The sequence below is a fragment of the Rhinoderma darwinii genome, chromosome 5 (genome assembly GCF_050947455.1).
Source record: "Rhinoderma darwinii isolate aRhiDar2 chromosome 5, aRhiDar2.hap1, whole genome shotgun sequence".
Taxonomy (NCBI): Eukaryota; Metazoa; Chordata; class Amphibia; order Anura; family Rhinodermatidae; genus Rhinoderma; species Rhinoderma darwinii.
The window spans coordinates 76,356,837-76,501,015 of record NC_134691.1 but is presented as its reverse complement, the minus strand read 5'-3'; the positions used below and the strand labels follow the sequence as shown (position 1 = coordinate 76,501,015).

Genomic DNA, 144,179 nt, shown 5'->3' with positions numbered 1-144,179 from the left:
TACTAAACCGGTTTGGCTTTAGGCCACGTATAAGGGCGTTTTCCAAGAAGTCTCCCCGGTATTCACCCTTTAACCGCCATACGGGGATCTGGACTTCGTGAGGGGAGACTACCAGGTCATTACATCTTGAGGTGGTCCCAGTGTGAGTAGCAGCTATCCCATCGGACCACGAAACACAACAGTGAACCTCCCGATGCCCGCAGCCATGGATCAGTGAGCGCTGGCTCGCATCTCCTTCCTAGGTGACGCCAGCGCTCACTTCCGCTCTGGTCTGCTTTGTCCCATAGGGTGCGCGCACACGCTCATGCATGGTCTTAAAGAGCCAGCGTGCGCACATGTGAACAATCATCGTCATCAACTCACATGATTTCCTGGACTATAAGAAGGGCCCTGCCCTTCTGATCCTCGCCTGAGCGTTGTTAGTATATCCCAAGTCTGTCTTGCAAATGGTCCCTTAGTGTTTTCCCGTTCCAGTTGTTATCCGTGCCCTGTTACCTGTTCCTGTATCCCGTGCTGTGTTCTTGTTCCTGTGCCTACTAGTGTTGGAGTAGTGTCTACTGCACCTGCTGTCGTTTGCCACATCCTGTGTCATCTGACACTTCCTGTGTCATCTGCCACGTCCAGTGCCATCATCCACGTCCAGTGTGATCCACCACGTCTGGCACAACGTGCTGCACCTGCTGTCATCTGCCACGTCCAGTGCCATCTTCCTCGTCCAGTGTGACCTGCAACATCTGGCGCAACGTGCTGCACCTGCTGTCATCTGCCATGTCTGGCGTAAGCTGCTGCACCCACCACCACCCACCACCATCCATGCCAAAGCCTCGGCCACTGTCTGGACTATTCAGGTACCCTTGTGCCGGACTTTGTATTGCTGGGGTGCTCTGTGGTTTGGCCAGCTGCCTCCCCTCTACGGCGGTGCGGCCTAGTGTGTCCACATACCCACAGACCGTGACACACGGCAGCCATGGGAACCTGAAGTTGTGTTATGTAACATTACTCCTGGGTATATTTAGGTTTGAAAAAATGCTGCCCACGACCCGTTTTATCCCTAGTGGTAAAAGTCCCATTAATAAAATCCCAGAGTAAGCTAAGAAAATAAAGCAAGATGATTGGAACCTGGAGAGGCCAGATTGGTTGTCAAGGCTAAACCCCTCTAACTGGTTTAAGGGCATTGGGGGATAGATAATGGGTTTGCTCCAGGGTCTTCCGCAGGTTGTTTTATTATGTATCAGAATATATGCTATATTGCTTCTACGCCTCATATTATAGATCTGCCATAACTTTTTGAATGTTTCGTAGCAAAGGCTAAAATGATTACCCACCACTCTAGGTCCTTTGACCAAGGCTTACCCCATGAGTGAAATTAAAATGGGGATGAATTTTGTTGAGGGAATTAGGTGAAAAGTTTAGGTAAGTCCTCAAGGGGAATATGCCCCTCTTAAAGAGGATCTGTCACTAGTTTAGTAATGCCCTATCTCCTAGCTATTCTAATAGACGCTGTTACACAGATAATGCTAGTGAAAATTGTGTCCCAAAACGTTTATTATTTTAAAAGTTATGAGCTTTTTTCTAAATATGCAAATGAGCCAATACATGACAAATGTGTGTCAACACGAGCGATTCTCCTGAGGTGGAGCTACCTCACAGCCTCTGACGCTGTCCTATCAGCATGAAGCTAGTGAGGAATGGAAGCTGTACACTATAAGGTTACGCTGTGTTGCTGGGCAGGGAAGGGGCAGAAGCTGTATGCTAATTGGGCAGTGTCATACAGAAAACATTACACTGCCCAGCGTCATATACTTCTCTCCATTCATTCAAAGGTTACCGAAGTGTCGGGATTGTGAATAGACATCCCGTCCTGGTTGGACGCGATGTCTATTTACTGTCAAGACACTTCAGTAACGTTAATGTGTGTGTATGTGATTGCACATAGTGAACAACGCAGGATCACTATGTGCAGAGTAAATGAATGGGGAGAAGTGTATGACGCTGATTGGTCACTGATTGGTCAGCGTCATACACTTCTCTCCACAACGCCCACTTGGTCAAAAGTAAAAACACGCCCAGTTGGGCATTAAGAAAGTCATTAGCATAAAGCTAAAATCGCTCATAACTTGGTGAAAATTGTTTGCTTTTCTAAATAGAAAACACTGCTGTCACCTACATTACAGCGCCGATCTCATTATGTAGAAGATAGGGAACTTTTAATGTGGTGACAGACCCTCTTTAAGCTGGTTCCATCAACAATGAGCTGCAGAGATTGAAAATATTCAATGCATAAAATATGCAGCTAACGAATCAGCATAAAACTGCAAGATATCAACATGGACCAGAATCTCTTAAAAAAAATTTCAGTACCTTGTTGAACCCATGTTATACAATATCCTCGTTGTTCTGAGGGCAAATGGGAGTTCTGGCCACTTTTAGAAAATTTACTATATATACTGTATATATGAAGATAGATAGGCCGATGGAAAAAGAGAGATAGATAGATAGATAGATAGATAGATAGATAGATAGATAGATAGATAGATAGATAGATAGATAGATAGATAGATAGATAGATAGATGCCTCCATAAAACATACTACATATCAAAACTTGTAAATAAAATCGTTTTTTTGAGTGTGAGATCATTGCATGTATAGTATAAAGTTAATTAAAGATCGCCTATTTTCTAGCTTTAAATTTAGTTAGACTCCTGACCTGAATTCCTAAGATATAGAAAAGGTGCCTGTAACATTTCCATTAAGTTATATTTTTAGAATTTGTGACATGCAGCTGTAAAATGTTTTAGAAACAGCACATCTTATCCAAAGTCCCTGACCTGAGATGTTACAGTATTCTTCATGCTTTTATGTTAAAGTTTATGCTTCACATGAAGTAAGAGACAGAATTATAAGATATGCGGCTTCCATACGGCCAATTTGGAGGCATTTTTTCTTAGCTTTAATACAATTATTTCTTTTGTGAGGCGATAGGAGGATATGTTTGGAATGTGAGAAACTAGACATTTTCTGCTGGTAATACTGCAGGGATGGTGACATTATATTTAACAACCATTATTATCTAATAATTTAATGAAATATAATACTAAGGAAAAGACTACATTAATGAAAAAGATAATGATGCAGTAACAGCACAGTACAGTACAGACCAGCCATATTTACGTGGTTTAATATTTATTATCAGCATATAATACATTCATAAGTTTATGGGGTTTATTTTTATTTTTTCTTAAAGAGGCTCTGTCACCACATTATAAGTGCCCTCTCTCCTACATAAGGAGATCGGCGCTATAATGTAGGTGACAGCAGTACTTTTTATTTAGAAAAACGATCTACTTTTACCACGTTAGGAGCGATTTTAGTTTTATGCTAATTACTTTCTTAATGCCCAAGTGGGCGTGTTTTTACTTTAGACCAAGTGGGCGTTGTACAGAGGAGTGTGTGACGCTGATCAATCAACGTCATGCACTCCTCTCCATTCATTGACACTGCGTTGTTCACTATGTGCTGTCTTATACTGACACATTAACGTTACTGAAGTGTTTAGACAGTGAATAGACATTCCTTCCAGACAGGACGGGAGGTCTATTCACAATCCCGGCACTTTGTTAACGTTTCTGTGGTACTTACAGAAGAGCAAGCGTAATCTCGCGAGATCACGCTGTAAATGACAGGTTACATGTAGATTACGCTTTGTTCACATGCAGTGTCACTATGCGCTGACTAAATGAATGGAGAGAAGTGCATGACACTGATTGGTCAGCGTCATACACTCCTCTGTACAACGCCCACTTGGTCTAAAGTAAAAACATGCCCAGTTGGGCATTGAGAAAGTCATTAGCATAAAGCTAAAATCGCTAATAACGTGGTAAAAATAGATCATTTTTATAAATAAAAAGCACTGCTGTCACCTACATTACAGCGTCCATCCCCTTATGTAGGAGATAGGCCACTTATAATGTGGTGACAGAGTCTCTTTAATTTAAAAGTTTATTGAGTTCATTTTTTAATTACAATGTACAAAACGCCCGATATATATATATAATTTGTTTCTATTTACAGAAATATTTATATTATATATATTTCAGACTCTACACCACCCAGGAAAATATATACCGTATTTTTCGGACTATAAGACGCATCTGACCCAGGTTTTAGACAGCAGAAAATAGAAAAAAAAATATTTGTTAAAAAAAAAATTTTCTTTTTTATTTCTTTTTATTTCATATTTTAAGCACTAAGGTGACGAAAAACTATTTTGATGTTTTACATTTTTAAACTCACCGTGTGAGTTAAATAATAGTATAGTGTAATAGATCGGACTTTTACGGACGCAGCGATACCAAATAATTTTATTTTTTACATTGTGCTTGGGGAAAAATGGGAAAATGTTTTTTTTTTAACTTTTAATTTATTTATTTTTACGCTCTTGAAAATGTATCTAGTATGCTTTTAGTATGTCATTAACCCCTTAATGACCGCCGATACGTCTTTTTACGGCGGTCATTAGTGGGCTTTATTCTAGAGCGCCGAATAAAGTAAACAGAGCAGGGAGCCGTGAAATCTCCCTGCTCTCAGCTGCCAGAGGCAGCTGAGGGCTGGGGGCGTCCCTGCTCTGCCGGGTGAGATCGATATTAGTATCGATCTCACCCGTTTAACCCTTCAGATGCGGTGCACAATAGCGAGCACCGCATCTGAATGGTTTTGGAGAGAGGGAGGGAGCTCCCTCTCATCTCACTGACACCCGGCGATAAAATCGCCGAGTGTCTGTGTCTTCTATGGCAGCCGGGGGTCTAATAAAGACCCCCAGGTCTGCCTGGAGCGAATGCCTGCTAGATCATGCCGCATGCATGACCTAGCAGATGCCTGTCCGTTTTAAACGGACAGGCAGTAATACACTGCAATACAAAAGTATTGCAGTGTATTATAATAGCGATCGGAGGATAGTGAAGTCCCCTAGTGGGACTAGTAAAAAAGTTTAATAAAGTTAATTTTAAAAAAAAAGTGAAACAAAAAAAATGAAAAACCCACTTTTTCCCCTTACAAAATGCTTTACTATTAAAAAAAACTACAATAAAGCAAAAAAGTTACACATATTTGGTATCGCCGCGTCCGTAACGACCCCGACTATAAAGCTGTTACATTATTTAACCCGCACTGTGAACGCCGTAAAAAATAAAATAAAAAACAATGGAAAACTTGCTGTTTTCTGTTAATCCTGACTTTAAAAAAATGTGATAAAAAGTGATCAAAAAGTCGCATCTACTCTCAAATGGTACCAATAAAAACTGCAAGTCGTCCCGCAAAAAACAAGACCTTATACAGCTATGCCGACGCAAAAATAAAAAAGTTACAGCTCTTTGAATGTGACAATGTAAAAATGTAAAAAATGGCTTGGACATTAGGGCCCAGAATGCAAGCAGGGGGAAGGGGTTAAAATAAATTTTATTTATTTGTGTTTTTGTGTTGTACTTTTTTCTTTCTTTTACTTCTCTATGGGGCTGCCATTTTTTTTCATCTCTGTATGTGTCTACTAACGACACATACAGAGATGGAATATGGCATACATCCCCATAGAGAATGCGAACAGGAGCCGTTCCATTCACTATAGCGTACGCCGTCTGTGTGGGAACGGTCTTTGGTAGAGCAACATCCGGCGCCATTTTCATGTGGACCAGAAGCCGCGGCCGGACAGTAAGATGACGGCTTCCGGCCATATGTTCAAGGCAGCGCAGACGCAAGGACTAGGAGTGGAGGCGGCAGAAGCAGGTAAGTTATGTTTGTGTATGTGATGTTTGTATTATGTTTGTGTATGTTAGTGTTATACTGTCTGATTACCACTGTATCTAATCCTCCTACACTGTGCATTCGCTCAGAAAATGGCGGCACACAGTGTAGGAGGTTTGAACATTCAACCCCCTCCTTTCTCCTGGCACTAGCCAGAATAAGGGAGGGGGGATTGTGTGAGGACACTAGAGTGAGTGTGTCTACTCCAAATTTTCAGCATAAAGCAATGAGGTTGCTTTACCACATTGCCAATGCTGCAATTTTGGGAATTGCTCCCTCTAGTGACCAGCACATGGAAATGTTATAAATTAAAATCTAATTTATAATATTTCCTGACTTGTGAAAAAATGTAAAAGATTAAAACAATGTGTAATTATTTATATACTAACTAGTTAACTGAAAAAAAAATAATAATAATAATTTCTAGCGACACATTCCCTTTAGAGGTCCAGCAGAAGAAAACCCCATTTGGAGCTCTTTGGAGCCAAGCACTTGCCACTAGGGTGTATTTCTTGTTGGACAATTCACAACTCACCTATTAGACCTTATTGATAATATATTCTGTGTGTACAATGATAACAACAAGGACTATGATGAAATTAAAAGTGGGCATGTATATGTTCTATATAGATGGAGGGTGGGCCCTCAGAATCATCTCCTCTGGTGGGACCAAGCAAACCCAATCTGACTTTCTACACATCTTTTGTGGAAGGTGCTTCTTTTAGTTTGGTCTTCCCTTGCTATCCAATATTCATGACTGAGATACACATTGATCTTATATATAACTTCCCAGATATCAGGAATCCTGGATGCTCTCCAATTTGTTAATATTAAACTGCATGCCGTGTCCAAAACACGGCACCACACCCATCTTGCTCCCGATCTTATTTGTCAAATCCTCATATTTAGGAGTGCTATCACAGATGAAGGTGGCACCTCATGACCTAGAATTTTGGATACTTTACATCAAAATTGGTTTATTTCTTTACATTTACACCACATATGTAGTAAATCCCCTGCATTCCGGCCTGATCTCCAATATAAATAAAAGTACTCTGTGAGTTGAATTTACAGATTTTTAACGCCTTAATGGAGAATCATGTACATGCATGGCATGGAAAGGCAACCCTTTGCAGATTCTGACGTGCGTGACCATGTGGTCACAGAGCTGTGATTCTGCTGCAACCACGACAAACGCTAGGATTGAAGAAACCTCCAATCCTGGCCGTTTAAGCCCTTAAATGCTGTGATCCAAAGCAACCACAGCATTAAGAGGTTTAACAGAGGGAGGGGGCTCCCTCTGTCACCCATTGGCAGCCAACAAACCCGATCGCCTGCCACCACGGATTGTTATGGCAAAGGTCATGGTTATATGCTATATGCCAGAGGCTTGGCCCAATAGATTGCCTGTCAGTTTTACACTGACATGCAATAATGTTTGGTATACTAAGTATACCAAAGCATTAATTATAGAAGCGATCAGAATATCACAAAGTGAAGTCCCCTAGTGGAGCAATAAAAACCCAATTAAAAACAGTGAAATAATGTTTATAAAAAAAAAAAGATTACAGTAAAATAAAATAAAACCCTTTTTGTTCTCCATAAAAGTGTAGTAAATGTGTAAAAAAAGAAAATTAGACATATATGGTATCGCCGCGATCATAACGACCTGAACAATAAAGTTAACACATTAATTAAACCGCTGGGTAAACAAAGTACAAAAAAAAATTAAAATACTTCGTCAAAACCTTGCTTTTTTTTTCCATTCCACCCTCAAAATAATTGAATAAGTTCCATGTACCCCAAAATAGTACCAATGAAAACTACATCTCATTCCACAATAAACAAGCCCACATATGCCTTAGTCAACAGAAAATTACAAAAGTTATGGCTGTCGTGGAAGTCAATGGCTCAAAATATATTAGACTGAAATTCAGAAGAGTCCAACATCTATCATTCTAATCAGGATATTTCATATATTGAGAGAGGAGAAGAAAACACACAGATGCTGCTGGTATGCTCAAAATACTCCTCTGAAGGTTTATTTCCAAACTCAAACTATAATACTATCATTCAGAAGGGGTGTAGGCTTGAGGTTAACCAATCAGAGACAATGTGACAATATTTGTTATTCAGCCAATAGCAGACCATAAGATACATCCCAGATACATCATTATAATTCTTCACACATCAGGTTTGCAGGTGCCTTATCTCTCTTCGTCAGAATGTTCCCGTAAGATGGGGGGAGACTTTCCCACACACATATTTGCCACCCTCCCATCTCACTCCCTGTTCCTTCTCTGCAAGCTTCGTATGGGAGCCAAGGTCAAAGATAAAACATATGAAATCAACATTACTTGTGCTAAAGGAACAATGTCTTTCTTATTCACTACAAAAGAATCAAGATTGGAACTCCAGGCAACATGGCTGCTGCACGAAACTAAATCATTTAAACATTATTATAATCACTTTTACATAATACATATCTTAGTAATTCGGCATCCTGCTTGATAATTCATAATGTAATTTCATACAGAGAATATAAGCAAATAAACCATCCTTCACATGGCTCTTTAACTGCAGCGATACAAAAACAAATAATTTTTGTTTAAAAGTGTTTTATTGTGCAAATGTAGTAAAAACTATATATATATGGTGTCGCTGTAATCGTGCCGACTGATAGAATAAAGGTAACATGTTATTTACACTGCATAGAGAAGGGCGTATATTTAAATTGCAAAAAACAATGCTGGAAAAGCTGTTTTTTATTTTCATTCCACCCCACAAAAGTTAACGCTTTTGCACTAGGGCCTAAGACATTAAAGCTATGCTTCTGTTATAGGAGACAAAACCTTGCAGATAAAACCTTAAAGTGTAGCTAAACGTTTAACAAACTTCTGACATGTCACAGGGACATGTCAGAAGTTTTGATTGGTGGGGGTCCAAGCACTGAATCGCTTAAATGAAGCAGCTGAAAAACTCTTGTGAGCGCTCAGCCGCTTCGTTTCTGTTCGGCTTTTTCCGGAAATCCGATGTATCGGAGTACGGGCTCATAGACTTTCTATTGAGGCCGTCCCCCGATACATTGATTTTCGGAAAAAGCCGAACAAAAACGAAGCGGCTGAGCGCTCACACAAGCGCTTCAGCTGCTTCGTTTTAGTGATGGGCAGGGGTCTCAGTGCTCGGACCCTCAACAATCAAAACTTCTGACATGTCAGAAGTTTGTTAAACGTTTAGCTACACTTTAAGGGTAGGAACACACACAGCATAAACACTGCTGATTTTCCGCAACATATTAATTGCGGAAAATCCGCAATGTTTTTACAGTAGAAGCAGTGTGTTTAAGATTTCAACAAATGTCATCCCCACACTGCGGAAAAAAGGCGCCGAAAAAAAAACGCACATAAATTGACCTGCGGTGCAGTTTCTTCTACCGCAGCATGTCAATTAATGCTGTGGAATCGCAGCTCTTCTATTGTGGGTTTTCCCATTGAATTCAATGGTGTGCTTAAACCCGCAACAAAGTGGTGTATGTTGCGATACTTGCATCGAATTACGCCGCAAAAATCGCAAGTAAGATAAAAAAAATAATAAAGTTATACTTACACAGAGTTCCCTGCTTCTTCTCCAGTCCGGCCTCCCTGGATGACGTAGCAAGCTATGTGAACGCTGAAGCCAATCACAGGCTGCAGCAGTCACATGGCTTGCAACGTCATCCAGGGAGGCCAGAGCTGATGTCAGAGGAGGGAGGGGGTAAGTATGTGCAATAATTTTTGCAGCGGAATTCACGCCCGAAAAAACGCACCACTATGTGGTGCTGGTTTTCGGACGGCATTCCCTGCGGTGTTATGGGTGGATACGCTGCTCAGTTTGATGTAGTGTATCCGCCCTGAATACGCTGTGTGTGTTCATACCCTAACATGGATTTCCGCTTCAAACAATTCCTTTTTGTTAGTAACGTTCAGTGACAAGTTGATCACAGGGTGCACCACTGTTGGGACCCCCAGAAATCAGCTGTAATCTGCGAGGGTGTGAAGGAATAAATTCAAAATTCCATGTTTTGTATTTTATGTCAGTATTCACTGTACAGTAGGATATTCATTTTTGTCTTTTAGTTTGCCTTGTAATAATCTGCAGATGCTCTGCAGATTACTTAGTTACTTCTTCTTGGCAGTAAAACAGTTCATGCAAGTAACATCCAGTGATCATGTGCCCAGTAAAAGGGAATCCACTATCGTCTGTATTTATCAAGGTCAGAAAGAGGGATTCTCCCTTTGCAGACTACCCCCTATGAGTCATGCTCTTTGTTCTATGTGTCCTATAAATATACGCTGTATATGATAATAAATGAGAATCTTCCCTTTTGAGGACTTGGTCTCAGCGTCATCAATTCTCCAGCTGGTATATACCTACTTCTAATTTGGAACCTACAGAAATCAAGGCGTAGTGGTACCGTTGCCACTACAAGGGACTCTAGTAGGAAATGTTTAGTTCTCCTGCAGCACCCCACAGGTGAAATGAAGCTGATAATAGGCTGTTTGCATAGATGTGGCAGGTGGTCCAGTAGCCACTCTCTGGTTATTAGATGAGGGTCCTGGACAACCCCTTTACTAATTACCTAATTCCCTAATGAGGTATTTAGAAATGGGTTTACTAAACAAGACAACCCTTTAAAAAGCCTACTGATGGGCTGAAACTTATTCATACATACAGTACGTTCACAGACATTATTGTCTACAGCCCTCATTCTGTACCCAAAAAAACACAAAAAAAAATATGCATATAACATGTAGCATTCTTTAGAATATAGGCTGATATTCCTATTAAATTGCGCTTTAGTTCTTTATTTTCTAGTACGTTATACCTTTTAATAGTGATTGATGCCATGCACCTTCTGAATTAAATGATTACCTTGTATTGTAATATGCCAAGCGTTGGCGCTACCCTGACACTTGAAATATGGTCATCCATTTTACTGGTGTTCTTTCAATGATTCAAGAATGTCTCCGGGGGGTTTGTATGTGATCAGAAGTACTCTGCAAAATTAATTATAGTGTTGTAAGAATGTTGCAGATCCTGACAGAGGAAAGAATCTTGTGAAGAGAAAATAGATTACTTTGGAGTGCAGGACATTATGGCACGCTGGAAAAAGAATTACCAGCAAAAGGTCATTGGCGCAATTTATTTAGTAACCTAATGATTAAAATAACAAGATTTTATAAACTCTAATTTATACTGTACTTAAAACTAATCATGTGTTACATGAGCATAGCCAGCACAAAGACCCTAGGGCTGGGGATTTCAATTAACAAAGCCTAACAATTTTGATTGCAACAAGTACTATTTCCTATGCCCAGGTTAATTGGCAGCGCGTCTGATACTTCTCCCTGGGATGCAAAGTGCATTTTGGCTTTAAGTAAATAATTCATTTAATATGCACTGTTGGGTTCACTCTGGGCTCACTTTAGCTTTGGGAAACATAAAGGGTGAACACTTAGAAGCTGTTTTCATCAATTTATACAAAAAGCTCTTGTTCACAGCTTAGAATGCATTCAGTCTGTGATGTTACTGCACGATCTGGAGGGTGACACATTGTATTAGTAGATTTTATTGTCCAAACAATAACTTGTTTATTACACATTTGTTTTCCATTTACAAACTTGTTGCTGCTTTATGTGCCCCACAAGCCCAATCAGGGAATCAGTGAGTCTTTGTATACATATTGTGACCTACTAATGAGATCTTTGCCCACATGATAAACGGATTCTGAAAGGAAACTTACAAACACAAACTCAAGTTGTCGTCTCCGGGTAGCCCTATTTCATATTACCGCTCCTTCAATGATGAGTGATCCTACTGCCGATAGAAACAATATTAATGCCATCTATGGCATTTCTAGTACTTTAATGCTGAGAGACTTGAATATCAAAATGTAGGGCATACTGGCATTAACCCATTAGTGATAAAGCTATTTTTGGCACCGTTTAGCGAATTTTCATTTTAGTTTAACAGCTATAACTTTTTTTATTTATTAGTGTGCATCTACATACAACGATCTTTCAAACCACTGGCGAATAATCAGTGGTTTGTAAAGTTATTGGAGAGGATCTGACGGACATTTCCATCAGGACAATCCTCACAGGCAGGGAGTTCTCTCCTCCCAGTCAAAGAGCGTCATTGTTGACTAGTGACAGCCACCGCGGTTGTCTACTGTGAACGTCACTATGAGTTGCATTTACTGATTGTGATACTGCACTATCGACATTTTTTATTGCCCTAAAATAGGGCTTTTCTCAACTCTGCGACACGTGGTTGGAGGTAGAACCATTGGGTCTAGAATACCTTATGCAGAAGATTGTACACACTGAGTGGTTTTCCGCTTGCTGGATCTACTCCATTGAAGCAAATGTAGAAAGAATCTGTAGATTCTATTGGTACCATTTTAGGGTACATGAGGTTTTTTGATCACTTTTTATTCCATTTTTTGTGCGAGATGAAGTGAGCGATTCTGGAGTTACATTTTTTTACGGCGTTCACCGTGCGGACTATATAATGATATATTGTAATAGTTCAGACTTTTACGAACGCGTTGATAACAGTTATGTAAATTATTATTTTTTTACTATTGTGCTTGGGGGGAAATGGGAAGAGGTTTTTTTTTTAACGTTTAATATTTTTATATATATATTTAAAAAAAAAGTTTATTTTACTGTGTCTAACTTCTTTTACTTGTCCCCTTAGGAGACTTGAACCAGCGATCGTTGGATCGCTTGCATGATATACTGAAATACTAATGTATTGCAGTATATCATTATACAGACATTCTCCTATAAAACCCTGCCGGGGTACAAAGATGGCAGACCTGGGGGCATTCATCAGGCCCCCAGGCTGCCATGCCAACCAACAGCACCCTATGATTGCATGGTTTGGGGGCCGTTGCAACGTTACATGGGGTTGCCCCCGTTTCGAGCCATTTAAATGCTGCAGTTGCTATTGACCGCGGCATTTAACGGGTTAAACTAGCAAGATTGCGCTAGAGCGGGATACCGCTCACTACACTAAAGTGTCGGCTGTAAGATACAGATGACATGCTCGTTCTATACAGCCTGTGAGCCCGCTCCATAATCCCCCACCCAACATGCACCGTATATATACGGCGGATGTCGGGAAGGGGTTGAATACCTGCTGTAAGACACACCTAGTATGCCCCGGAGGAAGCCAAAATAGGGTGAAACCCAAGGTCACGCTGATCTCATGGAAGAACAAGTAGTTGAGCATGTTGAAATTTGACATGCCCAATGCTTTTTTCTCCCCGACACCAGAAATCAAGTGACTGTAAGGATGTCCTAATCAATATCAGTGAGTTTGGCCAATATTTATCTAATGTGTATGACCAACTTAAGAATCTGATTTCAATTGCTACCTCTGCAACCCTTATAGATGGGCATAACAAGGTCACTAAGATTGTGTAAGTCATTGGGTAAATACTTACTACTTGTCAGGTTGATGCTGTAATTACTCAGGTTTTAACCTTAGGGGCATATGCCTATCAGACTCTCTAGTATTACAACCATTAGGAAATGATTGAGCTATTTGTCGAGTGAAAACTCCTTTACGAATTGTTTCTAACTTGAGGCAATTTCCCATATGAATGAGACTGAAAAATGTGTCTACGCTGTAAGAAAAATTTTAACTAGTGGAATATGGCAGACCAAGACTAATGATCGGTTAGAGGAGACAGAGCGGTTTCAATCTGCAAGTGTTAACAGAGTTTTAGCCATAATATGAAGGTTAAGCATAGCAAAATTAAAAATGACTTTAATGATTCTATACCTTACTTCATGATTCCTTACCTCATTGTTAAGTGTATGTAACAGGTGAATGAATAATTAAAAAATTGTTCTACCAGATCAAATTAGCCACAAAAATCCATTTTCCTTAAATGGCCGGGGCCGTAGTAAGAGCAATGACTGAAGGTGGCGTCAGATGTGTTATTTGGTGGATTAGTGGTTAGTGGAAGACGAGTGACTGCCACATATACCTATCACTGCTTATGTCTGGAGAAAAGGGAACTGGATAACTAAATCCAATCCCCTTGTTTCCCCACACATGCAGATTAAACAGAACTGAATTTGAGCTGTTTTTATTGTACTGTGTATCATGAGATTTACCCCCAATCATATGGAAAGCCACAGATATACATTGTGATATTACGATGCGTTGTATAAAAAAAAAAAGCAAAACATTGATGGCATATAATTTAGGTGGAGGTCAGACCGCTATGCTTGGTAAACGTGATTTGTGGGGGTCCCAGTGGTTAGACCCCCTCAAATCAGACATTGATACAATATCTTCTGACAAACTCAAAGTAGACCTCACAGATATTAACATGCCAGTGAATCCCAACGATATCTAATTTTTATAGGCAACATTAGGATCATAAGGATAAACCGAACAAGTAAATAGCAATATCTTAAGCTGATCATAGATATTAGAATTTTATCTCCAACATCTCTTTGATGTCTGTCCGATTGCACCCCAGTATCTACCCTCCAGCAGTAGAAGGATTGTATAGGACTGTAAAGGCCCTTTTACACCTGCCGATATTCAGCCGGTGCAGCCAGTGCCGATCAGCGAGACATCATTGATCAGCGCTCGTTTGCTCCTGTCACACGGAGCTATAGATGGGGACGAGCGGTCGATACCCTGATTGCTCGTCCTCATACATTATTATCATGTCGCAGCGCGTCTCCCTGTTTATACAGGGAGATGTGCTGCCAACAACAATATTTGACTTTTTTAAAACGATACGATCAGCAGATGATCGTGCGTTTGCTCGTTCATCTGCTGATCACTGCCCTGTTTACACAAGGCAATTATTGGCAACACGCAACTAGTGTAGAACCCCCTTAAGGATGCCCTAATATAAAGATTAATGGCTTATCACACCAATATCAGTGAGTTTGGCCAATACTTATTTAATGTGTATGATCAACTTAAAGGGTAACTAAACGTTTAACAAACTTCTGACCATGTCTTAGTGACATGTCAGAAGTTTTGATTGGTGGGGGCTGAGCACTGAGAAATAAATCGCTGCAGCTGTGCAGCAGAACCACACGAGGACTAGCCCCGTTGACATTTAACAGGGCTAGTCCTTGGCTGTTCAATGCAGATTTCGCGGAAACAGGGAGCATGCTATCTATTTCTTGGGTTGCTTTTTTCCGCAGTGCAGACAAAAATGTGCACAGTCATTTTCAGTTGCATGTTTGCACGGTTTCGAAAAACACCATTCCCGTGCATGGGATGCAGTTTGTAGTTGAATTTGCCAAAATCCACTTAGAAAATCTTGTCAGATCCGACATGTTTCAATGGAGCTGTTCTTCCCAGCTCCAAGCTATTGTATTTCTTCAGTTAATCTGGCCACAGATTCAACACACATTCAAGTAAGAGCGCATGGATCCTAATAGTAAATTCAGTACTAAGGGCCTGTTCACATCACCGTTCGCTTTCCGTTCCGGCAGAGGTTTCCGTCGGGTGAACCCCGCAACGGAAAGTGAAAGTGAAAGCACAGCTTCCGTTTTAGTCACCATTGATCTCAATGGTGACGGAAACATCGCTAATGGTTTCCGTTCGTCACCATTCCGGCAGGTTTCCGGTTTTCCGACGGAATCAATAGCGCAGTCGACTCCGCTATTGATTCCGTCGGAAAACCGGAAACCTGCCTGAATGATGACGAATGGAAACCATTAGCGATGTTTCCATCACCATTGAGATCAATGGTGACTAAAACGGAAGCTGTGCTTTCACTTTCCGTTGCGGGGTTCACCCGACGGAAACCTCAGACGGAACCCCGGAAAGGAAATGAACGGTGATGTGAACAGGCCCTAACTGAAATAAATAATTTGTATAATATTGTTTATTATGTATTTTACATTTAAAGGTCTCCCATTGTTTCCGGAAATTTTTCAAACAGCTTGGAGTACGGTGATGGCACAGTATATATACAAATGAAAACCAATATAGACAATAAGTGTTATTTGTATCTCTAGGATTTTATTTTCGTCTCTAAGGGTTAACCATAATAACAGTATATAAAAAGTGGCACAGTCATCATAAACACTTTAAGAAGAAGCCATTGAACATTGTCCCCATGCTAAAGATCCACTTGTAATCACTTATATTCTCAGTTATGCTTCAGCAGATTTGCCTGGTACTTCATGTCAAAGAAATTACCAGTCTATTCATGCAGTAGTGTAAATGTTAAAGATTTCATCAACTATTCCTTCTTCCTTTAAAGGATTTTAAAGATTTAGAAAAACCTCTTAAAGACCTGATTAACTCCTTGTGCACTGAGCAAAGGATCCGAATTTCAAAGGTTTTGTGATGTCATTGCACAGTCAATAATATCACTTAGTGAGAGATTAGACATGGACTGCACATTTATATATACTTTGAGCTATCGCGGCTAGGCAAAATTTATAAACATGAACATGAGGTTCTTTGTTAACATTTTGATCAAATTGTATACAAGCCCACTTGCCACTTCACGGTGACCTCATAAAAGTGGGTCCCTACTCTATCGGTTGCAGCATTGCATGGCGGCCACTATATTCTATCCCCCTCATTTTTTTTTTTTCACTTGGTACCAGCACTCCACATATTTAGCCCAGCTGATTTTAATTTAGGAATGACCTCATAAGAGTTTCTGCTCTTGCTTGTGCTCTCAGTTTGTTCACTGGCAGCACATGGTAAGGTGAGCTTTTTGCATATGATCACATGTTGTGGTATTGTGGGTTGGTATCTGTTGCTGTGGTGCTGCAATTGTGGAGGAACGTGGCCCAGAGCCAAGGAGGCTTGGCATGGCCTGATAGCATGGGTGCTTTTGGGCCTCTGGGTTGCTCCCTCTGCAGGAGCGGTGTGTGGCAGTGCCCACCATGCGGTGCTGCAACTGATAGAGTGTGGACCCACTTTTAAGAGGTCGCCATGAAGAGGCAAATGAGCTTATACAATTTGATCAAAATGTTAACAAAGAACCTCATGTTCATGTTTATAAATTATGCCTAGTGGCTTAGATCAAAATATATATGAACGTATGGTCAATGTCTAGTTTTGCGAACTAGGGTCTATTTCTTATGGGTGATTTACAAATAACCTATTAGACCTTATTGATGATATGTCCCATGTGTACCATGATAACAACAAGTGGAAGTGCATATATTCTGTAGATACGGTGAGTAGAACCTCAGTCCGACGCTGGTCGTAAAGGCCTCTTTCACGCTGATGTGGTGTGTACCAACATCCCATTCACTTATACATACATATCAAAAGAGGTTAGTACACTTAACAATTGTTTCAGGTTCTTGGAAACCATTCTAACGACAGAAAACAGAGAGACTGGGGACCAAATAAAGGAAGAGCGAATGAGAAAAAGGTTTCTCACATGTTTGATGGTTTACGGTCCTTGGTTCACGTCTTGGTTCCGTTCCAGCTGCTTTTGTTTCCCGGGTTTCGGCACCAGAATTGTTGTGGATAATTCAACATCAAACAGTTGCTCCAGTTTTATGTATATTTGCTTAAGTAGATGGTTATAGGGAAGTGACATACAGATGTCACTTTGTATCATTGGCGGACATAGACAGCAAAGGGTCCCCGTGCAAGAACAGTTTGTGGGTCCTTCACTCTCCATTAGCTCATCAAAGAACACCCCACTGTCATGTCTTTCTAACATTTTATCAATAATTCTGAAACATTGTCAATAGCTCAGTCCATACATGAAATCCAATAGACAGTACAAAGCTGTTTTTAAGGTGGCAGTTGGCCCCCCTACCTACTGGGCCCCTGTGCAGTTGTACCAATGGTATGTCCACCCCTGCTTTGCATGTAAGTAAAATGGCAATGCTTTACTCCACAGAATAGGAGGGGGTTTTATACAGCTTTTAGACTGAACATTTACATAACAGTTACAATATTTTCTCTCGAGCTTGCAAAAACATAAATTATATTCATTGCACTTAGTCATCTCCTTATCATCTTATCTTCTTGTAACATGAGGGTGTGGATGGCGTAAGTCTTCTTGAGGCCTCTTAGTCAGTTTTTGTGTATTCCACAGAATTTTCCTACACACAGCAGAAACATATTTCTCGAAGCATCAATTTTAAATTTCAGGTTAAAATGGAGTATAGAACAATCAGAAGAATGGTGAAGTTAGTTAATTTCTTTCACATCAGCAAGCTTGATCATCAGGAGTGACCTGAACTGTGTGCTGTGAAGAGAAGATTGTGGTGGCTTTTGAGTGAGTGAGCATCTTGCCATTTCCATTGCTGCAGTGGACCGGACTAGATAAGAACCGAGTCTGAGGAAAGGACTGAAATTGGGGTCGTCATATGAGGACCTGAGAACCGGGCTAGACTGTATCTGTGCTAGGTCATGTAGCTGCAGCAGGGTCACAGAGAGCGATCAGTGGTTGGGGAAGTGTATAATGACCTAGCTCGGCGGTTAGAGGAGGAACGTAAAGGAGACATTCAGCATAATCAAAGTAAAGTGTGAGCCTGTAGTGTCCAGCAGTAAGGAAATGACTTAGAAATAGACAGTTCTCATACAATAGGTCTATAGGGGCCTTCTTAGTTAGAAGCCACCACTAACAAAAGGAGCGATAGGTCCGAACTACGCAGATGCACCCAACTTCTTGAGGTCTATAGGGCCAAAGCAGACTAACCCATGCATCAAGTAAGGGGTCCCCTTGGCCCTGACTTTGCCAGTCACAGACAGAACAACAAGTCAGCAATCTTGCCTGCCTGCTCCACCAGTATATAGTTGTAACTACCAGGGGCGTAACTAGGAAAGACTGGGCCCCATAGCAAACTTTTGACTGGGCCCCCCCCCCTCCCCTGGGTGTCACACAACCCCCCCCTTGTAGATAGTGAATTTTTTACAGCCCCCCCTGTAGATAACGCCATACAACCCCCCCTGTAGATAACGCCATACAGCCCCCTCTGTAGATAACGCCATACAGCCCCCTCTGTAGATAACGCCATACAGCCCCCCCTGTAGATAACGCCATACAGCCCCCCCTGTAGATAACGCCATACAGCCCCCTCTGTAGATAACGCCATACAGCCCCCTCTGTAGATAACGCCATACAGCCCCCTCTGTAGATAACGCCATACAGCCCCCCCTGTAGATAACGCCATACAACCCCCCCTGTAGATAACGCCATACAGCCCCCTCTGTAGATAACGCCTTACAGCCCCCTCTGTAGATAACGCCATACAGCCCCCTCTGTAGATAACGCCATACAGCCCCCTTGTAGAGAACGCCATACAGTCCCCTCTGTAGATAACGCCATACAGCCCCCTGTAGATAACGCCATACAGCCCCCTTTGTAGATATCTACAGAGGGGGCTGTATGGTGTTATCTACAAGGGGGTCTGCATGGCGTTCTCTACAGGGGGATGTATGGCGTTATCTACAGGGGGGACTGTATGGCGTTATCTACAGGGGGCTGTATGACGTTATCTACAGAGGGGGCTGTATGGCGTTCTCTACAGGGGGATGAATGGCGTTATCTACAGGGGGGACTGTATGGCGTTATCTACAGGGGGGACTGTATGGCGTTATCTACAGAGGGGGCTGTATGGCGTTATCTACAGAGGGGGCTGTATGGCGTTCTCTACAGAGGGGGCTGTATGGCATTATCTACAGGGGGGGACTGTATGGCGTTATCTACAGGGGGGTCTGTATGGCGTTATCTACAGAGGGGGCTGTATAGCGTTATCTACAGTGGGGGCTGTATGGCGTTATCTACAGAGGGGAGCTGTATGGCGTTATCTACAGGGGGGCTGTATGGCGTTCCCTACAGGGGGGGACGCTGTATGGCGTTCCCTACAGGGGGGGCTGTATGCCGTTCCCTACAGGGGGGGCTGTATGGCGTTCCCTACAGGGGGGCTGTATGGCGTTCGCTACAGGGGGCTGTATGGTGTTCCCTACAGGGGCTGTATGGCGTTCCCTCCCAAAAAAATGCGACCTACAGCGTGTCCGACAAAAGACATGTATCCCCTATCCACAGGATAGGGGATACATGTGTGATCGCTGGCAGCGATAGGGAGAACGGGGGACCGAAAGTCCCCCAAGTTCTACATGACTAACCTCTGACTTCCGGCGTCTGCGCAGCTCACTAAAAATGAAAGGAGCGCTGGTCACGCATGCGCACAAGCGCGACCGGCGCTCCATTCATTTCTACGGAGCTGCCGACACAGACCCCGGAAGTCCGAGGTTTGTGATGGAGAACTTCAGGGGACTTTCAGTCCCCCGTTCTCCCTATCGCTGCCAGCGATCGCACATGTATCCACTATCCTGTGGATAGGGGATACATGTCTTTTGTTTAATGGCAGAGCGGGGAGATACCTCCCTGCTCTGCCGTAGTCGTGTTCAGTGGCGTCCCGCTGTAGCAGCCATAGCGGCTGCTAGCGGAGCCTCCTGCCATGGTGGGGGCCCGTGCCGGCGGGCGACACGGGCCCCCCCCATGCCGCGGGCCCCGTAGCAGCCGCTACTGCTGCTACGGCGGTAGTTACGCCACTGGTAACTACGCCTCCCACACTGGGAAGAATGTCTATAATACTTGTGGCTGAATGCACCATCAGCAGCAGAAAGAGAACTGGATATATGGTTAAGCTGAAATTAAAACTTAAAGTGGCTACGCTAACCTCCTGCTTCGTTTCATCTATTTCCGTGGTATTCCTGCCTGGGCCCTAACATCATACCACAGCCACACCACCTTACTACAGGGCACAAACCCCAACAATGACTTGACAGTTCAGAAAAAGTGTAAAGGCGAAGCTTCACTTCAAATATAGAACCATTTTTTTCAACTTGCATACAGCTGTTTATGGGCTATTAGAGTATGTGGACAGAAAAAACGAAAAACTTCTCAATATACGGAGCTGTTTTCAAGGGAAAACAGCTCCTGATTTTCAGAAGTTTTTTAAGCCACTCGCGATTTTCGTTGCGTTTTTTACTGCCGTTTTTGGAGCGTTTTTTCTATAGAGTCTATAAAAACGGCTCCAAAAACGGCTGAAGAAGTGACATGCACCCTGTTCTAAAAAACGGCCGTGAAAAAAATGGCCCGTCGGAACAGAACGCAGTTTTTCCCATTGAAATCAATGAGCAGATGTTTGGAGGCGTTCTGCTTCCGATTTTTCAAAGTGTAACATTCTTGCTTTTCTAGAGTTAAGCTGGTATTACACAGCCTGACGTGGGCCGTGTAAACGAGCACCGATCAACCAGACAGCTCGTTGATCGGAACTCGTTTGCTCCTTTCACAAGGAGCTAGTATAGGGACAAGCCCTCGTTACTACGATCGCTCGTTCCGATACATTTTTATCATGTCGGTAGCCCGTTTCTCTGTTTACACAGCGAGTTATACTGTAATAGTTTCAGGCATTTAAAATGATGCCTAAATCAGCCGATGAACGAGTGTTTACACAGAGCAATTATGGAGAACGAGCGTTCTGCGAACGCTCGTTTGCCCAATAATTGGCCGATGTAAAAGAGCCTTTAGACTTTTTGATTCTTTTAACCCCTTCCCGCTCCTGGACGTACTATTACGTCATGGCAGCTGTATCGTTCGCGCTCCATGACCTAATAGTACGTCTCGGGAGTAACGGCCGTTTCGGCCGTCCTCCCGACACATGCAGGAGCTGTGACAGCTGCTGTCTTGTTCAGCAGCTGTCACAGCTCCTACAGCGGGGACCGATCGCTGTGTCCCCGCTGATTAACCACTTAAAAGCCGCGTTCTATAGAGATCGCGGCTTTTTAGGGGTTAAGCTGCCATCGCCGGCCTGCTACGCGATAGCGGCCGGCGATGGTGACTATGACAACCGGACACCAAACAATGGCGTCCGGCTATGCCATAGACGGAAGCCTAGTGGGTCCTGACAACGTCAGGACCCACTATGCTTGCTGTCAGTGAGTAGCTGACAGTTCTAATACACTGCACTACGCATGTAGTGCAGTGTATTAGAATAGCGATCAGGGCCTCCTGCCCTCAAGTTCCCTAGTGGGACAAAGTAATACAGTAAAAAAAAAGTTAAAAGAAGTTGTGTAAAAATAAGAAAATAAAAGTTTTAAAAGTATTAAAAGTAAAAATCCCCCTTTTTCCCTTATCAGTCATTTATTATTAATAAAAATATATAAACAAACAAATAAACTATACATAATTGGTATCGCCGCGTCCGTAACGGCCTGAACTACAAAATTATTTCGTTATTTATCCCGCACGGTGAACGCCATAAAAGAAAATAATAATAAACCGAACCACAATCACAATTGTTTGGTCACTGCACCTCCCAAAAAATGGAATAAAAAGAGATCAAAAAGTCGCATGTACCGAAAAATGGTACTGATCGAAACTACAGTTCGTTACGCAAAAAATAAGTCCTCCCACTGCTTTATTGATTGAAAAATAAAAACGTTATGGCTCTTAGAATAAGGTAACACAAAAAGTGAATGATTGTTTACAAAACGTATTTTATTGTGCAAACGCCATAAGACATAAAAAAAAACTATAAACATCTGGTATCGACGTAATCGTATCGCCCCGCAGAATAAAGTGAATATGTCATTTATAGCGCACGGTGAACGCTGTAAAAAAAAAAGAATAAAAAAACAATAGTAGAATTGCTGTTTTTTAGTCACCACGCCACCTAAAAATAGAATAAAAACTGATCAAAAAGCCGCATGCACCCCAAGAAAACTACAATGCATTCCTCAAGGGGTCTAGTTTCCAAATTGGGGTCACTTTTTGGGGGTTCCCAATGTTTTGGCACCACAAGACCTCTTCAAACCGGACATGGTGCCTAATAAAAAAAGAGGCCTCAAAATCCACTAGGTGCTCCTTTGCTTCGGAGGCCGGTGCTTCAGTCCATTACCGCCCGAGGGCCACATGTGGGATATTTCTCTAAACTGCAGAATCTGGGCAATACGTATTAAGTTGTGTTTCTGTGATAAATCCTTTTGTGTTATAAAAAAAATGGTATAAAGAGGATGTTCTGACAAAAAAAAAAAATTTACATTTCACCTCTACTTTGCTCTAAATTTCTGTGAAACACCTAAAGGGTTCATAAACTTTCTAAATGCTGTTGTGAATACTTTGAGGGGTCTAGTTTCTAAAATGGCGTATTTGATAGGGGTTTCTAATATATGGGCCCCTCAAAGCAACTTCAGAACTGAACTGGAACCTAAAAAAATAAATAAATGAGGCAATACTTCGCTTCTTACATTATACTGATAATGAGCCGTGCCCACCCCGAGATGACCCCAGTTTTGACCGTTTGTATAAACGGAGACCCCTATTAGACCGTTCCAGTGCCCGGTTTTCCCAAGCATTCACCCCCGAGAAGTGTATTTCTATTGATGAGTCCCTGGTACATTTTAAAGGGAGGGTTGAATTCCGCGAGTACCTGCCGGGTAAGAAGGCAAGGTATGGCGTGAAGATGTATAAGCTGCGAGAGTGCATCAGGGTATACCTACAGGTTTAGGCTATATGAAGGAAAGGCCACCCCCAAACCAGACTGCATCCTGGACTACAATAGGTACATGGGAGGTGTGGACTTGTCAGATCATATCCTGAAGCCCCACAGCACCATGCGGTGTGGTATAAGAAGCTGGCCGTGCACATCATACAGATGGCATTGTACAATGCGTACGTGCTACGTCGATGTGCAGGCCAGACGGGAACTTTCCTGGAATTTCAAGAGGTGATTATCAAGAACCTAATCTTTAGGGACCAAGAAGGGGGGGCACCCAGTACTTCTGGAAGCGGGGCCACACGCATCGTACCAGGGCGGCAACACTTTCCAGGAGACGTTCCCCAAACTGGCAAGAAGGAAAAAAGTCAAAAGAGGTGCAAAGTCTGCTATAAGAGGGCGATAAGGGATGACACAATATATCAATGTGACATGTGTCCCGAATAACCAGAGCTCTGTATGAAAGTCAGTTTTAAAATTTATCATACATCCCTTGGTTTATAATTTACCCCAATTTTACTTACCCTGATGCACTCCGCACAGCTTATCCCCCCTCGTCTTTCCCCTCTGAGCCCTGCTGTGTGTCCAGGCAGCTGATAACAGCCACATGTAGGGTATTGCCATACCCGGGAGAACACACATTACAGTTTATGGGGTGTAGGTCTCTGGTCAAAATGCTCACTACACCTCTAGATGAATGCCTTAAGGGTGTAGTTATTAAAACGGGGTCACTTCTTGCGGGTTTCAACTGTACTGGTACCTCAGGTGCTTCTGCATACATGACTTCGCACTAGAAAATCCCCAGTAGGCCAAATGGTGGTCCTTTCCTTCTGAGCCCTCCCATGGGCCCAAACGGCAGTTTATCACAACAAATGGGGTATTGCGGCACTCAGAACAAATTGCGCAACAGAATGGGGTATTTTGTTTCTTGTGAAAATAAGAACATTTTCAGCCAAAACTACATATTATTTAAAAAAAATAATTTTGTTTTCATTCCCAGCCCAATTCAAATAAGTTCTGTGAAAAAACTATGGGGTCAAAATGGTCACAACACCCATAAATGAATTCCTTGAGGGGTGTAGTTTCCAAAATGTGGTCATTTGTGGTTGGTTTCTATTGCTTTGATACTTCTGGGGCTCTGCAAATGCGACATGCCACCCGAAAACCAATCCAGCAAAATCTGGACTCCAAAGAACACACAGCGCTCCTTTCCTTCTGAGGCCTCCCATGGGCCCAAACGGCAGTTTATTGCCACAAATGGGATATTGCTGCACTCAGGAGAAATTGGGCAACAAAATGGAGTATTTTATTTCTTGTGAAAATAAGAATTTTTGAGCTAAAATGACATATTATAGGAAAAAATATATATTTTTTTAATTCCCAGCCCAATTCAAATAAGTTCTGTGAAGAAACAATGGGGTCTAAAAGGTCACATTACCCATAAATGAATTCCTTGAGGGGTGTAGTTTCCAAAATGGGGTCACTTCTGATGGGTTTCCGTTGCTTTGATACCTCTGGGGCTCTGCAAATGCGACATGGCACCCGAAAACCAAACCAGCAAAATCTGTACTCCAAAGAACACACAGCGCTCCTTCCCTTCTGAGGCCTCCCATGGGCCCAAACGGCAGTTTATTGCCACAAATGGGGTATTGCTGCACTCAGGAGAAATTGGGCAACAAAATTGAGTATTTTGTTCCCTGTGAAAATAAGAAATTTTGATAAAAAATACATCTTATTGGAAAAAATGTCATTTTTTTAATGTCACAGCCCAATTGAAATAGGTGCTGTGAAAAAACTGTGTGCTCAAAATGCTAACAACAACCATAAATGAATTCCTTGAGGGGTATAGTTTCCAAAATGGGGTCACTTTTGGTGGGTTTCCATTGCTTTGATACCTCTGAGGCTCTGCAAATGCGACATGGCACCCGAAAACCAATCCAGCAAAATCTGGACTCCAACAAACATATAGCGCTCCTTTCCTTCTGAGCCCTCCCATGGGCCCAAACGGCAGTTTATCACCACAAATGGGGTATTGCCACACTAAGGACAAATTGGGCAACAAAATGGGGTATTTTGTTCCCTGTGAAAATAAGAAATTTTGATCACAAATGACATTTTATTGGAAAAAATGACATTTTTTTCATTTCACAGCCCAATTCAAATACGTGCTGTGAAAAAACTGTGCTGTCAAAATGGTAACAACAACCATAAATGAATTCCTTGAGGGGTGTAGTTTCCAAAATGGGGTCACTATTGGGGGATTCCTACAGTTTTGGCACCTCAACACCTCTTCAAACCTGGCATGCTGCCTAAAATATTTTCTAATAAAAAAAGAGGACTCAAAATGCACTAGGTGCTTCTTTGCTTCTAGGGCTTGTGTTTTAGTCCACGAGTGCAGTAGGGCCACATGTGGGACATTTCTAAAAACTGCAGAATCTGGACAATACATATTTAGTAGTGTTTCTCTGGTAAAACCTTCTGTGTTACAGAAAAAAAATGAATAAAATTGAAATTCAGCAAGAAAAATGAAATTTGCAAATGTCACCTCCACTTTGCTTTAATTCCTGTGAAATGCCTGAAGGGTTAAAAAAACTTTCTAAATGCTGTTTTGAATACTTTGAGGGGTCTAGTTTTTAAAATGGGGTGTTTTATCAGGGTTTCTAATACATAGGCCCCACAAAGCCACTTCAGAACTCAAGAGGTACCTTAAAAAAAAGGCTTTTGAAATTTTCTTAAAAATATGAGAAATTGCTGTTTATGTTCTAAGCCTTGTAACGTCCAAGAAAAATAAAAGAATGTTCAAAAAACGATGCCAATCTAAAGTAGACATATGGGAAATGTGAACTAGTAACTATTTTGGGTGGTATAACCGTCTGTTTTACAAGCAGATGCATTTCAATTCTGAAAAATGCAATTTTTTCAAAATTTTCTCTAAATTTTGCAATTTTTCACCAATAAACACTGAATATATCGACCACATTTTACCACGAACATGAAGCCCAATGTGTCACGAGAAAACAATCTCAGAATCGCTTGGGTAGGTTTAAGCATTCCGACGTTATTACCACATAAATTGAAATATGTCAGATTTGAAAAATGGGCTCTGAGCCTTAAGGCCAAAACTAGGCTGCGTCCTTAAGGGGTTAAAGAGGTATTCCCAGAATTGACAATTATCACCTATCCACGGAACAGGTAATAATTGTCCTATCGGAAGGCCCCACCAGGGGGAACCCCCACCAATCGCAAGAACTGGGGGACTGACTGCTCGGCCAGAGTGCAGAGGACATTGACTGGAGCGGCGGTCGAGCATGCACATTGCTGTTCCATTCAGAGTCTATAGGAATGACAGAAACAGACTAGTACAGTGCCTGTTAGTACCATATACATTGAATAGAGGCAACTTCCTCCTCACTGCAGTAAAGAGGATCTGAGAATTTGGAACTCCCATTCTCACAATCAGTAGGGGGTCCCTGCAATCAGACAATAATAATAATAAATAATAATAATCTTTATTTATATAGCGCCAACATATTATGCAGCACTTTACAATTTAGAGGGGACATGAAACAAACAATATCAGACATTACATAGTGACAAAGTTCATTTACAATTCAAACCTGGAGAGTGAGGACCCTGCTCGCAAGAGCTTCCAATCTATGAGGACATAAGGGAGACACAAAGTGTAATAGTGTTTATTCTGTACAATGGTCCGGCCATTTTTATACACATGCGGTGGTGACAAAGCTGCATGAGCCGGTCACCAGCCAGTATCCGTGTATGACGGACATGAAGAGAAGGAGTGTGAGGGAATCTTATTCTGATGACTAATCTAAAAGGAGGGCCATGGAAAGGAGTCAGATTAGGGAATGTTATAGGCCTGTCTAAATAGATGTGTTTTCAGGGCACGTTTAAAACTGTGGATATTGGGAATTAATCGGATTGTCTGGGGTAGCGCATTCCAGAGGACGGGTGCAGCACGAGAGAAATCTTGGAGACGGGATTGGGAGGTTCGGATTATGGAGGATTTTAATCTAAGGTCGTTGGCAGAACGTAGAGCTCGAGTAGGGTGGTAGACAGAGATGAGGGAGGAGATGTAAGGAGGTGCAGCACTGTGGAAAGCTTTGTGGGTGAGAGTAATAAGTTTGAATTTTATTTGGAAGGGGATGGGCAACCAGTGCAGTGACTGGCACAGATTAGAGGCGTTGGTGTAGCGGTTGGTCATAAAGATGAGCCTGGCTGCTGCATTGAGGATAGATTGGAGAGGGGAGAGTTTAGTGAGGGGAAGACCGACTAGTAATGAGTTACAGTAGTCAAGACGAGAGGGAATCAGAGCAACAATGAGAGTTTTGGCGGTTTCCTCCGTAAGAAAAGAGCGGATTCTGGAGATGTTTTTGAGGTGAAAATGACAGGAGTGTGAAAGTGATTGTATGTGAGGAGTAAAGGAAAGATCTGAGTCAAAAATAACCCAGAGACAGCGGGCGTGCTGCTTAGGAGTGATGGTAGTGCCACACACCGAGATGGAGACATCAGGTTTAGGGAGGTTAGTAGATGGTGGGAACACAAGGAGCTCAGTTTTAGAAAGATTCAGTTTCAGATAGAGAGAGGACATGATGTTAGAGACAGCGGACAGACAATCACTGGTGTTCTGTATTAGAGCAGGGGTGATGTCACGGGAAGAGGTATATAATTGGGTTTCATCAGCGTAGAGATGGTACTGGAAGCCAAATCTGCTGATGGTTTGTCCAATAGGAGCTGTGTAGAGAGAAAAGAGCAGCGGACCTAGGACTGATCCCTGAGGAACCCCGATAGCAAGGGGAAAAGGAGAAGAAGTGGAACCAGCAAATGACACACTGAACGAGCGGTCAGAGAGATAGGAGGAAAACCAAGAGAGAGCCGCGTCCTTGAGGCCAATAAAGTGGAGCATGTTAAGTAGGAGTTTGTGGTCTACAGTGTCAAAGGCTGCAGAGAGATCCAAAAGAATAAGGAGAGAGGATTTACCGTCCGATTTAGCCACCAAGAGATCATTTGAGACTTTAGTAAGGGCAGTTTCTGTGGAGTGTAGAGTGCGGAAACCAGATTGTAAGGGGTCAAGAATGGAGTTAGCAGAGAGATAGCAGATAAGGCGAGAGTAGACCAAGCGTTCCAGGAGTTTGGAGATGAAGGGCAGGTTATAGACTGGTCGGTAGTTAGCAGCGCTGGATGGGTCAAGAGTTGTTTTTTTCAGTAATGGGTTTATAATGGCATGTTTAAAAGCGGAGGGAACGATACCAGAGGAAAGAGAGAGGTTAAATATTTTAGTCAGGTGACTAGTGACAGCTGGGGAGAGGGACTGGAGGAGGTGTGAGGGGACAGGATCACTAGGGCAGGTAGTAGGACGAGAAGAAGAGAGGAGCCTCGAGACTTCTTCTTCAGTTATTGGGTCAAATGCTGAGAGTGAAGAAGAGGGAGTGCGGGAGGGAAGGGGATCGATGTTACTAGGGGACTGGGAGATAATATCATGCCGGATGTTGTCAATTTTAACTTTAAAATAAGTGGCCATGTCTTCAGCACTGAGATCTGTGATTGGCGTCTGCACTTTAGGACTAAGGAGGGAGTGAAAAGTATCAAAGAGGCGTTTTGGATTATTAGAAATGAGAGAAGTAAAATAGACTTGTTTGGCTCGGTGAAGGGCAGAGTTGTAAGTTTTGAGCATAAATGTGTAATGGAGGAAATCTGCATCCAAATGCGATTTTCTCCACAGTCGTTCGGCACATCTCAAGCACCGCTGAAGAAAGCGGGATTGAGGCGTGTGCCAGGGTTGTCGTCGTCTTTGTCGGGTGGTTCGGAGTGTAGGGGGGGCTGCTTCATCCAATGCATTTTTGAGAGTGTTATTATAAAGTTTGGCAGCCAGATTGGGACAGGAGAGGGAAGAGATAGGGGACAATGAGGACTGTAGACTGTCTATGAGTTTCACAGTGTTAATGGCATGTAGATTTCTGTATGTCTGATACGTAGGAATGACCTGAGGAGGCAGAGAATATTTGATAGTAAAGGAGAGAAGATTGTGGTCAGAAAGCAGGAGAGGAGAGTTAATAAAGTCAGAAACTGAGCAGAGCCGGAAGAAGACCAGGTCAAGTGAATGCCCGTCCTCATGTGTAGGAGAGTTAGTAAGTTGTGACAAACCTAGGGACGAGGTTAAAGATAGAAACTGGGAGGCAGATGAGGAGATTGGGTTATCAATGGGGATGTTGAAGTCACCCATGATTAGAATGGGTGTTTCAGAGGATAGAAACTGTGGAAGCCAGGCAGCAAAATGATCCAGGAATTGGCGGGGTGAGCCCGGTGGGCGGTAGACAACTGCCACTCGGAGGGAAAAAGGGTGAAAGGGTCTGAGGGTGTGGACTTCAAATGAGGGAAATGTGAGTGAGGGGACCGGGGGAATGACCTGAAAAGTGCAGTGTGGAGAAAGAAGTATACCTACTCCTCCACCCTGCCTGTTCTCAGGTCTGGGGGCATGAGAGAAGTGGAGACCACCATGAGATAGAGCAGCAGGGGAAGCAGTGTCAGACAGGTGTAGCCATGTTTCTGTAAGAGCCAGAAGGTTGAGAGAGTTAGAAAGGAAAAAGTCATGAATAAAAGTGAGTTTGTTGCACACGGACCGAGAATTCCAGAGAGCACAGTTAAAAGAGACAGGAGAAGACACACAAGGAATGGTAAGAAGATTTGCAGGGTTTCTATGTGTGACAGGTAAGTGGTTGAGCTTGGCAGAAGAAAAGGGAGGCCCAGGGTTGGGAGAGATGTCCCCTGCAGCGAGTAGCAGGAGAATGGAAAGAGACAGCAGATGGTTATGTGATTTATGAGAGTGATTTTTATGTTGGGCAGTGGGATGAGATGGGTTAAGTTGATTGAGGGAATGGGAGCTGTACCTATCCTGTGGAAAAGTGATAATTGTTGACTCTGGGACAAACCCTTTAAAGGGGTATTCTCAACATAGACATTTATGGCATATCCACAGTATAGATGTGGGTCCCAGAGCCTGCAGCACCAGGCGAAATGAGGGTTAAGTGACCCCTGTTCTAAATATAGGTCCGGTCCCAGTATAAATATGCCATAAATGTCTGAGTTGGTAATACCCCTTTAAGTCCTACTTACCCCAACATTGAAAACTGTCCTAAGATTATATTGTAAATATCTGAAAAATAAGCTGTAAAACATTTCATAAATAAAAATAACACTTTGCGTGGACACAACGAATGAAAAGGGAATAAGAGTGGATCAAGTAGTAAAATGACTATGCAATGCAAGTGCTGTGAGTGAAGATGTACTGCCCCCTAGGGTCACATATTAGTATTTCACAAGTTACACAAAACCTGAACTCCACAAATATCACAGAACACAGACACAAAATATCCTATTTTAGGAAAGTCCACATAAAGTAGCTAGAAAGTGTTTACTAGTTTATTATCTAGTATGTTTGGCTTTATGTCTTATTATAAAAAAAAGTATGTACACACAGTACGCTGTTCTAAATTAACCAGTTCGAGACCAGATTATTTTTTCCTGATAATGACTAGGAATAGTTTCCATTTTTTTTTTTTTTTATTACATGCGAGTTTAAAATGTATAACAATTTTTCTAGTTTGGCTATTCATACAATGTTTGCTTCTTTTTTCTGTGATACATGGACTTAACTTTACGGATGTATCGTTTTGGGTTGTAAGGGCAGGGCTACCACTGTGGTTTGGGCTAGCAGTGGCGTCTAAAAACTTGGCCGGTCCACAAGTAGTTAACTACTGACCAACCAGCTTGTACCTTCTTTTTAATATTCCTTTATCACAGTATACCGCTGAAACCACATCAACAAGTAGCAGTGGAAATGCCATAAAGTAGGACGATTTCCTTATCTCGCATAGACACTAATGGAGCATGACTGTGCGTGTACAAGCATCTCTCTAGGCGATTCAGAGCCCAGGCTCAGAGTCGGACGCCCACCAAAATACCAGAGGATCCTTCAGTGGGCCCAGGCTCCGACACAATAATAAGACCCAGAAGATAATCCTATTTGGAGCCAATCACTTGCCAAAAAGGCCTATTTCTTATGGGTTGTTTCAGAAATAACCTATTTAGAGAGGCTCTGTCACCAGATTATAAGTGCCCTATCTCCTACATCTACAATCTGATTGGCGCTGTAATGTAGGTAACAAGTGTTTTTTATTTTGGGCAAGTTATGCACAATTTTAGATTTATGCTAATTACTTTCTTAATAGGCAACTGGGCGTGATTTTACATTTTTACCAACTGGGCATTGTACAGAGAAGTGTATGACACTGACCAATCAGCGTCATACACTTCTCTCCATTCATTTTTAGCAGTACTCGCAACACAGCGTGATCTCACATACTCCCACATTAACTTTACCGAAGTGTCTTGAGAGTGAATAGACATCGCTTTCAGCCAGGATGTGATGTCTATTCACACTCCCGACACTTCGGTAAAGTTTCTGTGAATGACAGCACAGCGTGATCTCGCGAGATTACGCTTGCTGTGTGAGTAAGTCCCAAAGAAACTTTACCGAAGTGTCAGGAGTGTGAATAGACATCGCGTCCTGGCTGAAAGTGATGTCTATTCACTCTGAAGACACTTCTGTAAAGTTAATGTGGGAGTATGTGACAGCACAGCGTGATCTCGCGAGATCACGTTGTGTTGCGAGTACTGCTAAAAATGAATGGAGAGAAGTGTATGATGCTGATTGGTCAGTGTCATACACTTCTCTTTACACCTCCGAGTTGGTAAAAAAGTAAAAACACGCCCAGTTGTCTATTAAGAAAGTCATTAGCATAAATCTAAAATTGTGCATAACGTGCTCAAAATTGATCGTTTTTGAAAACAGAAAACACTGTCGTTATCTACAGTACATTACAACACCGATCACATTATGTAGGAGATAGGGAACTTATAATGTGGTGACAGAGCCTCTTTAATTGAATCTTATCGATGATGTGCCCTTTGTGAATGATAATATTTTTACAATTCAATTAAAAGTGTCCATCAACATCTTACCTGTTAAACTCACCTGACCCCTCAATGGCCGCAGCTGTCCAGAGTTCATTCCTGTTCTCTTCTTTCCAGAAGTCCTCCTCTGTCAGTAAATATAGTCGTTTAAACTTTTCCCGCCTTTTATGGTAATTATTTTTCCCTCTGGGATGCAGCTTCTTAACCACGCCCACTGCCACCACCTGTCCGGCCCTGACTGGCTAAGGAGCTGTCAATCAAAAAGGAGGTGGAGTCCACTCTGAGATGCTGGAGGAATGAAAACCTGACTCTTTTCAGATGAAGATTTGACTCTTTTCTGCTCATTTGCATACGGCATGGGACCACTGAAAAACGGAATACTAAAGCTACAGAGCTTACTTAGAACATATTTATAGCTTAGATGACAATGATTTTTCACCCACTTTCACCAGGTATTGCTGGCTTTATAGCTAAAATGCTGGTGACAGGTTCCCTTTAACTCCTTTCCGCATTTGGATGTAACTGTGCATCCATTTAAGCTGTGCCTTCCCACAAATGCATATACAGTTACATCCAGTGGATGGCACAGGCGCAGGAGCTATGCCCGAGCCATCCGCAGCGGGCCCCAGTCAACATCCCACTGCAACAGCCGGGATCAGAGTTCCGTCCAATCCCAGCTGTTTAACCCCTCAGATGCCATGGTTAATAGTGACCATTGTATCTAGGTAGTTAGGCAGAGGGAGGGTGGCCTGCCATTGCTGTGTACCTGTTAGGCCTTGCAAAAGACTAGGCCTAATAGATTACCTGTCAGTTTGTTACTGACAGGCAATAATGCATTGGTATAGTAAGGGCTTATCCACACGTAAAATAATTGCTGCATATTTTCCGTCTGGAATTGCGGACGGAAAATACGTAGCAGAATACTGTACAGGAAAGTGGGTGAGATTTAACAAATCTCATCCATACGCTGCATAAAAACGCGGAAAATGGACTGAATTGCTGCATTTTTCACATGAGATATAATCATCTGCCAACATTGAGAAAAACGCAACAAAATCCGCACCATTTTCTGCAGTAAAAAACGCAGGAAATGGTGCCATTTTTCCATATCGGAAATCCTGCAAGTTTCTGCAGAATTGCTGCACAAATTCTCTGCAGCAATTCCGTTACGTGTGGACAAGCCCTTAGTATAACAAAGCATTATATCAGCGATCTAATTAATACATTGTGAAGTCCCCTAGTGGGCATTAAAAAGTGTATTAAATAAAGTTTAATAAAGTTAATTTAAAAAAGTGTTTCACATACACCTGGCATCTATCAAAGCATGGTGAGAGGTCGAAAAAAGAAAAGCCCAATGAAGTTGACAAAGTTTTTCCCGGCTTCTGATTCCTCCCAAATTGGCGCCAAGCTGTCGGGCGGACGACTGAATCTCTCCTGCACACGCATCAGGAGATTTCTCCTAAAGTGGGGGATCTCCTCTTACCTGAACCCTTGCTGTCTAGGGCTTCGTCACACAGTCCTTCTGCATCTCCTGAGTTGTCTGCTGCACCAATGGATGAGATGGGGCATGAGATTGTCATTGCACGTGGCAGCCCATGTGCGCAGGTACATAATTCAGTTTCTTCTGGCTCCTCTTTACAAGCAACTCCTATTGCATGGGATGACTGCTCTAATCTTCCCTCATCCCCTCCCTTGCAACCCCCTGCTCATCCTAGTCTGGAGTCCCTTGTGACTGTAGCCACTATGAAACTTTTGTTGGCTGACCGGCACAAATCATTGCATAGTGATTTGTTGAGAGCAATGGGGAACATGCAGGCAGAGGTTACTTCACTGGGAGAACGCACTTCCCATATAGAGCATAAAATGTCTGAACTCACTGCAGCCCATAACGAAATTGTGGATGTATCCACTGCTATGGAAGTCGATCTTGAATCTCTTAAAGCTAAGCTTGCTGATATCGAGGATCGTTCCAGGAGGAACAACCTGAGGTTCAGAAGTATCCCTGAGCAAATTAAGGTGGATCAACTTTCAGACTTCATGGTGGACTTTTTCACGAGTTTGCTCCCTTCTGCCTCTCCAACTGATCTAATCATTGATAGGGCCCATCGCTTACCTAAGCCGAAAAGTTTGCCTTCTTCAGTTCCGGGGGATGTCATAGTACACATCCATTTCTTTCACATTAAAGAGAGATTGGTGGAGCTTCTCGTTCTGAACCTGCCCTACCTGCAAGATTTCACAATATCTCGATATTTGCTGACCTGTCTGCGGCTACCCTAGCCAGGAGAAGAGCATTTGCTCGAAGTACTAAGATTCTTTGAGATCAAGGCATACCTTATAAGTGGGGCTTCCCGGTCAAGCTGGTCATTTCCAACAATGGCAACAAGGTCGTGGCCAATTCACTGTCAAATGCGGAGCGCCTTTGTAAAGACTGGGGTTTATCAGTTTCGTCTGACTCTTCTCCACGAAAGTCCGGGACGTTTCCGTCCACTCTCCCCAAGGATTGGGAGACTGTGTTCTGCAACAAGAAGGCGGCAACTTGACTCTTTGTTCATTTATCTGATCATCATCATTTTCATCCCAGTATGGATGAGGACATTCTAACTTACCTTTTTTCTCCTTAGGTTTGTACATGGGCATGAAGCTGAATGCCGTGAATGGCATGATTTTTTTTTTCTTTTTGCTTCCTGGGATGGTCTACCTGGACCCCAACTTAGAATGTAACTCTGTACGTGAGGTTTCTTGGTTTGGTTTTGCCAAGACTCCTCATGATTTTTCGTTATTATGTTATTGTATGTGTACTTTGATTTTTTCTTGCCTCTGGATGCTGTTCTATCTTGCTTCTGGGAATTGTATGTACCCTATGCATGAACCTTGCACCGATGCTGCTGTGGAGACTCCTCTTTTTCTGATAGCTGACAGTTCAGTCAGGTCTAAACGCTTCTTATATTTTGACAATGGTCTTTAAGATTGTATCACACAATGTTAAGGGATTAAATTCCCCATTTAAACTATCTAAATTGTGGGCTGAAGCTTTGCTCTCCCAGGTGGATGTTTTATGTATACAAGAAACGCACCTTAACAAAGAGGATTCTCATAGGCTTAAACACAAAAGGTTCCCGCATATTTTCTCAGCCCCAGCTGTGGGTAAGAAGTGTGCAGTCTCCATAGCAGTAAAAAACTCCATTTGCAAACTGCAATTATTGATGAGCAGGGTCGTTATGTTATGCTATTGTGCCTTCTTAACAATATTCAGTATACTATTCTATCTGTATATGCCCCTAATTATAAACAACACGTTTTTTTGCGTAAGATATCCTTGGCAAATCACCATAAAAGGGGTTAATTGATTTTGGTGGGGGACTTTAATTTGACATTATGGCCTACTATGGATTCTACATCTAATGTACGCTGTAAAGAGCCCACTCCAGCTTCTTCCACGTTACACATACATGGCCTACACGACTACACCTTTTATTCTAACTCTCATAATGTTTATATGCGAATTGATTTCTTTCTTGTTGACAAGTATCTCATCAGTCGCATTCAATCTGTCTCGATTGGTTGCTTGAAGTCGGATCATGCTCCAATTTCACAGTCCGTACAGGAACAGTTTAGTTGACTGCAGGATTCAGTCTGGCGTCTTAATAATTTTGTTCTTCATCATCGCAAACATGCTTCCCAATCCAAATCTCAATTGGAGGAATATTTTTCTCACAATGATAACGGCCAAGTTAAAGATGTCACTTTGTGGTGTGCCCACAAGGCCACTATCAGATTGCTTCACACATTGAAAAGTCCTCCAAACATACTGAATCTCAATTACTCCTTAGGTTGAGCTCCTTACATAGAATGAATAAAAATTCATACTCGCATTCACAAGCAGCGGAGATCTCGGATCTTAATCATCAGTTACATGAAATGAATGTTCATAAATATGATTTAGATCTATGGAAATTCAAAATGTCATTTTATTGGAGTGGTAATAAACCTGGGTCGTTATTGGCTAGACAACTTAAAGCACATACTGCTAAATCTCGGATCCAATTTACGTATAATACGAAGAAGGAACGCATAATGGACCCCAGAGGGATAGCTAACACCCTGGCGGGATATTATGAGTCGCTTTATAACTTGAGGAACGATCCCCTTACCGTACAACCCCAACATGATAATATTAAAAGTTTCCTAGCTCAATTGGATCTGCCCTCCATTACTCCTATCAACTACAAAGCATTTCTATGCCCATAACTGAGGAGGAGATACTCAAAGCTATCTCGTCACTTAAAGCCCATAAATCCCCTGGACCTGATGGTCTTACCAATGAGTACTTTCGGTCTTATAATACTATTTTGGCTCCCTATCTGGCTAGAACATTTAATAAAGGCCCCCTTGTCTGCCTGTAGCGAATGCCTGCTAGGTCATGCCGGAGGCATGGCCTAGCAGATGCCTGTCCGTTTTAAACGGACAGGCAGTAATACACTGCAATACAAAAATATTGCAGTGTATTATAAAAAGCGATCGGAGAATTGCATATTAAAGTCCCCTAGTGGGACTAGTAAAGTTAATTTAAAAAAAATGTGGGAAAAAAATGAAAAACCCACTTTTTCTCCTTACAAACTGCTTTACTATTAAAAAAAAACAAAATGAAAGTAAAAAAGTTACACATATTTGGTATCGACTCGTCCGTAATGACCCCGACTATAAAGCGATTACATTATTTAACCCACACGGTGAACGCCGTAAAAAAAATAAATAAAAAACTATTGAAAAATTGGTGCTTTCTGTGAATCCTGACTTAAAAAAAATGTGATAAAAAGTTATCAAAAAGTCGCATCTACGGGGGGGGGGCGTGGCTGGACAAGCTGGAGAGCAGACGTGTGTGAAGTGACAGTAAAATGGGGAAAACCCGCTCTAAAAAGACCCCACGGGGTACACTGACTCTAGGGGGTACAGATACCCCGATTTCGAATTTTTTTCAACCACTGGCAGCCGGGGATTCGGGCTCGGAAGGAGCCGAGACGCCGAGCGTGGTGAGCAGCTCGGCACGACTAGCTCGCAGCCTGGAAGTGCTGCTCTCACAGGAGGTAAACAACTAGACCAGCAATGTGCCATTTGGGAAAGGGAGATTGAATCTGTCAAAATTAAGAAATTTAGTAGGGACAACGACGATTACACTCTTAAGAAAATGTACCGGTGGAATCAAAAGACACCCCACATGCCAATCGCTCGTTCCTCATCCATATCCTCAGCCTCATCACTTAGTGATCATCATGAGATGACTTTAAGAAGTACAGGAGGTAGGCAGACCCTTAGTAGACAAAAACGGAAGGCCAATTACAACAACTCTATCTACCCCAAGAGAAAAACGAATAGGAGTATAGAACCCACGCCCAGATACCACGAGCATGAATCTAATTTGGGCCAACGAGGACTAAAGGTAATTAACCTAACTAACCATCCACTAACTAAAAGTGATTACTCCTTGTTGGAGAAAGGCCTGACATTTTCGCCTGCTTCCTCTTTTGACCCCTTCCTAGCCATAAAAGACCTGCATTTGTTTGGAAGATCCTTGATCTTCAAGAGGTGGTACTTCAAAGAAGAAGATACCACATTTACAACCACCCAAGAAAGGGAAACTTTGAAAATTTTGGAAGCACTATACAATCAGGACGAAACTACATCTGCAGGTAAGGTACCCGATTGTATTAGGCGCAAATCAACAAAATTTCCCCCCCTTACCATCTGCCCGGCTGTTGATTTATTTGTCAAACTAGTGTCAAATGAATGGGCCACCATCTCCAGCAATATTTTGAATGACAACTTACTAAGAGATGAAAGAAAAAGTTTAAAACAAATCAAATCATGGCACGATACAGTCATTAAACCAGCAGATAAAGGGGGCAATGTAGTACTGTGGCCCCGGATAATGTATGTAAATGAGGCCAATCGTCAACTTAGAGACCCAATATGTTATAAAAAACTTACATTTAACCCTTTGCCATCCTTCAGTTCGGAACTCATGCAGATTTTACAACGGGCCAGTGATGATGGAACTATTTCTAACATCTTAAAAGACTCTCTATTTGTCATGGAACCAACAATACCAACGCTATATCTCATGCCGAAAATTCATAAGGACATCAAAAACCCTCCAGGTAGGCCCATTATTTCAGGTTCCGGGGGTTTAACTGAAAAGATCTGTAAATGGATTGACTTCCATCTTAAGCCACTCGTCGAATGTCTTCCATCCTACCTTAGAGATTCTGCTGATCTCTTACTTAAAATCGACGGGATACATTTAGACCCAAACCACATTTTGGTCACGTGCGACGTGGAATCTCTCTACACGAGCATCCATCATGCTGATGGATTGCACGCTGTAGAGAGTTTTCTACGCATGAGTGATATTGAAAATGAGGTGTCCCGACTACTTATAACTTTATTGGATTTTGTCCTAAAACATAATTTCTTCACGTTTAACAATTCTTACTATCTACAGCTCCAGGGAACGGCGATGGGGGCAGCCTGCGCTCCCTCCTATGCCAACCTTTTCCTGGGGCTGTGGGAGAGAGACCTTTTCATGTCGGATCTAGTGCCATCGATGAGTCGGGTTCTATTTTGGGCCCGTTTCATCGATGACATTTTCATGATCTGGCAGGGCACTGATGAGGAACTATCTTTGTTTATTAAGACACTTAACCAAAATGACTTAAACATAAAGCTCACATACCAATGGAGCCGACAAAGTATCGAATTCCTTGATATTTGCATTAAACGAGACACTAATGGTTTTTTACAGACTGATTTATACCGCAAAGCAACATCAACTAACTCACTGTTGCACGCAACATCATCACACCCACGCCCTGTGATTGAAGCAATTCCTACGGGACAGTTCCTTCGTGTGAAAAAGATTTGCTCAACATCTGAAGATTTTAAAATCCGCTCTGATGAATTAAAGGATAGGTTTGCCCAAAGGGGATATAGCCATCGGAACATCCGCCAAGCGCACTATCGAGCACAACAAACCCCAAGAGATCAACTTTTAAAGACATCTGTTAAAAACCAACGAGAACAAAAGGTGAGATTTGTAACTACATACAACTCACGTTGGGTGGAAATGCGCGACATTATGTAAAAATTTTGGCCAGTTCTCCTAACCGATGTAACATTACAAAAAATATTACCTCATTATCCGGCCATGGCCCCTCGTAGAGCGCCCAACCTTCGTGACTCCATTGTCCATAGCTATTTGACACCAGCCAAACCAGGGCAAGTCTTTGGCACAAAGGGCCCTAAATGGGGCTGTAAACCATGTAGCGATTGCCTCAGCTGCCCCAATATTATAAGATCTCAGTCTTTTACTGATTCCAGTGGTAAGGGTCAATTTAAAATCTGTTGGCCCATCACATGTAGGACCAAAGGGGTAATCTATCATGCTACGTGCCCATGTCCCAAGATCTATATTGGTATGACTACTCGAGAACTTCGAGTACGAGTAAGGGAACATGTTAGAGACATTGAACATGCAAAAACAGTAAATGATATCGAAACATTGAAGACAATTCCTAGACACTTCCTCTCTCACCATGCGTGTGACTCTAAATTACTTAAAGTATGTGGCATTGATCACATTAACACTCATATGAGAGGTGGAGATTTAAAACAACGTCTCCTTAAAAAAGAGTGTAAGTGGATCTGGAAACTTCAAACGATGGTACCTAAAGGCCTTAATGAAACCGCCGGTTTCTCTGCGTTTCTCTGATTGCCCCCCTAATTTTAATGGTGTTGGGTGTTCAAATTTTGTATTTTATTATCCATGATTTTAATCTCTTGTATTTCTCGTTATATAGATGAGACGTATATCGTTATTGTTACCTTTATTATTGAGGTCTTCTTGTTCCTTTTTATTTGGACTCCGTATACAATTTGGACACCAACTATATCTGACGATGAGCAACTTCGACTTCGTTGTTTCCACTTTTCGTCCATCAACGACATATGAGATACCTATCTATGGTTATTCCACAGGCATCCTTGTAATTTTATTGCTGAGCTATTTATGCTACTACACTGCTGATTTTATTTAATTTAATTTGGCTGTGTCATCCAAATTAATCAATTAAATATTTTCAATTGATTTCATTACTTTTTACTGCACCTAATGTATTTTCTTCACCCCACATTATTTCCATTGTCATTTCATTATGTATCCCTCGATACATTAGGACCTTCACTTATACATTTATATACATTTCGTATTTAAATCATTCACTATTTATTTTTTGTATTGTGTCTGATGTAGTCAACACCATAATTGGTGTTGTAAATGTGAGTCTTCAATATTATACTTCTTGTTCACACCATACTTCTCACTTTTGTGCCCATTTTCACCTTCCTACTCATTTTTACACTGCTTATATTATGTCTTTCTTATTTTTATTATTTTTGAGCTATATAGCAAACTACATCTCTTTCATCGATTCATTCTTTCTTTGTGCAGTACATGTTCTTCCATTACTTCACACTTATTCACTTATTGTTCAACACTTTGTTTATTCTTTCACTTATTTCTTGTTCTACTTTTATGAACATTCATATGCACTTTTACTTATCCTTTTCCAAAAACTTCCCCCTTTTCTTAGGCATAGAGTAATTACACTATTTACATTTCTCACTACGGCAACAACCATCAAGTCACAGTCACACTGGTATTGTTGCGTTATTCACTTGCATGGACTTTTATCCGTTACACCCTTTTTAATTTTGACACATTACAGTATTCCTCCCATATTTTCATTATATTTACTTTGCGGCATATCTAATTCGAAACTTCGTGCTCTAAAACTACTTATTCATTGTCCTTTATTAATACCTCCATATATTATCTTTGAAGTTTCCTCATATTTTCCATCCTGTGTCAACCTGCGTACAACTCTGCCTCATTGTTTAAATTTTTGTACTCATTACCTCGTGTTCCCTGTGTCGCTCCCTTATTGGTGGTTGAGACGCGGCCCCCGTCTCTGTCATTCACGGCGAGCCTCCGCTTGATCCACGTGACCGAATCGTGTCGATGCGGTCACGTGTTTCCGGTCTGGGCCTTCCGTCACTGGCATTGACGTGTGTGTCCAGTCTCGGCCGCGGTCAAGACAGCGACCAGTATTTAGACAGGGAAACACTATCTCATCAGCTGTGATACGCAACAGATGCACTCCCGCCAGTTCATTGGCTTATGTCCAAATAAAGGACCCCTGACCTCAACCCTACACCACCCCCAGACGAAGGCATTAGCGCCGAAACGCGCATTGGGGTGGACCTTGGCTGTACCTACCTTGTTTTACTACCATGGGTATGTGAGATCTTTAAATATTGTCACTTATTTTTCCGTTTACTTTATCTTGCATGTCTTTCGTTCCTTTGTATTTAGCATGTTGAGTGGCACCTAGTGCTGCTCCATCTGCTCTCTTACTATTATGTAACCATCTGACACACTTGCATTTAGTCTGTGAGATTGCATATTTATTATACATTTCATTTGAACTGGTCTCTGTACAGACTGCAACTTTACGGATGTATACTTACATTTATCATCTTATTCCAGGACGCACATGCACTTTATATACCATTCCCTTGTGTAGCCACATGGTTTGATTACATGTCACCAGCCAAAGATCCCTGTTTTTATACTGTGGTTTTTTGGATTCTTTTTATATTGTGTTATTATTGTTAATAAAATATATTTTTTGTATATTTCCTACTTTTCAGTCTTCCAGCGTCAATTTTTCTCTTTTGGTTTTCCCTGTATAATCATCCTCAGGCGAGGGTTAGAGTTAATGGTTCTCTGTCGGCTCCATTCAGGATAAGTAATGGGACTAGACAGGGCTGCCCACTGTCGCCCCTGTTGTTTGCGGTGGTGATGGAACATCTTTTGGTAGCAGTTCGATGTAACGCAGACATTCGGGGGGTGCAAGTGGGGGAGATGCATTTTAAGGTGTAGGCGTTTGCTGACGATTTATTGTTTTATATTACAAGCCCGCACATCACATTGCCGTCCCTGATGAAAGCCATTCGAATGTATAGCTATTATAGTAACTATAAGATGAACATGTCTAAGAGCGAGGCTCAGAATATATCTTTGTCAGGGGAGGACGCCCAGCAGGTGTGTAGCAACTATCCTTTTTCATGGCAGACGGGTTCGTTGAAATATTTAGGGGTGCGGATACCGGTGGCTATTGCGGACTCCTACTCTCTTAATTTTCTGCCTATCCTTCAAACACTCAGAGCTGACTTAGACAAATGGGAGCCAAAGGATTTTTCGCGGTTGGGTAGGATAAACGTGATAAAGATGAATATCCTGCCACGCTTAATGTATATTTTTCAGACGGTCCCATGTGTCTTGCCCAGGGGTTTCTTTCTTCAGTTAAACAAAGCACTGGCCAGGTTTGTTTGGCGGGGCAGACCGCCGTGAATAGCGAAAGCGACTCTGTTCAAGAGTAAGCAGAAAGGGGGGTTAGGATTGCCTGACTGTCTGGCGTACTACTTTGCGGTGGTGAGTGCTAGGATCTTGGATTGGTTTCACCATGCGGACTCTAAACTGTGGGTGGGGTTGGAAAATCTCCTGGCGCCGGTTCCTCTCACTGTCCTTCCGTGGCTCCGGGGGAGGTACTTTAAGGGGAGGGAGAACGCTATGTTCCCTCTGGGGGCGGGACAGGTGGTACTCATATACAAGCGCTATCGAAATCTGGCTATAGGGATTCCACCCGATGGCCCATTAGTGGCAATATCCCATAATGTGGACTTTCCGCCGGGTAAGCAGCCCACCTTCCTGTCCTTTTTGTCCAGGCCTTCACCACTGACGTTACGTCATGTCCTGACGGACCGGGGTTTGAAGTCCTTTGAGGCACTTGTCCCGGAACCAGAGCGGTCATCGGTGGGGCGCTGGGATTTTATGCGGCTACAACACTTTTATAATGGTTTTTTCTCAAAAAAGCGGTTTTATTTTCCAAAGTGTAAAAAAACACAAAAAAACACATGTACGGAATCGCCAGAATCATAATGACCCATATAATAAAGTTAGCACATTATATAAACCACAAGGAGAATGTAAAAAAAAGACATAGCTTTTTTTTTTTCTATTTTTCCTTAACCAAAAAATAATAACAAATGTTAATCAATAATTCAAATGTACCCCAAAACGTTTCTATTAAGAAATAGGACTCGTCCCGCAAAAAAAAAGCACACATACGGCTACATTCACGAAAAAAAAAATTATAGTTCTCGGAATGCGGCGATATTTTTTCATCAAATGTACATTTATTGTGCAAAACTGGTAAAACATAAAAAAGATACATATTTGGTATCGCCATAATCTTAATAACCCATAGAATAAAGATAACATTATTTATCCAGCATGGTGAATAACACAAAATTTATAACGCAAAAAAACAATTCACTTTAATGGGAGAAGGTGGTAATACTGTGAACCGCCGCTGCTAGTGTGTCGGAGATTCACAGTACGAGCAGAGCAGATAAGAATTGAAGGGGAAGCAGCGCTCCTACAAGCGCCCGGCCCCTTCAAAACAGCTGATCGGCAGGGGTGCCGGTGGTCAGACACCCACCGATCAAATATTGATGGCCTATCCTGAGGTTAGTCCATCAATTTCTTATGACTGGACAACCCCTTTAAGATTAATTTAGGGAGGCCGGGAGGCCGATAACACCATTATTAGAGGCCACTGTAAAGCTTTGGCCTCATGCACTAAGAAAATACGAGCTCTTCATAGGAAAACACCTGATAAAAACCTTTGTTCCCTCACTGCCCTGCGAGATTGTTTCCACCCGGGCCCAACTGCGAGATCATGCCTTTGCTATGCTGTTAAATTGCTTACTTTTATAAAACTTACTTATTATGACAAGGGAAATAAAGCACATTCACGGTTAAGGTGCCAGTACACATTAGAGGAAAGTTGGCTACACCCGCCAACTTCGGGGGAGAAAAAAAATCGGGCATGTTGGATTTCAATACGTCTGATCCATTGTTGCCGCAAAAGATGAGCCACTCTCCATATTGAAAACATATGCATGCTCAGACCAGCCAAGCCGAGCATGCACATAAATGGGGGAGTCGGGGGGGTTTGGGCAAATCACGACTTTGCCCTGCTCAACAAAGACCTTGCCATTTTTCCCAAATTATTGGCAGTGCGGTTAAAGCATTTTTGCCACAGTTAATTAACATAAACCAAGTGAGTTTTATTCCCCACAGACAGGCTGTTCATAACACCCAGCGGGCCATTGACCTTGTGGAACAATAGACAAAGCTATTCTTCAAGCATAAGTGTAATGTCGGGGTAAGGAGACAGACAGGTGAGCCCTAATCTACCCGCCACTCAGTCCCTGCCTACTTGTAACGACCCGCCCTAGGCGACGGGGTACAACTGGGTGACGGTCCCTACACTCAATAGGTGCACGACAGACAAACAGACAAGGGTACAAAGAAGCCAGGGAAATGGGGAAGCTGCCCACGGGGACACCGTGAGCAACAAGCGAAGTGAACGAGCCGAGTCAAACCAGGAGATGAGCGAGGTACAAAAACGCAGAGCAGAAGAGTGGTCAGTAAAGCCAAGGTCAATCACAAGCAGAGGATCAGTAGTTCAAGAAGCTGCAGCAGGGCCAGGAAACCAGCAGAGAAGAATCACAAGCAAAGGAGGAACAGGAAAGGCAGGTATAAATAGACAGAGGGCGGGAGCAAGCTCCGTCTGGCCAGGCTGTGATAGGCTCTCCCACTCCTAAGCCTGCCATCCTGGGTGGTGGAAGATGGAGTCAGTCTCACAGACATAGAAGCAGGTGCAGACTGATTAACTATGGGCGTCGACACAGAAGTTGTGTCTGGCAGATCCTTTACAATAAGCTTATGGCTGAGCTGTTTGGCTTTTATTTGTTTATTTAACTTTTTATTACCTTTATTATTCACGAAGTCTTTAACCCCTTAACGACATCCAACGTATGGGTACGTCGCTGTCGTTAAGGACTTAACGCAACACAATGTATGGGTACATTGTGTTGCTGGTGCGGGCTCAGAAGCTGAACCCGCACCATCGCCAGCAGGTGTCAGGTGTATATTACAGCTCACACCCTGCTGCATGGCCAGGACCGGAGCTAGTCACCGATCCAGCCGATTAACCCCTTAGACGCAGTGCTCAAAAGCGAGCACTGCATCTATGCTGTTTCCTAGCAGATCGGAACGCTGCAATGCAAATTGCGGGGTTCCGATGGCTGTTCTGGCAGATCGGAGGCCTAACAATGGCCTCCTGTCTGCCAAGTACGGAAGCCTGCTGCTCCTGCCCGGAGGCGGGGCCTAAAAGGCTTCCACATCAGCCGCCGGTGTCCGCTGTATGTTACAGCTGACACCGTGCTGTAACGGTGGGAATGGAGTTGGCTCAGATCCCTGCCATTAACACCTTAGATGCCGTGATCAAAATCGTAGTAGTATGTAGCGATGGGCATCGACAATATGTTATCGTGACGATGACGATCATTGATATGGCAATCGGAGGCCTGGTCTGCCACGTACGATAGCCTATTAGGCCCCGCCCAGAGATGGGACCGAATAGGCTTGCTGTCAGTGAATGACTGACAGCTCCAATGCATTGCACTACGTGGGTAGTGCAATGCATTAGAGTAAAAATCAGAGGTGCAGGACCTGAAGTCCCCAAGTGGGACAAAAAAAAAAGTTGAATAAAAGTGTAAAAATAAATGTTTAAAGTTAATAAAAACAAACATTGCCTTTTTTCCTATAATAAGTCTTTTATTACAGGAAAAAAAATTGACACGTTAAAAAAGGTACACAAATTTGGTATCGCGCGTCCGTAACAACCCCAACTATAAAACTGTAATGTTATTTTTCCCACACGGTGAACACCGCAAAAAAGATAAGTAAAAAAGCATGCCAGAATCTATTTTTTTTTATCCCCACCCGTCCCAAAACATGGAATAAAACGTGATCAAAAAGTCGCTTGTACCCCAAAACGGTACCAATAAAAACTACAACTAGTCCCGCAAAAAACAAGCCCTCCGACAGCTTTTTTGATAGAAAAATAAAAAAAGTTATGGCTCAGAATATCGTGACACAAAAAATAAATGTAAAAACAAATTGATTTTTATTGCGTAAACGCTGCATAACTTAAAACTTTATATACATATGGTATCGCCATAATCGTATTGACCCACAGAATAAAGCAAAATGGTCATTTATAGGCCACGGTGAACGACGTAAAAAAATAAATGCAAAACATAACAGAATTGCTTGTTTTTGGTCACCTTGCTTGCCAAAAAATGGAATAAAAAGTGATCAAACAATCGCATGTACCACAAAATGGTAGCAATGAAAACTACAGATTGTCCCGCAACAAATAAGCCCTCACACAGCTCCAGTGGAGAAAAAATAAAGAAGTTCTGGCTCTCAGAATATGGCGACACAAAATGTGCAGTGTCCAAAAGAAGATAAGATTGGGCACCATTTATCAGTGCAACACCGGCCACATATCTATGAATTATTATTTATTTACCACATTAGTATACCCTCTTATTATACCCTGATGTTCTCCGCGCAGATTACATATGCCCCCACATCGTAAACTGAAATATCAGCAATACCCCAAACAGGACTACCAAACATAATCTGCACGCTGATAGCCAAATGGTGCTCCCTCTCTTATGAGCCCTACAGCGTGCCCAAACAGCAGTTTACGTCCAAATATATAGCATCGCCATACCCGGGAGAAACCGCTTAAAATTTTATGAGGTATTTGTCTGCAGAGGAACAAACTGGGCACAACATATTGTGCGCTAAAATGGCATATCAGCGGAAAATTGCAATTTTCACTTTGCACCATCCGCTGCGCATTAATTTCTCATGAAAAAAAACCTGTGGGGTCAAATTTCTTACTACACCCCTTAAAATGTCTTAAAGGAACAGTGTCATCACAAATTATTTTTTTATATGTTAAAGATGTTAGTGCTTTATTAAAAACGTTTATATTTATTTGTGTGTTTGTGTTTTACTTTTTCTTATTTTTACACTTTTTCTTCCCTATGGGGGCTGCCATTTTTTGTTCCATTTCTGTATGTGTCGATTAACGACACATACAGACATGGAATACGGCAGCCACAGTCCCATAGGGACTGCGAACGGCTCCCGTCCCATTCACTTCTGTGTACGGCGTCTGTGTGGGAACTGCGCATGCGCCGCTCCCACACAGTCCAATTTAAAATTGGCGCCGTCCGGCGCCATTTTCCTGTGGACCGGAAGTCGCGGCCGGACAGTAATATTACTACTTCCGGTCGCGGCTTCCGGACTTGTGCACTTGGACCAGCGGCAGCAGACGGAGCGGACGGGCCGGAGGGAGCCGCGGCGGCAGGAGCAGGTAAGAGATTTCAATGTATGTTCGTGTTTGTGTGTGTTTACTACTGTATGTAAACCTACTACACTGTGTGTTAGCTCAAAAAATGGCGACACACAGTGTAGGAGGTTACACCGTTCAAACCCCTCGTTTATCCCGGCACTAGCCAGGATAAAGGAGGGGGGATGCTAAGAGCTCACTAGAGCGAGGGCTTTTTACCCAATTTTGCAATGCTGCAATTTTGGGAATAGCTCCATCTAGTGACCAGAAATGGGAAATATTATAAATTAGAATTAATTTATAATATTTCCTGACTCGTGAAAAAAATAAAAAAAATTTGAACAATGTTTAATCACCCACACACTAAATGTTTAATTTAAAAAAAAAAAACATGTTTTTCTGGCAACACATTCCCTTTAAGGGGTGTAGTTTCGAAAATAGGGGTCAATACTTGGGGGTTTGTTTTACTATTTGACCTCAGAGCCCTGCAATTGTGGGCCAATGGTGTGAAAATCACCGAAATAGACCTCAAATGCGCATGGTGCTCTTCACTTCTGAGCCCTGTCATATGTCCAGGCAAATGATAAATGACTTGAGGGGACTTGAGGGGTGTAGTTTCTAAAATGGGGCCACTTCTTGGGGGCTACCACTGTACTTTGGTACCTTTAGGGTTTTGCAAATGCAACATGGCGCTCCTGCCTTTCTGACCCCTGCCGTGTGTCCAAACAGCAGTTTATGACCCCATATGGGGTATTGCCGTAATCGGGAGAAATTGGTTTTCAAATGTTGAGGTGCTTTTTCTCCTTTATTTCTTGTAAAAATTGAAATTTTCCACGTTTTATCAGAAGAAAAGTAAATTTTTCATTTCACAGCATAATTCCACTAAATTTAGCTAAAAAACTGTGGGGTCAAGATGCTCAATATACCCCTCGATAAATTCCTTCAGGGGTGTAGTTTCCCAAATGGGGTCACTTTTGGGTGGTTTCCACTGTTTTGTCCCGTCAGGGCCCTTGCATGGCACTAGAAAACCATTCCAGCTCAATTTGAGCTCCAAAAGCCAAATGGTGTTCTTTCCCTTCTCAGCCCTGCCATGGGTCCAAACAGCAGTTTATTACCAACATATGGGGTATTGTTTACTCAGGAGAAGCTGATCTACAAATGTTGGGGCGCTTTTTCTGCTTTAGTTCTTGCGGAAATGAAAAAAAATTAGCTAAACCTACATTTTATTGAAAAAAATGTAGATTTTAATTTTCACGGTTTACTTCCAATAATTTCTGCAAAAAACCTATGGGGTCAAAATGCTAACTATACGCTTAGATAAGTTCCTTGAGGGGTGTAGTTTCCTAAATGGGGTCACTTTTCGGGAGTTTCCACTGTTTTGTCCCCTCAGCGGCTTTGCAAATGTGACATGGCCTCCGCAAACCATTCCAGCTAAATTTGAGCTCCAAAAGTCAAATGGTGCTCTTTCCCTTCTGAGCCCTGCCGTGTGTCCAAACATCTGTTTATGACAACATGTGGGGTATTGTTTTACTCTGGAGAAATTGCTTTACAAATATTGTTGGTGCTTTTTCTCCTTGAGTCCTTGTGGAAATGAGAAAAAATTAGCTAAACCTACATTTCACGGCCTACTTCCAATAATTTCTGCAAAAAAACTGTGGGGTCAAAATACTCACTATACCCCAAGATAATTTCCTTGAGGTGTGTAGCTTCCTAAATGGGTTCACTTTGGGGGGGTTTCTACTGTTTTGGCACAAGACCTCTTGAAACCTGACATGGTGCCTAAAATATATTCTAATAAAAAGGAGGCCCCTAAATCCACTAGGTGCTCCTTTGCTTCTGAGGCCTGTGTTTCAGTCCATTACCACTCTAGGGCCACATTTGAGATATTTCTATACTGATCTATAACTGATTCTCTGCAAAAAAAAATGAAATTTGTAAATTTCACCTCCACTTTTGTAAAGGATCTGCCAGACACAGCTTCTATGTCGACGACCATGGTTAATCAGTCTGCACCTGCTCCTAAGTCTGCTAGAGTGACTCGATCTGCTACCACTCAGGCTGGTAGGCTCAGGAGTGGGAGAACCTATCACAGCCTGGCCAGACGGTTCTAGCTCCCGCCCTCGGTCTATTTATACCTTAATTTCCTGCTTGTCTCTGCCTGTGATTGTTTCCGGTTTCCTGGCTCTGCTGCTCCTGCTATTATTATTGACCTTGCTTCATTTTGACCCTGGCTTTACTGACTACGCTCCTGCTCTGCGTTTGGTACCTCGTACACTCCTGGTTTGACTCGGTTCGTTCACTACGCATGTTGCTCACGGTGTTGCCGTGGGCAACAGACCCATTTCCCTTAGCTTCTGTGTACCCTTGTCTGTTTGTCTGTCGTGCACTTAGTGAGCGTAGGGACCGTCGCCCAGTTGTACGCCGTCGCTTAGGACGGGCCGTTGCAAGTAGGCAGGGACTGAGTGGCGGGTAGATTAGGGTTCACCTGTCTTTCTCCCTAACCCGTCATTACATAATCACAGGCCAATATACCTTTCTACCCTGGTCCCTGACACAACTATGGATCCCCTTGAGACCCTGGCTCAGCAAATGCAGGGCCTCTCCCTACAGGTCCAAGCCCTGGTTCAGAGGGGCAACCAGCGTGATGCTACCCTGGTAGTGCCCCCCACCTCACCTCTTGAACCCCACAAGTTGCCTGACTGGTTCTCAGGGGACCGGAAGACTTTTTTCTCCTTTCGGGAGAGTTGTAGGCTCTATTTCCATCTAAGGCCCCACTCCTCAGGTTCTGAGAGCCAGCGAGTGGGTATAATTATGTCCCGGCTCCAGGACGGGCCCCAAGAATGGGCCTTCTCCTTGGCTCCTGACGCCCCTGAAGTTTCCTCTGTTGATCTTTTTTTTTCTGCTCTCGGGCCCATATATGACGAGACTGACAAGACTGCCTTTGCCGAGAGTCAGCTGGTGACCTTACGTTAGGGTAAGAGACCCGTTGAGGAGTACTGTTCTGACTTTAGGAAGTGGTGTGTAGCTTCTCGGTGGTGCCAGTTTAGATTGGGTCTGTCGAACTCCCTGAAAGACTTGTTAGTTAGCTATCCCTCTTCAGAATCTCTAGATCAGGTTATGGCTTTAGCGGTACGTCTTGACCGACGTCTCAGGGAACGACGACTTGAACGTTTTTGTGCTTTCTCCTCTGGCTCCCCCTCCCGAGGTTCCGTTGCTTCGTTCTTCCACGGAAAACTCGGATGAACCAATGCAACTCGGGGCCTCCGTGTCTCCCCAACAACGTAGAGAGCTCCGTAGGAAGAATGGTCTCTGCTTCTACTGTAGGGATGACAAGCATCAAGTGAACAACTGTCCTAGGCGTAAGAATAAGCAGCCGGAAGAACTTCCGCGCCTAAGTGACCATCGGGGAGGTCACTTGGGCGCACAGGTATTTCCCGTAAATATGAAACCTAATAAGATCTTGCTTCCCTTTCAGATTTCTTTTGAGGGTAGGTCTGCTACCGGCAGTGCCTTCGTGGATTCAGGGTCTTCTGCTAATATTATGTCTGTGGAATTTGCTATGTCTCTAGCTATCCCATTGATTGATTTGCCTAAACCTGTCCCGGTAGTGGGTATCGACTCTACTCCACTTGCTAATTGTTATTTTACGCAGCATACCCGTTTTTGAACTCCTTGTTGGCTCCATGCATTTGGAGCAGTGCTCTGTACTGGTGATGCAGGGATTATCGTCCAATTTGGTTTTTGGCCTTCCCTGGTTGCAGATGCATAATACCACGTTTACCTGGAATACTGGGGATCTTACCAAATGGGGTAATGAATGCATGACGTCATGTTTTTCTGTTAATTTTATTTCTCTCCCTGAGGAGGTGAACACTCTACCGGAGTTTATTCAGGACTTCGCTGATGTTTTTTCTAAAAAGGCCTCCGAAGAGTTACCTCCTCATAGAGAATACGATTGCGCAATCAATTTGGTACCAGGAGCTAAGCTCCCTAAGGGTAGGATATTTAATCTCTCTTGTCCCGAACGTGAAGCCATGAGAGTATATCCAGGAATGCCTTGCCAAGGGTTACACTCGCAAATCGACTTCTCCGGTAGGTGCTGGCTTCTTCGTAGGGAAGAAGGATGGTGGGCTTAGGCCGTGCATCGATTACCGAAACTTGAATAAGGTCACTGTAAGGAACCAGTATCCCCTTTCTTTGATTCCTGATCTCTTCAATCAGGTTCAGGGGGCCCAATGGTTCTCTAAGTTTGATCTTCGGGGGGCTTATAACCTTATCCACATCAGAGAGGGGGATGAGTGGAAGACTGCGTTTAACATGCCCGAAGGTCATTTCGAATACTTCGTCATGCCCTTTGGGTTGTGTAATGCTCCCGCGGTCTTCTAGAATTTCATAAATGAGATTTTAAGAGACTACCTGGGGGTATTTCTTGTAGTGTGCCTTGATGATATACTTGTGTTTTCCAAGGACTGGTCCTCCCACATTGAGCATGTCAGGAAGGTGCTCCAGGCCCTTCGGGAAAACAAACTCTTTGCTAAAACCGAAAAATGTGTGTTTGGGGTGCAGGAGATACCATTTTTGGGTCAAATCCTCACTCCTAACGAATTCCGCATGGACCCTGCCAAGGTTCATGCTGTGGCTGAATGTGTCCAACCTGCTTCCCTGAAGGCGTTACAGTGCTTCCTGGGGTTTGCTAATTATTACAGGAAATGTATTGCTAACTTCTCGGGCATCGCTAAGCCTCTTACGGATCTCACTCGCAAAGGTGCTGATCTCCTCCACTGGCCTCCTGAGTCGGTCCAGGCTTTTGAGGTCCTTAAGAAGCGCTTTATCTCAGCCCCAGTGCTGATTCAGCCTAACCAAATGGAGCCATTCATTGTGGAGGTTGACGCCTCCGAGGAGGGAGTGGGTACTGTCTTGTCCCTGGGTACCAGGTCCCTCACCCATCTCCGTCCCTGTGCCTACTTCTCCAGGAAGTTCTCGCCCACTGAGAGCAACTATGACATTGGCAACCGCGAACTCTTAGCCATTAAATGGGCATTTGAAGAGTGGCGCCACTTCGTGGAGGGGGCTAGACACCAGGTAACGGTCCTTACCGACCACAAGAATCTGGTTTTCCTAGAATCTGCCTGGAGGCTAAACCCGAGACAAGCTCGATGGGCGATTTACTAGATTCAACTTTTTGGTCACCTATAGAGCTGGGTCTAAAAATATTAAAGCTGATGCACTGTCGCGTAGCTTCATGGCCAGCCCTCCTTCGGAGGAAGATCCTGCTTGTGTTTTGCCCCCAGGTATAATCATTTCCTCTGTTGATTCTGACTTAGACTCCGAAATTGCGGCTGATCAAGGTTCAGCTCCCGGGAACCTTCCTGAGAACAAGCTGTTTGTTCCCCTGCAATTCCGGCTAAGGGTACTCAGGGAAAATCATGACTCTGCACTATCTGGCCATCCAGGCATCCTGGGTACCAAGCACCTCATTGGCAGTAACTATTGATGGCCTGGATTGCCTAAAGACGTTAAGGCCTACGTCGCCGCTTGTGAAATTTGTGCTAGGTCCAAGACTCCCAGGTCCCGACCAGCGGGCTTACTATGTTCTTTGCCCATTCCCCAGAGACCTTGGACCCATATCTCCATGGATTTTATCACCGATCTGCCTCTATCTCAAGGCAAGTCGGTGGTGTGGGTTGTAGTAGACCGCTTCAGTAAGATGTGCCACTTTGTGCCCCTCAAGAAACTACCCAACGCTAAGATGTTAGCTACCTTGTTTGTCAAAAAGATCCTGCGTCTCCATGGGGTTCCTGTCAATATTGTTTCTGACATTGTCATTGTTTTGGAGAGCCTTCTGTAAAAAGTTGGAGATTGATCTGTCCTTCTCCTCGGCCTTCCATCCTGAAACTAATGGCCAAACCGAGAGGACTAATCAGTCTCTAGAACAATATTTAAGGTGTTTTATCTCTGACTGTCAATATGAGTGGGTCTCCTTCATTTCCCTCGCCGAATTTTCCCTTAATAACCGGGTCAGTAACTCGTCAGAGGTCTCCCCCTTTTTCTGTAATTTTGAGTTTAATCCACGGTTCTCCTCCGTTTCACCTGGTGGTTCCAACAATCCCGAGGTAGATGTCGTTCATCGGGAACTGTGCACAGTCTGGGCCCAGGTACAGAAGAACCTAGAGGTGTCCCAGAGCATACAAAAGACTCAGGCAGACAGAAGACGTTCTGCTAACCCCTTGTTTGTGGTAGGGGATCTGGTGTGGCTGTCTTCAAAAAATTTGCGCCTTAAAGTCCCGTCCAAAAAATGTGCTCCCTGGTATATAAGGCCATTGTAATGGCAGGGGGTAGGGAGACGGACAAGTGAGCCCTAATCTACCCGCCACTCTGTCCCTGCCTACTTGCAATGACCCGCCCTAGGCGACGGGGTACAACTGGGCGGCGGTCCCTGCGCTCAGTAAGTGCACGACAAACATACAAAGGAACACAAGCAAGGAAAAGGGGCCGTTGCCCACGGCAACACCGTGAGCAACCAGAGTGGTGAATGAGCCGAGTCAAGCCAGGAGTGTGTGAGGTACAAAACGAAAAGCAGAAGAGTAGTCGGTAAGCCAGGGTCTGTATGGAGCAGGATCAAAATAGCAGGAGCTGAAGCTGGGCCAGGAAACCACAAGGAAAGAATCACAAGCACCGAGGGACAGGAAGTGCAGGCTTAAATAGACAGAGGGCGGGAGCTAGCTGAGTCTGGCCAGGTTACGATAGGCTCTCCCACTCCTAAGACTGCCAGCCAGAATGGTGGAAGCAGGAGTCAGTCTCAGGGATGTATTCTCAGGTGCTGACTGATTAGTTCTGGGAGTTAACCCCGAAGCTGTGCCTGGCAGATCCTTTACAGTACCCCCCCCCCTTTTAAGAGGGGCCACTGGACACTTTCTAAGTGGACCTGGCTTACTGGGGAAACGCAGGTGGAACCTCCTGACCAATACTCCAGCGTGAACATCCCGGGCGGGTACCCAAGTCCTCTCCTCGGGCCCGTATCCTCTCCAATGGACCAGGTACTGGAGGGAGCCTTGGACCATCTTGCTGTCCACAATCCTGGCCACCTCGAATTCCACCCCCTCAGGGGTGAGGATGGGAACAGGAGGTCTCCTCGAGGGAGCCAAGGACGGGGAGCAGCGTTTGAGGAGGGAGGCATGAAACACGTCGTGTATCCGAAAAGACGGGGGTAACTCCAGCCGGAAGGAGACAGGATTGAGGACCTCAATTACCTTATACGGCCCAATAAACCGGGGAGCAAACTTCTTGGACGGAACCTTGAGACGCAAGTTCCTAGACGACAACCACACCAGATCCCCGACCGTAAACAGGGGGTTAGCAGAACGTTTTTTATCAGCCTGAGTTTTTTGTACGCTCTGGGACACCTCTAGGTCTTTCTGAACCTGGGCCCAGACTGTGCACAGTTCCCGATGAACGACCTCTACCTCGGGATTGTTGGAACTACCAGGGGAAACGGAGGAGAACTGTGGATTAAACCCAAAATTACAAAAAAAAGGAGAGACCCCTGACGAGTTACTGACCCGGTTATTAAGGGAAAATTCGGCGAGGGGAATGAAAGAGACCCAATCAAATTGACAGTCAGAGACAAAACACCTTAAGTATTGTTCTAGAGATTGATTAGTCCTCTCCGTTTGGCCATTGGTTTCAGGATGGAAGGCAGAGGAGAAGGACAGATCAATCCGCAACTTCATACAGAAGGCTCTCCAAAACAATGAAACAAATTGTACCCCTCTGTCCGAAACAATATTGACAGGGACCCCATGGAGACGCAGGATGTGTTTGACAAACAAGGTAGCCAACGTTTTGGCGTTGGGTAGTTTCTTGAGGGGCACAAAGTGGCACATCTTACTGAAGCGGTCCACCACCACCCACACCACCGACTTGCCTTGGATGGAGGCAAATCGGTGATAAAATCCATGGAGATATGTGTCCAAGGTCTCTGGGGAATGGGCAACGAACGCAGTAAGCCCGCTGGTCGGGACCTGGGAGTCTTGGACCTAGCACAAACCTCACAAGCGGCGACGTAGGCGTTAACGTCTTTAGGCAACCCAGGCCACCAATAATTTCTGGTAATGAGGTGTTTGGTACCCAGGATGCCTGGATGGCCAGATAGTGCGGAGTCATGATTTTCCCTAAGTACCCTTAGCCGGAATTGAAGGGGAACAAACAGCTTGTTCTCAGGAAGGTTCCCGGGAGCTGCACCTTGATAAGCAGCAATATCAGAGACTAAATCAGAATCGATCGAGGAAATTATTATACCTGGAGGCAAAATACAAGCAGGATCTTCCTCCGAAGGAGGGCTGGCCATGAAGCTACGCGACAGTGCATCAGCCTTAATATTTTTAGACCCAGCCCTATAGGTAACCAAAAAATTGAATCTGGTAAAAAATAACGCCCATCGAGCTTGTCTCGGGTTTAGCCTCCGGGCAGATTCTAGGAAAACCAGATTCATGTGGTCAGTAAGGACCGTTACCTGGTGCCTAGCCCCCTCCAGGAAGTGGTGCCACTCTTCAAATGCCCATTTAATGGCTAAGAGTTCGCGGTTGCCAATATCATAGTTACTTTCAGTTGGCGAAAACTTCCTGGAGAAGTAGGCACAGGGGCGGAGATGGGTGAGGGACCTGGTACCCTGGGACAAGACAGCCCCCACTCCCACCTCAGATGCGTCAACTTCCACGATAAATGGCTCCATTTGGTTGGGCTGAACCAGCACCGGGGCCGAGACAAAGCACTTCTTAAGGACCTCAAAAGCCTGGACAGCCTCAGGAGGCCAGTGGAGGAGATCAGCACCTTTGCGAGTGAGGTCCGTAAGGGGCTTAGCGATGACCGAGAAGTTAGCAATAAATCTCCTGTAATAATTAGCGAACCCCAAAAAACACTGTAACGCCTTCAGGGAGGCAGGTTGGACCCATTCCGCCACAGCCTGAACCTTGGCGGGGTCCATGCGGAATTCATGTGGAGTGAGGATTTGACCCAAAAATGGAATCTCCTGTACCACAAACACACATTTTTCGGTTTTGGCAAACAGTTTGTTTTCCCGAAGGACCTGGAGCACCTTCCTGACATGCTCAATGTGGGAGGACCAGTCCTTGGAAAACACCAGTATGTCATCAAGGTACACTACCAGAAAAATCCCCAGGTAATTTCTCAAAATCTCATTTATGAAATTCTGGAAGACCGCAGGGGCATTACACAACCCAAAGGGCATGACGAGGTATTCGAAATGGCCTTCGGGCGTGTTAAACGCAGTCTTCCACTCATCCCCCTCTTTGATGCGAATAAGGTTATACGCCCCCCGTAGATCCAATTTAGAAAACCATTGGGCCCCCTGAACCTGATTAAAGAGATCAGGAATCAAAGGAAGGGGATACTGGTTCCTTACCGTGACCTTATTCAGACTACGGTAGTCAATGCATGGCCTAAGACCACCATCCTTCTTCCCTACGAAGAAGAAGCCAACACCTACCGGAGAAGTAGCGGGGCGAATGTAACCCTTGGCCAGGGATTCCTGGATATACACTCTCATAGCTTCTCGTTCGGGACAAGAAAGATTAAATATCCTACCCTTAGGAAGCTTAGCTCCTGGTACCAATTCGATAGCGCAATCGTATTCTCTATGAGGAGGTAACACTTCGGAGGCCTCCCTAGAGAAAACATCAGCGAAGTCCTGAACAAACTCGGGTAGCGTATTCGCCTCCTTAGGGGGAGAAATAGAATTAACAGAAAAACATGACGTACAACATTCATTACCCCATTTGGTTAGCTCCCCAGTATTCCAGTCAAACGTGGGATTATGCAACTGCAACCAGGGAAGACCTAGAACCAAATCGTACGATAATCCCTGCATCAACAGTACAGAGCATTGCTCCAAATGCATGGAGCCAACAAGGAGTTCAAAAACAGGGGTATGCTGTGTAAAATAACCATTAGCAAGAGGAGTGGAGTCGATACCCACTACCGGGACAGGTTTAGGCAAATCAATCAGAGGCATAGCAAGGGACATAGCAAATTCCACAGACATGATATTAGTAGAGGACCCTGAATCCACGAAGGCACTGCCGGTAGCAGACCTACCACCAAAAGAGACCTGAAAGGGAAGCAAGATCTTAGTACGTTTCATATTTACGGGAAATACCTGTGCGCCCAAGTGACCTCCCCGATGATCACTTAGGCGCGGAAGTTCTCTGGCTGCAATCTTACGCTTAGGACAGTTGTTCACTTGATGCTTGTCGTCCCCACAGTAGAAGCAGAGACCATTCTTCCTGCGGAATTCTCTACGTTGTTGGGGGGACACGGAGGCCCCTAGTTGCATAGGTATCTCTGAATCTTTCGGGGAGGAACAAAGCAACGGAGCTTCGGGAGGCATCATGGGGGAGTCGGAGGAGAAAACACATAAACGTTCACGTTGTCGTTCCCTGAGACGTCGGTCAAGTCGTACCGCTAAAGCCATAACCTGGTCTAGGGAGTCAGAAGAGGGATAGCTAACTAGCAGGTCTTTCAGGGCATTCGACAGACCCAACCTAAACTGGCACCTTAAGGCAGGGTCATTCCACCGAGAAGCTACGCACCACTTCCGAAAGTCAGAGCAATACTCCTCAACAGGTCTCTTACCCTGACGTAAGGTCACCAGCTGACTCTCGGCAAAGGCAGTCCTGTCAGTCTCGTCATAAATAAGTCCGAGAGCAGAAAAGAAACAATCAACGGAGGAAAGTTCAGGGGCGTCAGGAGCCAAGGAGAAGGCCCACTCTTGGGGCCCTTCCTGGAGCCGGGACATAATTATACCCACCCGCTGGCTCTCAGAACCTGAGGAATGAGGCTTTAAACGAAAGTAAAGCCTACAACTCTCCCGAAAGGAGAGAAAAGCCCTCCGGTCCCCTGAGAACCGGTCGGGCAACTTGAGGTGGGGTTCAAGAGGTGCGGTGAGGGGAACTACCAGGGTAGCATCAGGCTGGTTGACCCTCTGAGCCAGGGCCTGGACCTGTAGGGAGAGACCCTGCATTTGCTGAGCCAGGGTCTCACGGGGATCCATAGTGGTGTCAGGGACCAGGGGTAGACTAGGTATGGGCTTGTGATTATGTAATGGCAGGGGGTAGGGAGACGGACAAGTGAGCCCTAATCTACCCGCCACTCTGTCCCTGCCTACTTGCAACGACCCGCCCTAGGCGACGGGGTACAACTGGGCGGCGGTCCCTGCGCTCAGTAAGTGCACGACAAACACGACAAACATACAAAGGAACACAAGCAAGGAAAAGGGGCCGTTGCCCACGGCAACACCGTGAGCAACCAGAGTGGTGAACGAGCCGAGTCAAGCCAGGAGTGTGCGAGGTACAAAACGAAAAGCAGAAGAGTAGTCGGTAAGCCAGGGTCTGTATGGAGCAGGATCAAAATAGCAGGAGCTGAAGCTGGGCCAGGAAACCACAAGGAAAGAATCACAAGCACCGAGGGACAGGAAGTGCAGGCTTAAATAGACAGAGGGCGGGAGCTAGCTGAGTCTGGCCAGGTTACGATAGGCTCTCCCACTCCTAAGCCTGCCAGCCTGAATGGTGGAAGCAGGAGTCAGTCTCAGGGATGTATTCTCAGGTGCTGACTGATTAGTTCTGGGAGTTAACCCCGAAGCTGTGCCTGGCAGATCCTTTACAGCCATACAAGGTCATTGAGGTCCTTAACCCTGGTCTCCTTCCGACTGGAGTTACCCCCGTCTTTTCGAATACACGACGTGTTTCATGCCTCCCACCTGAAACGCTGCTCCCCGTCCTTAGCTACCTCGAGGAAACCTCTGGTCCCTGTTCTCACCCCTGAAGGGGTAGAATTCGAGGTGGCCAAGATTGTGGACAACAGGATGGTCCAAGGCTCCCTCCAGTACCTGGTCCATTGGAGAGGATACGGGCCTGAGGAGAGGACATGGGTACCCGCCCGGGATGTTCACGCTGGGGTATTGCTCAGGAGGTTCCATCTTCGGTTCCCCAATAAGCCAGGTCCACCTAGAAAGGATCCCGTGGCCCCTCATAAAAGGGGGGTACTGTAAAGGATCTGCCAGACACAGCTTCTGTGTCGACGCCCGTTAATCAGTCTGCACCTGCTCCTAAGTCTGCTAGAGTGACTCGATCTGCTACCACTCAGGCTGGTAGGCTCAGGAGTGGGAGAACAGCCTGGCTAGACGGTTCTAGCTCCCGCCCTCTGTCTATTTATACCTTCATTTCCTGCTTGTCTCTGCCTGTGATTGTTTCCTGGCTCTGCTGCTCCTGCTATTATTATTGACCTTGCTTCATTTTGACCCTGGCTTTACTGACTACGCCCCATGCTCTGCGTTTGGTACCTCGTACACTCCTGGTTTGACTCGGCTCGTTCACTACACCTGTTGCTCACAGTGTTGCCGTGGGCAACTGCCCCATTTCCCTTAGCTTCTGTGTACCCTTGTCTGTTTGTCTGTCGTGCACATATTGAGCGTAGGGACCGTCGCCCAGTTGTACGCCGTCACCTAGGACGGGCCGTGCAAGTAGGCAGGGACTGAGTGGCGGGTAAGTTAGGGCTCACCTGTCTGTCTCCCTAACCCGTCATTACAACTTTGCTGTAATTCCTGTGAAGCACCTAAAGGGTTAAGAAACTTTCTAAAAGCTGTTTTAAATACTTTGAGGGGTCAGGTTTTTAGAATGGGGTGATTTATGGGGGGTTTCTAATATATAAGGCCCTCAAAGTCACTTTAGGACTGAACTTGTCCTTAAAAAAAAAATAGCCTTTTGAAATTTTCTTGAAATTGTGAGGAATTGCCGCTAAAGTTCTAAGCCTTGTAACGTCCTTGAAAAAGAATGTTCAAAAAACTATCCAAACATAAAGTAGACATATGGGATATGTGAACTAGTAACTATTTTGTGTGGTATAACTATCTGTCTTACAAGCAGATACATAAAAATTTTAAAAAATGCTAATTTTTAAACATTTTCTCTACATTTTGGTGTTTTTTTACAAATAAACACTGAATGTGTTTATCGACCAAATTTTACCACTAACTTACAGTCCAATGTGTCACGAGAAAATAATCTCAGAATCGCTTGGATAGGTGAAAGCATTCCAAAGTTATTACCACATAAAGTGACACGTCAGTTTTGAAAAAAATGGCCTGGTCCATAAGGCGAAAACAGGCTGTGTCCTTAAGGGGTTAATAAAGAAGGTTTTCACCAAATTGTACCTACTACCAGAAGAGTAGTCTCTTTTTTTTTTGTTATATGTTAATAATTGATTGCGCATAATTATGTTAAAACTTTAGTATTAAAGCATTTTAGCAAATACCTGTTTAGTATGATGGTCAAATTACATACCAATTTTGTTTTTGGAATAAGTGAATGGAGGGAATCACTGGATCGCCTTCTTGTGGTCATGCTTGTTACTGCTTTGATTTTTTGGGTTACGTTGAACTTGTCCCACATACAATTTAGGGACTTTGGTAAAAATCATGTAACGTATCAGTGCTAAAAAAAACAACTAAAGTGAATCTGTCAGCAGTTTCAAGGCCTCAGAACTACTGACAGAGCAATATAGGGGAGGGGGAGGGCATTGTAAACATACCTTTTGTCTCCGTCATGCCGAATGTGACTCTCTACTCTCTATGCTAGAGCTGTCACTCAGAGAAGAGGGGCGAGCCTGGCAGCATGAGGAGAATCAAGGAGCACTTCTGCATCATGTGCCCACCTCAGTGGCACTTAAGATCGTGGTGTCGGGGAAACGAACCCCTTCCCGCTGCAGCCATTTTTTGTATTTTCACTGTATTCGTTCTATCCTCCCCAACTTTAAAAAGCCATAACTTTTTTATTTTTCCGTCAATAAAGCCGTATGAGGGCTTGTTATTTGTGGGACGAGATGTCGTTTTTCACAAAATTATTTATTCTACCATACAATGTAAGGGCTTAATAGGAGCACAAAGATGTCAGACCTGGGGGCCTTCATTGGGCCCCCAGGCTGCCATGCCAAACATCCGCATCCCACGTCACGGGGGGATGCTTAGATGCTGCGGTCGTAATTGACCATGGCATCTAAGGGGTTACACTGAAGTGTCAGCAGTTACATACAGCCGACACGCTTGTTCTCTGGAGCGCACTCAGCCCGTGAGTCCGCTCCATATTCCCGTACCCGACCTCTGCCGTATATATGCGGCGGATTTCGGGAAGGGGTAAAAAAAAAAATCGAGAGGTATGTTTACAATGCCCTCCCCTTCTCCTATATCAAAGTTTTAAGGCCTCCTTAGATTCCATTTAAGGGGAAACCTGTGGTTAACCCCTTATTGACCAGCCCATTTTAGGCAATAATGACCAAGCTGTTTTATTCGTTTTTCTATAGACGCATTCAAAGAGCTATAACTTTTTTATTTTTTCGTCTACATAGCTGTATGAGGACTTGTTTTTTGCGGGATTAGTTGTACTTATTAATAGCACCATTTTTGTGTACATATGTACCCCAAAATAGTACTAATGAAAACTACACATTTGCCCGCAAAAATCAAGCCCACATACGGCCACATTGACGGAAAAATAAATAACCCACGGCTCTTGGAACGCGGCGATGCAAAAACAAGTAATTTTTTTCTAAAAGGGTTTTTGTTGTGAAACGTAGGAAAACATATAAAACCTTTACATATTTGGTATCCCCGTAATCGTGCCGACCCATAGAATAAAGTTAACATGTTATTTACGCTGCATAGTAAACGGCGTCAATTTATAACGTGAAAATCAATGCTGGAATAGATGCTTATTTTCAATTCTCTCCTAAAATAAAGTTAATAAAAGTTAATCAATATATTATAAGCATCTAAAAATAGTACAATTACAAAATACAACTCGTCCCGCAAAAAACAAGCCCTCATATGGCTATGTCGACGGAATAAAAAAAAGTTACAACTCTTGGAATGCGACCGTGAAAAAACAAAAAATAATCCTTGGTCATTAACGTGCAAAATGGCCTGGTCATTAAGGGGTTAAACATAAACTATTAGGCTGGGTTCACACGACCTATTTTCATACGTAATGGAGGTGTTTTACGCCTCGAATTACGTCTGAAAAAATGGCTCCAATACATCGGCAAACATCTGCCCATTACTTTCAATGGGTCTTACGATGTTCTGTGCCGACGACCTGTCATTTTAAAAGCCGCTGTCAAAAGACGGCGTGTAAAATAACAGCCTCGTCAATGAAGTGCAGGACTCTTCTTGGGACATAATTGGAGCCATTTTTCATTGACTTCAATGAAGAACAGCTCCAAATTACGTCCGTAAAAGACGCGGCGAATAACGCCAGTACATGTATTTACGTCTGAAATTCAGGAGCTGTTTTCTCCAAAACCCCATTTCAATTAGTCAGAAAGAGGAAAAAAACGCCTCGACGAGTGTTTTGACGAGTTTTTGTCAAATTACTGTGCAAAACCCGTCTGGAGCAGTTTTTGCAGGAGGAATTTTCCTCCTGCAAAAAACTCTGTGTGAACATAGCCTAAGGGTATGTTCACACTCCCTTTTTACGGACGTAATTCGGGCATTTTAACCTCAAATTACGTTTGAAAATATGGCTCCAATGCGCCGGCAAACTTCTGCCCATTCATTTGAATGGGCTTTACGATGTTTCGTAACGACGGTCATTGTTTTTACGCGCCGCTGTCAAAAGACGGCGCGTAAAAAAGACGCCCGCGTCAAAGAAGTGCATGTCACTTCTTGAGACGTAATTGGAGCCATTTTCCAATGACACCATGGAAAAACAGCTCCAATTACGTCCGTAATAGACGCAGCGAAAAGCGCCTGCACTTGCCATTACGTCTGAAATGCCGGAGCGGTTTTCTCCTGAAAACAGCTCCATAATTTCACCCGTAATGGACGCTGCCGTGTGAACATACCCTAAAAGCTAGTGATTCAATAAAATGGGGTTAGTCCCGTTTAAAACACAGCAGCATATAAAACACTGTCTGACACTTTTGAATATCTTAAAGGCTTATGTTTTTGTTTTTTTCAGGGCAGCATTTGCCTGTTAAACCTATATGTCGATTTAAAAAATAAAAAAAGCAACATTTTCTAGTGACATATTTTGGAACTACAAGAACCAGCAGTCCCTGCGAGCAAGCTGCCATTTCTAAGCACATTGTCGAGTGTAGTGCGACCCCTAGTGGCCCAAAGTAGTATCAGCAGTAATTTCTCCAGCTCGCCCTCATAGCGCCGCATCTGTCAGCAATAGCTAATCCGCTTGAGCGTCCGCCCAGGAAGAAAACCTCTGACCTGAGATAAGTCACGTGCTCTTCCCGGTTGCCTACACGTGTTTCCGCTTGCTGCAGGAGTAGACATGGCGGCTACCACGATAGAGCAAGTGCTGGCCCAGGTGGAGAAAGATGAGGCGGAGAAGCTGAAACTCATTACCGTGCACAAAGAGCTGGAGCTGCAGTTTGATCTGGGGCACCTGCTGGCGGTAGACCCCAATCCGGCGGACAGTACAGCCTTCCGGCAGCTGAAGAGACCCGAGTTCCTGCGCTCGCTCGCCCGGGATAACACACAGCTCCTCATTAACCAGCTCTGGACGCTGCCCACGAAGCGGGTGCAGGAGTGTGTGATGGCCTCGTTACCGGAGCCCACCACCCGCCTGCCCCGGGAGAAGCCTCCACCCAAACCCCGAGCACCAACCCGCTGGGAGGAGTTCGCTAAACTGAAGGGGATCCAGAAGAAGAAGAAGACTAACCTGGTGTGGGATGAAGTGCACAAGGAATGGCGGCGGCGCTGGGGTTATCAGAGAGCCAAGGATGACACCAAGGACTGGCTGATCGAGGTGCCGCACACCGGGGACCCCGGCGAGGACCAGTTCGCCAAGAGGATGAAAGCCAAGCAAGAGCGAGTGGCCAAGAACGAACTGAACCGCTTGAGAAACCTCGCCCGTTCACAAAAGGGTAAAGTACCGGGCGTGGGGCTCACCCCGACCAGTCAGCCTTCCAAGGATCAGCTGGGCAAAGCCATGCATGTAGCCAAGCGCTCCACCGCCTCAGTGGGGAGGTTCCAAGACAAGTTACCCAAAGAGAAGGAGCCCAAGAACATGGGCAAGAGGAGGAAGTTCCAGCCGCTGGTCGGAGACTTCAAAGCAGAGAAGAGCAAACAGCTGGAGATACTGAAGACCATGAACAGTAAGAAACCCAAGATCGACGTCACCAGAGCCGTCAACAAGCAGATGAGGGAGGAGGATGCAGAGGCCTCTGCCAAGAGGAGGAAGCCCTTCAAGAAGGGAAAAGGGGGCAGGGACCGAGCTGGCCCCAAGAAGGGCAAAGGCAAAGCACCAGCCAGGGGAGGGAAGGGTAAAAGAAAGTAGAAGACTGAATGCTCATTGCCAGGTGCTGGTGAGGCTCCTGCCCACTCCTAATCCTGGTGCCACCCCAGCTGCAGGATTGAGGGGTGTAAGGACTGGTGAGGTCTATATTGGTGCAGATGATCATGTTGCACCTTCAGCCTTGAACTGACATTTATTATTAAGTTTGCTTTACAAATTATTTTTGTAGGTTGACTGTTAATATACATTTCTATCATATATTCTATCATAAAGTTTCATGTCATTCTCTGCGTGCCTCGGGCTCTAGTAAAAGATATACATTCTGCCATGTGTAAATGTTTATTCCATAGGTTGTAGCGTCTTATGTTTACGTAGGTGTATGATTTAAAGGGCTTGTTCTTGAGTTACTACGTAAAGATGTATCAGGATTCAGTCGTCAGTTACAGTAATTTGTGATACATTTACATGTCGACAGGTGTCTCTGAAAATAGGGTGTGACTAATGGGTGTCATAAAACGCTCCAAATCTAGTAAAGACGTTCTAGCGTGAATGGCTGGCATTTGGGGAGGTTCTGAAGATTGGTGCACCGTACGAGCAATGCGTAACATCCCACCGCCTTTATGGTGTTAAAAGGGGTTGTCCAGTTTCTGGAAATGAGTGTTATTTTTTGTATAACTAATATTTTTGCATTTTCTGTATTCTGTCTTCAAGATCTCTGCTTGCTGTTATCCATTTTTATTTTTTTTAACCACCGTAGTTGTAGATAAGGCCCCCAGACTGCCAAGACAACCATCGGCACTGTGATTGCATCGCTTCTGTTGAAGGGGCCTGGTGTGGTGACAGGGGGTTGCCCTCCCTCTTTCTAATGGCTTAGATGCTGCAAGTACCTCTGGATGTGGCATCTAAGTGGTTAACCTTCTGGGATTAGAGTTCTCGGATTCCGTTTGTAACATACAGTTGATGCCCGCTGAGTATGGAGTGGGCCCAGCCCGAGAGCTCGCTCAGTCTTCCCACCTACCACTATGATGTATAGTTACGTCAAATGTCAGGAAGAGGTTAATACAGAAAGTATATTGGGAGAACTGTATAAAAAAAAAAATACATTGTGTAGTAATAATAATAATCTTTATTTATATAGCGCCAACATCTTACGCAGCACTTTACAATTTAGAGGGGACATGAAACAAACAATATCAGACATTACATAGTGACAAAGTTCATTTACAATTCAAACAAGAGGAGTGATGACCCTGCTCGCAAGAGCTTACAATCTATGAGGACATAAGGGAGACACAAAGTGTAACAGTGTTTGTTCTGTACAATGGTCCGGCCATTTTTATACACATGCGGTGGTGACATAAAGCTGCATGAGCCGGTCACCAGCCAGTATCCGTGTATGACGGACATGAAGAGGAGTGCGAGGCAATCTAATTCTGATGACTAATCTAAAAGGGGGGCCATGGAAAGGAGTCAGATTAGGGAATGTTATAGGCCTGTCTAAATAGATGTGTTTTCAGGGCACGTTTAAAACTGTGGATATTGGGAATTTATCGGTGTGATAAGTAACATTAACTTCCTGAAACTGGACAAACTTCACATGAGCGTAATAAGTGCTTTTTTACACCTATATTACAGGTGCAACATCCGGACCTTCCTGGTTGATTAGAATGTGTTAGACCATTATAGGATTCTTTGGTGCTTTAACAAACGGTGGGAGGTCTTGGCGTTGTGTCCGTGTTACCGGCACAAAATATAACCCGTTGCGCTCGTGTGAGAGCGGTTTAATGTCTTTACACCTTTGAAATGCTATTTATTTTTAAAAACCTGTATACGTGGGGTTGGTTCAACATTCAAAATACTTAAGATACAGCTGCTTTGTATCCTGTGTACAGAGAAGCTGAGATCTGAATCAGTCAGGTCAGCGTCACTGACGGGCTCAGTGTCAGTGGATCACACGCAGGATCGAGCTGTAATCTATCACATCTAAGTTCATAACATAGATGTGATAGGTTACAGGAGGATCCTGCTTGTCTGAGACACGCAGGACCCGCTGACCTGACGGATGCAGTTCTCAGTGCGAGATACAGCTGCTCTGTATACAGGATACAAAACAGCTGTATCTGAAAAAGTTAATCATTTTTAATAGTATTTTGAAAGTTGCACCAATCACATTGATAGTCTTGTTTGTTTTTTTTAATAAAAAATGTGTATTTCAAAGGTGTACATCAGCTATAAAGCACATGTTTTAATGAATAACACCATACTTGGTACAGCATAACTTAACCCCTTTAAGGGATGAGGATTATCCCCACATTCTTGCACCTCTTTTCCCCCTGCCGCTTCTGTCAGGAGGCCCATATATACAGTATGTCCGGTCCGTTCAGGTAAAGGGATATACCCCATACTTACATACAAATGACAACATTTGGGATATTTTAAGCCCTAGTTTTGCATGAGAATTCCATATGGTCATTCAAATGTCTATAAATTATCCCCCTTTTAGCTATCCAGGTCTTATAATTCCTATAATAGTGATTGAAAACTTACTGATTAGTGGGAGTCGAACGCGCTTTTGTGGCCGCAATTCTCCCGAAAATCCACGGGAGAATTGCGGCCCCATTAATTTCTATGGGGCCATGCACATGACCGTAGTTTTTCCGGTCCGTGCATGGCCCGTGAGCCCGCACCGCAGAAAGAGCGGACATGTCTTATTACGGCCGTGTTCTGCAGTCCGGGCTCATTGAAAATAATGGCCGCGGCCATATGCATGTCCCGCGAATTGCGGGCGGCTCGCGGCTGACAATCTGCAGCTGGGCGACCCGAAAATCGCGGCCGTGCACATGGCTACGTTCGTGTGCATGAGGCCTAACTGGCAGGAACATCACATTTCTCAGAATGAAGGAGCAACATTATGACTTCCAGTGGTCGGATCCCCACGATCAAAATAGTGTATATTTTTTAACCCATTAACCCCTTCCCGACATCCGCCGTATATATACGGCGCTGTCGGGAGGTGCTTCCCGCAAAGCGCCGTATATATACGGCGCAGTGATGGTGCGGGCTCAGGAGCAGAGCCGGCACCATCACCGCGGGGTGACAGCTGCATTATACAGCTGGCACCCTCCTGTAACTGCCAGGACCGGAGCTATTCTCCGATCCGGCAGATTAACCCCTCAGATGCTGCGCTCAATAGAGCGCAGCATCTGATAGGTTTTCACCCGATCGGCAACCCAGTGATGCAATCACTGGGTTGCTGTGGCAATCGGACGCCAGAAAATGGCGTCCGAGTCTGCCTTGTACGGGAGCCGATGAGGACCCGCCTGCGGCGTGTCCTCATAGGCTTGCTGTCAGTGAATAACTGACAGCGCTAATACACTGCACTACGTATGTAGTGCAGTGTATTAGAGTAGCGATCGGGGCATCAGGCCCTCATGTCCCCTAGTGGGACAAGTCAGAAAAGTAAAAAAAAGTTAATAAAAATGTGGTAAAACAATAAAAACACACACATTTCAAATAAAAATAAAGCTAAACTGACTTTTTTCCCATAGTAAGTCTTTTATTATGGGAAAAACCGTAAAAATCAAAAAAACTATACATAATTGGTATCGCCGCGTCCGTAACGACCCAAACTACAAAACTATTATGTAATTTATCCCGCACGGTGAACGCGGTAAAAAAAAACATGAAAAACAGCGCCAGAATCTTTGTTTTTAGGTCACGTCTCCTTCCAAAAAATGCTATAAAAAGTGATCAAAAAGTCACATTTACTCCAAAATAGTACTAATAAAAACGGCAATCCGTCCCGCAAAAAATAATCCCTGACACCGTTTCGTGCACGCAAAAATAAAAAAGTTATGGGTCTTAGAATATGGCGAGACAGAAAACAAATGATTTTATAAAAAAAGTGATTTTATTGTGCAAAAGCCGCAATACATAAAAAAAACTATATAAATTTGGTATCGCCGCGTACGTAACGACCCAAACTACAAAACAATTATGTAATTTATCCCGCATGGTGAACGCCGTAAAAAAAAAAACATGAAAAACAACGCCAGAATCTTTGTTTTTAGGTCACATCTCCTTCCAAAAAATGCTATAAAAAGTGATCAAAAAGTCACATTTACTCCAAAATAGTGCTAATAAAAACGGCAATCCGTGCCGCAAAAAATAATCCCTGACACCGCTTTGTGCACGCAAAAATAATAAAGTTATGGGTCTTAGAATGTCGACACAGAAAACAAATGATTTTATAAAAAAAGTGATTTTATTGTGCAAAAGCCGCAATACATAAAAAAAACTATATAAATTTGGTATCGCCGTAATCGTATCGACCCGCAGAATAAAGCTAACATGTAATTTAGGGCACACTGTGGATGCCGATAAAAAAACCAATAAAAAACTATTCCAGAATTGCTTGTTTTTGGTAATTTCCTTTACCAAAAAATGAAATAAAAAGTGATCAAAAAGTGGTATGTGTTCTAAAATGGTACCAATAAAATCGACAGCCCGTCTCGCAAAAAACAAGCCCGCACACCGCTCAATCAACTGAAAAACAAAAAAGTTATGGCACTAGTAATGCGGTGATGAAAAAACATCTCAATGTGCAGGCCGGAGGGGAACATTCCTTCAGTTTCAGGGCCCCAGGATTTAGGAACAAGGGAAGGGACATCCGCTGGAAGCGAGGGTGCCCGTATTATACCAGCGCAAAACTTTCCCAGTAATATTTCCCAAACTACGAAGGAGAAAAAGTCCCCAAAAGGTGCAGTGTAAAGAGTGTTACAAAAGGGGGATAAGAAAGAAAACCGTTTATCAGTGTGACACCGGCCTGTGCATAACGGATCGCTTCACAGCGTAACACACACCTATGGATAATTGTATTATTTACCCCATTATTATACCCTCTTATTATGCCCTGATGTACTCCGCACAGATTACATATACCCCTGATATACTCCGCACAGACTACATATACCCTGATGTTCTCCGCACAGATTACATATACCCTGATGTACTCCGCACAGATTACATATACCCCTGATATACTCCGCACAGATTACATATACCCTGATGTACTCCGCACAGATTACATATACCCCTGATATACTCCGCACAGATTACATATACCCCTGATATACTCCGCACAGATTACATATGCCACCACATTATAAACGGAAATATCAGCAAAACCCCAAACAGAACTATTACCAAGCAAAATCCATGCTCAAAATGGCGGTCTTTCCCTTCTTAGCCCTACAGTGTGCCCAAACAGCAATTTATGGCCACAAGTTACCATACCCGGGAGAACCCGCTTAACAATTTATGGGGAAAGATTCTCTAGGGGCACAACATCTTGTGCGGTGAATGGGCAGATCAGTGGAGAAATTGCAATTTTCACTTTGCACAATCCACTGCGTATTCATTTCTGAAAAACACCTGTGGAGTCTAAATTCTCACTACATCCCTTGATAAATGCCTTTAAGGGTGTAGTTTCTAAAACGGGGTCACTTTTGTTTGGTACATCAGTGGTTTTGCAAATGCAACATGGCGTCCGCAAACCATTCCAGCAAAATCTACGCTCCAAAAGATAAATACCGCTCCTTTTCTTCTGAATGCTCCCATATACGTAAACAGCCGATTATAACCACATATGGGGCGTTACTGTACTCGGGAGAAATTACTTTACAAATGTTGGGGTGCTTTTTCTTCTCTATTCCTTGCAAAAATGAAAAATGTGTATCTCAAACGACATCTTGTTTGAAAAAAAAATTATTTTTCATTTTCATGGCTTAATTCTAATTAATTCAGAAAAAAACCTTTGGGATCAAAATTTTCACTATACCCCTAGATGATTCCTCAGGGGGTGCAGTTTCCCAAATGGAGTCACTTTTGGGGTGTTTCCACTGTACTAGTACTACAGGGGCTCAGCAAATATGACATGACACCCAGAAACCATTCCAAAATCCAAATGGTGCTCCTTCCATTCTGAGCCCTACCGTGTGTCCAAACAGATGTTTGTGACCACATGTGGGGTATTGTTTTACTCGGGAGAAGTTGCTTTACAAATGTTGCGGTGCTTTTTCTCCTTCAGTCCTTGTGGAAATGAAAAAAAAATACCTAAACCTACATTTTCTTTGAAAAAATGTAGATTTTCATTTTTACGGCCTACTTACAATAAGTTCTGTAAAAAAACTGGCTGGTCAAAATGCTTGCTACACCCCTAGATAATTTCCTCATGGGGTGTAGTTTCCAAAATTCGGTCACTTGTTGGGGGTTTCCACTGTTTTGTCCCCTCAGGAGCTTTGCAAATGCGACATGGCCTCCGCAAACCATTCCTGCTAAATTTGAGTTCCAAAAGCCAAATGGCGCTCTTTCCCTCCTCAGCCTCGCCGTGTGTCCAAACAGCCGTTTATTACCACATGTGGGGTATTGTTTTACTCGGGAGAAATTTCTTTACAAATTTTATGGTGCTTTTTCTCCTTTAGTCCTTGTGGAAATGAAAAAAAAATTAGCTAAACCTACATTTTATTTGAAAAAATTTAGATTTTCATTTTCACAGCCTACTTGCAATAATTTCTTCAAAAAACCTGTGGGGTCAAAATGCTCACTATACCCCTAGATAATTTCCTCAAGGGGTATAGTTTCCAAAATGGGGTCACTTGTTGGGGGTTTCCACTGTTTTGTCCCCTCAGGGGCTTTGCAAATGTGACATGGCCTCCGCAAACCATTCCTGCTAAATTTGAGCTCCAAGAGCCAAATGGCGCTCTTTCCCTTCTAAGCCCTGCCGTGTGTCCAAACAGCTGTTTATTACCACATGTGGGGTATTGTTTTACTCGGGAGACATTGCTCTACAAATGTTGTTGTGCTTTTTCTACTTTAGTTCTCTTGGAAATGAAAAAAAATTAGCTAAACCTACATTTTATTTGAGAAAATGTAGATTTTCATTTTCATGACCTAGTTCCAAAAATTTTTGCAAAAAAACTGGCCGGTCAAAATGCTTGCTACACCCCTAGATAAATTCCTCGAGGGGTATAGTTTCCAAAATGGGGTCACTTGTTGGGCGTTTCCACTGTTTTGTCCCCTAGGGGGCTTTGCAAATGCGACATGGCCTCCGCAAACCATTCCTGCTAAATTTGAGCTCCAAGAGCCAAATGGCGCTCTTTCCATTCTAAGCCCTGCTGTGTGTCCAAATAACCGTTTATTACGACATGTAGGGTATTGTTTTACTCGGGAGAAATTGCTCTACAAATGTTGTGGTGCTTTTTCTACTTTAGTTCTTTTGGAAATGAAAAAAAATTAGCTAAACCTACATTTTATTTGAAAAAATGTAGATTTTCATTTTCATGGCCTAGTTCCAAACATTTTTGCAAAAAAACTGGCCGGTCAAAATGCTTGCTACACCCCTAGATAAATTCCTCGAGGGGTGTAGTTTCCAAAATAGAGTCACTTTTGGGGTGTTTCCACTGTTTTAGTTCCACTAGACCTGTTCAAAGCGGATATGGTGCCTAAAATATATTCTAATAAAAAGGAGGCCCAAAATCCACTAGGTGTTCCTTTGCTTCGGAGGCCGGTGCTTCAGTCCAGTAGCACACTAGGGCCATATGTGGGATATTTCCTAAAACTGCAGAACCTGGGCAATAAATATTGAGTTGCATTTCTTGGGTAAAACATTCCGTGGTACAAAAAAAATGGATTCAAAATGAATTTCTGGAAAAAAATAATGAACTTTGTAAATTTCACCTCTACTTTGCCTTAATTCCTGCGCAACGTCTAAAGGGTTAAGAAACTTTCTAAATGCTGTTTTGAATACTTTGATGGGTGCAGTTTTTAAAATGGGGTGACTTATTGGGGGTTTCTAATATCTAAGGACCTTAAAGCCACTTCACAACTAAACTGGCCCCTGTAAAAATAGCATTTTGAAATTTTCTTGAAAATGTGAGAAATTGCTGCTAAAGTTCTAAGCCTTGTAACGTCCTAGAAAAATAAAATGATGATCAAAATACGATGCCAATATAAAGTAGACATATGGGGGATGTTAGTTAGCAACATTTTTGTGTGGTATAACTGCCTGTCTTACAAGCAGATACATTTAAATTGAGAAAAATGCTAATTTTTGAAATTTTTCGCTAAATTTTGGTGTTTTTCACAATTAAATACTGAATGTATCGGCCAAATTTTGCCAGTAACATAAAGTCCAATGTGTCACGAGAAAACAATCTCAGAATCGCTTGGATAGGTAAAAGCATTCCGGAGTTATTACCACATAAAGTGAAACATGTCAGATTTGAAAAATGAGGCTCTGTCAGGAAGGTCAAAAGTGGCCAAAGAGGGAAGGGGTTAAGGACTGGCCTATTTTGGGTATTGACAACCAAGTAATTTCGTGCTTTGTCTTTATCTTCCAAGAGGTGTCTTTTTTTTATTTATTTTTTTTATGTTTATTTTTAAAAAATATTTTTTTGGGGTAATATTAATTACTGCGGCATCTAAGGGGTTGTCTGAGATAAAATGACTGTGCTAATGCTTGGAAAATGTAAGTATATTACATTTATAAATTACAAAGTGGCCCCGTTTCCAGATCCTGCAGTGGGGTACTTGACGGGTGATGTCACTCTCTGGCTGCTGTGTTGATCTTCAATACTTTTCTGGGTATATGACACGCCACTTGTGACGTGCCGTGTATGGGATGTTCTGCTGCACAGCCCGTAACTTGCATGCGCAGTCCCTGCTGTTCTCGAGATAACAGCAGGGACCGAGCGTGTGCGTTCCAACAAAACAGCCCATACAGGGCACATCACAAGTGACATGTCGTATACCCGGAAAAGAATTCAAGATCAACACAGCAGCCAGAGAGTGACGTCACACGTCAAGTACCCCATGGCAGGATCTGGGAACGGGGTTTGGATGTTTGTTAACAGAAAAGCACATGGTGCTTTTCTGTTTACATTCATAGTTTGACAGCTGTTGCGCGAATCACTCGCGTCCCACGGAAGTGCCTCCGTGTGGTGCGTGTGATTTTCACACACCCATTGACTTCAATGGGTGCGTTTTGCGTGAACAACGCACAAATATAGGACATGTCGTGAGTTTTACGCAGCGGACACGCTGCGTAAAAATCACGCAACTGTCTGCACGGCCCCATAGACTAATATAGGTCCGTGCGACGCCCGTGAAAATCGGGTGCGTTGCACGGACGTATATCACGTTCGTGTAAACAAGCCCTCAATCAGGCGTTATTTTACTCTTGAACCAGCCTAGAAATCTGCATGCATTAGGGTAAGTTCACTCGTAGCGTAAGTACTATGGATTTCATTGCGGAAAATCACATCGGCAAAGTGTGAGAGTTGAACAAATCTCATTCACGTGCTGCGTAAATGATAAGCGGAGAAACTGCTCAGAAATTGAGCGGCCGTGTGTTTTTTTCATCCGCTGCATGTCAATTGTATGCGTAATCGCTGCTTTTTTGTTGTGGGTTTTCCCCATTGAATTCAATGGGGAGGTAAAACCCACATCAAATAGCAGGCGTTTTGTTTTGCGGTGGAAAAACTGTGAAAACCGTAACTCAGAAAAAATTCAAAAAAATCTTACCCAGAATATTGTACTTCTTTGTCCAGCCCGGCCTCCTAGGTTGATGTTTCATTCCATGTGACCGCTGCATCCAATCACAGGCTGCAGGACGTCTGAGAAGTATGTGTTTTTTTGTTTGTTCTTTTTACGTGCAGTTTTCCGCAGCAGACATACCGGCGGAAAAACTGCACCACAATTTGGTTACATTTTTCGGCCGGAATTCCCTGCTGCTTTTTTACGCAGCGTAATCGGCCTGTGTGACCGTCGTCTTACAATGGGTGAAATCCGATTGTATCTGAATGGTTGAATTCCATAATGAAAATCCACTGCATTTCTGCAACAGATAGAACATGGGGCTGTTTTGAAAATCTGCAGCATGTTTAGAATCCACTGCAGTGTTTTTACTCTGAAGGCCTTGTTCACACTGCAGATTGGCTGGAAAGTTTGTATGTATTTTTTTTTTTTAACCCAAAACCAGGTATGAAAACAGAAGACATTTATAAAAGAAGGTCTACTCTACTGTTTCCAATTCTGGTTTTGGCATAAAAAATGCCTGAAATATAGTGCAGATTTGCTGCTAATGTGAGCAAGGCCCAAGTGAATGGGGTTAAATCCGCCTTCATTTACATTGTACTGTAATTTGATGCAGAATTTTAGTGCACAAGTACCCGATGTGTGAATCCGGCTAAAACTATTTATGAGAGATCTTCAATTACACACAAAATCATTGTCTCAATAATCGTTTGAGAACCTGTCACTGACTTTCTGCTGTCCCCCTGAGGGCAGCATAAAGTAGTTACACATTTAGTTCAGTGATTTAAGATAACTTACGTTTTAAATGTTGCAGCGGGATATAGGCCCTAGGAGGAATGAGTGTGGCGTAGTCATGAGCTCCTGCTTGAGCGGTTTATTGCTAGTCGTTCATTTGCTACACCTATTAACAATAAGGCTGGATTCACACGAGCATGTTCGGTCCGTAAAGGACGGAACGTATTTTGGCCACATGTCCCGGACCGAACACACTGCAGGGAGCCGGGCTCCTAGCATCATACTTCTGTACAACACTAGGAGTCCCTGCCTCGCTGCCTCGCTGCAGGACAACTGTCCCATACTGTAATCATGTTTTCAGTACAGGACAGTTGTCCTGCAGCGAGGCAGGGACTCCTAGCGTCGTACATAACTATGATGCTAGGAGCCCGGCTCCCTGCACTGTGTTCGGTCCGGTACTTGCGGCCGAAATACGTCCGTCAATTACGGACATAATTAGTGTGTGTGCACATACCCTAAGAGGTAGGTCTGGGCACTTAATTGGGAAGAAAATCCCTGTATATTAGCCATCATCCCTGTATACAGGGATGATGGGGATATCTAGTATATATGAGGGGTTATGGGGGTTGCATACAGGGATGATGGGGTAATATGCAGGGTCCCTCATCATCCCGGTATATACCAGCCTGCCGTTCTCCCTGTATATAACACTCCCCATCCGTGTATATTCCATTGGGGGTGGGCAGGGCACTGTCTGCTTGCAATGGCGTGTGGGCATTGAGGCTAAACATGTAAATGGGGTGGGCATTGAAGACACTGGACCATTAGGATGCCTGAAACGCCGATATATGCCAGAAGTCCAGTGCAATCTGAAAATATGGGCCGAGCCACACGGAAGCGGGAACTCCTCCACTTGTCGTTGGAACAGGGTTAGGGGAGTGTGTATTTTATTATTTTTGTTTTTTGGCACTATAGGGGTATTATACTGTGTGGGGGGCAGAGTCGGGGCGTATATTATATAGAGTAGTATACAGCAGGTTTATAGGAACTATATTAATTCAATGGGGTGGCATGCATATAGGGGGCATGACACGTAAAAAGAGGTGTGGCCTAAATCGTAATCGAGGTTACATGTTTAATTAATCGTTATTTTGATTTAGGTCATATTTGCCCAGACCTATTAAGAGCTTATTGTGCACTATCACTCTTTGGCGTTCGAATATGACAAATTATCTGTTAGTATAAATGGACCTTTACACTTTTCAGTTCCCGCATTTTCACGTACAGAAACATAATGGAACGCTCCCCTTCCCGCATTGTGACAAGCATGTATGTGATGGTGATCGTGCGGGCACAGAAACTGGGTTCGCACAATCACCGCAGGAGACCAGCTGACTGATAGCCGAGCTCCCGCTGCAACAGCTGGGATTGGAGAAATCTCCAATCCTGGCAGTTTAACCCCTTAAATGCTGCAGTCAATAGTGACCATCTGCCGACGGGTTGCCATGGCAGCCAGGGGGACAGCCATGACTATATGCAGTGGCGTAACTACCGCTGTAGCAGCCATAGCGGCTGCCACGGGGCCCGCAGAATGAGGAGGCCTGCGCCGCCTCCTGGGACGAGCCCCCCCCCCCCTGCTCTGCCATAGGCTACAGGCCACATTCGGTCTGCAGCCTATCCGGTACAGGGTCAGGATCCCTGCGCGGGCCGGTGTGATGACGTCACTGGATCACACTGGCCTAGGCAAGGTTCCAATCGGCGTTGAGCTGCTCCGTTCGTCGGGGGAACGGGGCGAAGGTCCGTATAATTTTGTTTGTTTGTGGGTCATATATTGGGCTAAATACAAGGGTTGTGGGGGCACTATCTACAACGGGGGTGTATAGCACTGTTCACAGGCGGACGGGGTGTATGGCACAGTCTACAGGAGGGGGTTGTATGGTACAGTCTATAGGGGTACCCAGGGGGGGGGCAATCAAAAGTTTGCTATGGGGTCCAGTGTTTCCAAGTTACGCCTCTGACTGTATGCCTATGATGCAGTGCCAGAGTAATAAGTATACCAAAGCAATATATGAGCAATCAGAAGATCGCATTATAAAGTCCCCTAGTGGGACTGAAAAAAACAGTTAGGCTGGATTCACACGAGCACATTACGTCCGTAATGGACGGAACGTATTTCGGCTGCAAGTCCCGGACCGAACACACTGCAGGGAGCCGGGCTCCTAGCATCATAGTTATGTACGACGCTAGGAGTCCGTGCCTCTCCGTGGAACTACTGTCCTGTACTGAAAACACGATTACAGTATGGGACAGCGAGGTAGGGACTTCTAGCGTCGTACATAACTATGATGCTAGGAGCCCGGCTCCCTGCAGTGTCTTCGGTCCGGGATTAGCGGCCGAAATACGTTCCGTCCATTACGGACGTAACATGCTCGTGTGAATCCAGCCTAAAAGTTATAAAAAAGATAACGGTAAAAATAATAAAAAAATCCATTAAAAGTGGTTTTATTTGGAAAAGGTGTAAAAAAAACAAACAAACACACGTATAAGGTATCGCCGCACACGAAATGACCCAACAATAAATTTAACACATTGATTAAACTTGGTGAACGCCGCACAAGAAAATGTCAAGAAACCGGCAGAATTTAGGGGTTTTTTTTTTCCCATTCCCCTCAAAAAAATATAATAAAAGTTAATAAATAAGTCCCACATATCCCAAAATAGTACTAATGAAAACTGGACCTCGTCCTGCAAAAAACAAGCCCACATACGGCTACATCGATGAAAAAAAAAAAGTTATGGCTCTTGAAATTCGACGATGCAAAAATTAAATTAATTTTGTTTAAAAGTGTTTTTATTGTGCAAAAGTAGTAAAACATAAAAAACCTATATGTATTTGGTATCGCCGGAATCATACCGACCCATAGTATAAAGTTAACATGTTATTCATGCCGCGTATTGAACAGCGTAAATTTAAAGGCTAAAAACAATACTGGAACAGTTCTCTTTTTAAATAAAAGTTAATGTATTATATGCACCCAAATATGATGCCATTGAAAAATACAACTCCTCCCTCAAAACGAAAGCCCTCATACGGCTTTGTCGACTTAAAAATAAAAAAGTTATGACTTGGAATGCGAAGATAAAAAAAACTATGCCTGGTCATTAAGGCCAAAATAGGCCTGGTCATCAAGGGGTTAAAAAGAGCAGAATCTCTATTGTGTCTCTGTTTTCTTTTCTTTCTTTTTTTTATCAGAACCGCTTTTTAATCTTGGAGAGCCATTCTGTTCCATAAGCGATTACTTCAGAGAGTATACATGGCAGTATACATGGGAATGTGCACTAAGTATATATCCCTGCAGTGGCCTAGAATGGGAGGGAGTGTACAAAGGATCACATTACTGCCTGTGAGAAAACAGCACCACTGCATGCTGGGAAAGACCGTGCTTTCCAGTGAAGCAGAGGGACGAGAAATCAGGATTTACCGTCCTGTCTTATGCCCACAATCACAACCTTTGTCTAAGGTATTCCTGTCAGCGTTCTGTCTCCTTTTTTCTGATACAATGTTATAAACTACAATGTAAAGTCGTAACTAATGCATATTAAAACCAGATAGTATACAAGCTCAAGTATGACTTAAAGGAAGGACAGCACAGAGGAAACTATGTAAGAAATAATGTAAACTACATGAAGAAATGGCGTGATAGTGGTATTATATGTATGACCACTCCACGTGCCGGAGTTTCTATCTATGTAATATATCAATTTACTTTGATAAGCAACAGTTTCTTTGCCTGACGTAGTATTGACATTGAAAGAGGTAGCAACGTTGTAACGGGTGGTTTAGGGGCTACACACAACACACAACCGGCTACCTAAACCAATGGCAAACAAGTCCTTGTCAATGTAGAACCATAGAGGTGATACGTGCGTTATTGGTAGTGCTAAATGGGCACTGCTCATGCTGGCATAATTGTATTGGCACTGTTATAGCAGTAACCTGCTGTGGTTGGCACAATATTATGGGTAATTCTGTGGCTGGCACAATGATGTGGACTCTTCTGGTTTGGCACTACTATTTTACTTATATGTCTTCATGGATACAGCAGTAAGGAATAGCTGCAAGCTGGCATTACTGAGTAGGTTCTATGTGGTTCTAGTTTGGTGACACTCTACTGAGGGCACTACTATTTGAATCAATTAAGGGGCATTATGTGTGTGACTACCTCTGGTTACTAAGGCTATAAATTCAGGATTGTCTTGGTTTTGAAGATGTGGTGAGAATACTAATGGATGTAGTAAAGGGTTGAGGCATACAACAGAAATAGTGGCACATTTCCTATGTTTCTACAAATAAGGCTCATGTATGGCAGCAGACATTTTCGTGCCCCCCAAAATGCAGAGATATAGCATGTGTTCAGCAAGTCTCCAGACTGAGATGTTAATAATGGCTATATAGTGGGGAAATATATTAAGACTGGCGTGTCAAATGCCAGTCTTAAACTAACTTATGTCACCGGAAAATACGCCAAATATTTTAGTTTCAAAAGGTATTTATTGGTATATCGGTTCAGAAATGTGATACACAATTACATTTAATCAATCCTCGCGCAGGAAGATACAGTAGAAAGTGCTTGTATCAAACAGGGAGACATTTATAGGGAAATAAGGGATTTGGAGGGACAAAGGCCGGGAAAATATAAACCAACCAACTGAGCCATAAAATTACACATATCAGTCATGTGACTATAGAGCGAGCCTAGTGTCACAGTACTGGATCACAAATTATAGGGTAATAGTATACCGAAAGTCGGGTGAATGAGGGGAGGAAAGCCATGGGTTCCACACCGCACGATAGAGGTGGAGTGAATCAGTTCTCACAGCCTCAAGTTTTTCAAATATAACTATGCGATTGACTCTATTAATAACCATAGAGATATCAAGATCAGCTGTACGCCACTTGGATGCTATATGGATTCGAGCCGCTAGGAATATAAACTGGGCAAGCTTAAATTTAGAATTCGACATTCTGGGAGGAATTACTCCCAGTAGACATGTAGGAAGCTGTTTTGGGACAGTAAACTGGCAGATATTAGAGATCAAAGTACAGACACCCGACCAAAAAGTTGAGATTCGTGGGCAAGACCACCATATAAGGTACATAGTACCATCCAAGGTACATCCTCTGAAACACCCGGCCGAGACCGTTGGATATATGGCGTGGAGTTTTGCCAGGACGTAATATGCTCTATGTAGCAATTTCGTGGACGTCTCAACCAAGGATACCTGCCAGCTACCCTTACTAATAGTGTCACAGCATTGTCTCCACTGTGCAGGTGAGCGCGCGATACCCATGTCCTCCTCCCACTTCAACATATACGGTAATTTGGTATCGGGGTGTGGAGTATTAAAAATACTATATACCATAGATAACAAACCCAGTTGAGAGGGTGAGAAGAGTAATATTTTTTCCAAAAGGGTGTAAGACATATTCGTTTGGGTGGGAAGTAGTTTGTGCATAAAAGAAAACATCTGGATAGCCCTATACCGCTCAGGGACAGGGGGGGTATGGGCCTCATTGAATTGTGGATATGAAATCAGATGGTCAGCCCTAATGAAGTCATGAATTCTTGTTAGGTTTTTGGAATACCACCAGCGATAGTTTGAGCTCTGAAGACCAAGGGAAACCCCGGATTTCCAAATATAGAAAGCAGCGGGGAGCATCGGGATTGCAGCCCATGTCGGAATCTAACTGATCGCCATAGGATTAGGGAATGATATGAAAGGAGGGAGATATTCTTTAACGTGGTCGGTGGGGGTGATACCATCCATATCAATGCGCCCCATGAATAGGGTGTAATTTGAGCCGCCTCCAATGAGACCCACATCGGTGCCCTATCTGGCGGGAGATGTGTTAGCAACAGTTGAGCCACCCTAGCTGCCTTGTAGTAGTTTAGCATATTGGGAACCGAGAGCCCCCCCCACTCTTTTATGAAACATCATGACACGTGTCGATATCCTGGGGCGTTTATTGTTCCAAATAAATTTAAAAATGTCTTTCTGGAGGAGTTGCAGATCACCCTTCTGAAGGGGGATAGGAAGGGTTCTAAATAAATAGAGTAATCTGGGAAGGGTCACCATTTTGATCGCATTAATTCTACCCACCCAAGAAATCGGAAGTTTAGTCCACTTTGCCATATCAGCCCTAATAGTCTTAAATAACGGTGGGTAATTGTATTTGTACAGTGTATCAAGGGAGGGGGTCAAAGCTATGCCCAAGTAGGGGAGGTATTGCGTTTTGGGTGTGGAAGCCAAAATGTATTTCTATCAGTTTTTTCAGGGAAGGTGGGACGTTACAATACAGGGCCTCCGATTTAGATTGATTCACACGTAATCCTGAGACTGCGGAGAAGGAGCCGAGAGCCGCAATCAGATTCGGGAGGGAAGTTAACAGCTTAGTGAGAGTGAGGATGAGGTCATCAGCAAAGAGACTTAACTTTTGTTCCCTATTACGAACATTCAGTCCCGTAATATTTGGATTACATCTAATGAGCTCCGCTAACGGTTCCATAGCAAGTGCAAATAAAGCTGGCGATAGGGGACAGCCCTGTCTAGTACCTCTCTGAATGCGTATAGGATGAAGTGTGGTAGCTGGTAATTTAAGGTGTGCCTCAGGGTTGTGATATATTGTCCTGACAGCTCGAAGAAAGGGACCCCCAATCCCCACCTTTTCTAATACTTTAAATAGGTATTCCCAGGAAAGGCTATCAAAAGCCTTTTTGATGTCTAATGCTAGAAGGATCATCTTGGATTTAATGGCGTTGGCTGAATGTATAGTATTGAGGATTTTACTAACATTATCAGGTGCTTCCCGTCCTGGAATAAATCCTACTTGATCTCTATGAATTAATTGAGGCATATACCTGTTCAATCGTTTGGCTAGAATAGAAGTAAATATTTTAGTGTCTAGGTTAAGTAATGATATCGGTCTGTAATTACCTGCCAGCAAGGGGTCCTTGTTAGGTTTGGGAATAACTGTAATCATGGCGGAAAGAAATTCAGTAGGCATGGGGCGACCCTTCATCAGGTCCGTACAAAAGCTTACTATATGCGGGACTAACTGTTGGGAGAATTTTTTGTAGTATAGGGTCGTGAATCCATCGGGTCCCGGGGCCTTCCCCAATTTCAACTCTTTAATAGTGTCCTCCACCTCATCGCTCGAAATCTCGGCATTCAAAAATTCAATATCCGTTTCGGAAAGTTGAGGGATATTGACAGAGGCTAAAAAATCCCTCACCGCAGTCTCAGAAGGGGGAGAGGGGTTGGCATATAAAGTTTGGTAGAACTTGGTAAAGACCTCATGAATACGGTCCGGGTTAGAGGTGGTCTGTCCCGGGCGTGATTGGAGACAAAACACCTGATTGATTCGCTGTCGAGCCTTAAGCTGTTGGGCCATAAGTTTATCTGGTTTATTGGCCCATTTATAATATTTTGACTGAGTCCATCTAAGGTCTTTTTCTGTCTTGTTGGTCAGTAACATATCAATCTGGAACTTGGTATCTCTAATAGCACGAATGAGATATAAGGAAGGACTTCGTTGATTGGCCGCCACCAGTCGGGCCAGTTTAGCTTCAAGGGCATTTTGGGCCTGAGACCGTTCTTTTTTACAACGAGAAGCCATTGCTATTATCCTGCCCCTTATAAATGCGTTATGGGCAAGCCACACAGTATGTGAGTTAACATCAGGAGTGGAGTTATCCATAAAGTATTGAGAGAGTTCAGTCTGAATCTGGAGCTGAACCGTAGGGTTAGATAAGAGTGACTCATTGAGCCTCCAGGAGAAGGGCATGGTGCCTCGTTTGGAAAAATCTAATTCAGCTAGAACTATATCATGATCTGACCAGGCAGACAGGATATGTCTAGAGTAGGCCAATAAGGGGAGGGAGTTAGTTGAGGCCAGGATCATGTCGATCCGGGTGTATAGACGATGCGCCGGAGAGAAGTATGTATAGCCCCGTTGCGCCCCATTATATTCTCTCCAAGTATCTGCAATAGAAAGCGAGCCCAGAATCTTATTGATCAAAGCCGCCTGAATACGAGTGCGTCTACAGGGAGCGGGCGAGGAACGGTCTAGTGTAGTGTTCATCACAAAATTAAAATCCCCACTCCATATCAAGTGTTGGTACTGTACAGTGAGTAAGGTATCATGTAACCCGTCAAAAACTGAAGCGGGTCTTCATTTGGAGCGTAAGAATTCACTATACATAGGACTTTATCATATAACACACCTAGTATGATCACAAATCTGCCCTGGGGGTCTACTATAGTCTCAGTGACCTGGATAGGAAAACTGTTCTTAATTAAGGTGACCACTCCGCGTGATTTAGAGGGAAATGTAGCAGAGTAAAATGTAGTATACCGGGGATGAAAGAATTTAGGATGAGACATAGGTGTGAAATGGGATTCCTGCAAACAAATAATATCGGGGTTATGCTTAACATAGGAGAGAAATGCTTTTCTCCTTTTCTCCTTTTCTGTGGGGAATTGAATCCCCTCACATTATGACTTAGTACTCTACACATAGTACAGGGAAGGGAGTGGCATACGCCCGGCAGTTACACAGAGCAGAGAATTACTAGGCATACAGTGAAGCAGGAGTAAGTGACTGGTACTTTTCGCACATAAGCTCATATATGGCATAGAGCGCGAAATAAACAAATTAAACAAAAAACAACGGACAAGTGTCCAACTATTCTGTGGAGTATTCCGCAGACAGGTAGTGCCTCCCGGGGTGCACATCTCTGCTACAGCAATTCTCACAAAAAAGACCGGCATGGTGGCCAGCAGCACTAAGTCTGGTGATAGGATCTAGCCGGAAAGTTCCTTGGTACAAGAAATAGCAATTATAGCCTAGATAAGGCGGAGCATACAGAAATAATGTAGTTCCCCATAGGGCATGATACTCATCTGGATGCCAAGCGGAAGAAGAGGATCCTTATACATTGTGTCCTCCTAGCCCCCGGGAATCGGGCAGCCTAGTAGTAGGGTTCGAGGTTCTCGGCCCGGGCGTCCAGGTCCTAGTTGGTCGTTGAGGTCTGGGCGGGAGAGCTGAGACCGGGACCACTGGGAGTCCAGCACAACGTAAGGCATCTCGACCCTCTACCTGCGATTTAACCACATAGGTTCTGTTGTTCACCTGGAAGTTAAGAGAAAAGGGGAATCCCCATCGGTAACGGACCTGGGCCGTCTGTAGAGCTTGAGTGATGTCTCGCATTTCTCTCCGACGTTGGAGTGTGGAGGGTGCCAAGTCTGCATACAAGTGAACTGAGGGTGGCATACCCGGTAGGGGTGAGAGATTCCGTGCCGCCATTAGGATCTGATCTCTTGCCTCTGGATAATGAAACTTCAGGATCACATCACGTGGTAGATCTGGGTTGCGTGGTCGCGTCAGGGCTCTGTGAACCCTATCCATCCGAAATAAATCAATGGTAGCCTGAGCTACGAGAGTACGAAACAGTGTGGTGAGAGTGGGTTCCAGTTCTGTACCGGTTTCCGGTAGGCCTCTGACCCGCAGATTCCCTCTCCGGGACCTATTCTCAAGGTCTTCTAATTTCAATTCCAGTGCCTCCAACTGTGCTGCGTGTGTGTCAATATCCCTGCGGTCTGTCTCCAGAGCATCCACCATGTCATCAGCTCGAGTTTCTATGTCAGAGACTCGTTGGCCCACTTCATGTATTTGGCGGGAAAATTCGGCCACCGCCTGTGTTAGTTCCGTTCGGAACAATGCTGCAATATTCCTGAATAAATCATCAGTGTCAGTGTGAGTTGTGGTTGCTGAAGGTGAGGGCGGCAGGGATGTATCCGCCGCTGACGAACTCTCACTGACCTGAGCTGCGGCCGGGTCGGCCATGATGGATTGCCTCGTGGTGCGGAATATCTCCAGTATAGTTTGTGAAGGAGCAGGAGTTGCCGGTCCCCGAGGCTTTGATTTGTTGGTCCGGGTCATACTGCACATTACCGGACTTTTTGGCTGCGAAGGAGCTGTGTAAAACAGCGCTAATACGGCTTAATCAGTGCTGCCGGAGCGGAGCTCACATCAGGTGCGTCCTGTTCGTGGAGCTTCGCGCATGCGCCCCGCCAAATATTTTAAGGAGGGCACACCTCTTAATATATTTGGCTGTACGTGCAACAGAAATGAAAATCTACAGCTGCTATAAATTTGCACCATAACTTACGCTAGTTTCTAGGGTATCCGTACCAAACCCAAATTTTTTTCCTGGTATCAGTCTACTAACAAGTTTATCTCTATGATAGAAAATGTGCTGTAACATTGGACCCTAATACAGACGGTCCCAAGGACATGAATATGTGTTGGAGGTGCGACATTTCAGCACCTCATTGACTGTTCACTGCCCCTATTCTATAGTCTCCATATTTATCTAATTCCAGGCCTGCGAGCCCTTTTCATTTTATTATAAGTGTCTGCAATAAGAATACCGCGGAGCTACTCTGAGAATTTCTATACATGTTTCTATAGACACAAAAATCAGATAAATGTTATAAATTGTAACAATCCTTTAAGCATTTGTCATAGTTCCATAATGTCTTTTTATAAAGTTGTGATAAGTCATCGGATTGGCTTCAAATCTAATATGACAATGGATAGTTATAAATGATGAATGGCATCTGTATTTCAAGTTTACAGAGGTGGAACCAGAACAATGGGCTACATTTACATATTAACCCTTTCATGCCGACAATCTGTACATAAACGTCCTTTTCGCACATACCCCGTGCAGCCAGGGCGTGAATATACAGATCACTGTTCCAGCAGGCATAGCGCTGTGAAAAGCGCTCGGACGCCGGCTGGGTCAGTGTCTGCGGCTCCCCAGCAACCTGTTCTCTGACAGCCGAACCGATTGGTTCAGCTGCAGAGAATACGATCACCGGTATTAACCGCTTCCTGACCGCCCCCACAGTAAATTCACGTCGGCGCATGCTGGGATCTGTGCAGCGCCGACGTGAATTCACAGTGGGTGTTAAAAGCGCGATCAGGGTGTCTAAGGGTAGTGCTGACACCCGGGTCGCGCTGTTCACCCCTGCCTCTCGTCCCGGAGACATGACCGGGACCTGATTGGTTCAGGTCCCGATCATGTGATCGCAGGAAAAGTTTGTTGTAGAAACAAACTGGAAAGTTTGTTGCTGCAACAAACTTTCCCGAGGACCGATTGCGGGTGCTGCCATTCACGGAAGCCTATGAGGACCAGCTGGTCCTCATAGGCTTCCTGTCAGTGTGACTGTTAACGTCACACTGACAGTTTATAACACGTTACACAACCTAGGTAGTGTAATGTATTATAGCAGCCATCAGTGCTGCAGGTCTTCAAGTACAACAAGTAAAAATAAGTTATAATCTCCAAAAACATTAAAATGCTTTTTTTCCTATAATAGGTCTTTTATTATAGGAAAAAAAAATAAAACATTAAAAAAGTACACATATTTGGTATCACCGCGTTCGTAACGACCCCAACTATAAAACTATAATGTTATTTTTCCCGCACGGTGAACACCGCAAATTTTTTTTTAAAAACTATACTAGCATCACTATTTTTTTGGTCATCACCCCTCCCAAAATATAGAATAAAAAGTGATCAAAAATTTGCATGTTCCCCAAAATAATACCAATAAAAACTACAACCCGTCCCGTAAAAAACAAGCCCTTACACAGCTTTCTTGACTGAAAAATAAAACAATTATGGCTCTTAGAATATGGTGACACAGAAAATAAATAATTTTAAAGAAAAGTGATTTTATTGTGCAAACGTCACAAAACATAAAAAAAACTATATACATATGGTATCGCCGTAATCGTACCGACCTGCAGAATAAAGTAAAATTTCATTTATAGAGCACAGTGAACCCCGTAAAAAAAAAAAGACAAAAAAAATTGTCAAAATGTGTGTTTTTTTTTTATCACTTTGCTTGCCAAAAAAATCGAATAAAAAGTGATCAAAAAATCACATGTACCCTAAAATGGTACCAATGAAAACTACAGATTGTAACGTAACAAATAAGACCTCACACAGCTCCGGTGGAGAAAAAGTTAAAAAAAGTTCTGCCGCTCAGAATATAGCGACAGAAATTGTGCAGTGTCCAAAAGCGGATAAGATTGGGCACCATTTACACTACCGTTCAAAAGTTTAGGGTCACTTCGAAATGTCCTTATTTTTGAAAGAAAAGCACAGTTTTTTTCAATGAAGATAACATTAAATTAATCAGAAATACACTCTATACATTGTTAATGTGCTAAATGACTATTCTAGCTGCAAACGTCTGGTTTTTAATGCAATATCTACATAGGTGTATAGAGGCCCATTTCCAACAACCATCACTCCAGTGTTCTAATGGTACATTGTGTTTGCTTACTGTGTTAGAAGGCTAATGGATGATTAGAAAACATTTGAAAACCCAGTTTTGCTGTTTAGAGGAGCTATAAAACTGACCTTCCTTTGAGCTAGTTGAGAATCTGGAGCATTAAATTTGTGGGTTCGATTAAACTCTCAAAATGGCTAGAATAAGAGAGCTTTCATGTGAAACTCGACAGTCTATTCTTGTTCTTAGAAATGAAGGCTATTCCATGCGAGAAATTGCCAAGAAACTGAAGATTTCCTACAACGGTGTGTACTGCTCCCTTCGGAGGACAGCACACACAGGCTCTAACCAGAGTAGAAAGAGAAGTGGGAGGCCCCGCTGCACAACTGAGCAACAAGACAAGTACATTAGAGTCTCTAGTTTGAGAAATAGACGCCTCACAGGTCCTCAACTGGCAGCTTCATTAAATAGTACCCGCAAAACGCCAGTGTCAACGTCTACAGTGAAGAGGCGACTCCGGGATGCTGGCCTTCAGGGCAGAGTGGCAAAGAAAAAGCCATATCTGAGACTGGCTAATAAAAGGAAAAGATTAATATGGGCAAAAGCACACAGACATTGGACACAGGAAGATTGGAAAAAAGTGTTATGGACAGACGAATCGAAGTTTGAGGTGTTTGGATCACACAGAAGAACATTTGTGAGACGCAGAACAACTGAAAAGATGCTGGAAGAGTGCCTGACGCCATCTGTCAAGCATGGTGGAGGTAATGTGATGGTCTGGGGTTGCTTTGGTGCTGGTAAAGTGGGAGATTTGTACAAGGTAAAAGGGATTTTGAATAAGGAAGGCTATCACTCCATTTTGCAACGCCATGCCATATCCTGTGGACAGCGCTTGATTGGAGCCAATTTCATCCTACAACAGGACAATGACCCAAAGCACACCTCCAAATTATGCAAGAACTATTTAGGGAAGAAGCAGGCAGCTGGTATTCTATCTGTAATGGAGTGGCCAGCGCATCACCAGATCTCAACCCCATAGAGCTGTTGTGGGATCAGCTTGACAGTATGGTACGCAAGAAGTGCCCATCAAGCGAATCCAACTTGTGGGAGGGCCTTCTGGAAGCATGGGGTGAAATTTCTCCCGATTACCTCAGCAAATTAACAGCTAGAATGCCAATGGTTTGCAATGCTGTAATTGCTGCAAATGGAGCATTCTTTGATGAAAGCAAAGTTTGAAGGAGAAAATTATTATTTCAAATAAAAATCATTATTTCTAACCTTATCAATGTCTTGACTATATTTTCTAGTCATTTTGCAACTCATTTGATAAATATAAGTGTGAGTTTTCATGGAAAACACAAAATTGTCTGGGTGACCCCAAACTTTTGAACGGTAGTGTATCAGTGCGACACCGGCCACACATCTATGAATTATTATTTATTTACTGCATGATTATATCCTCTTATTATGCCCTGATGTACTCTGCCTAGCTTACATATGCCACCACATTATAAACTGAAATACCAGCAAAACCCCAAACAGAGCTATTACCAAGCAAAATCTGCGCTCCAAAAGCCAAATGGCGCTCCTTCCCTTCTGAGCTCTGCCGTGGGTCCAAACAGCAGTTTATTACCACATATGGGATATTTCCGTAATCGTGAGAAATAGCTTTACAAGTTTTGGGGTGCTTTTTATTATTTATTACTTGTAAAAATGACATTTTTTTATATTTTTTTTAGATTTTCATTTTCACAGACATATTCCAATAAATAAAGCAAAAGACCTGTTGGGTCAAGATGCTAACTATACCCCTAGATAAATTCCTTGAGGTGAGATTCCATTGTTTTGGCACCACAAGACCTCTTCAAACCTGACATGGTGCCTAAAATATATTCTACAAAAAAGGAGACCCCAAAATCCTCTAGGTGCTCCTTTGCTTGTGAGGCCTGTGTTTCAGTCCATTATCATACTAGAGCCACATGTGGGATATTTCTAATAACTGCAGAATCTGGGCAATAAATATTGAGTTGCGTTTCTCTGGTAAAACCTTCTGTGTTACAGGAAAAATGTATTACAAATTAATTTCGGTAAAAAAATTACATTTGTAAATTTCACCTCTACTTTGCTTTAATTCCTGTGAAGCACCTAAAGGGTTAATAAACTTTCTGAATGCTGTTTTGAATACTTTGAGGGGTGCAGTTTTTAAAATGGGGTCATTTATGGGGTCTATCTAGTACATAAGGCCCTCAAGGCAACTTCAAATCCGAACTGGCCCTTGACAAAATAGCCTTTTGAAATTTTCTTGAAAATGTGAGAAATTGCTGCTAAAGTTCTAAGCCTTGTAACGTCCTAGAAAAATAAAATAATGTTCAAAAAACAATCCAAATATAAAGTAGACATATGGGGGATGTTAATTAGAAACAATTTTGTGTGGTATTGCTATCTGTTTTACAAGTAGATTACATTTAAAATTAGAAAAATTATTATTTTTGCACATTTTCTTTACATTTTGGTGTTTTTCACAAATAAGCTATGAATTTATTGACCAAATTTTTCCACTAACATAAAGTACAATATGTCACGAGAAAACAATCTCTGAATCGCTTGGATAGGCAAAAGCATTCCAGCGTTACTAGCACATAAAATGACACATGTCAGATTTATGGTGTAAATACTGTAATAACACTAGTCTAAACTATAGTAATAAACCCGCAATAGGTAGATCCATAAAGTGTTTGTAGGTAAATAAGAATGTTCTGATCAAGCCCATTGAGTGACGATCATTAATAACCAGCACTGGTATTAGCGGTCTATAAATATCACTGGTTGTCCTAGGAAGGTGAGACCACCACTTCTAGTCCTTCACTATCTATTCCCTATCATAGTCTGGATTTGACTGATGCCATCTAATTTCCATCGGTTAGTATAATTCTGATTTGTTTACTGGTTCTGGAAACAAGACTTTTATTCAGGGCCTTTTAAAACAATAATATGGCAAACATTCTGCATTTAGTATTTGTGATGTATTACTGAATTACTTATTATTTAATGATTTCACTATTGCAAGAGTTAGGGTTGGCTCCAGGTTTATGTGGGTTGTTGGGCAACAATGTCACAGTGTGCCCCATTGTCTACTGCCACCTATGGTTTAACAAGCATAGACCATCACCATGGGCCCCCTAAGTCCAGTGTGCCCTGGCATCTGTCTAGGTTTGCCCGGTGCTGACACTGGCTTTGCCCAGAGTTGTGTTTACTGTGGACAAAGTCAAGTTAAAGCGTAACTAAACTTTCGTCCAAAAAAAAATAAAAATGAAACTGCTATTATGTCACTCTATGTGAATACATTACTCCTAGTAATTTTTTGAAACTTCCAAGTACCTTTTTTGCAGCTTTTTTTTCGTTGTGCAACAGTCCACATCTATTTTCTCACACTTCCTGATTCTGGCCAGTTGCTAGGGGTCTGTTTTACTTTGTGTTATATTTGCCAATACTGTATGCAATATCCAATCTTCCCATAGTTCCCATCATGCACCTAAACAGCCAGCCAATCCGAAAAACCCCAGGTCCTTGTGCTGCTTTTTGCTTTCTATATATGCACAGAGCCACCTGTACTGCTGGACTGTGGATTCTCTGTATGTATTTGTGTGTATATATACGTCCAGCAGCACCAGCTTAGAATATGGATGGGTGCGCGCCTTGGGAACCCAATCAAGATGCCAAATCTTACAATATATGTCCAAAAATAGGGAACACTCCAAGTCAAAGTGAAAAAATATTGCTTTTAATAGCTCTCGTGCAACGTTTCGGCTGCTTGAAAAAGGCTCCCTATGTAGAGCCGAAACGTTGCACGAGGGCTATTAAAAGCAATATTTTTTCACTTTGACTTGGAGTGCTGCCTATTTTTGGACATAGATAGATAGATAGATAGATAGATAGATAGATAGATATACATATATATATATATATATCTCATAACCTACTGGGGTGTTTGTGGGAGCTGTACATTATATTAGTACACTTAGAGCTATAATAACCTGCAGTTCCTTTACAGCCGGCGCGCGAGCTGTTAGGCCCTGTTCACACAGAGTATTTTCTGCCTCAAAATTTCTTCAGGAATTTTGAGGCAGATTTTGACCTGCCTGCACTTTCTTGCCATGGTTTTCGCCACAATGCCCTCTGTAGATACTGCCACACACCCACCCGTAGATAAGGCCACAGTGCCCTCTGTAGATAATGCCACAGTGCCCTCTGTAGATACTGCCACACACCCACCCATAGATAATGCCTCACACCCCACCAGATAATACCATAGTGCCCTCTGTAGATGCCACCCCTCCTAAATAATGCCACAGTGCCCTCTATAGATACTGCCACATTGCCCTCTAGATACTGCTACAGAGAGCCAGCCAGAGAGTTGCCGACGCTTTGGCCGGGGATTCCTCTGCTGGAGGAGCCCCTGACGTCACTGTCCATAGACAGTGATGTCAGGGGATCCTCCTGGACTGGAATGTGATGTCAGGTTCAACCCCAGAGCCGGTGTCCCAGAGAAAAGCATTAGTATAGGCTCTGCTCCAGAACTCTGGGGAACCCCCTGACATCAGTGTCCATATATGGACAGTGATGTCAGGGGCTTGTCCAGAGCTGGAGTCCCGGAGCAGAGTCGCTTCTACCACTCTGCCTGGGATTCCAGCTCTGTCCCTGACAACACGGTCTATAAATGGACAGTGATGTCAGGGGCAACCCTAGCGCTCTGCCCGGGACTCCAGCTCTGCTCCTGATATCACTATCCACATATATGCACAGTGATATCAGGAGCAACCCCAGAGCCGGAGTCTCGGGCAGAGCGCTAATAGCGCTGGAAAAGCCCCTGACATCACTGTTCATGTATGGACAGTGAGGTCAGGGGATTCCACAGAGTCCCGGAGCACAGCCTATACTAGCGGCTCTGTGTTTGCGGGCCGCAGATGACAGCCTCAGGCTATATAGAGGGTGAAGAGGGGTGCAGGCGATGTCGGTGCCGGGCGGAAGCTTCTACAGTATCTCTATATACACTATGGAGCGGGCGGTAGCAGAGAGCATCATATTCTCTGCCTCTGCCGGTTCCCTAGTGAATATAGAGGGGAAGAGATGGTGCAGGGAGAATGCGCCGGGCATAGGCTTCTTCTACAGTGCCTCTACACACTATGGAGCCAAAAGTAGCAGAGTGCATCATGTTCTCTGTGCTCTGCCTCCACCGGTTCCATAGTGACTATAGAGGGGTGCAGGGAGAGTGCGCCGGACAGAGGCTTCTTCTACAGCACCTCTATATACACTATGAAGTGGGCAGTAGCGGAGCGCATCATATCTGCTGCCGCCGGTTCCATAGTGTATATAAAGGGGGGTGAGAGGGATGTGGCGACGGACGGAGGCTTCTTCTCCCCAAGAGCCTCTGTACACACGGACAGCAGCAGAGCGCATCACATTCTCTTCCCTGCACTCTACTGCTGCCTGCTACTCTATAGAGAACTGTATAGTATATAGACAGGGCCGCCATCAGGAATTTCGGGGCCCCATACAGCTAAATTTTCAGGGCCCCCCTACCGTGGCACCGCCTGTTAACGGTACTCCATCCAGCACTTTATCATGCTACCCAGGGCCGCCATCAGGGGGTATTAGGGGTACTGATGTGAGGGGCCCGGCCAAACCTAATTGAAAGGGGGGCCCGGCAACTGCCGCGACTTGCCTTTGGTAGGAAAAAAAACAGGCCCCTGCAATGGGGCCCGTTTTTTTCACCAAAAGAATGTCGTGAGCTGCCGGGCCCCCCTCTCGTCATGGGGGCCGTCAAACACCGATCGCGCGCACCCGGAAACTCCCACGCGTGCGCACTCGCAAACTCCCGCGCGTGCGAGCACGCACCCGCGACCGTACGCGCATGCGTCCGCGAGTACGCATCCGCGATCGCACGTAGCCGCGACCGCCCGCCCGCGCACCCGCGACCGCCTGGAACCGCGCACCGAATTTTGAGGTAGATTTTGACCTGCCCACACTATCTTGCCGCATTTTTTGCCCGCGGCGATTGAGGACAGCAGACAAAAAATGCAGCGAAAAATGCATTTTCTGCCTCCCATTGATTTCAATGGGAGGTCAGAGGCGGAACCGCGGCAAGAAAGGAAATGCTGCTTTTCCTTTTTTCTGCGACTGGCTCCCATTGATTTCAGATTAAATCAATGGGAGGCGGTTTTGGAAGTTGTTTGGTGCTGATTCTGACGCAGTGTCCGATTCAATATCAAGGCCCAAAAACTCTGTGAACTGGGCCTTATTGTTAGGGCTTAGGGTATGTTCACACGCACTAATTACGGACGTAATTCGGGCGTTTTTGCCCCGAATTACGTCCGAAAATAGCGCCTCTATTGCGATGACAAACATCTGCCCATTGAAAGCAATGGGCAGACGTTTGTCTGTTCACACGAGGCGTATATTTACGCGCCGCTGTCAAATGACGGCGCGTAAATAGACGCCCGCGTTAAAAAAGTGACCTGTCACTTCTTGGGGCGTAATTGGAGCCGTTATTCATTGACTCCAAGCGCCTGCACATGCCGTTATGGCTGAAATTACGGGGATGTTTTCAGGCGGAAACATCCCCGTAATTTCAGCCATTACGGACGCTGTCGTGTGAACATACCCTTATTCAGACGAACGTGTAATACATCTGTGCAACGTGCGTGATTCTCACGCGCCTCGCACGGACCTATGTTACTCTACGTGACCGTGCAGACTGTCAGTGATTTTCACGCAGCGTGTGTCCGCTGCGTAAAACTCACGACATGTCCTATATTTGTGCATTGTTCGCGCATCACGCACCCATTGAAGTCAAAGGGTGCGTGAAAGTCACGCCCAGCACTTCTGCAGCCGTATAAACTATGAATGAAAACAGAAATGCACCACGTGCTACAAACATACAAACAGTGTCATAATGATGGTGGCTGCGTGAAAATCACGCAGCCACGCATCATACGCTGCTGACACACGGAGCTGTTATGGACCTTTTGCATGCGCAAAACGCCATGGTTTTTGCGCGCGCAAAAAGCACACGCTCGTGTGCATCCGGCCTTAGGGTAGGAGCACACTAGGCATGAACACTGTGGATTTTATGCAACACATTTTATTGTGGACAATCCGCAGAGTATTACAGTCGCAGCCGAGTGGGTGAGATTTCAACAAATGTCATCCACACGCTGCAAAAAAAATGGACCTGCAGTGTGGCTTTTTAAGCCGCAGCATGTCAATTTATGCTGCAGAATCGCTGCTCCTCTGTTGTGGAAATGCTGCGGTTCTGCCGCAAAAATCACAAATGAGAAAAAAAAAAAGGTACTTTTTTAAATTGATAAAGTTTAGACTTGCCGCGGCCGTAGTCCTGGTGACGCGATCCTCTATTCTTAGCGCAGCCCCGCCTCCTGTCATGACGTTTCATCCCATGTGACTGCTGCAGCGGTCACATGGTCTATAGCGTCATCCCAGGAGGCGGGGCTACGTTCAGAAGAGAGAGATGCGTCACCAGGACTACGGCCGGGGCAAGTCTAAACTTTTTTTTCCCTGCAGGATTCCCGCAGCGGACATGCCTCACGAAACCTGCGCCACTATTTGGTGCGGTTTTGCTGGCAGAATTCCCTGTGGCTACCGGGGCGGATAAGCTGTGTAGTTTTACTCAGCTTTAACGCTTTAACGTTTCTTTCCACTGTGTATTTAACGCGCTAGAGTCAAGTAAAAGATTGCTACATCTGTAGATACAATTTTGAGGCCTGAAGATTAGTGTTATAACAACGAGTGTTAATCCTTCATTTTATATTAAGCACAGTGGTGTTGGGAATGCATAGTCATCTGAAGACAGTTTGTTTTACAATAGTCTGTGTGTAATGATGGGTCTGTATTTTTAATGACTCTCTTATATTCAGCAGTACACCCGGGTAGAGCTCATATCAGCCCTGTCTGTAAGATATAATGGCTGCTGGACGGGATAAAGTGATTCACCTCCTGAGACAACTGCACAGAGCATCGTAAGTTTTTCATTTCAAACATTTATTTTTAACGATAAGAAAGAGCACTCTGCTTGGACGCTCTACTTTTTTGTCCCAATTACATCATACAGATCTGTTCAATACAAATACATCACATACTCTGAATTGTGGGGGAGATTCATCAAACATAGTGCAAGAAAAAAGTGGAGGGTATCACATAATCTCTCTCTCTCTCATATATATATATATATATATATATATATATATATATATATATATATATAAAAGTCCAAATACAATGTCAGCCGCACAGCCTTGTAAATCGTAGGTGGGTGCCGACCTGCCCAGGTCAGGGCTAACAGACCTGCTGTAGTAGAATCCAAAAATCAGGCAGCACTCCAAGGTATAAGCAAGGTAGAAAAAGGTGCTCCTGTGTTGAGCTGAAACGTCGTGTGTATATGGACCAATAAAGCACCTTTTTCTACCTTGCTTATACCTTGGAGTGCTGCCTGATTTTTGGATTCTATATATATATATATATATATATATATATATATATATATATATATATATATATACACATATATGTAAAAATGAATTTCTGTTGTCTGTTCTTTATGCATGGCCAAAGGACTGGACCAATCTGCACCAAATTTGGCACATAAGTAAATCGCGTGCTTCTGAAGGTTTAGAACAGGTTTCAGCTCTCTAGGACCTACCGTTCTCAACATATTCACAAAAGCAAATATGGCACCTCTGGCTTCCACATCAAGGACCTTCCTCCATATCACATCAGATGACCTGTATTAGCCAATAGAAGCTCGCAGGTCCCTCATTCTTAGCCTCACTCACATACACACAGTTTTAGACCAGGTTTCCATAACAACTAAGCCATTTTTCTTTCCTCTCCGTGTTACTCGCTGTAAACGTACTGTACCTATACTGGATTTGAGCATTCTCATAAATTTAACCCCTTTTATACCAGTCATGACTCCAAAAAGGAAGCCTGAACTTAGACGAAAGACTCCTGTGGCAAAGAGCATGGCTGCTGATCGAGCTGCTGAAATCTCTTATCAGAACCAAGGCTGTGGATTTCAGCATTCTGATAAATTGAACCCCTTTCAGACCAGCCATGCCTCCAGAAAGGAACCTGCACTTGGACTTTATTGGATATGTTGGCTTCATATCAGTAGAAAATTACTTTTTTAACCACACACACACAAACAACAAAGAAATGGACTAGTGTGAAGCCGGGGAACTCTGCTATTCTATATTATAAAAGTGAATGTCTGTTTGTCTGTTCCCTATAGGCATCCAAACTCCTTAACTATTTGACCCCAAATTTGGCACATACGTACATTGGGTGTTCAGGAAGGTTTTCTTAAAGGTCCTGACCTTGCAGCTGTTCTCTGTTTTCAGCCATTATCACATGATCACGATCCAATACTATAAAAACAAATACAGACATTCGCTTTTATAGTAAAGATGTTTTTATCTGGCAGTAGCAGGTAGTGCACTTTACAAGATAATCCTAGATGGGAAGGTACAGGGGAGCGGTTACCCATAGCAACCAATCATATTACTGATAGCTAGGAGGAAAGCTGCATTACTAGCTGCACAGACTCCTCTTGACCAACTGCAAGCTGATCAAATGCGTCGTACTGCTGCTCGAGCTGCTGAAACTCCTCAGCAAACTCGGTCTTTCTCACCAACAGATCAGACCGGTGGCTTTAAGAAGCTCAGAGACTCCTGCCCGAACCCAGGCCAGAAAGCAAGCTGATAGAGCACATCATGATGTTCAGCGTGCTAATCAGTGGGCTTTCATGCATGATGCTGTTTTCAATTATGATCCAACCATAGTCAATGGCCAACTGGTAATAAAACTGCCAATGTTGTTAATCAACAGGCTCTGCCACAGTCTTATGACTCCATTTCCCTCCAGTTTAGCTGTTAGGAATTTTGGAAGACAAAATTGAAATAAACAGTGTGTAACTGGCGGGGTATATAGGACGACTAGCGATTTCTCCGTCAACCAAGAAAATACGAGGGCATGGATTAGACTCCTGGGCACCCTTGGAACAAATCCAATGAACACACAGACAGCCCCGGGTACTTTTTCTTGTTGTTTGATAAATGTTTAATTGCTGGGGGGCTTCACAGTGGTTGGGCCCCCAGCGATCTAACATTTATCATCTATCCTGTTACATCAGTGAAGTAGGTGATAAATATTTATTATGGGAAAACTCTTTAATAAACCTTTCCCATTGCATTTATCATGTGCTATATTTCCCCCCAATTTTTTTTAAAAGGACCACTCAGTAGGGCTTATGCATTTGGCTATATAGGACTGCTATAGAGGTGTATGAGCCATCGACTATTTCAGATTCCGTAAGCTTCCGATAGAAAAAAAAATGGTGGCATGCTCCATCAAATTTCTAATGTACGGAGGGATTGTCCCCTGCTAGGGGAGAACATCTCAGTACACAATGAGTCTGATGGAGCCTGTATGGCAAAGCACAATGTCTGTGTACAGCAGTGTTGAAATGCTGCATGAGCACTTATGGTCCACCAATTTTTTTCTCCCTGTGGTGCCGTGCGTTTTTTGCTTTCTTCTCCAGCATGAGCACTTAGACTGTGTTCACACTGGTGCCAAGGCTTCCTTTCTCTTAGATCTGTTTTTTTTAATGGTTCAAAGTTGAAATATAATGGATCCCTTTGACTTTAATAGGATGCGTCAAGTTTCAAACAAACTACATTCTTCTGACCTTAAAAAACAGCACATTTCTGATGGAGCAAAAACTGAGGCTGGTCATACACATTAAACAGCAGTAGGCCAATGTTCGGACGGTCGTTCGTCCTATTAATATTTGTTAAGACGACGCCCCTATACACATTCTAGATGATGGTGACCATTACAGTCATGAAATGTGCCCATACATGTCTGATGTGACAAGAAAATTACCGGCCGATGTATGACAGACGAATGACAGACCCTCTTACTCTTCATCTTTGTGGGTTGTCATTTGCAGAACAATCGTTTGTGTGTCAGGGCCGGCTCCACGTTTATGTGGGCCTTGGGGACTCAGATTTAGTGGGCCCCTTTGCAGGGGGAACTCAGTGGTATTAAAGTGCCCCCCTCCCAGGTAGTGCCACTCAGCCCCCCTCCAAGGTAGTGCCACTCAGCCCCCCCTCCAAAGTAGTGCCACTCAGCCCCCATCCGAGGTAATTCCACACAGCCCCCCCTCCCAGGTAATGCCACACAGCCCCCCCTCCCAGGTAGTGCCACACAGCCCCCCTCCCAGTTATTGCCACACAGCCCCCTCCAGTTAGTGCCACACAAGCCCCCTCCCAGGTAGTGCAACACAGCCCCCCCTCTCAGGTAGTGCCACACAGAACCCCTTACACAGCACCCTCTTACTCTTCATCTTTGAGGGTTGTCACTTGCAGAACAATCGTTTGTGTGTCAGGGCCGGCTCCAGGTTTATGTGGGCCCTTGGGGACACAGAATTAGTGGGCTCCTTTGCGAGGGAACTCACGGTGGAATTAAAGTGCCACCAAGCCCCCCTCCCAGGTAGTGCCACACAGCCCCCTCCCACGTAGTGTTAGGACGCAGATACTATTGAACGCTATAGCAGAGCAGGAAGGTATCTCCCTGCTCTGTCATTTACTAGGCTACAGACTCCCAGGCAGAGTGCTACTAGCACTCTGCCTGGGACACTGCTCTGCTCCTGAAATCACTGTCCATATACGGACAGTGAGGTCAGGGAGTTTCCCAGAGACGGAGTCCCTGGCAGAGTGCTACTAGCACTCTGCCTGGGAGTCTGTAGCCTAGTAAATGGCAGAGCAGGGAGATACCTCCCTGGTCTGCTATAACGTTCAAGAGTATCTGCATCTTAAGGACGCAGATTCTATTGAATGTGGCGTCGCTACCGCTGTAGCAGCCAATGCGGCTGCTAGCAGGGCCACTGGGAATGAGGGGGCCGTGACGGCTGGCAGCACGGTCCCTCCCATGCCGCGGACCCCGTAGCGGCTGCTACAGTGGTAGTTACGTCGCCTCCTAGACAGGGGCTCCATCTAGCAGCAGAATCCCCGGCAAGAGTGTCTGCAGCGCTCTAGCCGGGGATTCCACTTCTGGAGGAGCCATGACGACAGTGTCAGCACCCGGCGGCCGAGTGGGCACCCTGAAGGGTAGTGGGCCCAGGCATTTGCCCAGGTTCGCCGGGTGCTGACGACGGCCTTGGTTTGTGGCCACATGAATGATCCATACACATTCAACTCCTTTCGATATTCGGAAGAACGTTTCCAACATTACTGTTGGCCGGCGGGATGGTTGTGACAATCCTTCGCTTAATTTTCTAACCAACGATCATTAATTCTGGTCGCATTTGTCCACTTTAATTAACTTTGGTCTAATGTGTATGGCCACCTTAACTGATGCCAACTGACTGTATCACAAAAAATACCATTGAAATGTTTATGGTGGAAAAGAATATACTCTCCAGTGTGAATAGAGCCTAATGTACTGTATGCTGACTATTTATCCTCTCTTTTTTTATATATTTTAGGTGCAAATGTCCAGCCCATTCTCACACTTATTCCCAAGGTAGGAACTGAAAACCAAAAGATAACCCTGAAACTCATAATGCTACTGGTAAAACAAGCATAAACATATATGTTTGGCAGCTATTTGGTAAGGGTCATTAAAGGAGTTGTATGAGGTAAAAAAAAAAAAGAATGGGGCAAAGCTGCAATACCAAACACAGCCTATATACAAGTGCGGTGTTGTTTCTGAAGGAAAGCACACAATTTTGTAAAGGGACTATTTAATTCTGTCTTTCACTACCACTTTATGCAGAGGCGTAGCTAGGTTCTCCAGCACTCGGGGCAAAGATTCAGTTTGGCGCCCCCCCCCCAACGCAACCTCTTTCCCGACATCTCCTTCCCCCTCGCCATGTTTGTTTTCTCTACCAATCAATGACGTGTCATTTCTTTTCCACATTTCTGTTTAAATGAATCACGCACAGATGTGCGTCCATGTGCTGTCCGTGATTTTCACGCATCCATTGACTTCAATGGGTGCGTGATGCGCAAAAAACGCACAAGTATAGGACATGCAGTAAGTTTCACGCAGCGGACACACGCTGCGTGAAAAACACTGAATGTCTTAATGGCTCCATTGACTTGCATAGGTCCGTGTGACGTGCGTTATTTTCACGCGCGTAACACGAAAGTGAAATATGCTCGTGTGAATAAGGCCTAAGAGGGGGAACCGTGCTTTTTTTTTTTTTAAGCAGGAAACCCTTCATGGACTCTCTCACTCAACATAAGAAAGTGCTGTTTAAATTATATGAATCCAAACTTTACGTTTTTTGGGGGGGTTTTTCCTCTTCTTGTCTCTGTGCAATGGGGGGGGGTTGTTATAGTTAGGCTATAGTTATATGTATTTGTGTATGATCTTGTAATTATTGCTTTTGGTATTTTTTGCTGTAATTGATAAAATTTGTGTAATAAAGAAAAAAAAATAATAGGTGGATTCTTCAGAGAATATATTATATGTGTTGAACATTTAAATACAATGATGCATTTAAAATAATTTTACTTTTAGCTCCATCTTCTGAGCTAACAACAGACTATGCATTTGAGGTAAGTGTGCTTTATGTCCTCTGAGTTTATTGGATAATGGCGGGGTTGTTCTGGAGAAAACCTAGGTTACTTTCTGTCTGTAATACGAGTACTTTGAATATAAATGGACTGGGATTGTTTTTCACTTCTGAGATACATGCAACATCAATTAATTTCTTAGATATTACCATCAACAAAACGGAGAGCGGTAATATAACTACTGCGCTCTTCCGTAAGACTACCGCAACCAATGGCCTCCTGGCATGGGATAGCCACCACCCGATCAGTCTGAGGAGAGGTATCCCCAAGGGACAATACCTCAGGTTGAGGAGAAATAGTTCGGATCTGGGAGCTTTCATGAGCAAATCAAGACATCTGCGACAGAGATTCCAGACTAGGGGATACCCAGACAAAACCCTCAGACAAGCGTATCGCAATGCTTTGTCCAATAATAGAACAAATCTATTGGTCCCTAAAATAACAACAAAGGAGGAGAACCAAAACCGGATTAGGGTAGTGGGTACCTATGATAACAGGTATAAAGAAATTAGGACCATCTTTCGAAAGTTTTGGGGTATCCTAACCGCGGATAACGATCTTAACAAGGCGGTTGCATCCTACCCACTTGTCACATTTAGAAGAGGTAGGAACCTCAAAGACCGACTGGTCCACAGTCACTTTACCGAGTGTTCATCACTTATAGGCTGGCTGCCGGACACCCCAGTGGGAACTTTTAAATGTGGATCATGTAGGGCATGTAAACATATTGTTAAAAGTAAAACTATTCAGAGTGTGACTACAGGACAAGTTTTCGTAAATAGGGAATTTGGAAACTGTAAGTCCACAGGGGTTGTATATATGGCAACATGTACTTGCTTACAAACTATGTGGGGAAAACAATCTGGGAATTCAGGAGAAGAGTCCTGGACCACATTGGAAATATCCAGCGAAAAGAAGACACATGTCTGGCAAGGCACATGCGAGAGGCACACAATAACAGAGAGGAAGCTATTACATTTCAAATCATAGAGGTCATAAGAACATCCAGTCGTGGAGGAAATTTAGATAAACTTTTACTCCAGAAGGAATGTAGATGGATCTATAGACTCCATACATCGAGTCCTGAGGGAATTAATGACTATATGTCATTCACTAGCTTTATATAAATACATTAAGAAACAGTGATCTATGTCTTTTGTCAAACAATTTTATGGATTAGTTTAGTCCTATACATTTTCATAATGGGACTGATGGTAACCATGGACCTTATACATGGGACAGGTGGTAACCATGGACCTCATATATATACATCATATGTACTACTCTATCTCCAAGACTTCCATTTGATTGGTTGGGGTCATATATGTGAAAGCCCACGTACTTTTTAAAGTTTAATAGGCAGGGGATTTAATGTTTATTTTTCCCACCTATGTAACCTCCTTAGGGGGTTTAGAACACAACTGCAAACTTTCTACTATACTCGAGTAGGTATTTAATTAAGTATGCCAAAAAGAATAAATATAGCCAGTAAATACACATACATCGGCTGTCCTTTTTAATGAAGGAGCCTGTTCACACTAACAAATAATTGCATCCCCCTTTACATGTTCACAAATTCTGAGAATATAGGCACAGTTTATTGTACTTAGGACGGTGTTGCATGTCCCGAGCTGGCCCCGCCCCCAGCCCTTACATGGAGGGAGGAGGTGGGAACATTGCACTGGTCTCAGTGCAACTCGTCAATCCAATCATCTCCTCACACGTCACTCTGGGGAAGCCGGTCTAGGCGGCCGATGATTGGATATAATTGACGAGCCCCTCTCTCAAGGGGGAGAGACATTCTTAATACGCTCAGCCTTATCATTGGCTGGGATATGTTTAGAGAGGTGGACACTTCGCTTTTTAAGATGGGGTGTTCTGCCGCCAACTGCGGCTAGCAATCTGGACCCACGTTAGGCATGAATCGATGCCTCTAATACATTGTGCGCTAAACTATCAGAAAGATTAAAATCTGCAGGCCCCTGAAGAATTACGGCAGATATTAATAAAGTAAAGAAACGCGTAGGGCTTATATTTGGTGGCTGAATAGATATATGGGCTCCAATTAGGGCTATCATTTGGTAGCTACATTAGTAATCGTGCTCTAGCAGCACTGATCCTGCTGACCTTTATGTGGTGCAGCGATCCAGGACTGCAGAGCTGCACAAGCAGTTCAGTGTAAAGTTGAATGGTAATAAACAGGGATAAATATCCCTGATTGCACTAGCAACATAATCCGAGCATAGGAGTGGGGCAACTATCCCCGCTTGTATAATTGCCTATATAGATAAAAACTCTAGTCTGGAGTAAAAATAACAATAAACATTTTAAAAATAATATAAAAATATAAAATCATCTATATATAAAAATCAAATATAGACTAGGAAAACAAGTGTAATTTATGGAGCACATATCACATTAGTCTACCAATTTACTATAATTGATAGTGTCAATGTAAGTGCGAGAGCACTAGAAGTAAATATTGTTACATCTGCATCATCAATTTAAATATGCAGATACAATTTATGAATTAAACACATACGTTCACATGGCTATTGGAAGTAACTTTCTAAACCTATAGGGATATAATCAGTGAGAAAATATTTTTCATAGTGTGTACTAAGGAAAGTCCTCTGGGTTTATTGGATAATGGCGGGGTTGTTCTGTAGAAAACCTAGGTTACTTTCTGTCTGTAATACGAGTTTTTGAGTTGAGTTCAGACACTAGATGCCGCAATACACAGCGTTATTGTCTTTCAGTTCTTAAAGAGGACCTGTCACTAGCTCCTATAAAGTGAGTTATTAAACTCAGGTGAATAAAGAGGGGGCAATATCTCATCAACGGGGGACACAGAAGTAAGCAGCCACCACCGCTGGATTCACAGACACAGTAGCAATCTCTAATATCTCACTTTATAGGAGCTGGTGACTGGTCCTCTTTAAATGTTCACCCCATGTTTGTGTGGGTTTGGCACCTTTTTCCATAATGTAATGGTAGGTCAGTTGCAATGAAAGTTTGCCCTATTCTGTGTGCACGGTTGTGTGTCTGACACAAGGGTCAATGACGATATTCTCTGTAAATTTGAAAAAGATTGGGTCAGGAACAGATTGATGCCCAAGCAAGGGTGTAAATACTAAATAGTCTGCCAATGGCATTTACCTTCTCTCCTGTTGAAAAAGTAATTAAATGAGTAAGCAAGAAAACACCTCTCTGTATGTAGGGAGTGTGAACATACACCAAGAGGGGGTTTCCGTTATATATGGGACCAACTCACTCATAGTTACACGTGGTCTGAAAATGAATACTGTTGACGTGTGTGGTCACTGTCTGTTTTTCAAATGGAGAAATCCGAGAAGTCAGATGGCCAGATTGTAGATTACAATGTCTGTTTGTTCAGATTTGACACTGACCCTGTCACTTAGGCACAATTAAATTTACATGTTTTATTCCTTCTCTCAGATGGCGGTTTCTAATATCAGATATGGAGAAGGTGTTACAAAAGAAGTGGGCATGGTAAGGAAAAAAACAATAAAACATAAAAATGGTAAATACCGAATTCAATGCATCAATTTATCACATTCCATAAAATGGCAGAAGTCAGTCATAAAGTGGTAGACCGCGTAAAGTTACAGAGCGCGGTCGCCGAGTGCTGAGGCGCATAGTGCATAAAAGTCGTCAATGCTCTGCTGACTCAATAACTGCAGAATTATAAACCTCCTCTGGCATTAACATAAGCACAAAAACTGTGTCCCGGTCGCTTCATTGCATGGGTTTCCATGGTGCAGCAGCTGCATGCCAGCCTTATATCACCAAGCACCATGCCAACCGTCGGATGTAGTGGTGTAAAGCTGCCGCCACTGGACTCTAGAGCAGTGGAAACGTGTTCTGTGGAGTGATGAATCACATCTATCTGGCAGTCTGATGGACGATTCTGGTTTTGGCGAATGCCAGGAGAACGTTACGTTTACATTGTGCTTACTGTAAAGTTTGGTGGAGGAGGGATAATGCTATGGGGTAGTTTTTCTATAAGTGTATATCAGTATGTGCTGTATTTTAGTGGTGGTACCTTAAAAACTGTCCTTGACTCAGTCAGAAGGCCACATGTTACATAAAGCCAAGGACAGGGCAATACAATATAAGGTGGTATTTGTGTGTACAATATATAGAGGTAATATTTGTGTACAGTGTATATAGTGGCATTATTTATGTGTACACTCTATGGTGGCAGTAAACAATGGTTTTATTTATGTGTGCAGTATACGGAGTTATTATTAATATGTACGATATATGGTAGTATTTATGTACACAGTATATGGTGGTATTGTTTATATGTACAGTATATAAAGGTATTATTTATATGTGTTGCATGTTGTGGTATTATTTTTGTATACAGTACATGTTGATATATATATATATATATATATACAGTATTTGTCAGCATTATTTATATGTGCAGTATATGGAAATATAATTTGTGTGTAACCAAATTAGTAATGTTTTAATATAGGTGGGCGTGGGCCCTCAGAGTCAATTCCTTGCCAGTCCATCGCTAGCAAGGAGTGGTCATGCACACACAAATAGAGCTTGTTTACATGGTCGTATTTGCAGTTTATATTCCATCTTTCTCCCATAAAAGAACCTGCCACAGTCAAGGGTCAGCCGGCTGTCCCCATACATAAGGTTGTTGGCAGATCCCACTGTCTATCTACTTTACTGTTTGATTCAATATATAAACTGATTCTGATGTATGTGTGAATGCCAGTGTTATAACATAGTATTCAAGCATTCTGAAAACATCATTAGTCTTTAGTAGATGGATGCAGACAGCCCTCCTTCCCCTCATGTTTATTGGGACAGGGAGATGAACATGAACAGGTTTGATCCTATTTTTTTCTCCTTTGATAAGTGAAGCCAGAAGTGTCTGGCAGCTGGTTGTCTCTCAAATAACATGCCGGTTCAGCCACAATTACATGTTAATAAAGTCAAGACTGATAGTTAGTGGCCGAATAATTACTAGGCCAGCAGCTATCTAAAATCTTTGCAGTGGTCAGGAACCTTTAGCACTCCAGCTGTTGTAAAACTACAACTCCCAGCATGCCCTGAGAGCCACAGGCATTATTATTCCAGTTTGAAGAGGCTCTGTCACCACATTATAAGTGGCCTATATTGTACATGATGTGATCGACGCTGTAATGTAGATAACAGCGTTTTTTATTTAGAAAAACGATCATTTTTGACGGAGTTATGACCTATATTAGCTTTATGCTAATGAGTTTCTCAGCATAAAGCTAATATAGGTCATAACTCCGTCAAAAATGATCGTTTTTCTAAATAAAAAAACACTGCTGTAATCTACATTACAGCGCCGATCACATCATAATATAGGCCACTTATAATGTTCTAAAGGCTGTCAGGGCATGATGGTAACTGTAGTTTCACAACAGCTGGAGTGCCGAGGGTTGCTGATTCCTGGTCTATGACCTTCATAAGATATTGCACCAAATCAAAGGAAACCTAAACATAACAGCATGTGTGGGGAAAGCTGCTAAGAGGCTCTGTCACCAGTTTAAAATTTCGCTATCTCCTACCTAATCTAATAGGAGCTTTGATGTAGATAACTACTGTTTTTTTTAAAAAAAAGATTATTATTGACCAAGTTATGAAAATTTTTCAATTTATGCAGATTTTTTTCTAAATCCCAACTGTGCGTTTTTTTTGCTATCCACCAAGTGGGCGTTGTATAGAAAAGTGTATGATGCTGACCAATCAGCGTCATACACTTCTCTTCATTCCAGCCCAGCTTGATATACAGCACAGCGTGATCTCGCGAGATCACGCTGTGATGTCACTTCATCCCTGAAGACTGAACAGACATCACCTCCAGCCGTGCCAGGACGTTTATCTGAATCTGCAGCGGCTGAAGGCGATGTCTGTTCAGTCTTCCATCTCTCCAATGAAGGACCTGCGGGATGAAGTGACGTCAAAGCGTGATCTTGCGAGATCACGCTGTGCTGTGAATCAAGCTGGGCTAGACTGAAAAGAAATGTATGACGCTGATTGGTCAGCGTCATACACTTTTCTATACAACGCCCACTTGGTGAATAGAAAAAAAACGCCCAGTTGGACATTTAGAAAAAATTTGCATCAAAAAATCCCCCCATTAGATTAGGTAGGTGATAGGGCAGTTATAAATTGGTGATAGAGCCTCTTTAAGCGTTGTTGAAACAATGTGAATTTTATTCAATTCTGGTGAATACAGATTTGAAAACCTGACTAGCTGAATGTAAATTTACATCTAATATAAAAATAAAAAAAAACAAAGGAAAAAAATGTAAGGAAATACTTTATTATATTCTTCTGCTCTAGTGGTTTTCAGCTGCAAATTATTTAAAGACTGTCATATAACTGGAAAATAAATGTTGTATTTTTGTGTAAGGACAAACATATTAACTATTTGTATTATATTTTACAAAGGATTTGCAGAATATGGGTGCAGGAAATGTTTGTGTGATGACAGACAAGAACCTTGCATGTCTCCCCCCTGTTCAAGCTGTGATAAATTCTCTGGCAAAGAATTGCATCAAATTCTGCTTGTATGATAAAGTCAGAGTGGAGCCTACAGATACAAGGTAAAAACCAAAGTGCAATACAATCTAATGCTCAGGTTTGCTTGGTGTATGTAAAAGTAACAGAAATCAATTTAAAGATAATGGTTAAAAGTAACATATATATTAAATGTATAAATATTACACTTTACATATTTTGTAACCATCATTGGCAATGCATGAATTGCAGTATAGACCTGATATCCTTCATTTAAACCATAATATTATTTATATGCCTTGCAGTTCGTAGTAATACAGTATGTCTAGAATATGCACATCAATGGCAATATGTCACTAATGAGCCTGCCACGTTAAACCCAGATGTATAACATTAATATTACTAACAATAATTCTTTTTTTTTTAATATCTGCCCCATGAACACATAACAAAATATAGCACATTTTCAATTTATAACAAGTTCAACTTGTGGTTTTGTCTTTCTTCAACCTTCATAACCATGCGGCATTAAAGAGGAGTCATCTCTCCGGATGTGTCGTTTTTAGTAACTATTTGCGTTCCCCATAAAATAACAATTCTGCAGTGTCTTTTCTTAGAACTCTGCATGGTGCCGTTCCTCTATTATTCCTCCTGGAAGTGTATAAATAGATTGACAACTAGGCGTTACCATTTTCCTTGTCAATGAGGTGTGATTGAACAGTGTCAGACTGTGTAGAATCAGCTGACACACACCTTATTGACTGATTTATAGGGGCTCTCTAATCCTAAATATTTGATGGCCTATCTTCAGGATAGGTCATCTAAATCTGATCAGTCGGGGTCTGACTGCTGGCAATACCCACCGATCGGCTGTTTTTAAGGGGCCGCAGCACTCGTATGAGCGCTGCTTACCCTACATTTCCTTTACTGCTCGCACTGTGAATCACTGACACACTAACGGTATGTTCACACGGCAGCGTCCATTACGGCTGAAATTACGGAGCTGTTTTCAGGAGAAAACAGCTCCTGAATTTCAGACGTAATGGCAAGTGCAGGCGTTTTTCGCAGCGTCCACTACGGACGTAATTGGAGCTCTTTTTCTATGGAGTCAATGGAAAACTGCTCCAGTTACGTCCCAAGAAGTGACAAGCACTTCTTTGACGCGGGCGTCTTTTTCTCCGCGCCGTCTTTTAACAACGGCGCGTAAAAAAAATAACCGTAGGCACAGAACATCGTAAAGCCCATTCAAATGAATGGGCAGATGTTTGCCGGCGCATTGGAGCCGTATTTTCGGACGTAAATCGAGGTTAAAACGCCCGAATTACGTCCGTAAATAGGGTGTGTGAACCCAGCCTTAAAGCGGCGCTTCATATTATTACAGCCTTCTCCTATTCACTTCAATGGGAGGCTGTAATACTGTGAACCGCCTCCACAAGCGCTGTTGCCCCTTTAAAAAAAGCTGATCGGCGGGTGAGCCGGGAGTCAGACATTGATCAGATATTGATAGCCTACACTGAGGATGGGCCATCAATGTTTTGGGACAGGACAACCCCTTTAAGAGGTTGAATTTCCAACCATAACTAAGTTTTGGCTGAAAATTGGTTTTAAAAGGGTTATCAGACACCCCAAAAATATGTACTGCGGTGTACAAATGTGAAATAATGCAACTAATATACACTAATTTTCAAAACTTCCCGTGTCGCCCAATTTTACCTGCTGTTACACGGTCATGGAGGTTTGGCGCTTCTCCTGTAAGCTGTGAACCGTCATCACAGACTCAGGAGTCGTGGAACTCTCTCCCTGTCCCTGTGTATCAGTGACATATATGAAGGAGCTGGCTCTCTGGCTCAGTTCATTAGCTAAGCCAGCCCCTCCTCCATCATGACTGATGCTTTTTGCGTCGGACAACCCCTTTAATAGTAACATAACTTTTTGTAGCAATGGAAATAACAATACCTGATGATCTAAAGGCAAGTAACAAAAATATAAGATATAGAGATAAAAATAAAGAAAGTAAACGTTGCACAGTAAAGTTTTTGAGATTGTCATTTGTATATTTAGCTTTCAATTTTTAGGTTTTCAGCATTCTATGAAGTATGATAAATTATGTTGCAAATTGTTTATGATAAGCAATTACTATAGGAGGCTTTAAAATGAATAAACAAGTAAAAAAAACATCATAAAATTGCTGTTCTTACTTGTGTACAGTTTCATGGATGCAATACAGTTTGCGAGAAGTGGGTCATTTGATGCCTATGTGGCTGTTGGTGGTGGCTCTGTGATGGACACCTGTAAAGCTGCGAACCTCTATGCGTCTAGTCCTGACGCTGACTTTTTGGACTATGTCAATGCTCCTATCGGAAAAGGAAAACCTGTGACTGCAACTGTTAAGCCCCTCATTGCAGGTGAAAATATATATTTAATTCTACAGCTAGTTGTCATTTTGTGTTTGAGGAAACGGAGCATTTTGTTACTCTCATTTAAAACTAAGAATAGAATATGACCCCTCAATTATATTTTTTGTAATGTCTGATAAATGTTTATCAGGGTAGACCTTTTTAAGCAGCAGTCTGGAAAGATAATGTATGCATGCCAGCCTTATCAGCCATTTGTGACCAGGGAACAAAAAAAAAAACTTGAATAGAAATTTACTGTAACCCATAACTAGGAGTTAAACTTAAAAAGTTATCAGTTATAAGTTATCAGTTATAAAGTTATAAGTATATTAAATGTGTTGTTCCAAAATCAACAACTATCACCTGTGCATAGGATAGATGATAATTGGTTAATTGCTGAGGGCCCCACAGCTGGGAGCCCCACTGCTGGGACACCCACAGATCCCAAGAAATGGGTCCTGAACCCCCAGATCCTCCTCACTTCACCCCCTACAGTAAGGAAGAACTTGAAGGGAGCAGCAGTGGAGCATGCGCCGGCTGCTTCATTCAATGCCTATGGGAATAATTGAAACAGCCTTGGCTGTTTCCGTCATTTACATAGACTTTGAATGGAACAGCAACGTGCATGTTCGGCTGGCTCTCCATCAATGTCCTTTTCACTGCGGTTGAGCAGTAAGGAGGTAAGTGAGGTTCTGGACCTTCTTTCTAGTGATCGGTGGGGATCCCAGTGAACATACACTTATCACCTATCCTGTGGTCCATACCAAAAATAAGGTGCATTGCTGATCCATGAAAAATCCCCTTAAAAGATAAGGAGACACTCCACTGGAAAAAAAAAAAGTTCAATCTGTTCAATCTTTACCTTTAAAGGACGAGTATCGCGAAAAAATAAATTTTTATATCAATTTGCTTTTAGTGTTTTATTAAAAAATATATTTATTTGTGTGTTTGTGTTTTACTTTTTTTATTTTTTCACTTTTTCTTGTCCATGGGGGCTGCCATTTTTTTTTCCATCTCTGTATGTGTCGATTAACGACACATACAGACATGGAATACGGCATATAGAGTCCCATAGTGAATGCGAACGGGGCCCGTTCCATCCACTATGCTGTACGCCGTCTGTGTGAGAACGGTGCATGCGGCGCTCCCACACAGTCCAAATTGAAGGTCTTCGGCCGAGCGACGTCCGGCACCATTTTCTTGTGGACCGGAAGCCGCGGCCGGACAGTAAGATTACTACTTCCGGTCGCGGCTTCCGGACTTGTGCACTTGGAGCGGAGGTAGCAGACGGAGCGGACGGACCGGAGGGAGCGGCGGCGGCAGGAGCAGGTAAGTTAGGTCTGTGTATGTACGTGTTTTACTGTGTGTTTACTACTGTATGTCAGGGGCATGTTCCGTGCCCGGCCATTCAGCGCCTTTCCACGAATGAAGCGACTGGTACCTTTTGTACCAGTGACGCTTCCGTCAATGAAAGGTGCTGACTGACTGACGGGGAAAGTCATCCTGCCCAGCCAATCAGCGCCTTTCATAGACGCTGCGTTCAACCCCCTGGAGACCTGCGCAGAAGAGAGCAGGTCTCCATGGCTGCCGGACGGCGTGGGAGCGGGAATAAGGTGAGTTTGAAATTTTTATTTTTAATTGTAATAGAAGTGTGTGGCTGTATCTGCGGGGGGGACTTTGTCTACACGGGGGGGACTTTGTCTACACGGGGGGGACTTTGTCTACACGGGGGGGACTTTGTCTACACGGGGGGGACTTTGTCTACACGGGGGGACTTTGTCTACACGGGGGACTTTATCTACGGGGGGGTGTCTATCTACAGGGGGACTATATCTACAGGGCTGGGCTATATACAGGAGGACTATATCTGCAGCGCTGGGCTATATACAGGGGGACTATATCTACAGGGCTGGGCTATATACAGGGGGACTATATCTACAGGGCTGGGCTATATACAGGGGGACTATATCTACAGGGCTGGGCTATATACAGGGGGACTATATCTACAGGGCTGGGCTATATACAGGGGGACTATATCTACAGGGCTGGGCTATATACAGGGGGACTATATCTACAGGGGGGCTATATACTGGAGTGGGCTGTCTATAGAGCACCATATACAGGGGTGGGCTATATAGTATATAGCCCCCTGTAGATATAGCCCACCCCTGTATATGGTGCTCCATAGATAGCCCACTCCAGTATATAACCCCCCCTGTAGATATAGTCGCCCTGTATATAGCCCAGCCCTGTAGATATAGCCCAGCCCTGTAGATATAGCCCCCTGTAGATATATTCCCCCTGTATATAGCCCACCCCTGTATATAGCCCCCCTGTGTATAGCCCACCCCTATAGATATAGCCCCCCTGTGTATAGCCCACCCCTGTATATAGCCCCCCTCTGTAGATATAGCCCACCCCTGTAGATATAGCCCCCCTGTGTATAGCCCAGCCCTGTAGATATGGTCCCCCTGTAGATATGGTCCCCCTGTAGATATGGTCCCCCTGTAGATAGCCAAACCCTGTATATAGTCCCCCTGTAGATATAGTCCCCCTGTAGATATAGTCCCCCTGTAGATATAGCCCACCCCTGTATATAGTCCCCCTGTAGATATAGCCCACCCCTGTATATAGTATCCCACAAATAGCTCCCCCTATAGTGCTCCACAGAAAGCCCACCCCTGTATATAGCCCCCTTGTACATATAGTCCACCCCTGTATATAGTGCTCGACAGATAGCCCACCCTTGTATATAGTATATACAGGGGTGGGCTATCTGTGGAGCACTATATACAGGGGTGGACTATCTAGTGGAGCACTATATACAGGGGTGGACTATCTAGTGGAGCACTATATACAGGGGTGGACTATATGTACAAGGGGGGGCTATATACAGGGGTGGGCTATCTGTGAAACACTATATACAGGGGTGGACTATATGTGGAGCACTATATACAGGGGTGGGCTATATCTACAGGGGGGCTACATACATGGTAGGGCTATCTGTAGAGCTCTATATACAGGGGTGGGCTATATCTACAGGGGGCTATATACAGGGGTGGGCTATCTGTAGAGCACTATAGGGGGAGTTATTTGTGGGACACTATATACAGGGGTGGTCTATATGGGGGCACTATCTACAGGGGCTCTATGGCAGGCACTATCTACAGGGGGCTCTATGGCAGGCACTATCTACAGGGGGCACAGTGTGTGTGTGGGGGACATGGTGTATGGTGCTATTATAATTAGAGGTGCAGTGTTTGGCGCTATTATATTTAGGGGCGTAGTGTGAGGTATAATGATAACTTTATATTTATTTATAGGTGCAGAAATTTTGGAAAAGTGAGAAGCTGAAGACATCTGAGCGGCAAACTGCAGAAATGGGCTGTGACCGGGAGAAGTCATCATAGAGGTCTGGACCGGATGGAGAGAAAGAACTAGAATCTGAGACGTCACCGGTGAGTCACTTAATGTAAATGTTCACTCTGCCTCTAATCAGCACTGTAGTCACTGTATGATCTGCAGCGAGATGATGGGTGGTATGATTATGATAGGATTTATTTTTTGTGAAACGGCATCTCCCAGCATATCCTTACCATTGTTCGGGCTATGCTGGGAGCTGTAGTTTTACGCCGTACAAACCTATACGGCAGGGGTTGCACTAAATTGAGCTGTATTTGTGCTGGTGTTGTATATATGTAGTGAGCTTGGTTCTGGTGTTGTGTATAGAACCATATTGCTTGTGAAATGTACAAATAATTTTATGCTCGCGTTACATAAAAAGAAATGACACGTCGATTGGTAGAGAAAACAAAAACGGCGAGGGGGAAGGAGATGTCGGGAAAGAGGTTGGGGGGGGTGGGGCGCCAAACTGAATCTTTGCCCCGGGTGCTGGAGAACCTAGCTACGCCTCTGTGTATGTTAACCTACTACACTGTGTGTTAGCTCAAAAAATGGTGACACACAGTGTAGGAGGTTTGACCGTTCAATCCCCTCCTTTCTCCTGGCACTAGCCAGAATAAAGGAGGGGGGATGCTCTGAGCTCACTAGAGCGAGCGAGTTTTCTCAAATTTTGCAGCATAAAGCAATGTGGTTGCTTTACCACATGCAATACTGCAATTTTGGGAATTGCTCCATCTAGTGACCAGCACTGGGAAATGTTATAAATTAGAATCTAATTTATAATATTTCCTGACTCGTGAAAAAATTAAAAAAAGTAGGACAATGTTTAATCACTTATACACTAACTGTTTAACTAAAAAAATTAAAAAATTTTTTTCCAGCGACACATTCCCTTTAAGAACTTCAGAAACTGTGGAATAGTCAGCAACTGGTATTATCAGTATCAGTTGATGACTTCAAGAAAGGCCTAGATGTATTCTTAGAGCAAAGTAATATCAACACTTATGTAAATGTAAGGAATCCTTGTTTGAATGTTGACCCAGTCACATCGCCACTTAGGATCAGGAAGGAAATGTTTCCCTGTTAGGGCAGTTTGGTTCACGCCTTATGGGTTTGCTTTTGCTTTCCTCTGAATCAATGGGGGGAAACAAAGCTATAAAATGTACCCCTACCCCTTACCTTCACCCAGACCCTCATTGAACTTGATGGACATGTGTCTTTTTTCAACTGTATTAACTAGGTGACTGTAACATACTGAATGGTTAAGAAATGTGAAACTATGGAACCAGAGTCACAGGATATTGTGATATTGTGATAGTTTATTGTTTTCCAAAAAGTGTCTTGGTGCCTTTTCTTTAAAGGCTATGTAAACCTTTGTAAATGATTTTTTTATATATATATAGGTATATATATATATATATATATATAGCAGACAAAAAATGGCGACAGCACCCTGCGACACTAATGCCACCTAAACCACTAAATATAAATAAATATGCACTAAAGCTAAATCTACTTACAAATAGGGAGGTTCTTAGTGCACATTTTGATCAAAAAGTGTTAGCCCACCTGCCACGACAAGGCGACCTCTGTAAGGTGGGAACCTACGCTGCACATACACAATTTTATTTATTTATATATATATATATGGGTGTATCAGTGTATTTGGTGCCACTTTCTAATTCATTTTTATTAAAAATTATTTAAACTTTTTGAGATACAGCTGCATTGCATCCTGTATAAAGAGCAGCTGTATCTAGTGCTGAAACCTTTATCCGTCAGGTCAGCTGGACTGATGTGTTCAGTGACAGCGGGTCCTGTGTGCCTCTGACATGCAGGATCCACCTGTTATCAATCATATCTAAGTTATGAACTTAAATATAATCGGTATCAGCTCGATCCTACATGTCAGAGGCACACAGGACCCGCTGTCACTGAACCGGTCAGTCCCGCTAACCTGTCGGATACAGGTTTCAGCACTAGATACGGCTGCTCTGTATACAGGATACAAAGCGGCTGTATATCTCAAAGTAAAAATAATTTTTAATAGAAAGTTGCACCAAACACACTGATATATATATATATATATATATATATATATATATATATATATATATACACACTACCGTTCAAAAGTTTAGGGTCACTTAGAAATTTCCTTATTTTTGCAAGAAAAGCACAGTTTTTTTCAATATAGAGAACATTAAATTAATCAGAAATACACTCTATACATTGTTAATGTGCTAAATGACTATTCTAGCTGCAAACGTCTGGTTTTTAATGCAATATCTACATAGGTGTATAGAGGCCCATTTCCAGCAACCATCACTCCAGTGTTCTAGTGGTACATTGTGTTTGCTAACTGTGTTAGAAGGCTAATGGATAATTAGAAAACACTTGAAAACCCTTGTGCAATTATGTTAGCACCGCTGTAAACAGTTTTGCTGTTTAGAGGAGCTATAAAACTGACCTTCCTTTGAGCTAGTTGAGAATCTGGAGCATTACATTTGTGGGTTCGATTAAACTCTCAAAATGGCTAGAAAAAGAGAGCTTTCATGTGAAACTCGACAGTCTATTCTTGTTCTTAGAAATGAAGGCTATTCCATGCGAGAAATTGCCAAGAAACTGAAGATTTCCTACAACAGTGTGTACTACTCCCTTCAGAGGACAGCACAAACAGGCTCTAACCAGACTAGAAAGAGAAGTGGGAGGCCCCTCTGCACAAATGAGCAACAAGACAAGTACATTAGAGTCTCTAGTTTGAGAAATAGATGCCTCACAGGTCCTCAACTGGCAACTTCATTAAATAGTACCCGCAAAACGCCAGTGTCAACGTCTACAGTGAAGAGGCGACTCCGGGATGCTGGCGTTCAGGGCAGAGTGGCAAAGAAAAAGCCATATCTGAGACTGGCTAATAAAAGGAAAAGATTAATATGGTCAAAAGCACACAGACATTGGACAGAGGAAGATTGGAAAAAAGTGTTATGGACAGACGAATCGAATTTTGAGGTGTTTGGATCACACAGAAGAACATTTGTGAGACGCAGAACAACTGAAAGATGCTGGAAGAGTGCCTGACGCCATCTGTCAAGCATGGTGGAGGTAATGTGATGGTCTGGGGTTGCTTTGGTGCTGGTAAAGTGGGAGATTTGTACAAGGTAAAAGGGATTTTGAATAAGGAGGGCTATCACTCCATTTTGCAACGCCATGCCATACCCTGTGGACAGCGCATGATTGGAGCCAATTTCATCCTACAACAGGACAATGACCCAAAGGACACCTCCAAATTATGCAAGAACTATTTAGGGAAGAAGCAGGCAGCTGGTATTCTATCTGTAATGGAGTGGCCAGCGCAGTCACCAGATCTCAACCCCATAGAGCTGTTGTGGGAGCAGCTTGACCGTATGGTACGCAAGAAGTGCCCATCAAGCCAATCCAACTTGTGGGAGGGGCTTCTGGAATCATGGGGTGAAATTTCTCCCGATTACCTCAGCAAATTAACAGCTAGAATGCCAAAGGTCTGCAATGCTGTAATTGCTGCAAATGGAGCATTCTGTGACGAAAGCAAAGTTTGAAGGAGAAAATTATTATTTGAAATAAAAATCATTATTTCTAACCTTGTCAATGTCTTGACTATATTTTCTAGTCATTTTGCAACTCATTTGATAAATATAAGTGTGAGTTTTCATGGAAAACACAAAATTGTCAGGGTGACCCCAAACTTTTGAACGGTAGTGTATATTTATTTATTTCTTTTTATATATATTTTTAAAGTGTACATAGATTATTGGAGATGGGACATTGATCCAGAGATTTATTCTGATTGCTATATTTGGCGTTGGAGGAATTTTTTTCCCCTAAGATGAGGAAAATTGGTTACAACCTCATACAGGTTGTTTTCCTTCCTCTGGATCAACAGGATAATCGGTTTAACTAGATGGACATAAGTAGTTTTTTATAACCTTAATATGTACGTTTATTAACAGTACCAACAACCTCTGGAACTGGAAGTGAAACCACAGGGATTGCGATCTTTGACTATGAAGAACTTAAAGCCAAAACTGGTAAGAGAAAATTATACATTCTATATCATTGTTTTCTTTCTATTAATGTGTCTTTCCTAACATGTAGACTCCGCTCTGTAACTTGGACTTAAAAGATGTGGTCCCACCTAGATGACACTTTTTTAGATTAAACCCACTTTTCCAAATGCCCTTTTATACTGGCCAATAATTGGGTAAAGGAGCATTCATATGAACGCTCGTTCCTGATCCATATAAAGCCATTGTGTAAACATTGTGTAAACAGGACAATGATCAGCCTGATCATACAATTTATGCTGCAGAAAATATTATCGTTGTCGGCAGCACATCTCTGTGTAAACAGGGAGATGTGCTGCCGACATGATGGTAATGCATGGAAACGAGCGATCATAGTAGCGAGCGCTCGTACCTATACTTAGCTCCTTGTGAAAGGAGCAAACAAGCGCCGATCAATGAGCTGACTCGTTGATCAGAGCTCATTGTTACAGCCAAAATTGACCTGTGTAAAAGGACCTTAACCCATGATAATCAACTGTACAGCCGCTGCAGGTCGATTGTAGTATTACATGGTGCTCATCCAAATAAATTGGTGACCGTGTGATAAATTTTCACGTTTCCACCAGAGCAGGAAATCCTCTTTGTAGCAGCTCTCCATTATGGCTCATAAATGGGGGTCCTGAGAGAGGAATTTGTCTATGATATCCATATGGGCTAATAGGGTATATGGAAAGGAGTTGTACAGATGGGAATTTTTGGGAATATGTGCATTAAAAAAACCAGAGGTCTTTCAGAGACAGAGGGCTTATGTTTAACTTTATTGGCAAATTAATTGAGAGTGATGTTATAGTATAGTAACATCTGTATTCATCCTCATATATGTGCAAAGTAAAGTATTTGTTTTGTGGTTTTTTTTCTACTTTTAAGGTATTGCCTCGAGAGCCATTAAGCCGACTCTAGGACTGATTGATCCGGAGCACACATTACACATGCCAGAGAGAGTAGTTGCAAATAGTGGATTTGATGTATTATGGTGAGTAACTTTATATTCCTATTAGTCTTCTTCTTTTTCTTTTTATTATTATTATTATTATTATTATTATTATGTTGTGATTTAATGAACAGTAAGTCAACATCTAATATTTTTTTACAGCCATTCCCTGGAATCCTATACTGCAATCCCATATAATATGCGCAGCCCTTGTCCCACCAATCCAATCAACCGCCCAGCCTACCAGGGGAGCAACCCCATTAGTGATGTGTGGGCCAAACATGCATTGAGGATTGTTGCTAAGTACTTAAAACGGTGGGTAGGCTTTTCCAAATAGCTTCTGTCTTCACTTGAGACACAGTCATCATAGAAATAAGTGATTATAAATGCAGACAAAATGTGGGAAAGAGGAAATTCATAACATTAAAGTTGCTTTGCCAGCTCTCCTATCTTACCCTATCTGAGGGCAGCAAAAGATAGAGTGAAAGATGCTGTTTGAGGATATTTCGTTTTCTATAATTAATTTATGTAAAAAGCTTTATAAATGCTGCCAGGACTCATAGAGAAAGTCTGAGTCCTGCTTCCATCCATTCAAACTGGTATAGGAAGAGGTGTCAATTACTCTGTATGGGTGGGGGAAGCAGGACTCATAGACTCTCTCTAAAATTACAGTCGGTTTGGAAAACCGCGGGGAGAAGCGGGGTCCCCTGCACTCAATTGTATCCACATGATAAGGTTGCAGATGCAATTGATTAGTCTAGCACTGTCTGGCGAGGTACAGGAACTATCAGTTCCCTGCCTCGCCTTTCATCGCTTTAGTAATGATGCAGGTGGCGCGGTGGAGTGATTGCGCTGCCTGTGTCTTTTCACTGGAAGAGGCCTGGTCTCTAACCAGTACTGCATTGCTGGAGGATGGCGCGGGAACTGGGAGAGATGAGCATGTAATTATTATTTTTTTTTCAGTGGGCAGTTTTATGGGGGCAGCATTATCTGCAGGGGACGCTATAGGGGGCAGCATTATCTACAGGAGACGACCATAGGGGGCTGAATTATCTACCGGGGACGCTAGAGGGGACGGCATTTTCTGCAGGCACTCTATGGGGAGCACTATCTACAGGGGGCTTTATATTGGGCACTATCTACAGGGGGCTTTATATGGGGCACTATCTACAGGGGGCTTTATATGGGGCACTATCTACAGGGGGCTTTATATGGGGCACTATCTGCAGGGGGCTTTATATGGGGCACGATCTACAGAGGGCTCTATATGGGGCAATATCTACAGGGGGCAATGTGTGTGTGGTGCTTTATTTGTATTTAGGGGCACAGTGTATGGTACTATTAAATTCAGGGGAGCAGTGTATGGTACTATTAAATTTAGGGGAGCAGTGTATGGTACTATTATGTTAAGGGGTGCTGTAATGGCAGGGGGTAGGGAGACGGACAAGTGAGCCCTAATCTACCCGCCACTCTGTCCCTGCCTACTTGCAACGACCCGCCCTAGGCGACGGGGTACAACTGGGCGGCGGTCCCTGCGCTCAGTAAGTGCACGACAAACACGACAAACATACAAGGAACACAAGCAAGGAAAAGGGGCCGTTGCCCACGGCAACACCGTGAGCAACCAGAGTGGTGAACGAGCCGAGTCAAGCCAGGAGTGTGCGAGGTACAAAACGAAAAGCAGAAGAGTAGTCGGTAAGCCAGGGTCTGTATGGAGCAGGATCAGAAATAGCAGGAGCTGTAGCTGGGCCAGGAAACCACAAGGAGGGAAACACAAGCAATAACAAGCACCGAGGGACAGGAAGTGCAGGCTTAAATAGACCGAGGGCGGGAGCTAGCTGAGTCTGGCCAGGTTACGATAGGCTCTCCCACTCCTAAGCCTGCCAGCCTGAATGGTGGAAGCAGGAGTCAGTCTCAGGGATGTATTCTCAGGTGCTGACTGATTAGTTCTGGGAGTTAACCCCGCTGTGCCTGGCAGATCCTTTACAGGTGCAGTGTATGGTTCTATTATTTTTAGGGGCATAGTGTGTGGCACCATGAGAATTTTATCATCGTTTATAGGTGTGGAAATATTGGAAAAGTGAGGAGCCAAAGACATCCGAGTGTCAAATTCTGCATAAATCGTCATGGCCGGGAAAAGTTGTCATGAGGTCTGGACCGGATGGAGAAGAAAAGAGAAAGAGAGCGACTCCCATCAGAGAAGACGTCACCTGGCAGTCACTGGATTTATAGAGAATCTGTCACCTCTCCTGACATGTCTGTTGTAGGAAAACTTTGTATTCTACAAAAAGTATTTTTATAGTCCAGGACTAATAGACAAATGGGTGTTACCGTTCCCCTTGTCAGGAAGGTTGTCCCTACACAGTGTGACGCTGTCACATGGTTGGTTGGAGACTGACACACAGTGTGATGATGGATGGTTGGAGACTGTCAGTATGTAGGGATACAGCTCTTTGATAAGAGGAATCGTAACACCTATTTGTCAATGCTCGCACTGAAAGGTGGTGTCAACTATAGGCGCGGCGGAGAAGGGGGACCCAAGTTTGGGGAACAGCCCTGGGCCTATGGTCTAATTAATCTGCCACTGATCCCTGAGCTCATTGTCTTCTCCTCCATCATATGCTGCCCTCATATATGGTAAGATAGGAGATCCACAACATTGTTGTTATTATTATTATCATTATTATTATTATTATTATTATTATTACTCTTATACAGTAACATTCTTGTAACATACTTTTAGTTATGTGTTTTTTTTCTGTTTAACAGAGCTGTTAAAAACCCAGATGACCGAGAAGCTCGTTTCTCTATGCATCTGGCAAGTTCATTTGCTGGAATAGGCTTTGGGAATGCTGGGGTACATCTCTGGTGAGTTTTTGTGCACACATATTATATCCTGTAATATTAAATACTGCCACTGTATCATATAGCAGAAATGTATCTTCATTAATAAATAATATCTATAATGCTTGTAAAAAGCTGTTCTTAAAGGGGATGTCAATTAGACATGTCAAAATAGTTAGTTGTGAGCCCAGCATCTGTGAGAACAGTCGCAACTATTTTTTTTATTCTCTCCTTGTTATCAGTTTAAAGATGTAGCTCTAAATCTAATTTAGGTCTAGTGTAGGTCTTTATTTAGTAGTATAAAGTAATTCATAGATGATGTAATGGTATGGTATTTATATATATATATATATATATATATATATATATATATATATATATAATCTTAAAAGGAATTTTCCACTTCACTCTAGATTTGATTGGTATTAGAGTTAGATTGTGTGTCAGAGGCACACAAGAGCCACGGTCAGCCGAGCCGTCAGTCTAGCTGACTGATAGATTCGGTTACAGCATCGTAATGCAGCTTCTATGTATAGTGGATACATAGAAGCCACAGCGCTATAACGAAATACAATTTTTAATAAAACTATATTAGAAAAACTTTTAGTATTGCAAAACACATACATTACATAAAAATAAAAAAACAACATCAAAGGTTTTCATAGCCTTTAAATGAAAGTAGAAGAAAAATAATTATTAAAGAAAACAAAATGTTGCTAAGGCAGGTGCAGTAGACCACCAGAAAATAAAGACATTAGACACTTATGAGTTAAGCATAATTTCCCTAAAAATTGATGATTATATCTTTTGTTTTCAGCCATGGGATGTCATATCCAATTGCAGGGCTGGTGAAGAAGTACAGAGCCAAGGATTACAATGTGGATCACCCAATAGTGGTAAATATGTCTTCAGCATGCTTTGTTCTAGAATTGCAAATTGTTCCATAGGAAAATGCCCTTCTTTTTGCAAATAACATTACTTTTTTCAGCGACACACCGCAGAAAAGATGGTACATATATACCCTTAGGACATGTTCACACGGTGCTCAAAAAATATGATGTGTAAACGTGTCAACTACGCAAGTTTTTGTAAATCGCTTTTTAAAATTTAGGTGTTTTGACGCGTTTTGTGCATGCTCTTTGCACGTGTTTTGGCGCGTAATTTGGCACAAGAATTGAGCAAGCTTTTTTTTAGGCGTATTTCTCCGCAACAATGCAAAATACACAACACATATACACACCGTGTGAACATGGCCTAAGGTTGTGTTCACACTAGGGTCACACTAGGCACTTTGTTGCCATTTTGCAATAATTACAGCAAAAAATGTAATATAGATATATAGAGAGCAGGAATGCCTCACAATAAACATTATTATATCTATTAGGTATACCACGATGTCTGATTAGTTGCAATTCCGTAACATCACTAGGTATTAGATGACCCTGGTTAGAAGTAAAAAGTAAGGGGCCACTGCTCTTTACTTAATGCTTGAGCCCGTTTACTCTTGGTGGGAGTCCCAGCAATCCGACATTGATGGCGTATCTAATCAATATACAAACAAGGGTCATAGTCATAATTCCTTTAGCAATGTAAATGTTTATCAAGCTTAAAGAAGATCTGTCATCATATTATAACGTCTTGTTTAAAGGCAGCATAATATGGGGACAGCTCCGCTCTCCTATTAGCCCAAATGGCACAAAAAAATATTGTGTCTTTTGGCTAATAGCCGCTAGCAAAGAATACAGTGGACTCCTAGTCATTAATCCACTGTATTCACGAGGGGTGCGCTCCTTGCCCCCTCCTGCCCCTTTCAGCAGTGAACACCACCGCCATCAATCACTGCTGAGAGGGCTGGGAAAGGAGGAAGACATATTATAATGACAGATTCGCTGAAATGATTTTGACTGAAAAAAAGATATGGAGATTAAAAAAAAAAAGTAGGGGTCAAGCCGACACTTGTGTGATATGGCTGTAAGCGAACAAAGTGTTGGGTATGAAAAATGACATCATATTTTTTGACAAGCAATAGAATATTTGATATTTCTCATGTATTTTATGAGTCGGGACGTTAAGACAAAATCTTATTATTTATCCTAAATGTTTTCTTAATCCCGCTGCCATTAATAATTTTTCTTACACCAGCCTCATGGACTTTCGGTAGTGCTCACGTCACCAGCAGTATTCTCCTTCACTGGAGCAATGTGCCCAGAGCGGCACCTGGAGGCAGCAGAGATACTTGGTAGGAATTTCTCCGTTTTCCAATGAAGAAATACTAGAGTGCATTTCTGCTTCCTATACTTCTAAATGTTAAATCTGTTTAGTTTTGCGGTGACAGACTGTTTCCCAGAAAAAAAAACAGACATGTAGTTATTGGTGTTTTTTTGTTTTTTTTATTATTATTATTTAGGTGGAAAAAGCCTTTAGTTGTTCAAGGGTTCAGCTGATAGCCGTGAGTTTGGCTTCTGAAACACCCCGTGAGCAGCAATATCCCCAGGAAAAGTTGCTGCTAGCCATAAATTTCCCCTGATAATATAGTATTACGTACATGCCAGCATTCATACGAATGGATAACCACTTAGTGCATGGCCGGGTCAGGTCCGCCAGGGCAGAATCTGCTCCTTGTTATGAGCTCTCTGCTCTGGTTAATAGTAGCAGGGCCCGAGTATAAATATTTTGTGGCGATCAAGACAGGTTGTCCAGACCCAGCAGACCTGCCATCATAGAAGCATTGGAGGAGGGCAGTGCCTCTTCACCAATTTATCTATAACAGCAGGTCTGCCGACATCATTAGCGCAACTACCACCGCCAGGACACAAGGTACTGACGATGGCCAACATCAGGACGTTGTGTGCACTGGCCGCCTGAAGAGGACCCAGGGGCTGGTCTGGCATGGGGTATAAATTAATGGAGGTGGTCTGAATGAATTTAGGGATCTTATGTGGGGTTTGAATAACGTTAGGGGTCTAGTCTTGGGTCTTAATTTTATGGTCTAAACTCATTTTAGGAACAGGTGTGGGGTCTGTAGTCATTTAGTGGTTTGGTCTGGGGTCTAAATTAATTTTGGGTTCTACAGTCTAAACTAATTTTAGGGGTCTAGTCTGTGGTCTAAATCAATTTAGGGTCTGGTCTGGGGTCTGAATTAATGGAGGGGTCATGTCTAGGGTCTGAATTAATTTAGGGATCTGGTTTGGGGTTTAAATGAATTTAGCGGTCTGGTCTAGGGTCTTAATTTTATGGTCTGAACTCATTTTGGGAGCAGTTCCGGAGTCTGCATTCATTTAGAGATTTGGCCTGGGGTATTAATTAATTTTGAGTTCCGGGGTCTTAACTCATTTTAGGGTCTGGTCTGGGTTCTGAATTAATTAAGGGGTTTGATCTGGTGCCTGAATAAATAAGGGGTCTGCACTGCGTTGTGAACTAGTTTAGTGGTCTGGTCAATTTATTATTCTGCCTATGAATGAAAATATTTTTATTTTTTATTTTTTTGGTACAGTGATTTCTAAGTACTTCCATATCTCTCATTTTTAATTAATTGGTAGAGGTTCACTAAGCTTTATTTTTATAGGGCTACCCAAATAATAAAATGGTTGGGAATCTCTGTCCTATAGAGATATTTGAATGTTGTTGAGTCATTACCTTACATCACCACTCGGTGTCACTGTATATTCACATTCCATTTAAAAATCGGAGTAAAATCTAGGGAAAAAATTGAGGAAGATTTATTAAAACTGTTGTAAGATAATAATTTGTGAACTGTCTCTGACATTGTTGAAAAAGTGTTACATGGCTCATAATAAATATCTCTAAGGGCGGGTTCACACATAGCGGAATTTCACTTAAATTCCGCTGCGGACACTCCGCAGCGTTAATCCGCAGCGGAGCCGTTTCTCCATTGACTTTCACTTTAAATTAGCAGTGTTCGTTTACACGATGCGTACAATTCCGCTGCGGAGCATAGGCTGCGGAGCGGAATTTGGTGTCCGCAGCATGCTCTGTCTGTTGCGGAGCAGTGGCGGACTCATGGCGGAATTTCTCCATTGACTTCAATGGAGATTCAAAGTTCCGCAATGAAGTCCGCAGCTGTCATGCACATGTCATGTGTGCTGCGGATACGTCTTGCTTTTTTAACTTGACATTTCTTCATTCTGGCTGGACCTATGTATTTCTAGGTCTACAGCCAGACTGAGGAAGTCAATGGGGCTCCCGTAATGACGGGAGCGTTGCTAGGAGACGTCTGTAAATAGTCACTGTCCAGGGTGCTGAAAGAGTTAAGCGATCGGCAGTAACTGTTTCTGCACCCGGGACAGTGACTACCGATCCCAATATACATGTATCTGTAAAAAAACATATAAGTTCATACTTACCGAGAACTCCCTGCGTCTGTCTCCAGTCCGGCCTCCCAGGATGACGTTTCAGTGTAAGTGACGGCTGCAGCCAATCACAGGCAAAGCACAGGCTGCAGCGGTCACATGGACTGGCGCGTCATCCAGGGAGGTCGGGCTGGATGCCGAAAGAGGGACGCGTCACCAAGACAACGGCCGGTAAGTATGAAAATCGTTTCCTTTCACTAGGGAAAGTGCTGTCCCTTCTCTCTATCCTGCACTGATAGGGAGAAGGGAAGCACTTTTCCCGCAGTCTGCAGCAGCTAGTCCGCATCAATGTACTGCACATTTTGTGCAGATCCGCTGCAGAATCTGCAACGCAGATTCTGTGCGGCATCGATGCGGACAGTTGCGGAGGAATTCCGCCATGTGTGGTCATGCCCTAATACTGATGAATATTCTGAAACAGACACAACCTCTATGCCATCTGATTGGTACAATTACCCAATTGTAGCACAATAAATTTCTGTCATTAGACATTAATGAATCTGGCGCTCAGCCGCGTCTGCTGCGCCTCTTTTGAAAGGCCAAATTTAAAGGTGTCTTAGGCGTCACAAGCAGTTGGCACAACTGTTTGGTAAACGCAGAACAGGTCGCCTGTGACAGTCTTCAGGACTAGTTTTCCTATGCCAGTTTTTCACTTATGACTTATTGATAAGCTGCCCCTATGCCTTCCATCATTACATACTGAATATATTCTCTGGTTGTCCCACTCTTCTTGAGAGAATGTGTTCCCCACAGCTTTATGTATATAATAATAATAATATCTAATATTTCTGATGCGTCCTAATCAAATAAGAATCTGAATTTATTATACATTCAGCCTAGAATTTTATTCAATGCCTTCTCCACAGGTCTGTAACCCACATTTAAAGCTTTTTGTTTTAATTTAGGGGCCGACGTCCGGACTGCCAAAATCAAAGACGCTGGGCTGATCTTGGCTGACACATTACGGAAAATTCTCTTTGACCTGAATGTAGATGATGGTTTGGCAGCGGTGGGGTACAGTACAGCAGATATTCCTGCATTAGTGAAAGGAACTTTACCTCAGGTATGTACCCAAATGTTTTACTGTAGAATATAACAAATATAAGGTCTTCCTTGTTTCTGGGGAACCGGCCACAAAACTCTCAGGACCTCCTGGGCCCTTTGTAGAAAGTATGACTGGATCCTGGATCAATGAACGACAGTATTGATAAGTATAATATTATAGGACTAGTCTCATGAAGACAACCCCTTTGCCTATGCCCTTTTTAGAGCTTTTAGACCTCATAGAGGTGGGTACCCTGCTACGGACCTTCCCCTATTAGTCGGAGCAGAGAGTCACTAACAATTATCCCGTCCATGTATTACATTGTAATTTGGTCTGTTATGATTGACATTGTTCGTGTATGTTATCCACTACTCCAGCGCTGACATGGAAGAGCATAAGAAAACCCACATAAATAAAGGGAGAACATCCAATTATATATAAATGTGTTTTGCAGTACAAAATATATTTTATTATTATACAATGAATTATCTAACAACATACCAAAGTATAGACCGTTGAGGATTTTATGAATGCAGTCAGTTAGTATAATCCTGAATAGTGGACTGTATACATAAAATAAACCTGGGTGGTCTGGAAATCTTCATCACAGAGTGTACGCTGAGGTGATGGAGAATGAAGAATGTAAAGGGTTCAGTTACATAAAGTAGTCTATTCTCATTGAACATACATATTAGTCAATATACAGGGGTCGGAGCAGCACATAGGATGAACGCTCTGCTTGACTTGGTGCTTCTTTAAGAAGGAAACAGCTGTCAGTGTGCTTGGGTCTTGTTTGCAGGAGATATAGGATGATTTGCATTTCTTATGAAAAGTTTTAAATTACTGCACATCTGTCACTATTTGCTATTTCTTAACTTTTATTCTCCCTGAAGAGTTTCTGTAAAGTCACGAATATAACACATACTGTAACCCCATTTCACTTTTTTCTTAGCACGACCTGCCGGTAACATAAGGAGAGTTGACAATATTCTAGGGGTCGTGGCTTAATATACCCTATATAAAGTTATGTGGCCAATATACATCATGATATTTAAAGTAGACCTCTAGTTTTTCATTACAATTTTCCTGTGTCTATAGCAAAGTTCTTTCAGCAACTTTCACTTTTATTCATAAATGTACATAATTGAACATTTTCCAAACATTTAACCATAAACCACACAAACTGGAGGGATATTGGGGCACACTTTTATTCACATATATGCTTATTTAAAAAAAATAATGAAATAATTGAGCCGAACTGGACTTCACTTTCTGCTGCTTAGATAGATTCAAAAGTCTTTACCTAGGACCTTATGCGTCAGCATTATGGATCCCTGTTGTACTGATCCATTATGCATTACCCATAGCCCACTATGGGCTCATACTGTACTCCATTGCATGCTGGTATTGAAGGTTTTTTCCGAGCTTATGGAAAAAAAAACGAAAAGTACCTGTATGTGTTTGAATGGTCACCAGATGATACCCCCAAAGCTCAGAAGTAGTTATCTTTTATGTTCATTATGTTTCCTAGCTCTGTGCAGCACTGTTGATTTCATTTTGCTAGGGCTTGCTGTGAGCGGGATTACCATTTAAAGGACTACAGTTTCCATTATTCCTCTCCTCTCTCACAGACATTGTCTATATTTACAGATGCCTGTATTCCTCTCTATTACATGGTGTAAAGCAGTTCTGTAATTGTTCACAGTCTGCTACTGAGACACATCTCTGCTGTTCTGCTGGTATACTCTGCACTAGCAGGAGACTAGCCTACAGAGAAATTACAGACCATTAGTAAGTGACTAATCTTATTGCAGTTAAACCCTTTGCAAACAATGTTTAAAGACCGGAAAATCCTATTTAAGGAGATTTTTTTTTTCCCCCTGGAATCATTGCTTTTAGAAGAAAATGCAGTGCCTCACAGAGTGAATGCCTACGGGTCTTTAATACTCACTCATAGAAGCTCTGTACTACTGTACAGGGTCTATGCATGCAGCATTGCCATGTGCATAAACCCTAAAATATTTTACTTCACAATTTAAAAAATGCAAATTGTAAACACAAAATTTATTTTTAAAAGAGAATAAACCTCAGTGGTAAATGGCTCATGAAACCACAACAAGACAAAAAGAACTAACAAAATGTACAGGTGTGACCACATGGACCAAAAGTTGTTTCGTTTTTTTTTTGTTTCAAAAAGAGATTAAAAGGACCACGATCAAATTACCTAAAGAATTTTGATTTGTGTATAGCAAAGTGCAGTGTTTCTCAGTGTTCCTAAGTAAAGCACCACCTACTCAAACAAATTACATCAAAGTACCTCAAGCCTATGATCATATACTGTGCTTGCCCATTAAACGCACTGCATGTGCACAGTGCGAGTACCCCCTAGAGACATAGCATGTTCCTCGTGGGGTACACGTATCACGGGTTGAGAACCTAAGGCATAGGCAATGCAAATACCATTGGCAGTTTTGTTTCAGCTTTCCCATAGTTTAATAGCTAGCCAATGGCTCAATTCTGTCTCTTGCTTCTGTATTAGCCTTGGAGGTTTATTTTTTTCTTCCAAAGGAATGCCCAAGTGGCGCTTTCACAATTCTCCCAATTATTTCTATAAAGAGGAACTCTTCACTAGGTACTGTAATATCTATCAAGGAAGAATTTCCTTGTGCAGATGACTACTCCCTCGTTTGCCATGATTTGGGGAAGACATGAGATAGATCATCACAAAAGCTTGCATGGATGCAGTCTTTAGTATATTGTACAGTTCATGCCCTGTCTAGATCACTTGATCATTTTTATTTGTTGCAGTAAACCCTTTATAATTAACATTTTATTGTGTGCTATTGGTAGCATCACATTTATCCTTTGCTAGTTTTTGAAACTGAACTACACTTTTTTAGTGAATCATAGGGTATGCCCTTAGTGCAGAGGTCCCCAACCTTTTGGAGCTTGTGAGCCACATTAAACTTGGGCGGATGATCGCAAATAACATTTCAAACATGGAGAGATATGTGGTGGAAGTGAACAAAGTGGTATTGCATATTTTAAGTGGCACATTCAGAAGTAAATGTGTAATATACCATCAAAATTGGCACTATTCTGAGGTTAGGATATGTCTTTATTATAGTAGATTTGGAAATCTTATTGTAGCCAATGCATATGGTCATAATTCAGAGATCCTATTGCGAGCCACACAATTATAGGTCACGAGCCACGTGTGGCTTCCAAGCCCATGGTTGGGGACCTCGGCGCTAGTGTGATATGTATATATTTACGTTTTGCATACATGTAGTAATGTATTTGACGTTGCGTTCTTTTTTTTTTATATCAATAATATTGTAAATGTTTTTAAGGATTTGGTTAGCCTCTGAACATATATGTGTTGACCCTTTGAGTCTGTATAATGCATTAAAGGAGCTACCTGGGACCTGATTGAAAAACAAACAAAAAAAACAAACACTGGCATAGAAGTCAGTCCATGGTGTGTAGAATGTAAGTTAGGCTTTATTTGCACTGCATCCATTTGGCGTACACATTGGGAAATACTCCCGATGTATACTTTTACCTAATGCCTCTGACGTATTCAACTGTATACTATACTTTGACTCCCATTACTAAAATCATATACAACATGGTTTAAGGTTTTTGTGGAATGCGTTTATATTGAAAAGTATATGCTTTTCAATAAAGTTAAAAAAGGTTTTAACTTTTGGCATACAGTGGGTCAATGGAACCGACACGCCGGGAGCATTTCCCAGCACATACGTTGAACGCAGTGTGAATAGAGCCTTAGGGCCTGACACAACCTGACATGAGCGGTGTAAACGAGCACGATCAACGAGACAGCTCGTTGATCGGCGCTCGTTTGCTCATTCCACAAGGATAAATGCATGGGGACGAGCGATCGTTACTACGATCGCTTGTCACCATACGTTTCTATCATGTCGGCAGAACACCTCCCTGTTTACACAGTAAAGATCTGTTGACGACAACGATAATATTATCTGCTGTATAAACAATGCAATTATCCGATGAACAAGCGTTTGCTCGTTCATCGGCTGATCGTTGCCATGTTTACACAGGGCAATGATCGGGAACGAGCATTCCTATGAGCGCTCATTGCTCGATAATTGGCCCGTGTAAAAGAGCCTTTACTCAGTTTGAGTTTCCTTTTCCCCTACTTATCTCTGAACATAGCATAGATTATCTAAAGAGGAAAAAAAGAGGTACACCACCACAGGTTAATTCTCCTGTCACCACCATAGTACAACCTGCATCTGTGTACAAGTCAAGTTTCTATCCCACTCACCATCGGAGATCAGCTGTCGACACCTTCTCCACACTAGTTAGCAATGAGTTCCGATCCTTGGACAAATTGAAAATACCTAGTGACAAGTTAGAGGCTCTGTCACCAGATTTTGCAACCCCTATCTCCTATTGCAGCAGATCGGCGCTGCAATGGAGATATGAGTAAGGTTTTGTTTTTTTTAAAACGAGCATTTTTGGCCAAGTTATGACCATTTTTATATTTATGTAAATGAGGCTTTCTAAAGTAAAACTGGGCGTGTTTACAGTTAAAGTACAACTGGGCGTGTATTGTGTGTGTTACATCTGGGCGTGTTTACTTCTTTTACTAGCTGGGCATTGAGAAGAGAAGTATCATCCACTTGTCTTCGCAACGCCCAGCTTCTGGCAGTGCACAGACACAGCGTGTTCTCGAGAGATCACGCTGTGACGTCACTCACTTCCTGCCCCAGGTCCTGCATCGTGTCGGCCACATCGGCACCAGAGGCTACAGTTGATTCTGCAGCAGCATCAGCGTTTGCAGGTAAGTAGCTACATCGACTTACCTGCAAACGCCGATGCTGCTGCAGAATCAACTGTAGCCTCTGGTGCCGATGTGTCCTCGCTCGTCCGACACGATGCAGGACCTGGGGCAGGAAGTGAGTGACGTCACAACGTGATCTCTCGAGAACACGCTGTGTCTGTGCACTGCCAGAAGCTGGGCATTGCGAAGACAAGTGGATGATACTTCTTGTCACAACGCCCAGCTAGTAAAAGTAGTAAACACACCCAGATGTAACACACATAATACACGCCCAGTTGTACTTTAACTGTAAACACGCCCAGTTGTACTTTAGAAAGCCTCATTTACATAAATATAAAAACGGTCATAACTTGGCCAAAAATGCTCGTTTTAAAAAAAAAAAAAAATGTTACTCTTATCTCCATTGCAGCACCGATCTGCTGCAATAGGAGATAGGGGTTGCAAAATCTGGTGACAGAGCCTCTTTAAGCTTTCTTGAAAGGAAAGCGATCAAATCCCTAACTGATAAACAACAATGCCATTAGATCAGCTGACAAGGGTGGAGGGGTTGTGATACAGAATAAAGCTGATTATATCCAGGAAGCCCTTAGATTACTATCTGAATCTGTCAATTCTATGAAAAGTTAGAATTCAACCCCCTAACAACATATGCATCTGAATACAAACTCATGATTGATATGGCCTTCCAGGCTGGCCTACTTAACAAAAAAGGGAAAAGCTTTCTGAATGTCCCCATCCCTACTGTACCATTTTTTTTTTTATCATCTCCCCAAAATTCACAAGTCCGCCACTGTCCACCTGGTCGACCCATTATCTCTGGCATTGGCTCTCTAACGAGCAACCTATCCCACTTTATTGACCTACACTTACAACCCTTTTTCCCTGAAGTGCTCTACTCACCTAATTAGGGAGCTCCACAGCCTCAAAAGGAGACACAGTTTTTCCTTGTTAGGTTTCTTAACAGCAGATGTTTCTGCACTCTACACTAACATCCCCCATACTAAGGGCACCGAAGCTGTTGTCCCTAATACATTCAGATCTATCCATACCAGATGACCAGACACGGTTTTTTTACAAACTCTATTACAATATAATGTCTTCACATTCAATAGAATTTTTTTCAAACAAATCCAGGAGTGGGAAATGGGCTCAGGTTTTGCCCCTTCCTACGCCAATCTCTATACGCAGGCTTTTGAAGATGCCCATATTTGGAATTACCACCATTTTAAGGCTAACATCTTGCTCTATCGCCGATATATCGACGATCTATTTTTTATATGGAAGGGCAGTAAGGCGCGGAGGCTATTAGGTTCAATCAGACACTAAATACAATTTTTTTGGTCTCACGTTCACTCATAATTTCTCCCCGGTATCCATTGATTTTCTAAATTTAGTTATCAGTAAAAACAGTGAGGGGTCCTGGTCACCAAGACACATTTTAAAATGGTTGATGTCAACAGTTATTTGGATTCCAAAAGTGCCCACTATCCCCCTGGCTGAGGAATATCCTTTTTGGGCAATTCAGAAAGATTAGGAAAAATTGCTCAAATAATGAACAGTTCAAAATGGAATGCAAAACCCCTACTGTCACGAGGCGGGGTGTGGACCCACTGGGCCGTACCGCGTAGTGGGATGGCAGCTGGCCAAACAGGTAAGGTATAGAGTCTATAGTCCAGAAAAGGGTACCTGAGGCAATGTAGATGTAGCAAGGCAGGCTCGGCTGGGACCAGGCATTAGGTAGACATCAGGCGTGGAGTAGTAGAACAGGCGTGGAGATGAAGTACAACACGACAACAGCTCAGCACGGCAGTAGACCAGGGTGGTACAGATATCACGAGAAACAGGATACAGGAACGGAAACAGCACGACACAGCACAGCAGCAGGACGTCCATGGCCGCGGTCATCAAGGGGTAAGTTAGAATGACAGACCGCAGCCATAGACGTTACTCTTACCAAACATTTCAATGACGAACATTTGCCCTGCAGCCTTATCTCTGGTGCCTGTCAAAAAGCGGCGCAATTCACACAGGATGAATGTGTCATGCCAGACAGTATTAGAGCATATGGACTTTATACAGCGGAGTCTGTTAGAGCGGCTCCTGATATGGTGCGTCCATGCATTACATTTGAATGGCCGGCATATAAAGATACACTTTCCCTGCAGTGGAGTAAGAAAAGCCAAACCCGCAGCTATCAGCTGATTGTTGCACCTTTTTGGCTTCTTTTTAAAAAGGAGGTTGTCTTCATGATACAACCCTTTTCATGCCGTTATCTCCGTATTACTATTAATAACACCTGCTACAGCCTTAACCATTAATATATGATTACCTAATGCAACTATTGGATATTTGTATGTTTTGTCTTATAAATATTGACCAAAATACGCCCATGCAAAAGTGGCCATAGTCAAATGTGGAGACTCACTTTAACTCTCTGTGAACACTAAATAAATACGTTCCTACAATTATAGAATAGTTTTAGGTATGATATTTTGGGCTTTGTCTTCTGTCTGACTTGTGTACACCAAGTAATACAACACTATACAGCCTTAATACATTTTCTTCTATATTTTAGGAAAGAGTAACAAAGTTATCACCCAGACTGCACTCTGAAGAAGACCTTTCAAAGTTGTTTGAAGCATCAATGAAGCTTTATTGATCTGAAGCGTACATGGTGGTTTTAAAGGGGGTATTTATAAATAAAGTTTATTACAGTGAGTATAATACCTTGACCTTGGGTACTACAGCTCTCTACATAAAGCCGAGCAGTGAAGGAGGTACAGTATATGTACATGGATCTCGATGTACTCGCATGTCATTCTGAGCAAATACACTGCTTTAAACTTTATTTATAAAAACCCATTGAGCCCCTTTAACTATTAATGCTTTTGAGTATTAATAATTTCACTGTTCCCTAAATCATATAGTATGCACTTTTTAAAGCTATGAATTTTAACCTGTGATGTGCCACAATGGAAATATTAATTCTATTTTTGGATATTCTAAAACAAAAAAATACATCAACTAAAGTTTGTATTAAATGGTTAAACAGAACAATTCCACTGTGTTTTTATTATGGAAAATAATTTTGTTTTTAAATAATTACTGCAATTACAATATGAAACTGCAGTCGCAAATGCAGTTGCGACGAGGCCCCTAAGCCTGTGGGGCACACGGGGCCCACGTTGCCATACAACATGCTGGTTAAATAAATTTTCTGCACCGTGAAGCTGGCAATTCCTGGTTACGGTCACATGGTACACTTAGTGTACCATGTGACCGTGACATCATGTGACACATCTTCCAGCCAGTGCAGTGGAAGAGCTGGCGTGGAGGACTCCAGGTGAGCTGCAGAGTATGTAATGTAATGTGTTGTAATGTATTGTATTGTGTTGTCTTGTAATGTATTGTGTTTTGTATTCTGCTGTCTCTGTTTGCGGTTGCGACGGGGGGGCCTGTTAAATTACAGCCCCCCCTCCTCTCTCCACCGCAAACTGCACAATACAACACAATACATTACAAAGTGTGGGTTGCGGCCCCCTGGGGGGGTCGTGTGGAGACCTCCGGGGGGTCACGTGTCACTCACCAAGGTTCCAGTTCCATTCAATGCTGGAGCAAGGAACTGACGTCTCCTTGCTCCAGCATTCACTGTGCCCTGAGCGTCTCGACGCAGGTAGGCGCAATGTAGCGATATCATCGCACCTGTCTGCGCCAACTCAATCATAGCACATACCGGAGGAGGCGAAGGATCATCCACCCAGCGTGGGAACGGGGACAGGTAAGTAATTATGTTATTTTTCTATTATGCACATATGGGGGCATTATACTGTGTGGGGGAAGCTATGGGAGCATTATACTGTGTGGGGGCATTATACTATGGGGGGTGTTAGGCAAGGCGGCTGGGCATAGGCGCGCGTAGGGGTCTGGTGATGGTGATGGTGGTGTTGGGGATGGGTAGGGGGGCCCAAGCTGAATTCTTGCACCCGGGCCCATGAGCCTTTAGCTACGCCCCTGCTCCCAACTATGTAGGTGGGGCTGTCAGGGTATGCTTGGAGTTGTCATTTTGCAGTAGCTGGAGGGATCCTTGCCTTGCAGAATAAACATTATCAGCTGCTCGTCTGCATTAAAGTCCTTTTTACACGGGCCATTTATCAGGCAAACGCTCATTTATCGGCTGATCGTGTAGTTTTTGCTGCAAGAAATATCGTTGTCAGCAGCACATCTCCGCCGCATGATAGAAATGTATGGGGATGAGCGATCGTAGTAACGATTGCTCGTCCTCAAACATAGCTCCTCGTGAAAGGATCAAACGAGCGCCGATCAACAAGTTGTCTCATTGATCGCAGCTCGTTTACATGGCCCATGTTCACCCTTATCCAGAACACTCCCTATACTAAATGGAATAATTCCAATAAGAATATTGTATTTAAGAAATTGTTACATAGTTACATAGTTACATAGTTACATAGTTAGTACGGCTGAAAAAAGACACATGTCCATCAAGTTCAACCAAGGGAAGGGAAAAGGGAAGGAAAAATTTCTACACATAGGAGCTAATATTTTTTTGTTCTAGGAAATTATCTAACCCTTTTTTAAAGCCATCTACTGTCCCTGCTGTGACCAGCTCCTGCGGTAGGCTATTCCATAAATTCACCGTTCTTACTGTAAAGAAGCCTTGTCGCCTCTGCAGCTTGAACCTTTTTTTCTCCAGACGGAGGGAGTGCCCCCTTGTTTTTTGAGGGGGTTTTACAAGGAACAGGATTTCACCATATTTTTTGTATGTGCCATTAATATATTTATATAAGTTAATCATGTCCCCCCTTAGTCGTCTTTTTTCAAGGCTAAATAGGTTTAATTCTTTCAATCTTTCCTCATAACTTAAATTCTCCATGCCCCTTATTAGCTTTGTTGCTCTTCTTTGTATTTTTTCCAACTCCAGGGCATCCTTTCTATGAACTGGAGCCCAGAACTGAACTGCATATTCTAGATGAGGCCTCACTAATGCTTTGTAAAGTGGCATTATTACATCCCTGTCCCGCGAGTCCATGCCTCTTTTAATACACGACAATATCCTGCTGGCCTTTGAAGCAGCTGATTGACACTGCATGCTGTTATTGAGTTTATGATTTACAAGTACACCCAGATCCTTCTCAACAAGTGAATCCGCCAGTGTAGCGCCCCCTAGGACATATGATGCATGCAGGTTGTTGGTACCAAGATGCATAACTTTACATTTATCTACATTAAACTTCATTTGCCAAGTGGACGCCCAAACACTTAGTTTGTTTAAATCTGCCTGTAATTCATGAACATCTTCCATAGACTGAACTATATTACATAGCTTGGTGTCATCTGCAAAAATAGAAATAGTGCTATTAATCCCTTCCTCTATATCATTAATAAATAAGTTGAATAATAGTGGTCCCAGCACTGAACCCTGGGGTACACCACTTATAACCGGGGACCATTCAGAGTAGGAATCATTGACCACAACTCTCTGGATACGGTCCTTGAGCCAATTCTCAATCCAATTACAAACTATATTTTCTAAACCTATAGTCCTTAATTTACCCATTAGGCGTCTATGGGGGACAGTGTCAAATGCCTTTGCAAAGTCCAAAAACACTAAATCCACAGCGGCCCCTCTGTCTAGACTTCTGCTCACCTCTTCATAAAAACAGATTAGGTTAGTTTGACAACTTCTGTCCTTAGTAAAACCGTGCTGGCTGTCACTTATAATGCTATTTATTGTCACATAATCCTGTATATAGTCCCTCAATAGCCCCTCAAACATTTTCCCCACGATGGATGTTAAGCTTACTGGTCTATAATTACCCGGGGAAGACCTAGAGCCCTTTTTGAAAATAGGCACCACATTTGCCCTGCGCCAGTCCCTTGGCACTATACCTGTCACTAGAGATTCTCTGAATATTATGAAAAGGGGGACAGAAATAACTGAACTAAGCTCTTTAAGAATTCTAGGGTGTAACCCATCTGGTCCCGGAGCCTTGTGCACATTTATTTTATTTAATTTAGCTTGGACCATCTCTACATTCATCCAATTCAGTATATCAACTGATATATTAACAGCACTGGCACCGGCTACATCAGCTGCTCTTTCTTCTGTTGTATATACAGAGCTAAAGAACCCATTTAGTAACTCTGCCTTCTCTTGATCCCCTGTGATCAACTCCCCATTACCATTATCTAGGGGTCCTACATGTTCAGACCTTGGCTTTTTTGCATTTATATGCTTGAAGAATTTTTTGGGATTTGTTTTACTATCCTTGGCCACCTGCCTTTCATTTTGTATTTTTGCTAATTTTATTACATTTTTACAGATTTTATTAAGCTCTTTATATTTTACAAAGGCTACAGCTGTACCCTCAGATTTGTATTTTTTAAATGCCCTTTTTTTGTCATGTATTGCCCCTTTCACAGAAGGTGTAAGCCATGTGGGGTTTAATTTGAGTCGTTTATACTTATTACCTGTAGGAATAAATTTTGCACTATAATAACTCAAAGTAGATTTGAAAATCTCCCATTTATCATTTGTCCCATTATTTGACATTAGTTCTTCCCAGTCCATATCCTGAATTTCAGCCCTCATCCTGGGGAAATTGGCTTTCTTAAAATTAAATGTTTTTGCCCTCCCAGCCTGCGTTTGTTTTTTACAGTATAGGTAAAATGTAACTATATTATGATCACTGTTACCGAGGTTTTCACGAACATTGACATTCCCAACAAGATCTGCATTATTAGAAATGACCAGATCCAACAGAGCTTCACCTCTAGTCGGGTCTTCCACAAACTGGCCCATAAAATTTTCCTGCAACAGGTTGAGGAAATGTCTCCCCTTTGCAGTTGAAGCCGAACCATGACACCAATTAATATCCCGGAAATTAAAATCTCCCATTATCACTACAGTACCCGCCTGTGCAGCCCGCTCCATCTGTTTATATATCTGACCTTCCATCTCCTCAGTTATATTGGGGGGTCTATAGATTACACCAAAAGTAATTTTTTCAGTGTTTACCTCCCTTTCTAGTTCCACCCACAAGGTTTCAACCTCCTCACAGTCTTCACCCACTATTGTCTCTTTCACACTCGCCTTCATATCACTTCTCACATACAGACATACACCACCACCTTTCCTATTTGTCCTGTCTTTACGAAAAAGTGTAAAACCCTGTAGATTTACAGCCCAGTCATGTGAAGAGTCCAGCCATGTTTCAGCAACACCAACTATATCAATATTTTCTTCCAGTATCAAGGCCTCCAGCTCCCCCATTTTGCTTGCTAGACTTCTGGCATTTGTGAACATACACTTTAACTTGCCTGTCAGTTTTTCACTTTTATTATCAGAAATGTGATTTGACATTAATCGGTCCTTTTTATTTACACTGATGTTTTGTAACGAAAGGATCTCCTTATCTTGTTGTCTAGTCCTCTCCCCACATTCTGTTTCTCCCCCCACCAATATAGTCTGACCCCTCTCTAACCTGGCTACCCCTTTTTTTTCTACATTGACCTCCCTCCTCAGCCCTAGTTTAAATACTCCGCCACCCCAGCTAGAATTCTCTCCCCCAGCACAGCGGACCCCCTTCCATTTAGGTGCAAATCATCTGCAGAATACAGTTTGTACCCCAATGAAAAGTCAGCCCAGTGCTCTAGGAACCCAAATCCTTCTCCTCTACACCAAGACTTCAGCCATGCATTTAACTCCCTGAGCTCCCGCTGTCTTTCCTGTGATGCGCATGGCACAGGCAGTATTCCTGAGAATACAACCTTGGAGGTCCTTCCCTTCAGCTTGTAGCCTAGTTCTTTAAAATTATTCTTAAGGCTCCTCCACCTACCATTTATTCTGTCGTTGGTACCGACATGGACCACGACAGCTGGATCATCACCAGCCCCTCCCAGCAATTTGTCCACCCGTTCCACCACATGCCGAACCCTGGCACCAGGGAGACAGCAAACCATTCGGTTGAGGCGGTCTTGGCGACAAATTATTCTATCCGTCTTCCTGATTATAGAATCCCCTACAACTATCAATTGTCTTGGCTTGCCTGCATTACCATCCCGCCGACTACTAGCTGGGCTGTTCTCCCGGCTGTTAGGGAGATCAGTATCCACTAGGGCTGCCTTTTCTGAGACTGACACCCTCGCATCATCACCCAACCTGGCAATTTTGCTTGGAATGCCAGAAACCGGATCGGCCTTCCTTGTCTTTGACCCCTTTCTACTGCCCCTAACTACATTAACCCAGCTACTTACCTGATCCTGCTCACCCATGTCTTCACCCTCCAGTTCTAACCCACTAACTGCATGCTCTGTGAGCAGCAAGCTCCGCTCAAAATTGTCTATCCTCCTCAGTGTTGCATTCTGCTCCTCCAGATCTCTAATACGAGCTTCCAGGTGAACAACATGCTCACATCTGCCACAGAGATATTCACCCTGGAACTCCGGCTCCAGTCGTGTATACATATGACAAACTGTGCACTGAAGAAAACCTCCAATCTTGCTATCCATTATCCAAGTTACACCAAAACAGCGAACAATTGTCAAAGAAAAAGAAGAGTACTTACTGGGGCTTCAACTCCTCTTTTCCACTCCGGTTTTAGAACTCCACTTAGTTCACAAGCCACTTAAACCACCAAGCTCAGAAAGAGCAAGCTCAAAATGAGGTCTGATGACTAATTTATACCACCTGTGTCCAGTTAACCCCTTCCCCCTCGTCAACTGCTGAGCTGGAACGAATCTGCAAGGGGAAAAAAAAAAAAAAATTGACAATTTTTTTTTTTAAATTGTGTGAGTTTTTGCTATCTTCGATTTGCTAGCAATCAAAACAGATTCACAAACACAGAAATACAGCAACACAATACAGAAGTACAGCAACACAATCCGGTTTTAGAACTCCACTTAGTTCACAAGCCACTTAAACCACCAAGCTCAGAAAGAGCAAGGATGTTGTTGATAAAGGCTTGTATGACTGCAGGACCAAACACAACCCATGGGCAAGAGTGGCGGGTTTTTTTTTGGGGGGGGAGGGGGGACCACCTGTTTTATTTTTTATTTTTTTTGTAACTCCTATGCAAACCTTAAGTCCAATCACAGACTGAGTACTTGTTTCTTAATTAAGGTTGGTCTTTTTAGTAGGAAGAGATGACTGATTATCAACAACACCCCAGGTCAAAGAATAGGGTTATCTTATCATAAGTGGAAACACAGCCTGCCAAATTTGAGAAATTGAACTTTATTTCACTTCCCCATTCCCATGTCTGGCCATATGGTGCTTTTCCTTTTTCTCATTTGAAACCAATTGTCTCCAATATCCCAATTTAGGTACTGAAGTAGAGAAGATTAATATTGGTTGTCTGAGAAATCCTATGTTCAGTATTCATGGGCTGTTCATGTCACCCACACAAAGGCAAAAGGCCATCAGAGTCTTCCTTTGTGCTAGTGTGGAAGTCATTAATAATTATTTATTTCCTCAAAAAGGTGGTGTTATTGTCGGCATCATCTTCTATTGCTGATTTTATTTTACTTTACCACACTGTGTCATATACTTAAAAATAGTGAGAAACCATTAGGCTGGATTCACATTCAGTTTTTGGCTTTTCACATTCAGTTTTTGGCGAGTCACACAGTTTTTTTGGCACCAAAAATGTCTGTGGCTATCTAATGTCACGTGACCGCTGCAGGAGCTTTCGGGACTGGAGAGTTGAAGAACGGGACCGAAGCATTGCAGTGGTGGCGGGGGCACTTCAGGGTGTGAGTATCTGTTAGTTTATTATGTAATGCCATCCCCTGTCCTGCTGCTAATTTTGAAAAGTCACGGATATCCCCTTTAAAGCCTCTGCAGACTATTCAACTATTTCTTGTTATAGCTCTTTCTAGGAAATCTGGTTGAAACCAAACCAGTATCATACGTCCCAACCGTCAAGTTTCACACAGTGGGTGGTGCATATGCAAAATTTTTTAAAGTCGGTTTGTGGCCGTTCCCGTTGTGGATTGGGGCAGGACTTAAGTGTCCCACGAATGGGGATGCAAATGTTAAGAAGTTTGCCAGTATAAGGGTATGTTCACACATAGTGACCAAAAACTTCTGAAAATACGGAGCTCCTGATTTTCAGACGTTTTTGTAGCAACTCACGTTTTTCGCGGCGTATTTTACGGCCGTTTTTGGAGCTGTTTTTCAATGGAGTCAATGAAAAACGTCCCAAGAAGTGACATGCACTTTTTCGCGGGCATCTTTTTACGCGCCGTATTTTGACAGTGACGCGTAAAATTAAGCCTCGTGGGAACAGAACACCGTAAAACCCATTGAAAGCAATGGGCAGATGTTTGTAGGCGTATTAGGGGCGTTTTTTCAGGCAAATTCTAGGCGTAAAACACCCGAATTACGCCTGAAAACACTGCATGTGAACATACCCTTATCATTACAGCTCACCAAGCTTTCCCTGGCGTAGTGATAAGGTAGCATATATCTCTACCTACGTACGTAGATTTTTTATCCAGGTGTCTTGGAAAGCTGGGTAAAAATCCCTGTGGCAGCTGTAGCTGTAATGGATGCCGTAAACCAGCATAAAAATGTGTCTGGAAAAAAAAACTTATCAGAAGAGAACACCTCAATGATTCATTATTACTGGTTGTATTTTTATTTTACTGGGGAAAAGTTCTTTAACCCTGTTAACCATTGAATGCAAAGGCGTAACTTAGGCCCCAAAATCTCATCTACAATTTATAGCTACACCCCTGATTTCACATTTATTACCAAAGTAGCACTCACTAAAACTTAATAGACCTGCTAAGTTTTTCAGGAGTATAGTTCTGACATGCATTTTATAACCCAGCAATGTTTCAGTGCTTATACCTATGAACACATTATTGAATCATACCCATGTGCCCTTCAATAGAACAATTTACTGCACCCACAACCCATAATCTCAGAAAACAATAACCAGACACATGGAGCTGATTCTTACACAATATTATGTTTCATACAGAATTAGTACAACCTTCTGCACGTATTAAGGGCACATATTGTCACTAGGATTTAATGACACTCTAAACCACAGACATGGGGCACTGGGCCCTCCTATTAACCAACTTCTTACCAGATGTTAGCTTCTTTGGAATTAAGAAAATGATGATACAGGGCTTTATTAGTTTACCTATCATACTCATATTTATAATATATGTAAGTCTTTTACCAATCTATAACATATGTGCTTTTTTTTAAAAGATATCAAGGATTAACAATAAAGATAAGTCTCATAAATGTAAGACCCTGTAAAATAGTCTGTTAGCCGCATGATCGTTTGTATCTTAGTTGTGGCCAGCTCCACTTATTTATGTATTTTTAATACTTTGCTAAATAATGTTGTCTGTGTTTTATTCTGTGCTATATTTAAAAAAAAAAAAAAAAAAAAAAAGGTCCCTAATAGCTAAAAATATTTTTAGTACTTTTCTGGGATTATAAAATTGCTTCCTATGGTCCCAAAATAAATAAAAAATACAATTTCGAATTTATTTACCTGTTCTTGCCTATTCCCGTTCTGCCAGCCCCTTCTTTCCCCCAGTGGTCCTTGTTTATGATGCCTTGAGAGGACATGTCGCCCATAGTTCTGTGGTACCCTGATGTTCTTTCTAACCTGGTCATGCTTTCCTCAGAAGACAGCAGCATCAAAAGCTGTCAATATTAGGGCTTGTCCACACGAATTGCTGTGTATTTTCCGTCCGGAATTGCGGACGGAAGATACGCAGCAGAATACAGTAGCAGCAAAGTGGGTGAGATTTAACAAATCTCATCCCCACACTGCGTAAAAATTCAGAGCAGAAATTGACCTGCGGTGCGTATTTTTCGGACCGCAGCATGTCAACTCCTACTGTGGTAAGTGGACTGAATTGCTGTGTTTTTCAGAGGAGACGTCACCATATCCCAACATTGAGAAAAACGCAGCAAAATTTGCACCATTTTGTACAGTCAAAAACTCAGAAAATGGTGCGTTTTCGCCACAGCGGAAAGACTGCTACTTTCAACGGAATTGCTGCAGAAATCTCTGCAGCAATTCCGTTGTGTGGACGAGCCCTTAGACTGAGTTCAAACCTAGCATAAATACTGCGGATTTTCCTCAACGGATTTTGCAGAAAATCCGAAGCATATTACAGTAGCAGCAAAGTGGATGAGATTTGAACAAATCTCATCCATACGCAGCGTAAAAAAAACTGCAGAAAAACGGTTGTTTTTAACATGCGGTGTGTGTTTTTTAATCCGCAGCATGTCAATTTATTTGCGTAATCGCTGGTTTTCTGTTGCGGGTTTGGAACGCAATGGGGTGGTA

The 144,179-nt window shown here is 43.0% G+C and overlaps 2 protein-coding genes across 3 annotated transcripts; both read left to right on the top strand.

The window, feature by feature from the left end:
- Window positions 1–64,018: 64,018 nt before the first annotated feature.
- Window positions 64,019–65,348, top strand: RRS1 (regulator of ribosome synthesis 1). The gene has a single exon (XM_075828300.1). It carries the CDS (start codon window positions 64,058–64,060, stop codon window positions 65,063–65,065), a length of 1,008 nt encoding a protein of 335 aa, XP_075684415.1. The 5' UTR covers window positions 64,019–64,057; the 3' UTR covers window positions 65,066–65,348.
- A 13,441-nt stretch (window positions 65,349–78,789) lies between these two features.
- ADHFE1 (alcohol dehydrogenase iron containing 1) lies at window positions 78,790–134,831 on the top strand. Of its 2 annotated transcripts, none has more exons than XM_075828299.1 (15): window positions 78,790–78,873; window positions 95,656–95,754; window positions 100,281–100,318; window positions 101,321–101,358; window positions 104,836–104,889; window positions 107,851–108,005; window positions 110,128–110,324; window positions 117,704–117,781; window positions 118,685–118,790; window positions 118,911–119,063; window positions 121,518–121,616; window positions 122,410–122,488; window positions 123,735–123,831; window positions 126,868–127,025; window positions 134,411–134,831. In XM_075828299.1, exons 2-15 carry the CDS (start codon window positions 95,699–95,701, stop codon window positions 134,492–134,494), a joined length of 1,392 nt encoding a protein of 463 aa, XP_075684414.1. In that variant the 5' UTR covers window positions 78,790–78,873; window positions 95,656–95,698; the 3' UTR covers window positions 134,495–134,831. The 2 variants fall into 2 exon arrangements, with proteins under 2 accessions (XP_075684414.1, XP_075684413.1); XM_075828298.1 differs by having other exon boundaries at window positions 78,797–78,873; window positions 95,653–95,754.
- Window positions 134,832–144,179: the final 9,348 nt, after the last annotated feature.

What these genes read in the sequence shown, in the direction of transcription:
- RRS1 (XM_075828300.1), top strand. Translation starts at nt 64,058, where the DNA reads ATGGCGGCTACCACGATAGAGCAAGTGCTGGCCCAGGTGGAGAAAGAT.
- ADHFE1 (XM_075828299.1), top strand. Translation starts at nt 95,699, where the DNA reads ATGGCTGCTGGACGGGATAAAGTGATTCACCTCCTGAGACAACTGCAC. An exon ending in TTACAAAAGAAGTGGGCATG is followed by an intron (nt 104,890 to 107,850) that starts GTAAGGAAAAAA and finishes TATTTTACAAAG; the next exon opens with GATTTGCAGAATATGGGTGC. An exon ending in GTTGCTAAGTACTTAAAACG is followed by an intron (nt 119,064 to 121,517) that starts GTGGGTAGGCTT and finishes TCTGTTTAACAG; the next exon opens with AGCTGTTAAAAACCCAGATG.